Source organism: Brassica napus, chromosome C9, assembly GCF_020379485.1.
Source record: "Brassica napus cultivar Da-Ae chromosome C9, Da-Ae, whole genome shotgun sequence".
In the NCBI taxonomy this organism is placed as follows: Eukaryota; Viridiplantae; Streptophyta; class Magnoliopsida; order Brassicales; family Brassicaceae; genus Brassica; species Brassica napus.
In genome coordinates this window covers 844,210-958,682 of record NC_063452.1, presented here as the reverse complement: position 1 = coordinate 958,682, position 114,473 = coordinate 844,210, and the positions used below count along the sequence as shown (strand labels likewise).

General features: G+C 31.8%; 15 protein-coding genes, 1 long non-coding RNA gene and 2 pseudogenes across 18 annotated transcripts; 10 read left to right on the top strand and 8 right to left on the bottom strand.

The window, feature by feature from the left end:
• Positions 1-17,541: 17,541 nt before the first annotated feature.
• On the bottom strand, positions 17,542-19,584 carry LOC106426608. Its single transcript, XM_013867322.3, has one exon. The coding sequence runs from the start codon at positions 19,582-19,584 to the stop codon at positions 17,542-17,544; it is 2,043 nt and encodes a 680-aa protein (XP_013722776.3).
• Positions 19,585-30,999: 11,415 nt separating this feature from the next.
• On the top strand, positions 31,000-32,516 carry LOC106426627 (transcription repressor MYB6). Its single transcript, XM_013867341.3, has 3 exons — positions 31,000-31,289; positions 31,396-31,525; positions 31,616-32,516. The coding sequence occupies exons 1-3, from the start codon at positions 31,157-31,159 to the stop codon at positions 32,361-32,363; spliced, it is 1,011 nt and encodes a 336-aa protein (XP_013722795.1). The 5' UTR covers positions 31,000-31,156; the 3' UTR covers positions 32,364-32,516.
• Positions 32,517-45,236: 12,720 nt separating this feature from the next.
• LOC111210549 lies at positions 45,237-45,649 on the top strand. Its single transcript, XM_048769867.1, is given in 2 exon segments — positions 45,237-45,257; positions 45,494-45,649. Coding segments are annotated over 2 exon segments (177 nt in total).
• A 444-nt stretch (positions 45,650-46,093) lies between these two features.
• On the top strand, positions 46,094-49,926 carry BNACNNG01400D. The gene is made up of 2 exons (XM_013867324.3): positions 46,094-46,873; positions 49,534-49,926. Exons 1-2 carry the CDS (start codon positions 46,249-46,251, stop codon positions 49,623-49,625), a joined length of 717 nt encoding a protein of 238 aa, XP_013722778.1. The 5' UTR covers positions 46,094-46,248; the 3' UTR covers positions 49,626-49,926.
• On the bottom strand, positions 47,934-49,185 carry LOC111210552. Its single transcript, XR_002661887.2, has 3 exons — positions 48,870-49,185; positions 48,679-48,788; positions 47,934-48,592 (listed from the first exon to the last, which is right to left on the bottom strand). It is a non-coding gene; the product is annotated as an uncharacterized LOC111210552 (long non-coding RNA).
• LOC106426667 (protein ABC transporter 1, mitochondrial) lies at positions 49,834-53,405 on the bottom strand. Its single transcript, XM_013867388.3, has 7 exons — positions 52,743-53,405; positions 51,817-52,042; positions 51,579-51,731; positions 51,344-51,502; positions 51,102-51,261; positions 50,796-51,022; positions 49,834-50,423 (listed from the first exon to the last, which is right to left on the bottom strand). Exons 1-7 carry the CDS (start codon positions 53,201-53,203, stop codon positions 50,022-50,024), a joined length of 1,788 nt encoding a protein of 595 aa, XP_013722842.1. The 5' UTR covers positions 53,204-53,405; the 3' UTR covers positions 49,834-50,021.
• Positions 53,406-55,298: 1,893 nt separating this feature from the next.
• On the bottom strand, positions 55,299-57,603 carry LOC106426589 (L-type lectin-domain containing receptor kinase IV.4-like). Its single transcript, XM_013867306.3, has one exon. It carries the CDS (start codon positions 57,447-57,449, stop codon positions 55,431-55,433), a length of 2,019 nt encoding a protein of 672 aa, XP_013722760.2. The 5' UTR covers positions 57,450-57,603; the 3' UTR covers positions 55,299-55,430.
• A 3,778-nt stretch (positions 57,604-61,381) lies between these two features.
• On the top strand, positions 61,382-63,789 carry BNACNNG01430D. The gene is made up of 3 exons (XM_013867338.3): positions 61,382-62,096; positions 62,782-62,949; positions 63,026-63,789. The coding sequence occupies exons 1-3, from the start codon at positions 61,590-61,592 to the stop codon at positions 63,221-63,223; spliced, it is 873 nt and encodes a 290-aa protein (XP_013722792.1). The 5' UTR covers positions 61,382-61,589; the 3' UTR covers positions 63,224-63,789.
• On the bottom strand, positions 63,603-65,981 carry LOC106426660 (cathepsin B-like protease 3). The gene is made up of 11 exons (XM_013867379.2): positions 65,725-65,981; positions 65,575-65,628; positions 65,376-65,456; positions 65,133-65,289; positions 65,012-65,016; positions 64,866-64,940; positions 64,656-64,781; positions 64,365-64,583; positions 64,172-64,285; positions 64,045-64,080; positions 63,603-63,898 (listed from the first exon to the last, which is right to left on the bottom strand). Exons 1-11 carry the CDS (start codon positions 65,797-65,799, stop codon positions 63,764-63,766), a joined length of 1,077 nt encoding a protein of 358 aa, XP_013722833.1. The 5' UTR covers positions 65,800-65,981; the 3' UTR covers positions 63,603-63,763.
• Positions 65,982-66,512: 531 nt separating this feature from the next.
• LOC106426675 lies at positions 66,513-68,096 on the bottom strand (annotated as a pseudogene).
• Positions 68,097-71,748: 3,652 nt separating this feature from the next.
• LOC106426673 (pentatricopeptide repeat-containing protein At4g01570) lies at positions 71,749-74,728 on the bottom strand. Its single transcript, XM_013867399.3, has one exon. It carries the CDS (start codon positions 74,674-74,676, stop codon positions 72,337-72,339), a length of 2,340 nt encoding a protein of 779 aa, XP_013722853.1. The 5' UTR covers positions 74,677-74,728; the 3' UTR covers positions 71,749-72,336.
• BNACNNG01470D lies at positions 71,903-72,358 on the top strand. Its single transcript, XM_013867400.3, has one exon. It carries the CDS (start codon positions 71,903-71,905, stop codon positions 72,278-72,280), a length of 378 nt encoding a protein of 125 aa, XP_013722854.1. The 3' UTR covers positions 72,281-72,358.
• A 735-nt stretch (positions 74,729-75,463) lies between the features above and the next one.
• LOC106426594 (ribosome production factor 1) lies at positions 75,464-78,125 on the top strand. The gene is made up of 11 exons (XM_013867312.3): positions 75,464-75,785; positions 75,865-75,945; positions 76,023-76,118; positions 76,719-76,802; positions 76,900-76,969; positions 77,055-77,137; positions 77,219-77,298; positions 77,387-77,485; positions 77,565-77,652; positions 77,744-77,833; positions 77,947-78,125. Exons 1-11 carry the CDS (start codon positions 75,546-75,548, stop codon positions 77,983-77,985), a joined length of 1,050 nt encoding a protein of 349 aa, XP_013722766.1. The 5' UTR covers positions 75,464-75,545; the 3' UTR covers positions 77,986-78,125.
• A 3,784-nt stretch (positions 78,126-81,909) lies between these two features.
• On the top strand, positions 81,910-92,557 carry LOC106426670 (NAC domain-containing protein 69). 3 transcript variants are annotated; one of them, XM_013867393.3, is made up of 6 exons: positions 81,910-81,996; positions 90,131-90,405; positions 91,108-91,245; positions 91,332-91,646; positions 91,804-91,974; positions 92,074-92,557. In XM_013867393.3, the coding sequence occupies exons 2-6, from the start codon at positions 90,367-90,369 to the stop codon at positions 92,299-92,301; spliced, it is 891 nt and encodes a 296-aa protein (XP_013722847.1). In that variant the 5' UTR covers positions 81,910-81,996; positions 90,131-90,366; the 3' UTR covers positions 92,302-92,557. The 3 variants fall into 3 exon arrangements, with proteins under 3 accessions (XP_013722847.1, XP_013722848.1, XP_013722846.1); XM_013867394.3 differs by lacking the exon at positions 81,910-81,996 and adding an exon at positions 89,799-90,052 and having other exon boundaries at positions 91,350-91,646; XM_013867392.3 differs by lacking the exon at positions 81,910-81,996 and adding an exon at positions 89,808-90,052.
• Positions 82,013-84,730, top strand: LOC106426611 (NAC domain-containing protein 69-like). Its single transcript, XM_022711040.2, has 3 exons — positions 82,013-82,339; positions 83,375-83,512; positions 83,587-84,730. The coding sequence occupies exons 1-3, from the start codon at positions 82,301-82,303 to the stop codon at positions 84,037-84,039; spliced, it is 630 nt and encodes a 209-aa protein (XP_022566761.2). The 5' UTR covers positions 82,013-82,300; the 3' UTR covers positions 84,040-84,730.
• A 688-nt stretch (positions 92,558-93,245) lies between the features above and the next one.
• Positions 93,246-102,742, top strand: LOC106426588 (NAC domain-containing protein 69-like). Its single transcript, XM_013867305.3, has 6 exons — positions 93,246-94,101; positions 94,176-94,447; positions 100,519-100,659; positions 100,738-101,061; positions 101,228-101,416; positions 101,529-102,742. The coding sequence occupies exons 1-6, from the start codon at positions 93,948-93,950 to the stop codon at positions 101,754-101,756; spliced, it is 1,308 nt and encodes a 435-aa protein (XP_013722759.1). The 5' UTR covers positions 93,246-93,947; the 3' UTR covers positions 101,757-102,742.
• LOC125593602 lies at positions 101,877-101,984 on the bottom strand (annotated as a pseudogene).
• Positions 102,743-108,527: 5,785 nt separating the features above from the next.
• On the top strand, positions 108,528-111,678 carry LOC125593238 (NAC domain-containing protein 69-like). The gene is made up of 2 exons (XM_048769550.1): positions 108,528-109,540; positions 109,621-111,678. The coding sequence occupies exons 1-2, from the start codon at positions 109,387-109,389 to the stop codon at positions 109,980-109,982; spliced, it is 516 nt and encodes a 171-aa protein (XP_048625507.1). The 5' UTR covers positions 108,528-109,386; the 3' UTR covers positions 109,983-111,678.
• The last annotated feature ends 2,795 nt before the right edge of the window (positions 111,679-114,473 follow it).

The following is a 114,473-nucleotide window of genomic DNA, read 5'->3' as shown; positions in this document are numbered from 1 at the left end:
AATTGATGTTCAAGAGGGACACAATCAAGTTGCTACAGAGTCTAGACAACGTTTGAAACGTGGTAGACCAATACGTACCAAAGATAAGACCCTCGGAAAACTAAGAAAGATGTAAAGAATGAAACCGAGGTTGTTGAAACCCTAGACACGACCGCAGCCATTCCTAAATCCCAGGACTTAGTCGCGGCCGATCCAAAAACCCTAATAGCGATCGCGGCCGATCATAAACTCTTAGATGCGGGCGGCCCTGAGGTATCTAATCCTGATTCTTGGGACGCCAAGATTCAAGGTACTGATGGTCCTGATAATAATGAGATTTTAATAAATTATGTCTTGTCTGGGATACAATGGAACAGAAAGAATGTTGACATTGATGATATATTTGCATACAAGGTAGCACTTGAACTTATGGATTTAAACGAGGATCATGAACCCACGTCTATGTATGAGTGCACTCAACGATCAGATTGGATCAAATGGAAAGAAGCTATAAACGTGGAGTTGAATTCATTAAAGAAAATAGGTGTCTTCGGTCCTATAATCCGAACACCCTATGATGTTAAACCAGTTGGATACAAATGGGTCTTTGTGAGGAAAATAAATGAACATGGTGAAGTAGTGAGATATAAAGCATGGCTTGTTGCACAAGGATTCTCACAGAGACCAAGAATCGATTATGAGGAAACATACTCCCATGTGGTGGATGCTACTACTTTTAGATTCCTGATAAGTCTGGCTATAAGAGAAAAATTAGACTTGCGGTTAATGAATGTTGTAACTGCATACTTATATGGGCCATTGGATAATGAGATTTATATGAAAGTACCAGAGGGTATAGAGTTGAAAAATAAATCGAGTACTCGAGAACAACACTGTATAAAGTTGAATAAGTCACTTTATGGATTGAAACAATCAGGCCGAATGTGGTACAATAGGTTAAGTGAGTACCTAGAGAGAGAATGATACAAGAATGATCTGATAAGCCCTTGTATCTTTATAAAGAAATTCGATCAGGGCTTTGTGATTATAGCAGTGTATGTTGATGATTTAAATATCCTAGGAACCTCTGGAGAGATTTCCCAAACAGTTGAATATCTTAAGAAAGAATTTGAGATGAAAGATCTTGAAAAAAAAACAAAGTTTTGTTTGGGATTATAGCTTGAGTACATAAGAGATGGAATCCTTGTGCATCAAATGACATATACAGAAAAAGTACTCAAGAGATTCAATATGGCCGAGTCTCACCCCTTATCTAGCCCCATGGTCGTGAGGTTTCTCGGCCTGGACACTGATCCATTCCGTCTTAAGATGGACGATGAAGATGCCCTTGGTCCCAAAGTGTTATATCTCAGTGCCATAGGAGCTTTGATGTATCTGGCTAGTCACACACGACCAGATATATGTTTTGCTGTGAATCTATTGTCTAGATTTAGCTCTTGTCCAACCCAAAGGCACTGGGACATGATTAAATATATTCTTTGTTACCTGCAAGGAACGAAAGACTTGAGTTTATTTTATACTAACCAAAACAAAGAAGATTTAGTTGATTTTGCTTATGCAAGTTATTTTTCGGATCCACACAATGCTCGATCACAGACAGGCTATGTTTTCACACATGGTGGAACAGCCATATCATGGCGTTCCATGAAGCAGACGATCGCGACCACATCTTCAAACCATTCAGAGATCTTGGTTGTTCATGAGGCCAACCGCGAGTTGTTCAGAACAGGGGAGAGTAATACGTGTTGTACTCTTTTTCCTTCACCCTGGTTTTGTCCCACTGGGTTTTCCTGGTAGGGTTTTAATGAGGCAACATCTAAAGCGTATTACAATCTCTGTATGGTTATGACATCCAAGGGAGAGTGTTATAAATCATATTGGGGATGTCTATAACCGGTCCGGTTCAGAACCGGTCCAATGCTAGAGATAGAGAGAGTCGACCGTGAGGAGAGAGAGAGAGAGAGAGAATCGGTATCTTGCATTTTTCTTATTAGATTATGATTTGTACTCTTTCCATATTTGTATTTTTTTTTAATCTTTCTATTATTCTATGACGGTGTAATTTTTTATATATAAAAGGATCTTTTTATGAATAATACAGAAACATAGATTCTATTCTCTAGTTTGACAACAATTTAAACAATTTTCTAACGCATCTTTGGAATTATTAATTATAATACATAATTTTAGGTTATATAAAGCGTACGGAGTAAACGTTAAAAAATTTCGTGGAGCAGTCGCACAACAGTACTTCAAACAAAGAATCTTATCTTTTTCTCTATCCTTTTTTGTGGTTAAAACAACGAATCATATCTCTATTATTCGTCTATCAATTTAAATTATTAAGAAAACGATAACGAACCTTTAAAATATTTATTATTCTTCAAACCTATAGAAGAAACATGCATCTTGGGAAAGACATGAATCGAACAAACAATATCAAACAAGAAACTTCACTGCCACTTGCCAGCAAATGCCACGCAAGTACGTACCCAACCGTGTGGACAGCGATGCATCGTGATTAAACTAATGCATTCCCTGAAGATAGGTCGTGATTAATAAATACGTTTCAACCCGACTGAGTTGGGCGAGTGGTTAGAATTTCGTGGTTGAGGTGCCCATGGTGCCAATACGCCCGGGTTCGAAGCCTCACGCTGCAAACAATTCTCCCGGGTCACTGGGGCATTATTACATGGAGCTCGTCAGCGCCAGGGGGGATTAGTCCCTTGGGCCTAGAAAGCCTTTGGAAAAACCCTGAATTCCTTAAAATTCAAAAAAATAAATACGTTTCGGATCAAAACAATACGTACAGTGTATGAAGTTGATTGACCATCATACGGAGTCCAAACATTTAATGAACGTTTTTGTAGACAGTTTGCAGCTAATATATATAGAATAGTAAATATATTTTGATATTATATTCGATATTATGTAACTAAACCTCCAATACTATTTCCTTGCTTACAGTTTAGCTAAGTATGAAAGTGTGTAACAAAACGTGACTGAATAAATCATACGTGTCGTAGTTGAAATGACATGACAGGTTTGAAAGAGAAAATAAATTATAAAGAGACCAATAAATATTAAAATAGTATGTATATTTTAAAATGTCACCGTCTGGAGGACTCCATGACATTGTACACGAGAAACTTGGACGTGTGCTTTGACACGTATCTTGTCTTGCCTGGACTCAGCCCTGATCCCTATTTATTTTTTATAAGTATTATACACCTTTTTGACCAAATATATTGCCCAAAATATACATCCACCGACGTACATATAGGCCTATTCTTTTCATTTCTATATTTGTACCTTTATTACAACTTTTGTGTAGAAACAAAAGAGAGCTAATTTGTATTCTACTTATTGTCTCAAAATACATGTATTATTATATATACATATATATTACTGCAAAAAATAATTAAAAAAATCACTTTAAAATTTTGTTGGTAAATTTGAGTTTTCGATAGCTATGATATAACTAACTCAACTTTAAATTCCACACAAATTATACATTCAATTCGTGGTCGACTAATGATTAAGAACATTTCCATTATATCATTCAATTCTCAATTAAATTAAAGAAACTTTAAATCATAGTCGATTTTCACAATTTTTTAACAAAATTGAGTTTTGCTCTTAGAATATATATATATATATATATATATATATATATATATATATATATAGCTCTGTTTTTCATTTCAAAACTCAGTAATTCTAAAATGAAGTTGAGTTATAATCGAACTTTACTCTATGTATTTTAAATGGAGTAGTAAATTCATAAAATTATACAATATAATTTATTAAAATGCTATAGTTTTATTTTTTCACGTCATAATTTCTGAAACTGAATGTGATATTTGTGCTGGTGACACATACAAATTTTCAACTAGTGTTTAAATTATTTGTTGAAAGTCTTATTTGTTTGTTTTAGCAAAAAAAAAATATTATTTGTTATCTAACTAATTTAACCATATATTTTAGACTCAATTGGTTCATAATACAAAAAAAAAACATGGATATTAGCAATCTAAAACTTTGGTGTCTAACGGTCAAGAGAACATCTTCTGGAATTTAGAGTATTTACTTAATTAGGGTGAAAGTTTTGTGTACTATTTGATGAAATACCATCCTAACTTTTTCGTTAGATGTTCTACTTATTAGTAGACTTTGAGTAATTGGAATGAAGCACACCTTAAGCAGTGCACAGTATCTTCGTCAATGGACCAATCAATTGATATGCCATTAAGTTGGTGTGCGCGACTTATGCATATACTACACTTTGATCGAATCTATTCTCTTATTCCCATTTTAACCAGAGATTTGCCGATATAACAGCTAATTTATATAAAAATCATTTGTAATGGACTCCATCAGAATATATATCTCTGATAATATCATTTTTTACCACGCAAAAACTGAGTTTGCCCAAAAAACTAAAGTTGAATCATTAAATTATTCTCAAAGTTTTTTGTTAATAGTGATGTACCAAACTCATATATTGTCATGAGCTGATCCTTTTGATTTATCTCTACACATTTTTAAGTTGACCATCAAAGATCTTTTTTGTTTACCATTCGAGTTTCAGTAGAACCACATCACTACACTAGTACGCTTTATAGTTCTTCTTTTTGGAAATATAATCATATACAGTAACACAGACGTTGACAAACCATTGCTACTAATTTTATAAGAACTTATTTACTGACTTTAGAATGGAACTGACTTCTCTACCCATTTATCTGAATATCCGACCATGTAACGTTTCTTTTACACGAGCAGAGTTCGCTTCCTAATAAGGAGATTCCTAAAATGTTTTGTTTTGTAATTCTTTTGATGAAACGGTATTCGTTATCTAGTGGCCAAAATAATTGATCACTTATTAACATTATTTATCGTACAAATTGTGCGTACCATATAATAAGTAACTTTTTTTGTCAGCACCATGTAAGTAATTAATCCATTTTTAGCAAAACTTAGCTTTCACTATTCTACTTAAATGTTATCTTTTATATTTTAATTAGTTGCATTTAAATTTTAATCCACCACTTAAATGTTATCTTTTATATTTTAATTAAAGTTACTACCTCCATTCCATATTGAATGTTGTTTTAAGAAGTTCAGGCAGATTTTTCAACAAAGTTCTAGTTTAAACCCTATTATGTGTTAATTAAGAAATATAATAACATGCAATGTATAATAAGTTTTTACTATATTTACTTAATATGTGTAATTACTTTTAAATACTTTCTCCATTTATTAAAGATATTTTTAAAATTGCTATAAATATGAATAAAATAAGCAATGTTAAATCAAAAGCGTATTTTTCAAACTGAATAATTTCCTAGGACTTTCAACTGATAGCAATTCAATATATATAACTCTTTTGAATAATTATTTTTGATATCTGAAATTTACTATTATTAACTGATAAAATATGCAACCAAAACTTATAAATTTATTTGTCTTACAACTAAAAAAGCTAAAAAAATTTATATTTCACCAAGGAAGGAAACAATTAAAAAAATAGAAGGATATTTTTTTTACAATGAATATTGTTAGTGTGTATTGATATTTTCATTGTGCGAGGCTAAGAGCACTTTAAGGTTTAAAACTTAAATAAATCAGAACGAGTCAGTTTTAGTGACAAAGAGTTGCAGTTGTAACTTCTGTCACCGGAATTCGATTCGTATTTGGAATAACTATTTACGATGTTTGGATTCCTGGCAAAGAGGTTAAAAATACATTTTTTTACTAAAAAACTCAAATAAAGTTTTAACTTTATTTTGTTAATATTTTAATACGACTTTAAAATAATTTAATTTGTTTTCCTTTAAATGAAAAATCTAATTATATAGTGACAAATGATGTCAAATGTCTTACAAACTTCTTCTGATTTGTCAAATGAAAATTTGTTTCTAACTCTCTTTTCTACTTTTTGCTTTTTTTTTAAAAAAAAATATTTTTATTGCTGGTATCACTTCGAGATAGGAGCACTGGAGATGCTTTAAGTGGTATATTTTATAATCGTAAAGCTCCTAACCCGATTAACTTGTATTTTTCTAAAACCCACGTGGGTATGTATGGTCGCGCGGAAAGTGACGTAGGATCACATAAGATTGAGATTCTTTTTGAGCTTATAGGATTGTTAGTTAACGTTCAGGCTCATTTACAAAATTTAAAAAGAAAAGGAGTGAAGCAAAAATATCGGCGTCACTGGTCTACTTAATTCTACAATTTGAAACCGTTATAACACCATCTTACGGCGCGGGTAATTTTGTTCTTCGGCCTACTTAATTCTACAATTTGCACATATTTACCAACAATTTTTTCTCAAAGTTTTTTTTTTTTTGATAAATTTTTTTTTCTCAAAGTTAATTGAATTTAGTTATTAAATGAAGTACAAAAGTAAACTATTTGACAATAAAATTACTTTACACACCAAACCGAGTCTGGATCACCAAAAAACATATTAAAATATATTAAGAGTTTTGTAAAAATAAATAAATAAATAAATATATATATATATATATATATATATATATATATTAAGAGTTACATGATGTGTTTTCTTAGCACAACAGTAACTTTGTCCCTCTAGCAGCTAACATATTTTATCCAAGTACTTTTTATCTCAACTTATTAACCTAAAAGTGATTTTGATATCATTATAACAAGAGAAAAGTCTACTTGGCCTCTCTTATATTAATCACTCCAGTTTTATATAAATATAATTTGATGATGTTTAGCTTTAGTATATAGTACAATAAACCCTTTATAAATTAATAATATTACAAATTACAAATTTATTAATTTAAAAATATCAAATGATTTTAAATTAATACAAATATTTACAAGAATATACTTCTATTCATAATATTCAAAAAATAAATATAATAATATAATTGAAGTTGCTGATAAAAATGGCATCCACAAACTTAAAAATTGACAATAGAATTAATGTAATCGCTAACTACACTATTTAAGTGAAAATACCACTTTTTAATAACTTCATAATTTAAACGAAATTGATGACGTCAAAAAACAATATTTTTTTTTTAGTATCGTGCATGACGAAGTCAAAACAGTAATAAATAGTCTATGATACATTTTGATGCAGTTATGTGTTAAAAAATAATTATCGTGTTTAGATATTTTATTAAAAAAATTAGATACAGAAAAAGTAATTAATTCCAATTTTTCATGCAAAAAAATAAATCTAGAGATAATTTCAAAAAAAAAATCAACTTTACGTAAAAGTAAAAAAAAAAGGAAATTTTCAGTACACTATTTAGTTTTATATGTATAAATTTATTAATTTAACTCCAAACTTATATACATATAATATATAATTTAACTCTAAATTGATACAATTTAAAGTATTAATTTATGTAAATTTTAATATACATGTGAATATAAACGCCTAGAACCAAACAATGTCTGATAGACAAACATAACCCATGAATTTTCCAGAACCAAATATGTTTTCAAATTGAAGTAAATATATGAAACTATTCATAACCGATTTGTCATTTTGACTTCTCCAATTTTTTATAGGGCAGATGTACAAACAAAACTGAATATGATATGATAGTGTAATAATGTGAAAAGGAAAGGAAAGAAAAGTTACTAGTCAAGGAGTTTTGATCTTTGATGTATGTTAATTTGCCGGTTGTTGTTGAAATTTACAATGGCAGACAAACAGTAATTAATTGCTAAAAAGAGAAAGTAATCATGACTAAAGATTTCTGAAAAAAAAGAAGAAATTATGCCTAACGATAATTAATAAAAGTAATTAGTACCCTTGAGCATGACTAGTTGCAGCAAACTTGGGGTTTGCCGACAATTACCGGTCAAATATGTCATAATAAAAAGCACCTATTAATAATGATAATGTAGAAATAGTTACAGTGACCTAAAAACAATTTTGTCAAATGAATGTAAAAATTATTTAACCAAAAATCGTTTATAACTAGTGTATCGTGTGTCTTAGAGTTATCTAGTGGAGTTACAAAGACTTTTTTTTGGTATGGATGTATAGGAAGTGACTTTCAACAAAAACCAGGTGAATAATTTACTTCTCTTCATTGTTGCGTTGCAAACCAAGCTCGGAGGCTCCCCACATGTCTCTCGTCTCCAAACTGTCGAACGGGTTGGAGTTGATTTTGAACCGTTTGCCGATGGTTCGCATGATGCATGGGGGTCGCTTTAAATACATAACGTAGGAGGAAAACATGTGTTTTCCTGATTGAGATTCAGCAATGAGTTCCAAGATCTTTGACGACAGTGTTGTGTACTTTACTTCACTCCACAAAAATTAAATCAGCAATATACTTTATATCTATAAACACATGATAAATGATATTTTTTTAACAAAAAGATCATTATCTCGTTTGTATCAACATTTATTAATTATCAAATGTTCCAGTATGTTTTAAAGTAATACTACAACATTGTCACTTATTTGTGTCTGCCAATCCTTTTATATATTATTTCTGACACATTTTTTAAATAATCATCATTTATGTGTTATTTACAAGTATGTCTTGTTGATGTGCCATTACCATCGATCTTTTAGATTCATTTTCTATATATGTTTAAATTACTAGAGTGGTTACAATGTATATAACTCACTAATTCAGATAACATTTACCTAACTATATAATTAACAAAAATAACTAAATAACTTTACATCAAAATTATAATTGTTTATCATCATTTAATATTTATTAAATGAGTTCTAAAGGAAAAAAAATTATATATGAACATAAGATTGGTTGCTTAAGACTCATATTTCTTAAATACAATAGAAATTACATCATTTAAAACAATTTTCTACACAACCTTATATATTATATATTTTTCTAAACAATTTGCACTTCAATTTTGGTAAGAAGGGTATTTGTTTTATGTTGTTGTAAGAATAGTATTTCAGATGATAATTTACTAATGTTTAGAGGGTACGTAACGCTAGGAGGCATATGAGGAATTGAACACCGGTATATCAGCTATTTCACCAGCTAGACAAGACCATGAGAAACTGAATCAGCTCATTCAGATACAAAACATATCACAAGTTGGAAGGTATTCTTCACATCTTAGAAGTATTCTTCACATCTTTAAATTGGAAGGTATTCTTCACATCTTAGAAGTTAGAATCATTCTTTATTTTTTTTGAACGACTCCAGGGTACGAGAATCATTCTTTTAAAAATGCTCATTTGTTATCCTTGGATCAATAAATATGAAATTTCATTGAAAAGGTATAAATTAATCTATTACAACAGCATTACATATTCAACTTTTTTTTATTCCTTTATCAAGAATTTTTTTTTATTCTATATATTTTAACATTTTTATAAAATTAGTGAAACTTAACTATTTATAAGAATTTTTTTCATCTCACTCAACTTATTTACCTATTTTATTATGAAAATAAAATTCATCTTATTTTAATATTTCTTATATAACTACACATATGTATTCTATTAATAAAATATAAATTAATTTATCAAAACAAACCAACACATTTTTTCTATTAGTTATTTTATAGATTTGTTGAAATCATTAGAGTTTAACCATTGTAAAATTACTTTGTTTATTTACCCCAAACATAAAAAGATATATGATATCATTCAAGTAATTTGCCTATTTTATTATTTGAAAGCATAGTAAGATTTTAATTTTTGATTTTTTATAAACTCTTTATGTTATATTATATTACATTACATATTATATTTCTGTTGCGTAATAAATACACCAAATTTAGTCAATGCTTATTATATAGTAAATATTATAATTTTTAAAAAATATTATGTGTATATCTATGCAACTTAGGATATAATTTAAAAGTTGCATATTATTGAATAATTAATATATATCTTACTATATGCAGTGCATAAATTACTACCTAGTTGGTATAATAATAAAATGGTTGCTAAAACAGTGATGATCACTTATATTTATTTATTTCGTTATGTTATGAATAACTATATAGTTTTCATGTTCTGAAATACAAAAAAAAATGTTTCAGTTTTACCATTTTGTACAATCATATATGTTACAATATATATATATATATATATATATATATATATATATTAAATGCTGCATAAATAATTTTCTTTTATAAAATATGATTGTCTTCTTTGATTTTTTTTTTTTTTGAGCAACTTCTTCTTTGATTCTTTAAGGAACAACTTTGGCACGTATTAGATAGTGAATGATGATGAATCATGATTTCATGGTTAGTACATCCTTAATCACTATATCCATCAACATCACATGAGGGACACATTAATGTGCTTAACACGATAATTGAATCTTTTAACAAAACTTAAAAAAAAAAAAAACTTTTGACAAAAGATGTTGTGAGAAAACAAACACTAAAAGACCAAATTAGTTTCTTTAGTGATTTTTTTGGATAGTATGTACACCGTTGAGATGATAGATCAATACATTAAGGTGTCTTTTAATTTTATTTAATAATATATTTTATTGTAGAAAAAATCAAATATTATTTTGTGTTATATATTATGTAGTTCTCTCACTTTCACAACGAATGAACCTCTAGGTGCCCAAAGAAAAGAGCTTTGGAGGTTTGTAGACCAAGCACTGCAATTGATGACTAAAAGTGTAACTTATTTATTTTAGATCATTTTCGATTCATTGCTATGTTTAGTTCTATAATGCCATTTAGAGTTAAAAAAATTCAAATTATCTAGATTTTTATATAGAAATTCTCTTTTCCATCTATAATTAAACAAATAAATGCAGTTTCTATTTTTTATTCTATAGTGTATTTTAAGAAATACTATTTTAGAGGTATATATTGGAATAAACTTCACGCTATTATAAAATCAAAAATAGCAAAATACATTAGAAATGATCTTACTCTACTCTGATTTCTAATCTAAAATTATCAGCAATAGAACATTTGAATAAATGTTTAAACAAGACAATGAGGGTGATTCACAAGAGTTGAATCATTTCAACTAGTTAAACAAAAGAGATGGATCTGCACTGTCACATATCCAATTTTGATAGGAGAATATTTTGGACGCATGTATGAAAGCACTGCCACGTCTGGATAAGTTCTTTGTATTAATTTTTCGTTGGTTATTGAGACTTTTATCGTCTCCAAATTATACGAACTTAATCATTTTATAATCATATTTTTTTTAAAGAAATAAAAACTATACTAAAATCTTAATTTTTATGATCTATATAAATAGAGACTATTCTATTTTCCTTAGTTATAGACAAAACATCAATTTTATTTTTATTTTCTATTAGTCTGTAATAAGCTCTTTTAATTTTTTTTTAAAAAAATTGTTAAATGAATTCCAATAATAATCCTCTTAAAGCCTAGTTTTTCTAATTTTTTTAACTACTCAAAGTTTAACTGGTATCTATTCCAAAACCAAATTTCCAACCAATCTCAAAATATACCAAATATGATTTTGAAACAAATTTCTTCATGCCTTTATTTGTTCCAAACTAGCATCAAAATACTATTAATATGTAGTTAAAATTATTAACAAAAAAAAATAATATCAAATAGAAGTGGTGGAATATGAATTATATTAAATAAAACTATTGTAAAAGAAAAATGTGTGGAATTATTCAATACAAATTTCATGGTATGAAGTGTTAAAAAAGGATGAGGGTCTCAGCAAAATAAATTTCAGTACAAAAAAAATTATTCAATATTCATTTATAGAGTGAAATGACTGATTTTAGGCTTTAATCTGCCTAGATAATTGAATAAACTCAATGAATAAACCATTATGACATAATAAATTATATAACTTTTGCATCATACCTTACATTTTGCATACACCAAACTGTTTTATTGGATATCGTTGGTGAACTATACACATCAAAAACATTCTTCAACATTGCTCGTGATTTAGATAATTAGGTCGTTGTCCAAATTTTTTTTTTTTTTTTTGTAATAGGCTTTCATATTAAAATTCATAACTAATACAAGTATGAGATTTTCACTCATAATTTTGAAAGTATGCAACAACAAAAAGGGAAACATATCCCCAACAGACGATTCAAAATTGAATCGTAAAGAGCAAGTTAAAGAACATGATAACATTAGTGATAGTAGTTCCCTCGGCCGCGACGACCTCGTTTACCCCTTACTCTAACAGTTTTCCATTCCATATCTTGAACTTTTTGAGTCGGTTTTATTGGTCTTCCTCCTCTAGTTGTGTTATAACCAGATGTTTCTCCAACCAATAACATACCTTCCTCATTTCTGTTTTGAGAGTGAGGTGAGTCTTGGTTAAAACTCTCCCCAAAATGTTGCTCAGTTTCATAAGTGTGAGAGGCTTCTCTAATGTGTACGGGAGATGGAGTTTCCTCCATAATTTGTAACGCAGATGGCGCAGCGACAGTGACTGCTAACGATGGTAAAGTAGTATCAGACTTAGAACGAGGAATAGAATGTACCTCGTGCACATTGGAGGAAGGTCCATCAGTGGGGTCCTCAGAATTACTAGTAGGCGGAGACCTTTTTGGAGTCTCAGGCGATTGGTGTGTGGAAGTAGAGCTTGGGTTTTGATCGAAGTTGGTAGCCGGGGTAGCAGGGGATTGTTGCAACAGCTTAACTATATCCACCATTGGGATCTCTTCATTAGGTTTCTGAGTATCTTTTGTGACATGAGCTGTTCCAAGAGTCTTAGCAGGTAGTAGACACCTCTTTTCCGTATGCCCAAGAGCTCCACATCTTTCACAAGCACTAGGAATCTAAGAATACTCCACTTCCACCAAGTAGATGTTGCCTTGCTTGTCATCAAGCGCAATTAGCTTTGGGAATGGTTTATCTAACTCAATCTCCACTAAAATTTTAGCTTCCCCCATACTTGTTGGATCTAAACGAGGCCTATGAGTAAGCATTGGCTCTCCCAAACCTGATGCTATATGACTGATACCCAATCTTGAGTAGCAAGAATCTGGGATATTCTTAAGGGTGACCCAGACTGGGAGAGTTGAAATCTCAGGGATTTAAAGCGAGTCTACCGGACTCCAAGGGGCAACAAATAGGAGACAATCATCAACATGCCATACACCCCGCTGGATAACCCATTTCCGAGTATTTTCATGAGGAATATGGAACAAATACGACGACTCTCCCAATTTCCGGCAAGATATCTTACATTCTCTTCCCCACAATCTATTCAAGACAGCATGAATAAGACCTCCAGGCGGGTTAGTGCATCTATTGAACTGTCCTACAATGTATTTTTCCTTATTCTCAGGTCCTAGTCTAAGGACGTTAGAAGGAATTGTCACCTGAGGAGTTCCATCTGGTCGATACGTCGGTTCAGCAGCTCGGAAAAGATTTCTAGATGATTGATTCATTCGGGCTGCCCATGGAAACCGGAGGGAACCATCTTCCTTGAGCACAGGAGGTGGCAATTTTTCCATAGGTAATTGGGAGGTTGTTTGGACCGGATACGCCAATTTTTCTTTCGTATGCTTGTGACCCTTGACAATAGACTCATTTATTGTAGGCCAGAAACAAGCTATTTGGCTTTTTACAACTTCTGTGAAACCAAGTTTAGGAGTAGCAGGTTCTGGAGGTGTTGGAGGTGGGGTGAATTGGAGTGGTTTCGACCACGCTCCCATAGTTGGAACAAATATTGTTTATGTGTCTGGTTCATCTTCTTGGTCGCCCTTTTCAGAAGCTTCAGTAAGACCTGAGGTGACCAACTGGTTTGTTTCTTGATGAACAACTGCTCGTTCATCGGTGAGAGGCGTTGAGGTATATTCATCAGTTGGTTGAATCCGACTAGTTAGAGGAACTGGTGGATGAGGGTCGGTTGATGCAGGTGCACGAGGAGAGGAAACGGTTTCAGAAGTAGGAGGAGTGTCCCATGTTTCTTGTTCCGTTGAAGTGTCAATAATTTCAGGAGGAGGAGCAGCGAAAGAAGTGGGAACCCCAATTTCTTTTTGTTGAACCGACATTATTGGTGGAGTGACAGCTTTTGACCATCGACCAAGATATGGCCATCGAGGATCCGGTGGTTGCGGGTCGGATTGCTCACCCATAACGACGCCGGAAGTCTTAGGACAAGCTTCAGTATTCCCCGGATCGTTTCTGTCAGGGCCCATGGGAGAGAGACGAGAGGCTAGAGCAAGGGAACTCGTTGAAAGAGAGAGAGATCCGTCTTGTAAACTACTTGACGGCACCGGCGACGATTACGAAAGGTAGATCGTCGAGATTCAAAGGTTGAAGTTGTGTATCGCCTTTGTGTTCGCCGATTTGGAGGCGTGAAACTGGTACGCGCACGGTTGAAGTTGTGTCCTCTTGGTTACATATATGGAAAAAAGTTTTCAGTCGCAGAGAGGTGCCACGTTGTCTAAATTTTCAACTTTATCCCCTATATATTATTTGTGAAACATTACAACTTCTTTTTGTAGCCACATGTCATCACTATGATGATTCTTAGAATTACTAGAGAAATAGGTTGGTCCATCTAATTATATAATAAACTTTTTATTAAACTAACCATAAATTCATTATTAATGTCATTTATTATTTCCTTAAATAAAGATTACGGAATTGCCTAATGTGGATAAAGTATATATGACAATTAATGATTTTGAATAATAAAGATCTGATAAAAAAAATGTATCTTCTATCAAATTTGTTTAATTTAAAACTATTAAAATAACTTTTAAAAAACACAATAACCATATTATAAAAATTTAGATTTTTCTGTATATTTTATATTTTGAATTTTTAAAAATGACTATAAATTAGTAAAACTGTTAAAAGTCTCACATTCAAATTTTGCGATCCATGGTTTAAAATTTTTGTTATGACAAAATACAAATAATTACAAAATCATATAAGTAAAAGTCTAATTTAATTAATCATTAAGATTTAAAATATATATGTATATATATCATTCTAAATTAAACTATAAACCATATTGAATAAATAAATATTTTAGTTTCAAAATTTACTTTGAATAATTTTTTTTGATAAAAGTTTTGAACTAACATTGATAAATTTTTTTAAAATTATCAATTACTAAAATTATTAATCCCACAATGAAAATTTTGTTATCAGTAATTTAAAGTTTTTGCTATTAAAGATACAAATGATCAAAAAAATATATGAGTAGAAAGCATCATTTTAAAAAAAAAATATAGACGTTAATATTAAAAATATGCTATATATGTTAATATCATTTAAATTTAATTACATATCCTATCAAATTTTTTAAAAAAATTGTTTGGATTAATAAAATTGATTTATACGTTCGCACCAATTTAATTATATATGTAATAGTTACTGACTTTTAATTATTCAATATATATTTATTATTTCATAATATGTAAGAACATATAATACATAAAATAATTTTTATATATAATTTTTATTCCGCGCAAGGTGCGGTTCTTAATCTAGTATTCATTATTTTCTTAAATCCTGAACTGTAATTATTCTCCGTGTGAACTGTGCTTTATGCGATCTAACAAGTAAATAGTAATTGGAAAGATATAACTATCATTTTTATCCTTTTCTAACTCCACATCTTTATCCTCGTTTGAAAACAACTGAATAATTGATTTCACGTTCAAAATTCATCGAGATCATAAGAATTTTGATTCATAAGAAATTTGTACAGATTATTGAGGAGGTTTGTAACACTCTGGCTGGCTTTTATTTAATATACTTTACGATCTTTTTCCAAAACATGTTTCCAAATTTTCAAAGCCACTCTTTGTTTGTTAATTCTTCTTAACTTGTACATTCTTCAAGACGTTTGGCTTGTTTAGCTCTTCAGTCGCTCAGATAAATATGGTATGCCAATAACAAGATAAAGTGAAATTTGATTCTATAAAAGAAAAAATAATAATTCACCATACAATTATATCAAGTTATAGGCTAAGATATACTCTCAATATTGTATAATAATTGTCATATTATTCTTTTCATCTATGTTTTTTTTTTTGTTTTGCAAACTTTTTCATACACATGTCCACGCATGAACATGTACTTTTCTTCTTTTTTTTTGTTACAAATATGTTTTTTCAACTTCTAATTGTTTTCATTTTTTGTTGAAATAATTATTAAGCTTTTTATTTTACATATTAAAAACATAGATTTTTTTCTACACAACATATTTTGAAACTTTCAAAACAAACATATATTTTTATAGATTTTGTATTATATTCCACTAGGCAAAGAACCCGTGCGATATCGCACATGAACTCATTTATAAAAAAATATGCCACATTTTATATAATTACTTTTGAAAAAATACATGTGTTACAAAATCATCATACATGCATTTTCAGAGATTTTTATAGGCTACTTGTAATAAATTACAAATATGTCAGTACCAATTAGTAAATGCACACGCATTTAAATATCTATGCATTTAAGCTATTATCGTGAACTAATTTTATTAAAAAGCATATGCCATTTCGTAGAACTTACTATTACATAAAGCATCTTATTTTGCTATCAAAGAAGTTCATTTGTCATCAAAGTATACTAAAATGAGGAGAAAATTACATATTTTTAATTTTACATGAACTTTAAAAATGTATAATATAAGTAAAATGAGAAATAACCACATACCATATCAATAAAAAAATTCTAAATGAAAAAAACATGTGATCCACAAATCATAGAAATGTATATTATAAATGTTACTTTATTTTATCCCAGATTTTGATTATGATCTATTTTTCTACAGACTTGTAGATTTTTCATTGTATTGTATGCATTTACAAATGTTATTTATAACATTTCTTTAATCATGATCAATCATCTATTATTAATTTTAGGAATCATATGTAAATAATATGATCACTTTGGTAACTACTATATAAACATTAATGATTAATAGATAAATTTATCCTAATTATATGTTAATATTTCATAACAGATTTAAATTGTGGTAATATTTCATAACACAAAATTTATATATTATTAAAATACAGCAGAAGCATTTTAAATTATACATCTATTATATATTTAAATTAATAAAATAATATGTAAATAATAAGTTTCAAAACTACACGGAACACTCTTAATGATATAATTAATTATTGATTTATCATTTGAATTCTTTCATATAAATCATAATTAGTAATTTAAAAAATTAATTATATGACCAATCTTTTGTTTGCGACCTTTCACTATTTCAAGTTATGACCTTTTATAAATTAATCTAATAATCTTTCAACTATTACCAAAAATAAATATAAATACACACAAGCGCTTATGCATGTTACTTTCAATGGATGCACACATTCACATGAACCGGTGTAACCTTTCGTCACAAAAATAATGGCCACGGCTTTTTAATTTTCTTCTTGATCACTAAACCAACAAACACTAAACGTTTGACCGCATTAAACATCATGCATGCATTCATTCAGGCAGGTATGCCAATCCACTTACGCTTCCACAGATTTATTAAACTATCATATTCTAATCTCAATGTCGTTCTTTTTTTTTGGACGAAAATTACTTAAATTAATGCAGAAGGTTCACTCTGTATCAAACAGAGGATTGTAGATCATACAAAGCTGTTTTCGCAATGGAATCAGCAACACAGTTTGCTAAACGCGGGATAAAACAAAAGGAGATAGATTCAAAAGAGTGTGCCAGACAATTGATATCATGAAGCACACCTTTCAAGCTAACATCACAATCCTGAGAGTTCAAGAGTTTGATGAGAGACTTTGAGTCTGAGTAGACACGAATGCTACAGACCTGAGAAGATGTAGCTGCCGTCAAAGCAGCCTTAACCGCCAGCGCCTCCGCCACAAGAGCCGAGGGAACGAAACGTCGGTGAGAGGAACCCTGTTCTGTGCAACTATCCGTAGAGTCTCGGAGTTGCCAGCCCAAGCCGCAATTACCTGAAGAGGAGTCCCAAGCTGCATCTGAGAATGAAGACCAAGTGTAAGAGTTAGCAGATTGTACAGGTAAAGACGGGACCACAGAATGTGGTAGAGAAGGCTTTTCGACATGAGTCTGAGCAGCCTTCCAAGCTCGAGCATCTTGAATTGCTTTCAAGACCGCACTTTCTTCAGAGAAATAAACATTCTCAAAGCATAGTTTATTCCTATTTGTCCATAGGGTCCAGAGGATCCAAGGATACAGGGGGGTTGATCCTAAGCCCGTTGGAGGAAGAGAGATCAGCTTGCGACAGTGAAACAGGAACTGGTCGATAGAAGCGATATTCATCAGAGGTTTATGGATACACGGAGTCAGTTCCCAGACTTTTATTGCATAGGGACAGTGGAATAAAACGTGGAGTTCAGTCTCTGGCGCTCCACAGCGACGGCAAGTAGCAGCGACACTCAGTCCTCTGCTTTCCAGTACCGATCCTACCGGAAGGGCTTTGCTGTTCGTCTTCCAGAGAAAGTGTTTAAGCTTTGGTGACGTATCCACCATCCACACGTTCTTCTTCCAATCAAAAACTCGGTCCAAAGCATCGCCATTACAAAGCTTAGCTATAGCGTACCCAGATCTCGTCGAGTAGACGCCAGAGGCATTAGGGAGCCAGACCCTTTCATCTTCCAATGGAAAGGCACTCGGAATTAGTCTTCGGATGGCCTCCTCATACTGAGGTAAATGTTCTCTAATGAGCTTAACATCCCAGTCGTGAGATGCAGGGTTAATCAGGTTACTGACTTTCCACGCTTTGTTTCCCTCAGTCGGAGGTCCCATTAGGACACATGGGTCTGAGGTAGATAACCAAGGCTCTGTCCAGATGTCCACATTGTGTCCAGAACCCAGAGCCCAACCCAGTCCCTTCGCTAAGAGATCCCGTCCCACCAAAATACCTCGCCACCCATGTGATATGCCTGTTGCCACCGGTGTTTCGAGGAAGGGAGTATGAAGACAGTACTTGCCAAACAGAATCCTACCAAGCAAGGAGTTAGGATCCTTGAGTAGCCTCCAAGAAATTTTTGCTAGCATCGCATCATTGAACTGAGCTAATTCCCGAAACCCAAGGCCTCCAGCATTCTTGGGCTTAGATAGATTACTCCACGAGACCCAGCACATCTTCTTGATCTTCGGGGATAGATCCCACCAGAATCTCGTAAGCACTGATTGAAGTTGCTTGATAAGGGAGAGATGCAGTTTGAAACAAGACATGGAGTATGTAGGCATCGCCGCTAAAACTGACTTCAAAAGGACCATTTTCCCGGCACCGGAGAGAAATCTAGTAGTCCAACTATGTGCCTTTTGCCTTAACTTATCCACCAGGACAGCAAAAATATCGCGCTTTCTCCTTCCAAAGTGTTCCGGTAATCCGAGATACTTGCCAATACCTCCTTCATTTGTGATTTGGAACTGCTCTCGGATACGCCGCTTAACTTCTCCTGGTGTCTTGGCTCCGAATGTGATGGATGATTTATCAAAATTAATGCTCTGGCCTGATGCATCCTCGTACCGCTTAAGAATCGACATAAGCGACTTGCAGCTCCTTTGGTCTGTTCTACTAAAGAACATGGTATCATCCGCGAATAAGAGGTGGTTGATAGCCGGGCTGTTGCGGGAGACTTTGATACCGATCACCTCTCCTTTCATTTGTGCTCTCTTACAAAGACCCGAAAGTACTTCCGTACAGAGAATAAAGAGATACGGGGATAAGGGGTCGCCTTGCCGTATCCCCCTCGACGGTATAACTCGCCCCTGCGCAGCTCCATTGACTAGGTACGAGTACGAGACCGACGAGACACAGGTCATAATCCACGAGATCCACACATCATGGAAACCAAATTGTGATCAATGTCGTTCAAAAGGATATTGTGTTACCAAAATTTACAGGCTTTTGTGACATGATCACAAATGAAAAAAATTATAAAAAAGAAAAACACACCTTAAAAAAACACCTTTCATCTTGTAGAAAAAAATTTAGACTAATAAATTCATTGTTTCGTTTTAAATTTGTTGCTAGTCAAACATGAATGACTCTTCTTACATTTTTTATTAACAACGTTTCATTTGAATATCTTCTAGATATATTTTTGTCAGCTAATCTTCTAAATATATAGAACTATGTAACTACACAGAACTTTATTCAAAATACAGTAAGAATTTGTGAAAGATTTACAGTAAGAAACTCATGGACATAGATTATTTATAGATTTTCAAAACTACATACAAATAGTCATAATTTTTCAGATTATAGGTAGTTATTTTAAAATGGTATCTCTAAAATATTTTTTAAAGAGACACATCATTACAAAAAAAAATACCCTAAATAAAAAAAATCATATGATCAAAAACAAATTTTAATTAATTGTGAAAAATTACAATAAGAAACTCAATAACATGAAATATTTATCATTTTTCAAAGCTATGTAAGAATAGTCACAACTTTTTCGATTATAAGTAGTTATTAAATGATATCTTTACAATATTTTTTGAATAGTCACATCTTTTCAATTTAAATGATCACATCCTTTCAATTCAAAAGTAGTTATTTTGAAAATATACTTATATGAATAGTCACAACTTTTCAATAGTCACAACCTTTCAACATAATTGGAATTCACAACCTTTGGAATTAATTGGAATTGCTATTATTAGTAGATAAACTCGATTTTAAATCTATATTATCTTACACAGGCAAATCTATAGTATCTTAAATACTAGAAAGATTTTTATATTACATTTATATTTTATGTTCTTAAATAGAATAAAACCCAACAAAACAACCATGTGTACGCAAAACTATAACAGTTTCTAATAAATGGTTACTTTGTTTATTTTTTTCTGCATAATGGTTATTTAATAATTGGAAACAAATAAATATGTTATGCGCGCAGCACAGTATAATCTTTTACATTTTATACGTAGTTGACGTTAAAAATGTATGTTGAGTAAATTAGTAGTAGCCTAAAAATTACATATGAGATGAGATATCAAACTTGAGAAACCAATCTCGTCAAGGATATTCGATGAGAAGAAAAACATTGAAAAAAACAAAAAGGAGATGACAAAACAATTAATTTTTATTGCACACGCATATATTTTTTATATGTCATTATAGTATAAGCCATTTATTTTCTTTTGTGTCACGACATTTAAATATTAAGGGTAGAATTATTGGAGTCTCGGCCCCTCTTTGCGTGCGGTCCTTATAATAAGTCATATATCACCATTAACCATTAGGATAGCTTCCTCAATATTTGACTTTTAAATTGTAATCTTGTATATGAACACAAATGACTGGAGTTTTTGAATGAATCCACGGTTAAATTTCATTTGACTTACTTTTCTTTGCTGATGACTTGACCTTGGTGGATGAACTTATTGAGATTTATGTTTAGTGGTTCTGATCTTCGGAAATTTCAAATCCGACACCAACACATATCTACACAAATAATTCAATACAAATGAAGGAAGACAGATACCCATCACGAGTTCTCCAATTTGCCTTTATTGTAGTACTATTCGACGCTGTCTGTATATGAACGTACGTGTGGATAGTTACTCTACATGTCTTTGAACAATTGTTATCAGTTTATAAAAAAAAAATTCGTTTTGTGAAATTTGTTATATATAGATTATATGCATGTACCTACAGGTGCATTATTCATATGAACGTACCTGCCTCATACTCCTTGTTTTGATCGTTATAAATTTATAATAGACTCCACTTTACTATACTTTCGTCGTTTGTTGCAGCCTTGGAGGCCATTTACTTATTCTTAATGAGCCAGGTGAGGTTAAGGTTCACTAGTTAGCATAAGTCACAAGCGTACGTGTATATAAAAGGACAAATTCATATTCAAAATATTGCAAAGGCGAAAACCAAGTCTGTAATTTTCGTGTTTTAAGTGTAAATATTTTTAACATTTATATACATTTGCATAGGAATAGATAAAATAATCACAAAAGTCTAATATTATTATTATATAATATTGTAAAATTGTAAGGGATAATCGATTATCGATTCGTTAGAGAGACAATAGTTGACTGGAGAGAAAACATATCATGTGCTTGCATTATGATAAGCTAAAGAGTAAATGATGATCTCAAAAGGATTTTATTCCTTAATATATGTATTAATTTGATTAGTTAATTCATTATTTAATTCGTCCACAATCTCATCTCCATTTTCGTACCAGACAATTGCTAAGAGTTTAAGTAGCATAATATTGTTTAGGGAAATCTCTTTGTTCGTTCATTGACTAATGCGACATAAAAGGATGAAAAAACACTTTGAATATTAATCCAAAGACATACATTTAACTGTTTATAAATTAATATACTAATATTTAAATATATTATTTTGAAATGATATACATAAATTTGAGATTATGATTAATAATGTTGTGTATTTTAATTTTAGTACAAGTATCCTTAATATGAATGTTGAAATTAAAATGATGTTATATACAAAAAAAAAATATATCTATAACTTCTATGAGTTGTTTGATGTAAATCAAGGAGACAACACTATTTTTTTTGAAATACAGTAAATAAAATTGGAGAGAACCTCCAAGGAGATTATATAATATATATATATATATATATATATATATATAACATTTTAACATCAATATAAAAATATCATTAGAATCATATTTAGTACATTATGTATATATATATATATATATTATTTTATGATATTATTAAACTATACATTTTCATAAGATTTTAAATTATTTTATCAAAATTTTATAAGTTTTACATTGGCCACATTCTGACTAGCAACATTTGTCATGATATTAATTTGTTAAGAAAATAAAATTTATAAATGAAGAAAACCATAATTTTAATCATATAAACCGGGATCCATATTCTCTCATTCAGTCTAAAAACAAAACAAAAAATTGTTATTCAACATTCAAGCTCTCAAAATTACACAATTATGTGTATTTGAAAATTGTTTTTTCTGTTGTATGAGATTATAGATATTATTTGTGTAGATACTCTTTTGTCATGTGATTTCAACCATCAAAGGCAAAATTCTTGCATAAATAGCAAGCGTGTGATTGTTCGTTGACGAATGTGACAGTATAGGAGCACTTCTGTATAAGAGAAGAAAAGGTAATGTACGAGAGAGATAGCCGTCAATGGCCAGAAAGGAAAAGACTAATAAATCTCTAGAGATAAATCTCTAGAGAGAAGACACGATAAAGTATTATAAACTTAATTTTCATGTGGTGGGGAAAGGTGTTCATTCATTAACCCCATCCAACTGAGGATGCCGGGTTGAGAATTGAATAGTCGGGTGTGGATATTCTGGTTCAGACTTGTTTGATGCATTCAAGGATTTTCTTTAATTAATTTGCAAGATAGTGTACAAGTTAAAATCGTTGTGATGCATATAGTCCATATCAGTTACAACGTTTAGGCATGGGCGTTCGGGTATTCGGGTCGGGTTCGGACCGATTCCTTTCGGGTCGGGTTCGGACCGATTCTTTTTGGGTCCGAGTCTTTTCGGGTCCTAAATATTTAGACCCAATAGATACTTAGAAATTTTCAGTTCGGGTTCGGGTCGGTTTTTCTCGGGTCCGGGTCGGTTCGGGTCTATAATTAAAATATCCATAAAATACCCGTAAATTTTCGGGTCCATATCGGGTCCGGGTCGGATTCAGGTATTTAGGATCTGAAAAGGACATGATATACCCAATTCCATAAACTTTAGTTGAATATTTGTCATATATATCTAAAATTTTACAAAACAACTTAAATGAAACTATTAATAATTAAAATAAAACATTTTAAAACTCTAAATTTTACATTTTAAAGCTTTATATTACTTTTAAAATGTTAAAAAATAATAACAAATGTTGTTAATAAAAGATATTTCAACTAAATCATAAAATAATATATATATATATAATAGAACACAAAAACATCATAGTTTCAGATATGCATGTTTTTTAGTCGGGTACAAATCGGTTCTTATCAGGTCGGGTCTATTCGGATCGGTTCTTTTCGGATCCAGGTCTATTCGGGTCGGTTCCTTTTCGGTTCCGGTTCTTTCGGGTAAAAAAAATTTAGACCCAAAAAGTATTTGTAAATTTTCGGTCCGGTTCCGAATCGGGTATTTTTGGCTCGGTTCCGGTTCGGATCTTCGGATCCAGGTTAAAATGCCCAGGCCTAACAACGTTATTGGCATTGGTGTCGTAGAGCTATCAAAAGTCTCTATGTATTGTTCTCGTTCGAAAACTAAGAAGTTTATATATCAGCTTTCACATATTGAATATAATTTGGTATTTTCTTATTGAATTTGGTTAGAAAGATTGAAAGTATTTGAACATTCGAATATTGACAATATTAAGATTAAGGATTTTCACATCCTTAAGAATAGACACATATGTGTATATATATATATATGTATGGCCAGATCTTTGCATCAGCATTAGAGCTTTTATCGAAGTGACTTTATAACCATGTATTTTCTAGATATTATAGCAACATTATTTATCAATGGAATATTAGAACCAGATGGTATGCATCAAATTATTAGACCGTTGTATGCGTATATCTAAATCCGCTAAAGAGTGTCAAAGGACCAAATTAATAAAACATTGCTATAAATCACTGAAAGTAACTATATGTGGTGGTAGGGATCAAATGGTTTCACCCATCATATTATTTGAAGAATTGTAACGCATATTCAAAAGATCTATGAACTCGACCAAAAACAAATTAAGTTAACGAAGCTAAAAATTCGTCGGAGCTAGTATACGTGGCACTAAGATTTTGTTTAAACTAAAAATGATGTATCCCCAACAATAATTGTGAAAATTATTCCAAAGAAATGTAGTTAATTTATCTTCCATTTACTATTATGATGAAATTTTTTAAAGATTGTTTTACATGATATATATAATTACTACTCAGTTTACAAATATTTTGTACTTTAAATCGTTTGATTAAATTAAGCAGAAAATGTGTTGTAAAGTTATTTTTCTATAAAAGTTCGGATAAAAAATATAATTTATAAAGTAAAAATATTGGTGAACTTAGAGTTAACCAGTAGTTAAGCAAATCAAGAGAGAAAAATAATGCATCGGGTTCGTTCCACACATCTTTAATATGGATGGTTATTCTTTAAATTGAAATATTTAAAATCTGATTCCAAACCGAAGAAGATCATGGATTTAAAATCCGGAACTTTCCACTTTTAATCAAAAAAAACAGTTAAAAAAAAGGTCCTACAAGGATGAAGTCGAGATACGTTATCCACCACAGTCTAGCACATGCGATTGCCTTGGTTTACAATGGGCTCTACAATTTTCATATTCAGTGCTTCACGTCTATTTGAACTACTGCACTCAAATGCTGTTTTCACCGTTCGATCTCTTGTGTAAATTTTGAACCGTTAGATGTGACTATTTATTATCAAAGTGGGTTCGAAACGGACCCATCAAATCATAGATGTCCTGATTCCTAAATAGTTGTAGATAATTCACATCCAAGTAAATACCGCAAAACATATATAACGGTTTTAAGAAATATAAATACCACATGTTAATTTTCATTTGTTTCCAGAATACCACAAAATATAAATGTTGGAGGTTTCAACTCTCAATGAAAGCAAATCTAATCATTTGTGGAAGGTATCTTAGTCTAATCGTTAAGGTTTATACTTTTTTTTACACCCAAATCTGAAATTCAAATATCAGAATATTTAATTTCTTACAGATAGTAGGATGCAAGCTTTCGGGGATTCCAAAGTATTATAGAAAAGTCATTCGTTGTAGTCATCTGATGTGGAAAGAATTTGTCGATCACGAATGTCGTACATGAAATATTTCGGAGAAAGCTACATCGTGGAATCATTATCAGTAGAGCTATTCATCAATATCGCATAATGTTGCAGATAGTTGACCATCACATGTAATAGAATTATAGACTATGTGATCGTATAATGTATGCTACCTAGTGTTAAAAAATGGTGGAGGTCGGGCCTTCGGCCCTCACGTGATTTGGGCAGAAAAAGGGAAAGCCCATAAAAATCATTTAGGCACGGATTGTTCTTTTCAGATATCGTTTTTTTTAACTAGGCCATGCTTGAATATTATAAATTTATGTGTGGATTTTGAGTTGGGTCCTTCTAGGTCTTGATGAGTCCGGTTCTGATGTATAAGAACCTAAAAATATCTAAATAACAAATGTATCTGAAACGTGTTCGGATATTTGTACCAAAAATAACCATATTACCTGATTCGGTTCAGATCTTTTGAATACAATCAGTTATATTAAGATTCATCTAAAATATATAACACTAATTATGAAAGACAAATATCAATGTATAAAAACGTAAAAACCAATATATGCGTGGATACGCGGATCAGTCTCTAGTCTATATTATTAAAATTGAAATATTTTTGGTACTGCTTGGAAACATGTATAGCAGTATAAAAGATAATTGTTTGAAAATATGATAACACTATAAAAAAAAGTATACTGTATTTTTAGTAATTTCATTAATATAATTACATCAGTTATCTTTTTATATTTCACCCAGTTTAACAATTTCATTAATTATATTATCTTAACAATACACAACATCATTATTTACATATATTATGTTATTTTTAACATTCAATTTCTATACTATTTGAGGTGAGTTAGTAAAAAAATTAAAAGGGTTCTGAAAAAGAGAGTTTTTTATATTTTGAGAACATAATTTTTAATTTGATACTTTGATATATTATTAAAATGTACGTCAATTATTGATGCTACATTATATTTATCGAGCCGCCGACGAAATGTTGCCTTGTTTTCCTTCAAGATTCCTTTTATTATTTATTTATTAATTTTTGGAAAGCCATGGATGAGGTAACAAATATAATTTTATTTTATTTCTTATAATAATGGACATACTTTAATAAGATTTGTAAATCTCTATAATATTATTTGAGAAGTAAGTTTTCTATGTGTCGCGCTTACGTTAATTCTTACAATAGTTTATTACATTGTTAACCTTAATGAATTAATATTATTTTGTAATTTTCATTATCAAAATTTCTATTTTAGTTTTGATGAATCTTTTGTTTTCTTAAATAAAAAGGGAAAATATCTATATATTTTCAAAATATCTATAAACTATTTTTATTTTCGTTTTTAATATATATGTATATATATAATCATATCAATATCATAAATAAATTTAGTATCAAAAAGGCAGTATCTTAAAAGTAAAAATACATAGTGATTTGTTATATTTAAAACATGTAATTTGACAATAAGAAATTTCATTTTATATAAATCTCAATTTCATAAAATATTTTACTAATTGCCATTACTAATATTATATATTTATATTTTCGTTTTCGTTAATATTTTTTTATAAAATCATATATCATAAAGGAATTTAGTATCAAAAATAATCTTAAAAACAAAAATATAGTGATTTTAATTTAAAACATGTGATTTAAAAAAATGAATTTCCTTTTACACAAATCTCACTTTCATAAACATTTCTGAATACTTTTTGTTTAAGAACATTTTTTTACGATTGTTAATAACATTAGTTAAATACTTTTCATTTAAAATAGAATTATTATTTTTCAAAAGAAAAGATCAATTTAGTTACTAAATCAATATTTACTTTAATGCACTAAAGAAAGTTCTTTTATCTTAATTATAAATTTTCTAAAATAATATTTATTTTTGGATAGTTATTCAATCTCTTATTTTAAACAATTTCTCTCACAATTTCATACAAATTTTCTTTTCATAATTATAGATTATCAAGCCTAATACTACGTGAATGTTTCAATATCTAAAAAATAAACAAGTAACTATCTCAAATCCAATTCCATAGCAAATTGTTTTCCTATGGATGTGGTATTTAATAAAAGCAATTTGATTACTATTAAGTTCTTAAAATATTTCAATTTGATTCACTTGAACAACTTCTGATCAACACTTCAATTTTTTCTCATAAATTTGAGCCAAAAAAATATATATATCAATTTATAAATACATATTTAGAAATCTGAGAAAATAAAATTAATTATATATAATCTTATTTAGTATAATTAAAATTAAATTGGAAAATATATACAACTCAACATACCAAAAATAACTTAAACCGATCCAAATTATTATATCCAAAATCAAATATTTAATTAAGATAACAAAATAATTTAATTTAAAACAATATTAGATTTGTCTTTCTAATAAATAAACTACAAACTAAATTAAACTTATCAATAAATATAAATAAAAAATTAACCAATTACAATGATTTTATTATTTTGTAAATGTTTGTATCCGTGCATGAGCACGGAAAAATCACCTAGTTATTAATAAGTTGACATAAATTCTCGAGATTAGTTTAATTTCTAACAATGTATGTCTTTTGGTATTCCGAAAACTGAGTCCTTTTTTTCTGAATAATCTATAATATTTTCAAACCATTCCAGTTAAAACATATTTTCATATTTTAATTGGTACATGAAATGATTTAAGAAAAAACATGAATCTTTTTTAAACAATAATTTCGGTTTCTAAATAACTTATGCATTCCATCCAACTATTTAAATTAATAGTTTGAATTAAAATATATTAACTTTTGTTAATTAATTTTAGAACGAAAGTTATTCGTTTGATAAACCAATTATATTTATTCATTTAGATATTCTAGTCTTCTAGACATAGTTACTATTGTAAGTAAGTAATATTATAAGGTAAAGGGAGAAAAGGTACAACTTGTAGTATTTTAGTGCACATGAGTAAATTAAATATGCTCATAACCAATAATGACGGAGAATCATTGAGTGTTTTATGTCTGGCACAAATATTAAACTGGTTCAAACTTAGTTAAACACACTTCAGAAGTGATTAAATATTCTGTTGAATGAATATAAAATTGAGTTGTTATGTTTTCTTACCTTTAGTCATTGAGACGATTTTTAAAAACCTTTGTCTCCTGATTAAAAAAACAATTACATATGCAATATTATAAGTATATATATAATTGTATGAATGAAAATATGTTTGTAAAGTACTTTAGTCGGAATAATCGTGAAGAAACTTTTAATATAAAGTGAAGGTAATTGTGATATTTCTTTTAACAAGATTGGAAATTGTTCTATTTTTGCTAAGTGAATAATAGTACATTTCCTGAACAACGAAAATAGTAATCGCATTAAATTATTCATGAAAGTTTCTTATTTTTCCATATAAAAACCAGCGAATGTTTTACGTGGAAGAGATTCTTTACATGTAGAAGAATTTAGTGATTTGCAAAAAATATTACTGGTATGTAGAAGAATTAGACGCGCCACACATTTATTACAAAATCATAAATGCGAATTATAATACTAGCTGTAAACAACGTTCTAAATAAATTTCGAACCCAATGTTCCCTTAATACACAAATATATCATTTACAGATAAATATATAGACGCCGAGTTTAAACGATTTTTCCCAAACAGAAGGTAGCGTGTGGTTCGTAAATAAACCCTTAAGAAGAAACTAAGCTAATAATTAAGTTCCACACTAAAAATATATATAAGTGCGCACAGTCACATCCTTTTCATAGTCTTAATAGTAGTATTATCTTTACTTATATTCGTTTTCATAAGTTGCTGAAAAGTGTAACTTTTATATCATACCAACATAAAACCTTTATATTCAGTTTTTTTTAGAAAGATATTCAGTTTTTTGTTTATCTAAATATCTCTATTAAATATTCCTTGCGTTTCAAAAAGATAAATATTTTAAAAAAAAATTATTTCACAAAGATAGATATTTTGTGTTTTTTATGCAAAAATTATAAATTTTAAAAAAAAAATTGATTTTATTGAATTACTATTGGTCAAAATATATTGAAAATTGAAAATTCCAAAAAAGATACATTTATTATATTGATTTAATGTGTTTTTTTAATATTTGTGAAAAATGTAGAAAGTCTATATTTGTGAAACGAAAGGAGATAAGAGCGGTAAATTATATTTTTGAAAAATTAAGAGACTTTGGTTAGACCGATACATTCTTTTAGACAAAACACAAACAATATCATTTATAAGATTTTAATCACTAGACTAATTTTTCACTATTTATGACTTATAACTTAAAAAGTTTTAATGTTACAAAAAATTGATAAAAAGGATTATCATTTTTAAAAAACAAAATTATGTGTTTAAAACTCAAAATATTTTTGTCTTAAAACAGAATATATTAAAAAAATTATGTGATATCTTCCGAGCACTTTTACATAATCCTATTGTTATTCCATTGGGAAAATTCAATCATATTCTTTTTTCTTATAATTTCATTTTGTATATTTGTTAATTTCAACTTTCATTGATTAGCTATTGTATGTACATTGGATCATTTTTCTTGATTTTTTAGATCATTTATTTATTGTTAGCAACAAAAAAAACTACGAATTCACCAATTAGACCATAGAAATAAATAAAACCTAAAAATAACACTTCCTTGGACAATTACAAAACTTAAATGAACATATATACGATACTCCCTCCGTTTCTGAATAAGTGTCATTTGACACTTTTCACACAGATTAAAAAAAATAGCAGAAATATATGTAAGTTGTTATTAATTACATATTTCTGATCAATAATATTTGATATAAATAAAATTATTTATAAAACCAATGCAGTTTACAATTAATTTTCAGGTGAAAATAAGTATAATTTGCATTGGAATTGTAAAGTGACATTTTTTGTTTAACAAAAAATAAGCTAGAATGACACTTATTATGAAACTGGGGTGATATAAGAACCAAAATAAAAATTGAAAAAATGTAGCTAATTACCCGAAATCGTTAATTCTACTGGCAAACTTATCCCTAAATATATAAGTGCCGAAAAAATATTTAGCAACTGGTTCTAGATTATTTATAATCCAAAAAATATTATAGACTTCGGAACTTTTTTTTTTTTAGCAACACTTCGGAACTTCTTACAATAAAAAAAAATGTAGCTAATTTGACTCGTGTAAACTTCAACGTACCAAAACAAAAACCCTTTTGTTTATATTCCCCAAATCCTCCTCTCCTTTTCTCATCTTCTCACTTCAAACTCTCTCTATCTCTCTCTCACCTCATCTTAAGATTTCTCTGAAAGCTGACTTCAAAGCCTTTTCTAAAGCAAACAAGCCGATCCTTCTCTAATTGATATTTTATTTATATATATATAAAAAATTTAAAAGATGGGAAGACATTCATGCTGTTACAAACAGAAGCTGAGGAAAGGACTTTGGTCTCCTGAAGAAGACGAGAAGCTTCTTAGGTACATCACTAAGTACGGCCATGGCTGCTGGAGCTCTGTCCCTAAACAAGCTGGTAATTTAATTTCTCTTTGCTTTCATCCAATTATTATTTTGTTGTGCTTGATTAATACTCCTTCCTAATTCTTGAATTATCATTTTTTTTATTAATTCTTTTTTAGGTTTGCAGAGATGTGGAAAGAGCTGTAGATTAAGATGGATAAACTATCTAAGACCAGATTTGAAGCGAGGAGCATTTTCACAGGATGAAGAAAACCTTATTATTGAACTTCATGCCGTTCTTGGCAACAGGTAAAGAACCCCGTGCTGTTTCTGCTGATCCTTATGAGGCATGTAAGTGTATTTATATATGTAACCCATGTTGCTTTGGTCTTGGTTTAGGTGGTCTCAGATTGCTGCACAGCTTCCTGGTAGAACCGACAATGAAATCAAAAATCTATGGAACTCTTCCTTAAAGAAGAAACTGAGGTTGAGAGGAATTGATCCGGTTACACACAAGCTCTTAGCCGAAATTGAAACCGGTACAGATGACAATACCACACCGGTTGAGAAGTGTCAAACGACCTACCTCATTGAGACAGAAGGCTCCTCTAGTACCACCACTGGCAGCACTAACCACAACAACAGCAACACCGATCATCTTTATACCGGAAATTTTGGTTTCCAACGGTTAAGTCTTGAGACTGGTTCAAGAATACAAACCGGAATCTGGATTCCCCAAACCGGGAGAAATCATCATGTTGATACCGTACCTAGTGCAGTGGTGCTACCCGGTTCAATGTTCTCATCTGGCTTAACCGATTCAACAACCGGTTACAGATCATCCAATCTCGGTTTAACTGAATTGGATAACTCTTTCTCGACCGGGCCAATGATTACAGAGCAGCACCTTCAAGAGAGTAACTACAACAATTCGACATTCTTTGGAACTGGGAATCTTAGTTGGGGATTAACCATGGAAGAAAATCAATTTACAATATCGAATAATTCGTTACAGAATCACTCAAACTCGTCGTTGTATAGTGAAATCAAATCCGAGACCAATTTTTTCGGTACGGAGGCTGCAAATGTTGGTATGTGGCCATGTAACCAGCTTCAGCCTCAGCAACATGCATATGGCCATATTTAAAAACTTGTATATTATAAGGTGTGTGGATCTTCTTTTTCTTCTTCAAGTTATTTTTCTTTATTCCAATTATCGAGTTTTATTTATAATGGTTTGTGACTTTGTGTATATAAAGTTTGTGTTATATTCATTTAATTTAAGGGTGTTGTTCTTACATTTTCTTTTATTTGATGTACTTTGTGAAGCATAGTTTTCTGGATTTTGAGATTTTGTTTGTGTATTCTTGCTGGATCAATGACATTTATTTCTTAATTTCTTGTTCATTTTATATACCCATTACATCAAATTTATTACACACACACACACACACACATATATATATATGGTCAATAATCAACAAAACGTTACTTCGAATTATTTGGTAATCCTTTTTCAGTAACTGAAGTTTTGGAGTTACCAGATTATCTATTACTCTCTCCGTTTAGGTATATGCATTGACAATTTTCACACAAGTACTAGTTAGATGGTCAATTACACTACACTAGTAAACTGACACCTGAAATTATGTTCCATTTTATTCACTCTGTTCCATAATATAAGATATTTTGTTCGAGTGCACAAGAATTAAAAAACTTATTTTTTAGAAGAAAATATTATTAATAATATAAAGTAGAAATAATTTAACCAATCATAAATAATGCAGTATAATGTTATTGATTACTCAATTTTCAATAAAATTAAAACATCTTATATTTTGAAACAACTAAACTTCTCCAAAACATCTTATAATGTGGAAGAGAGGGAGTATATTTTAGTTACTTTTACCAGGAAAATACCATAAATTTTCTCTCAGATCCAAAACAACCTTTTTCAAGAAAAAAATATTCTAAGCATATCATTTTGTAACAAGAAGAAATATGACTTAGTTTTAGAGGAAGTGGGGAATTTTTGAAAGGAGAAAAACAAAGAGTAAAAGTTATATTTAGAGTAAAAGAGTACTACTTATAAAAGTTTTCCCACTAGTAACTTTTAGTGCGATAGTTCTACATTTAGAGGAAGTGGGAGTAAGTGTTTGTACTTCATTTTATTTTGATTGGATAGTCTCCAACAAATCTTAGACCATTTAAATGAACAAACTCTATTAAACTCTTAACAGATTCAAATGACACATGTATTTTGTGTAAAGATTTAATTTATTAAAATACAATATAATTAAATATTTAAAATATTATTGTTAAGAAACTGATCAGTTGTCCATAATAATAAATATTTTAATCCACCTTTTCTACCAGATAGAGCTACCAGTCAATTTATAATCAACATAACATTTAGACACTGTAGAGTATAATTATGTATTACAGATTTATTGAAAGATTTCAAAAGAGTATAATCACAGATTTGATAGTTTTGAAAGATTTCAAAAGTATAACTGTGTAGTTTAGAATTCATTCAGTTATGTAGAAAAATAATATAATATTACTTGATGAAACAAATGGAATAAGAAACAATAACAACGATAATGATCTCTTAGAGCATCTCTAATCCACATCGATATGTAATCCACATTGATATTTGTTTCTATTATAATATTTACAGTCAAAATCACTCTATCTCATTTATATTTCTTCTTTTAAAATAATTTTTTTTTTATTTATAGAAGAAGAAATCGAATTCCTTTATATTTTACTCTATATTTGGAGATTAATATTTTACAGAAATACATTGAAAAAAATCTCATCTTAAGTTTCTCTATTTTATAGGAAAAGATAACAAAAATATATTAGAGATATTCTTAGAATATTGATGAAACTGTGGGATTAATATTGGCAATTGGGATTGAATGATATTATGCTATTATGTACTTTTCTAAGACCTTTTTATATGTAGATAGACAAAGCATCTATTCTATTGACTATTGTAACATTTTTTTAGGTGAAGCTTCTTAAAAAAAGACTAGTGTATCTTTATATAGGGACAGCTTTATTACTTTCATCTTTTTCTTACTTTAAATTTAGTTTCATTTTCAATGAAATTAAGGAACAGTTCCTACTTTTAGTTGTCTTTTTCAATTCTAAATATATTAACTGATAATATATTACCGGTCTCTTAAATAGACAACTTTTAATTTCTACTTACTAGTTTTTCTTGCTTTTGGTCTAAGTTGTTTGTTTTTAGTTCACTTTAAGAGAACATTAAACTAAAGTTGCATTCGTAAAAACGGATGTGTAATAAACTTATGCCTAGATATTTGTTTATCTGGTTTATTAGTTGTTGAAACTATATATTTTAATGTGTGTTTGAATTCGGATAGTACACACAGTAAGGAGAAACGATCTAAAAAAATTCCGTCTAAAAATTTCCACTGTTCATCTTTTTTTTTCTGTAACTTAGGCTGTTCCATCTTTATTCTTTGGGATTATGATCATCTCCGTCTTGCTGCTGTCTACATGAGCGATTCAAACCAGAGCCAGGCGGTATGGTGGTGACCGAAACAAATTCGAAGGAAGAGTTGGAGGCAATAATCTTGTGAGCAGGAAAAAATATCAATAATTGTATGAAAAATGAAGAAATATATCACGTAGGTTCTGACTCGTTTTAGTTTTAGAGGGAGTGGGACTATTTGAAAGGAGAAACTATAAAAGTCATAAAGTAAAACAGTACTATAAAAGGTTTTTCCACTAATAATCTTAAGTGGGAAGTTCTTCTACGTTTAGACGATATCAAATCACTTTATGTTTTTCCTAATAAAATAGAAACGGTTTAGAGAACTAAGAGTCTATCTATATAAGAACATTTTCATCAATAGATTTCCATTTGTCTCATTATTACTACTAGTTTAGCTTTTATTTTTTATTATTTATTTAATTTGGAACAAAGTATCATCAACTAATAAACGGAGGATATAAGCCTTATATAGAGTGTCTACGTAGGCGAAAATAATCGGCCAATGAGAAACTATATTTTTGCCATATCACCTCCTCTATTTGTTTTTACAAAATGATCTTTCAACTTTTTACTTAAACAATTATAACTGAAAATATTTTTTTAGTTAAATATATTATTTCTATAAATATAATTATATTTTTTTATTTACATAATAGTGGAGGATGTAAGCCTTAGATAGAGTGTCCATACGTAGGCGAAAATCAAGTAATAAAAGAAGGATATAAGCCTTATATAGAGTGTCCACGTAGGCGAAAATAATCGGCCATTGAGAAATTATATTTTTGCCATGTCACCTCCTCTATTTGTTTTTACAAAATGATCCTTTAACTTTTTATTTAAACAATTATAACTGAAAATATATTTTTAGTTAAATATATTATTTATATAAATATAATTATATTTTTTATTCACATAATAGTGGAGGATATATAAGTCTTAGATAGAGTGTCCATATGTAGGTGAAAATAATCGGCCAATGAAAAATTATATTTTTGCCATATCACCTCCTCTATTTGTTTTTACAAAATGATCCTCTAACTTTTTATTTAAACAATTATAACTGAAAATATTTTTTTAGTGAAATATATTATTTATATAAATATAATTATATTTTTATTTACATAATAGTTTGTAAAGAAATATTTATTGTAAATAATATCATAATTTTATAAAATACTAAAATAAATTGGGTTAGTCTTCAACTTTCACAAATAAAAATATTATTTGTAAACTTATAAAAAATATATCAAGAATATTCTTTTAGAAAATAGAAAAATACATCGGAGACAAATTCATCTCTATTATGAAATTCTTCTATTTTAGAGAAAAAAATAGAGGAATACATTGGAGATAGTCCAAGGCATGACCGACGTAAATGATCGACGTTGAGATTTCAGCTTTTCTGATTCTTACTATTCTAATGTTTCAATATAATTTTAATATTCCTTTTGCTTTATAATATAATGGTTTAAAAGTATTTTTTGTTTCACTATATAAATTGTTTTTATATTTTAATGTAACTTTATACTTATTGGATATTGTGTGGCCAATTAAATTATGTAAATTACTTTGTAAATGATTAAATTTATATATTAAATTACAGTTTTCTAAAGTAATAACTTTTAAATATTACAGATTTTAATTAAAACTGGAGGATATAAGCCTCAAATAGAGTATCCACGAGGCGAAAATAATCGGCCAATGAGAAACTATATTTTTGTCGTGTCACCTCATCTATTTGTTTTTACAAAATGATCCTTTAACTTTTTACTTAAACAATTATAACCGAAAATATTATTTTAGTGAAATATATTATTTATATAAATATAATTAGATTTTTTTATTTACATAATAGTTTGTAAAGAATATTTAGTGTAAATAATATCATAATTTTATAAAATACTAAAATAAATTGTGCTGATTTTTCAACTTTCACAAATAAAAAATATTATTTGTAAACCTAGAAAATAATATATCAAGAATATTCTTTTGAGAAAATAGAAAAATACATCGAGACAAATTAATCTATATTATGAAATTCCTCTATTTTAGAGAAAAAATAGAGAAATACATTGGAGATGGTCTAAGGCATAGCCGACGTAAATGATCGACGATGAGATTTCGGCTTTTCTGATTCTTACTATTCTAATGTTTCAATATAATTTGAATATTCCATTTGTTTTATATTATAATGGTTTAAAAGTATATTTTGTTTCACTATATAAATTATTTTTTATATTTCAATGTAACTTTATATTTATTGGATATTGTGTGGCCAATTAAATTATGTAAATTACTGTGTAATTGTTTAAATTTATATATTAAATGACAGTATCCTAAAGTAATAACTTTTTAATATTACATATTTTAATTAAAACTGATTACATTTTGAAACAGATAGAGTAATCTATAAACTAAATCTATATAGATATGATGACAAAATTGTAAAGTAGTCTCACCTTGAATTTCTCTCATTCTGTGCATTCCTAATTGGAAGGAGATAATCAACATCTAATATTATGTTACTCTCAGTATATTAGAAATGGTCGAACCGTAAACCAATTAAATATGATGTAAGGAAAACAAAAAGATGTATTTCCAGTTATCACAAATATAGAATCAATTGACAACAACTTAATTATATCCACCATAGGACAACAGAGAAGAGTTTTCATACCTTCTAATATTATAATATCTCACTATATTAGTGGCTAAATCAGTTTTCTCTAGCACAAATATTCACTATATTCTTGGAGTTTAAGCTTTTCTATCTGATGATATTAGTAGTTTGATCCCAAAAAAAAAGAAACGGTTGAACTGTACATTGGAGAAAGAAAACAAACAAAAATCAACCGAAGACTTTTAATGTATATGAATTTTTTTTTTGGAAATAGCAATTCCCTGCAATTAAATAATAAGGCAATAAAATTGTAAAAATACAAAATAAAACAAAAAATATACACAGAAAGAAAGATTTAGTAAAATAAAATCATAATATAATTTCCATAATTGATAGTGCTCAATTACACTTAAAAGTCTAAATTTACAACATACACAGTTTTATTTACATCTTTAAACCTATTATCTAATTAAAATGATTCTAAAAAAAGTGCCAGCATGAAGAGTTAAAAAATATACGATAAAATATAATACATAACATTTAAATAGATTATCACTGATCAATAAAAAAATCATGTTAGTAGTAATAAAAATGAAATGACAACACATTTATTAAAACCATAAAACCGCACGCAACAAGGTGTTATTAAATATACAAACTACAAATTAAATATGCTCAACGCAAACACACATAAAAATGAGACATCATATTTCGATATATTTAAATAAATAATTTTAAATATATTATACTCTTGATAATTTTAAAATTACTTAAAAAGAAACTAAATTATTAAAAAATTAATATACAAATAAGACTAAAGCAATATTTTGTAACATCAAAATAATAAATGGATAAAAATATATTATGTTAATAAAATAGACTTTACATTTTAAAGACTTCTAATTCATGTAATATTACAAAATTCAAAATTTGTTTATTACAATTAATATTTTACCATTAGATATATTAAAATAATATTCTAGATCGATATTCAATTGTCAGTTTTCAACTATTACAAAAAAAAATATTATTAAGTACGCTTTTTTTTTGAAAATGAGGTTATATATTTTAAGTAGGTTATTGAAGTACTTTTTCTTTTCGTGAATTTATTCGAGATGAGATTCAGATCTTTTAAACTAAGATAATTTCTATTATATGCATAATTATATATTTTTTACATAACTCTAAAATCTCGGACTTGATTCTTCATATTTTATTAGTTAATTGTGTTACATATAATAGAAATACTTACTTCAGACTAAAATTATATTTTTAAAATCAAATTTAAAAATTAGTTATATATAATTTAATATACAAAAATTCACATACAAATAAAAATAATAATGTAACAAATTTAAATATATTATCCGCGCGTAGCGCGGAAAAAGGATCTAGTTATTATAATTATAAGATACAACCTAATAATGATGTTCTAAGAGTAATTGTTTTTATTCTATTTTATTTTTGATTAGATAGTTTTCATTAAATCGGTGAAAACTTTAAAATACTTGTTTCTTTCAACAACTATCTTGGTTGGGTGAAAACATACATCTTCAAACCCAAAAAAAAAAACACAAACAATCAAAGTTTAAATTATTATTTTCAGATTAATTTTAAAATTTTCTGGTGCTTTGTAATAGATTTAGGTGGATTTTAATTCAGTTGGGTTTGAATTGATTTATACATAATTTAACTAGGATAAGACTTGCGCCTTGCGCGGAATTAAGTTATTATTTTTATTATATTTTGGAGAATGAAACAATAGTTTGGCTTTATTTGGATTAGGGGTGTTCAATCCAGATATCGGGTTGGTTTCGATTCGGTTCGGTTTTTTTGGTATTTTGGTTAGTAAAATATAACTACTATTCTAAATACATATTTACTTTGACTTTAGTCTTTCACATACTTTTGAAAAATTTCAACTGGACAACTAAATTGATCAGCCAATCTTGTTGCTTTAAATCATTAGTATATATATATATATATATTATTTAGTTTGAATATTTATTAAATAAAAATTCATATGCGTTATATTTTATGATCATTTGTAACTTATTATAACAAAAAAATAATCTATTGATCACAAAATTTTCAGAGTGAGAATCTTCAAATTTCTAATAATATATAGACATTTTGAAAAATTCCAAATATAACATATAAGAAAAAATATAAATGTTTTTATTATATATTTAATGTGATTTTTTAAATATCTTTTAATAATATAAAATTAAAAAAAGAACTAAGATACCAAAATTGTTATCAAATATTTATTATTCATAATAATTAATTTTCATATATACGTTAATCATATTAGGTAATTTCGTAGCTTCTAATTAAGGAAAGTACAAAAACAATATTTGGTAGATTATTTATCAATTCGAATATTCGATAGTTAGTTTAATAAAAAATATAATGTAAGTTAAGATGGACCAACCTATTTTTTTTTAAAATAGTATATTTTATATAGTCATTTATTAAATGAGAATTTATAATCATACACTTCTATGATCATTCATATCGTTTTATAACTGAATATTTAAATCATCGATAACAAAATTTTCAATGTGAAATCTTTAATAAGTTTATAATTTATAAATGTTTTTGAAAATTCATTGAAAGTTTTAATATTAAAATATTTATGTAATCTTATGGTATATAGTTTAATCTATATATATATATATGTTTTATTATTAAATGATATTTTTTACTCATATGGTTTTAAAATCATGTGTATCTTCTTATAATATTAAATAAAAGTTCATATTAATACAATTTTATGATCATTTGTAACTTATTATGACAAAAAAAAAAATCTATTGATCACAAAATTTTAAGAGTGGTGATCTTCAAATTTCTAATAATTGATAGACGTTTTGAAAAATTCAAAATATAACATATAAAAAAATATAAATGTTTTTTACTATATATTTAATGTGATTTTTAATATCTTTTAATAATATAAATTTTTTAAAAAGAACTAAGATACAAAAATTGTTATCAAATATTTATTATTCATAATAATTAATTTTCACATATATTTTAATCATATTAGGTAATTTCGTAGCTTTTATTTAAGGAAAGTGCAAAACATTTTTTGGTACGTTATTTATCAATTCGATAGTTAGTTTAATAAAAAGTGTAATATAAGTTAAGATGGACCAACCTATTTTTCTAAGAATAGTATATTTTATATAGTTATTTATTAAATAAGAATTTATAATCATACGGTTCTATGATCATTCATATCATTTTATAACAAAATATTTAAATCATCGATAACAAAATTTTCAATCTGAAATCTTTAATAAGTTTATAATTTATAAATGTTCTTGAAAATTCATTGAAACTTTTAATATTAAAATATTTATGTAATCCTATGGTATATAGTGTTTAATCTATATATATATATTTATTTTATTATTAAATGATATTTTTCACTCATATGGTTTTAAAATCATGTGTATCTTCTTATAATAAAAATGTTAAACCATTGATCATTAATTTTTAACATAGTAATTTAAATAGTTTTAGTCATTTATTGTCGTTTTTAAAAATTCAAAATATAACATATACGAAATAATCTAAATTTTACTTTTATAGCTAATTTGATTGTTTAATTTATTTTAATAATATAAAATTAAACAAAAAATGATGGAGGAGATATAAATTGTTATCAAATCTTTATTATTAAAATCATTAATTGTCATATATATATTAGTCATTTATGGTAATTTCGTAGGTTTGATTTAAAGAAAGAAAATAACATATCATATCATTATATCATATAGTTTGACCAACTTATGTATCTAACAACATATAAAAATCGAATGTGGACCTACTTATTTTTCAATTGAATGTAATTGGCTACCTAATTGAGTGCCACCTATGCATTGGGGCCTATTTTAATTAATACAAAATTGAGGTTACATCTTTTCAATTTCAAATGTTCCTCGATTAATAGGGGATTGATATTAGGTTCACTATATTGGGCTTGGCCAGAGGCGTGCCTATAGTTTTAGAAAAAATGCATTAGCCTTAGGCACCCACACAATTTACAAAAATTAGGACCCAAATCTCTAAAAAAATCCTTGAAAATTGTTTAAACTTATGTTTTTTACTTGAACTTAAAACCAAAAAAATACAAAAAATAGTTTTTTTGTTAAAATTATATAAAAGAAAATAACCTTTTATTTGTTCAAGTTCAAGTTTTTTAGTTAATTTTGTTTTCTCAAATTTGTTTCTACCAAAAAATTGTATTTCTATTTAAAATAATTTATTTGTTAAATTTAGTGGTGTGAATGTTGATGGTTAGCATACTTATCCTATTTTAACATATATAAATTAGAATGCCTTTTGTTTTTTTCCTTATAATTTTTAAGATATTGAACATATTTTAAAAAAGAAAAAGAAAATGCTTTATAAAAAAACGAAAAGTGAAATCATTTAAATACTATAATCATTTTTAATGTTATTTTATTTTATTTTTATTTAGTATTTTATATTATATTACAATATAATTAATATTTTGATTATAAATAATTTTATAGTGGAAATCTTATGCTAAGTCATCGTATTTGGCTCGGACCCCTGTGAGGGTTGCCAGGCACTGGGTTTGGCCCAATAAATTCAATCTCAGTGGCTTGTTTATTTGGCGTTCAACTCTGGCAAGGGATATGCCACATCAATATGGTTGACAATCATTTAACGGCAATGAAGTTTTACGCAAGATTTACAGTCTTCGTCGTGGTCGCAAGTTAAGTTTTCGATATCTTGATGTGATTTTCAGATATAAGCTTTAACCTAGTGTACAAGTACCTTTTTTTGGGTCAAAAGTGTACAAGTACCTATATTTCTTTTCCAACACAACAATGAATCTTTACAAACCAATAAATTAAATAACGTGTTATGGCTATTTATTCGAGCTTATAATCTTTTCCGATTTCTCGATTAAGATTTTAAGATGTAGTATATGACTTATGATCTTCTTTCTATTGGCTTGTTTTGGGTTATGAAATTAACTATAGCTATCGTTTTCTCCCACGAGATTAGTTTAACAGATTTTGCGGCAAGTTAAAGCATCTTCATCCACACTCCATAATTTACGGTAAAATAGAGTGAAAAATTGAGTAATGAAAAAATAAAAAAGTGATTACTCCATAAATAAATAATTTTTTTATTTTTTGTTCATACTTCATTTCTCACTCCATTTTTAGAGTAAATTATGGAGTGGGAATGGAGATGCCCTTAAATGTTATTTTCAACTGTAAAATATTTTTCCCTCTGTTCTCGAAAATAAGATTTTCTATATTTTTTTCTTGTTTCACAAAGATAGATTTTCTATATATTTTAAGATATTTTTGTATACTTTTGTATACTTTTGAGAAACATTAATTACAAATATTTGAATTGATTGGATTTAATTGGTGGAGAGTAATTGAAAAGTGTATAGAAAAATAAATAATAAATTAAACTGTAAACATTTGTTATATTCTTAATAAGCGTGAAATATCTAGAAATTCTTACATTCGGGAACGGACGTAGTATATTATACTCTCTATGTATGTATAACAGTATATGTAAGTTCATAATAATATTATCAATAGCGGTCAAATTGTCTTTGTCATCTAAAAGTAATTCTTAATACCCTCGTGGGAAGCATTGATTGGTTTGCCTTCAATATAAATTTCATTTGGGTCTGTCTCACCTACCATTAATTACTTTACTTTTAATATTTTAGTGATAACGTTCTTTGCATATTTGCAACATATATTGCTTCTCACTAATTTATGTTTCCGTTCTATGTATCGAGTCGGGAGAGGAAAATAGTTTGTTGATACTTTGGCTTTTTCCTATGCTTTTAAAACCCATATATTTGGCATGATCACTACCACAAACTTTTAAATTATGACTAAGGCAGTTTCCTTTAAATGTAGCCTGAAATTGTAATAGGGGTTATAATGGATAAAGAAGTGAAAAGATTTGATATAACAAACAGAATAACAACATAAAAAAAATGCAATCATTAAGTAAACAATTCAAAATGTTTTTTTGACAAAATTTGCAATTCCTAAATGTTACATTTCGGAATTGCAAAATTTCATATTTATTTGTTATTTAGCTAACGGAACGGTATTTCACATAATGTTGATTTAATTCCGATTATATATGATTGTGTAATCAATTAAAACATGCAACACTGAAGAACCGATTTAAAAAGAGACTACTGCCATATCAGAACCTGTAAATCTAGTTTTTAAGTACTTGCAAAATCTTTTAGTGTACATATGTCTGAACAGCATCACGTGGATTTGCCAGTAGAATCAATCATTGGTTGATTAATGACACGTGTGAAGGTAATAAGACCGTCCACTCACCCTCGCAAAGAAAGCCGGCTTTAGAATAAATTGAGGTCTTCAAAGCATTTCATTTCAGAAGTTTTATTTCATTTTTTTGTTTTTTTTTGGATTTTTACAAGAGAAAATTAGAACTATAACCATAAAATATTAATTTTTACATGACCAATTCTAAAGACTGCAATATTTTCTATATTTGTATACAATTTCTTTATGAGAAAAAAAATATCCAGAAAAGAAATTTAAATTTTGTTGTTGAATATCAACAAACCTTCTTTTTTTTAAAAACAAGTACATACTAATTTAGCTAAATTCTCCCTTGTATTGCATGCAAACTACTTCCCTTAGTGAAAAATTCAAACTAGAAATACAACAGTAAAAATGGCAACTTGAAAGTAAAACCATCACCAATGTATTTTGATATATTTTATTCTAGAATATAAAATCTCTATAATATAGATGAGTTTTCTCTAATATATTCTTATATAATAGTAACTAGGTGTTTGTCCACGACTTCGCGGATGATAATATTATACAAAAATACATGTTATGTTTATAATATTATAATTGTTGAATAAAATTAAAAATATTAAAATTAAAGCATTTAATAGTTTGATAGTCAAAAATTTCATTATCTATTTTTAGAAGATATTAAACAGTATTTAAATTTAAAATTCACAGATAATTGATTGTAAAACTGATTTTTATTTTAGCACTAAAAAAATACATAAAAATCTAAATATTAACTATTGAAATTGTAAGATTTCACCTATGAGCGTATATGTAACAAAAATCACTTAAATAAATTATATTTTAATATATAAATAAATATTGTGTTATAATTTTATATGATTTAAATGACTTATTTTTAAACATAATAAGCATAAGTCACTTAAATTACTTCTATTTTAATAGACAAGATAATAAGTGTGAAATAATTCTATATGATTTATAAATCATTATAAATATACATTTATACAATTATAATTGGATCTAGAAGCATTTATCATTTTGCATCTAAACAAGATGTGCTCAAGATTTATATAAATGGATTTGATAAAAGTCTCATAAATGATTTAGAAACTCCAATAAAATGATTTTGTAGGCCAGAATTAAAAAGTGTTTTTAAATAATTTCAAAATCTTTATAAATGATTTCTAAATCTCGTGTGGGTTTTAAAAAACATAAAATTTCTAATAATGCCTTATATACAAATCTAAATCTTTATATAAGAATATACAACCACTATATTTATTTCTATAAAAATATTTTTATAAATATTTTTAAATATTTATAAGTAAATAATTTATAAAAAAAAAATTGATGAAACATTATATATTCTTTCTATAATTATGCAATTAGTTACCATAAATTATTATTTGTAATATTACTTGTGTTTTTTGGTAACTTGTATTAATTGGTTATAGAGTTTCCTTTTGTTTTTAGATTTGATTAAAATAAATATTTAATAAAAGTCATCAACCAATTAAATTATAACAATTTCTTAAAACTTCAACTATGAGCGACATGTCAGCAGAAGTCTCAATTAATAGTCTCAATTAATATATAAGGGCGATTTCCATAATATAGAACAAAAAAAATCTATTTTTTCTCTTAAATAGGAAAAAAAAAATTATATTATAAAAAAAGAGAGAGCAATCAGTTGGAGTGAAATTGATTCTAAATACATTCTAAAGGCAAAAATAGCAATGAGTTGAAAATGTTATAAATGACTATAGATCTAGTAAACATCTTAAAGAAAATAACAACTAAAGATTTTGGTATATGATAACATGCTTTGGACGGCCTAGTCGTGCAGACTGGTTTTAGTTCTATCTCTTGTCCAGATGTTACGTGTAAGAAGACGGTTGGTTTGCATAGTAGCTGGTCAACCTCACTTAGGTCAGCAGGGACGATTTCTAATTCTTTAAGTTACTGTTTAATACTCCTAATCTAATCTGGTTTTAATCAATGAATTTATTGCTAATCTGGAAGCTCCCACCAATGTATTCCTCTATAGACATATACCACTAATTTCCTAGCTTTAAAAACAACTTAAACCAGATAGATATATTGTATAAGAACTTATGAATATAGCTCAAATCAAAGTAGTGCATAGAGTTTTATCATAAACAAGCATTAATTTAAAAAGAGAAAAAAGCATTTATTTATATTTTCTTAGTCAGCAAGAACTTATAAAAAAATGCCATCATAGTTACATATAGATAATGCCATCGTTATCCTACACACATCTCCATATTTTCAGAACAAATGGCACATTCTTGAGTCTATATATTTGTATATTATAAACTATTATTATTACGTTATTCAAAAGGCTCATTAAATATTATTGATCGGATGTATATAAGGTTTCTCCATGTTGTTATCTTGTATAATCAAAACACTTAACCAACAGAAAAATCAAAATCTGAAGCTAAAAACAGATACACGATCATATTACTGAAAATATACGTATAAATACATTTATTATTCATATATACACAAAACACATTTAATCCGTAACGTTATTATGGCGTTTGATGAAGATATGAAAATGTCGTCTTTCCTTAGAGAAGAAGAGCACCACTCGCTATCGAGGCTCTCCGTTTGTTATAACCACGACGGTGATGAAGCCGACGTAGAGCCGTCCGACTCCGACGAAAAACTTGTCGGCGGAGGAGAGAAAGCCATGGAGCAGCAGCTAGAGTTTTCAGATTCCGACAAAGGGTCAACGGGTTGTCAGTCACTTCCGGCGACGCCACCAAGATGGAGAAGGCGGCGAGGTTCGACGCTGAGCTCGCCGGTGTCCGGAGATAAAGCTTACGCGAGCGAGAACGAAGCGGGAAAGAAAAAACAAGAGAGTAACAACAATCCTAGGAGGAGGAGGAAGTTGCGACCGGAGTATCCGCCGTGGGTGGACAGTATGCGGAGGAGCTATGCTGAAGAACAGAGCGGTTACGGTGGAGGAGTGGTGGTGGTGACGAAGCCTAAAGGAGGAGGAAGGCCATTGTGTATGGATTTAGGGGAAGTCGAAGCTTGTAAGGATTTAGGATTTGAGCTCGAACCGGGTCGGGTCTCTTATTCCGGGTCAACGATGGGTACTAGTAGTGGCGGCAATTCTCCCGTCTCCCCCAACCACCGTATCTCTAGTCCCGGTTAGTCCAACAATCCACTTTCAAATAAAAATACTTATCTTCAAATCTTTTACTCCCTCTTTATTTTACTACTAGCATTACTGCCTGTGCTGCGCACAGGTTAATTTACTTTTTAAAAAATTATTTGATCATCGTCATAATTTACGATCAGAATAACTTATTATCCCCCGTATATCATTTGAGAAACATTACAACTTCTTTTTGTAGCCACGTGTTATCACTAGAATGATTCTTAGAATCATTAGAGAAATATGTTGGTCCATCTAATTATATAATAAGCTTTTTATTAAACTAACAATAAATTCATCATTAATGTACTTTATTATTTCCTTAAATAAAATTTACGGAATTTCCTAATGTGGCTAAAGTATATATGGCAATTAATGATTTTGAATAATAAAGATTTGATAAAAAATAGTGTATCTTCTATCATATTTGTTTAATTTTAAGTTATTAAATAAATTAAATAACCACAATAACCATATAATAAAAATATAGATTTTTATGTATATGTTATATTTTGAATTTTTACAAACGGGTATAAATTACTAAAACTGTTAAAAGTCTTACATTCAAATTTTATGATCCATGGTTTAAAATTTTTGTTATGACAAAATACAAACGATTACAAAAATTATATAAGTAAAAAGTCTAATTTAATTAATTAATAAGATTAATATATATATCGTTTTAAATTAAACTATAAACCTTATAAAATACAATATTTTAGTTTCAAAATTTGCTTTGAACAATTTTTTTGAACGATCATTGACAACTTATTTTTTTTAATTATAAATTACTAAAACTATTAATCCCACAATGAAAATTTTGTTATCACTAATTTAAATTTTTTACTATAAAAGATACAAATGATCAAAAAACTATATGAGTATAAATCAGTATTTAATAGACATTAATATTAAAAATATACTAAAATATATTATCTATGTTAGTATCATTTAAATTTAATAACATATCCTATCAAATAAAAAAAAATTTGGATTAATACAATTGATTTATATGTTTGCACCAATTTAATTATATTTTTAACAGTTACTGACTTTTAATTATTTAATATATATTTATTATTTTATAATATGTAAAAATATTTAATACATAAAATAATTTTTATATATAATGTCGGTCTTAACCTAGTTTGAACTATTATATAAACAGTAGCACATAATAATAGAGGTTCCTACATTGAAACAAAGCAGTTGAAGGGGTAAAACAGATATCACTATAAAATGGATATATGTTTGTAAAACTTTTTAAAATAACAAAATATAAAATATAATTAAAATGATTTATTTGATCCCTTTATTTTGTTTGATGATTTTATAATAACATATACTTAATATAATTTACTGTAAATTTAAATAAAATGAATCTAATAGATTTGCTAATTTATTTTTTTACAGTTTAAAATAACTGTTACATTTATATTTTATGTTAATTAATTTACCTAACATCTTTTTGTAAGAGCACTCATTTCAAAGTAACCCACATTACTTATTTTCATAGTTTGTTAAATTTATAAGATTTTTGTTTAAAAATTATTAAATTTTTTACACCGTTAGTTTGATTTTTATTAAATTATAATGAATTGTCTAGCAATAATTAATTAAGTAAAGTAAACTTACCTTTGGATTTGAAAATGCAAGCTCTGTGATATATCCAAAAATAGTTTTAGGGTTGAATCAACTGCTGTAGTGAATGCTGAAAAATAATTAATTCAACAAATTAAATATTAATCAACAAATTAAAGAAAAGTACTAAATATAATAGTGAAAAACATGCAAAACCTTCTTTGCGAGGCCAAACAATGATGATTATCCCTTTAGTCCCATTCTAGGAGAATATTTTTGATTTTGCTTCTTCCCATCTCTTCAAACCCAGTGCATTGTGCATGTGCCTGCAAATCAATTGATATAGGAAGTTTCTAACTTATATACATGCAGTGATCTAAAACTTAATCTCTCCAAAAATACCATACCATTGCCAATCTCTTATCTTCTCGTAATTTTATATCTTGTCGATTGAGTCAGCGATGATAAATAAAGTTTTAAATTGGTATAGAGGGAAAGAACAAAGACGTTTGAATTGGTACATGGAAAAAAAAAAAGACAGAAGAAACATGTCGATGTTTTGATCTGAGAGAGATAAAAATATGTTTCTTTTGACAGAGAAGATTGAAAGAGGAAAAAAACAAAGAATAAATTAGTAAATCAAAATTGTATAGGAAAAAAAACCATTTGATCACCATTGTCAAACTGTTTTGAACGTGTATGCAATATACTGAGAAAATTTAGGATTATGTCCTGAAAAATTAGGAATAGAGGATAAACTATTTTTAGTCAGTTTCTTTGTTTTGTTTTTATAATATTTTGTATTTTCCATATGTCAAATTTTAATTTGTGTGACTTGTGCTTTACTATATAAGGGATTTAACATTTTAAAATTAAACACACAAACTTTAAAATATTTTTTTCTAAAAAAAAACATAACTAATTTATCTATGTAAATATATTTCAGTTAATAATAAAATAACATGTAAAAATGCAAATGATCATAAAACACTAAATAATAATAAATATGGCGAAAATTAATTTTTGAAAATTTCACATTTCAGAAATTGATTAGTTTGGTTTTTTGTCCAGGGGATGATCCAAACAAAGTGAAAGCTAGGCTGAAGGCATGGGCGCACGCTGTGGCTTTTGTGTCTACCACTCATCGTCAACGTCCTTCCTAATTCTTTTTGATCGTTAACACAATCTTATATCGATTTTTTCACATAAAAAAAAAGAAACACAAAGTTGCATGCATTTTCGAGTTGCGTTTTGAAACTTTTTGTTTGCGTTTTTGTTTTTTTCTGTCACTTTACGGATTGATTTTTCTCTTTGTGCCGACGATGGAATTTGTTGATTGATATGGCCATAAGCCAAAAGTATAGAAAAAGATACAAGTACAACTACTAAACTTTGTTGATTGATTTTTCCAGCATATTGTAATATTACAACATTAGTGAAAATATTACCAATTTATTCTAAAAATTAAACTCAATTGTGTACTAAAACAAGAATCACTTCTACTCCCAAACTGGAGGGAGAAAAATAATGGCTAATATAGTTTGTGTACACCGAGTGTTTTACGAAGAAACTGAACTTGAAGCCACCACTGAATCTTGTGGCTCATCATCGAACTGATACTTCTCATAAACTTGTAGCAAGAGATCACGGCAACGAACGGTGGCTCCAAGCTTGATACAAGCCAAGAAAGCCCCTGATAGTTTACGGTGAAGACTATAAGCTTCATCAGGCGGTGGTGTGAGTCTATGTTTCAACATGGTTGCTCCTAAATTCGATACGCTCGAAGTAATGTTGTTGGTTCTGAAAGCATAGCCACCAGGTTCTGCAAAAGGTAGACCAACAATGAAACCAGCTTGGACGTGGGCGTCTAACATCACGTCTGGTTCATCTCCGGTTAAGAACCCGAGTCTCCTCGACATCTCAATCACTCCTTTACTGTCTTTATTAGCACAAGCCATCACCTGCAAAAACAAGGGTCGACATATAATAAATCCCTAGACAGTAAGCCTGTGTGTTAACAAATTATTGATTTTTTTATATATTTTATATACATTAAATATTTTAGATTTTGTATTTAATTATAAAATTATTTTGTTGAAATATAAAAATTATGTATACAAAAAAAAAACTAGACAAAGTTGTGGTTTTATGCTAATATTATTATTACTTAATTTAACAGATTTAGACCAATTTAGCAAATTTAAAACGGTTTTAACCGATTAGAATTGGTTTAATAGGATTAAAAAAAAAATTGCTTTCACCAGAGACGGATTTCTAAAACGTTGATATAAACGGTTCTCAAAAGATTCAATGGTAAAGATCAAGTTTGTTACCATTCGTAGATAGTCATCGACGAACTTCTTGGGGTAATCACGAGCCGCTCCAAAATCTATAAGATTGATTGTTTTCGTGGGTTGGTCGTATAAGAAGTTGCCCCAGTTTGGATCTGTCTGCATGAAGCGGAAGACAAAGAGCTCCTTCAATGTTAGTTCAAGCATCTTCCTCCCGACATGGTCTCGTGTTTCTTGATCTAACGAGGCTACTTTATCAATGGGGACTCCTGCAAGAGAATAAAGCATGGATAATTAGTTCACCGACACAGATATGTAAAATCAGAGTAAGGTGAGTTTGAAGTTTACCAGAGATAAGTTCTGTGGTTAGGATTTTTTTGCTTGAAAGCTCATCGACTACACGAGGAACGTAGAACCCTGGAGTATCTGAAAGAAATTTACGAAAGTGCTTTTGACTAACTGCTTCAATCTCGTAGTCACATTCTCGTGCCAACTCTTCTTTGGCAACCTGCATAAGAGAGCTTGGTCATGAATCTGAAAAAAAACAACTTAAAGATTGTTCTGTTCTGTTCTTATACAACCGTTCTCACCTTTACAGCTCTGTCGAGAAAGAGTCCCTTTGGGATTAGATTTGTGTAGTTTAATAAGCGTCTGACGTTTTCGATATCACTTTCAATGCTGTTGGCAACGCCAGGGTACTGAATCTTCATTGCTACTTCTAATCCTTCTTTAGTAACAGCTCGGTGCACCTAAACCCCATCATTACATAAATAGAAGAACAAAACCATTCTACACATTCACAAGGAAAAAGCATCATACACGCACCTGACCAATACTCGCTGCTGCTAGCGGTTCGTAATCAAAGCTACCCAACTTGGATTGCCAGTTAGGACCTAACTCAGCGTCCAGAACTGGATTAAGTTGGCTCCTTGGCATCACATCTGCACCTTGACGCACAAGTTCCAGAGCATTCAAGATCTGAGAAAAGAGACCTACTTCACGTCAAACAAGATCTAAAGCTGATCAAAAGTTTAGTGGGAAGAGGAAGTTTTCTGCTGTTTACCGGAGCAGGAACAAGTGACTCGTCCTGTATACTCAACATTTGGCCTACTTTAAGTGCAGCTCCACGCATTTCACACAACCCAAGAGCCAATCTTTCTGCATTTTCCTCAGAGAGAATAGACGAGAGCGCAGGCTTATTCCCTTGTGTGGGTGGTGTTCCATTCACAAGCCTGTAGGTCGATTCCTTAACAGCTCCCCAAGCAAGACCAGCTCCAAGATTGAAAAACCTTCAAAAGTTCACATATGTGTTAATGACATCATCTGTTAAGTCCAGAGTTAAAGACCAACTGATCTAATCCTTTATATATCAGTTCATTAATTTTTCAACTAGCAATGCGATGTTGGACGACTTTCATTCATTAACACTCCCTCACACGCTCAAGCTTGGTAATTGTAGGCATAATAACCACAGAATGGCTTTGATACCATGTTAAATTCGAGGTTACGAGATTGGTCATAAACTTTTATATATTAGTAGTTCACTAATTCTCCAGTGTAATGACTTTTGTTCATTGATATCATCACCATCGTAGGACTTTTATGCAAATCTAAGCAAGTAAATGATTTGCTATAGCTTCATCTATTAAGCTTGGGGTTATTATGGACTCCGAACTTAAAACTAATTGACAGTAAGTAGACTGATCCCTAACCTTTTAATATTAGTTCACTACTTTTCCAACTATCAATGTGAGACGACTTTCATTCATTAACACGCTTGGGGTGAACCAACAACAACTGGCTTTGATATCATGTGTTCATCCTATGTCATGAGCTTCCAACTTAAAACTAATCGCGAGTAATTGAATTAGTCTTAGCCTTTTATATATTGGTTCATTAATCCTCTAACTACCACTATCATTCATTAACATCATCATCATCATCATCAAGACTATAATGTAAATCTAAGCAAAGTAAAAGTGTTTTTACCCATAAGCTCTAGCCATAGGAGTTGATGGAACCTTCCGTTCTCTAGGCCTCCTTCTCTTCACCGTAGCTACCTCAGCTCTAACTCCAACATTCTCTCCCTCTCTATCTACAACCCTAGCTTCATCGACAGATTCACTTCTCACGATCTTCGAATCAACAATAGTAGGTTTTGCAACAACCTCAGGCTCCACAGGGACGGTTACATCGCCTTTCCTCGATCCGTCGTCGTCCTTGTCGTCGAAGAATACTACAGACGGTTCCTTCGATCGACGGCTCGAGAGGCCGCGAAGCTTCCCGGAGGTGAGTCCGACCAAGTCGGTGGCGGCGACCAGAGCCTTCTTCCCCAAGGCTTCGAGATCTCCGTTCCTCGCCCTCTGCAGCTCAGGAGACTGGTGGTAGATCTCCTTCGCCACGAGCGATACGCCGTCGACGAGCCTGCTCAATTGCTTCCACGAACTCATCGCGATTCAGTGGCGGCGCGTGGGAAGTTGTGTGGTTTCGTTGACTTTGACTTTTCTCAGCATTTGGTTTGAATCATTTGGAATGGAGATTTGATTTTTTTGTAGAGAAAGTTTGTGTTCGTGCGTTGGAACACGAAGGTCGGAGAGACGGAGAAGCGAGAAGGTTTACGTGGGGAGACGACAACCAAGAACGAAACTCTCGTCTATGAAGTTTCGGCCCAGTAAACTTTTTATTTATCTTTTACTATATAAGGCCCATTGGGTTATAGTTATACTAGAGTTCTACGATAGACCTTTTTCGGCTAAATACGATAGACTCCTTTACCTATTTTGTAGATTATTTTTTAAAAGAAATATTTTTTTTTGGTTTTAGTTCTTGTATTTTGACCCCAGAAAATAATTACAGTACTAATTGACTCACCCACACTCTTGTGTGGGCATGAATATTTACGAGCAAAAACTAAAGTATAATAATCTGGACAATATTTTTATTAGTTTTAGTTTTTACCTTTTGTGTATTTTTATGTTATTTTAATTACATTTTTAATTTCTGAGTTATTTAGTTGGAGTGTTTTAGTTTAGCCAGGATAAATATTTCTAAAATTTTGATATGTTTAAATTTGGCACAGTTAATTAATTTTAGTTATTGTTGTTAGTTATGGTCATAATATCATATTTTTATTATTATAGTTTAATATATTAATTTCAATAAACTTGTTAAAATCTTATTTGACAATTCATAAAGTAGCAAAATATAATAACTGAGAAAAAGTTTCTGTTTAAGTCCATTATGGATGAAAGTTGCATAACATAAAATGACAATAAAAACAAAATTACTGAGTGAAAATTATCATCTTCTTCTTTTTTTTAATCTAAGTTGTTAGTCTAAACACTCAAATGTTTCTTTAGTTAAAAAAATCAAAAATCAATTTAACCTTCTTAATATTTTGGAAAACATTTATATAAACAACATTTTTTATTGTCTTTTGTGGCTTGTTTTCTTCATCAGTAACAAAGATTTTCAGACCAACCTTTGATTTCATTTTGTAAATTGCTATAGATAGTTATCCGTGGGAAAAAATAAGTTTTGGTAGAAACAAAATATTTACCTAATGATTGATTTTGACTCTTGTGATCTTGTCATATTGAAAAACAATAGAAGTGAAAATTGCATACATCGCATCCTAAATGAAAATCCTCGTAAAGTGTTAAAATGCATTCAAAAATTGGAAATAAGAAAAAAGTTAATTTTAACAAATCTTCTATTTAATGTATCTTTTATTAAGAAAATACCTAAAATAAGAAAATTGTTTAACTGTTCTCATAAAACATATGTAAATTAAAAAGGTAAGCACATGTTTTATTAAAGTACATTAATAATTATGTAAATAAGCAACTGATCTTGGGTTTCAAATATATAAGTTTATTGGGTTTCAAATTTACTTTATGATAACAATTTGGTTATAAGAAATTACTTTTCTGATAATAATGTGATTACAAAAAAGTTGTTAATGAAAAAGAAAAAATACTAATAATAGCAATTGTAAAATTTAACTCAGTTCATTAAAGGTATCAGTGTAATAAACCACCGTAAAAATTAACGTGAGCATGACACACAGGAAACTGACTTCTCAAATAATATTATAGAGATCCGGTTCAAAGGTTGAGATTTAATATGTTTCGGTTTAGTCGAACCGTTTTTTTTTAATTGTTTCAAAAAAGGTTTCCGCGTTTCTGTTAGACATAAAAGTTTTAAGGAAAATATATTTTCTATGTGTCTGTGCTCTAAAGAAAAGGCGAGCAATGATGTTGTGCACAAGGTTGATGATACGAGGAACAAGAATCTGAGGTTCAGAGACCTTTGGAGGCGGAGAAGACAATGTTTTTGGCTGAAATCGAAGAAGCTGCTCCAACATGGTTCCATGTTTTGTGTGGATAACACTATCTTCGTTTCATTTTAAATATCTTTGTAAACTTTAAAATATGTTTCATTATAATTGTGTTTTATATTTTCGATGTAAATGTTTAATAGTTTTTAAAAAAATTTATCCTTATCTTTCAGTTTATTAATTAACAAAACAAATAAAACAGTGTATTAGGTAGGAGTATAATAGAAATTTTAATGATTTTATGTGTGAGAATCTTAAACTACATGTAAAACGAAACAGGGGGAATATTTTTCTGCAATATGTAATGTTAGGCGCACAAAACGTTCGAATATTCAAAGTCACCTCCCACAGGAGAGTACAGAATCAACCATCGAAGATCCACCAGTAAACATGCTTATCTCGCAAAGTCCGTGGTGTCCCAACATCATCTCACTCCCACGCAAGTCCAAAGGCGACAAATCTGGTAACATTGCATCTCCACTTAGGTAATGTAACACTTGTCTCATAGTTGGTCTAGCCTCAGGGTTGAAGTGAGAGCACCAAAACCCCAGCTTCAAAACCATTTCGACCTCTCTTTGATCAAACTCTGTCCCTAGATTCGGATCCTTAGCACCCAAAATGTTTCCCTCACTCCAAAACCCAAAAACCCAATCCAGGAGCAAGGCCCTCTCACCACTCTCGTAATCAATCTCGATAGGACGTCGACCGCACGCAACTTCTAGTAGGAGCACTCCAAACGCAAAAACATCGGTAGCGGTCGTGGCCTTTCCTGTCATCATGAGGTCGGGGGCTAGGTATCCCCATGTTCCAGCGACGCAAGTGGTTTGAAGATCTGTACCATGACCGCACAACCGAGCTAAACCGAAATCTCCGAGTCTCCCATTGTACTCTGCATCTAATATGACGTTGCTGGCTTTGATGTCGCGGTGAATCACCACTTGTTCCCAGTCGTCGTGGAGGAAGAATAAGGCAGAGGCCACGCCTTTAATGATTGTAATTCTCTGTTTCCAGTTGAGGGTAACCTCTGGATTATTATTATACAAATATTTATCTAAGCTTCCATTGGGCATGTAGTCGTACACCAGAAGAAGCTCTTTTCTTGTGCGACAATAACCCAAAAGAGGGACTAAGTTCCGATGGCTCATCCGACCAATAGTCACGATCTCAGACACAAACTCTTTCAACCCTTGTTGGGATTGGTCCGACACTCTTTTCACGGCGATCTCTTTCTTTGTCTTGGGCATAACACCTTTGTAAACGCTCCCAAACCCGCCAGATCCGAGAAGGTTCTTCTCCTTGAATCCTTTGGTGGCATAGTACAAGTCTTTGAACTTCAACCGGGTTTTCTTGAACTCTGTTTCCCAATCTTCTAGCTTCTCTGCGAACTTTTTCCTCCTCATTAAGATGAACCGCACAAGGAAGATGAAAGAAAAGATAATGACGAGTGTAATTATCAACACTACAATAAACAACACAACAAACACTGTGGTTCTACTTGTACCGTCGTACTGCCACTCTGGAAATTTCGGAAGTCTTTGTAAGTCTAGCGGGTGAGCTTCCCCCTTCATCTGAAAACTCCACCCAAGGACAACATGTTCCGACCAAAGGGAACCAGTTGAAGACGAGAAACCTACGAACATATCTTGCAAAAGAACCGGGGATAGATCCCTGACAGACGAGACAAGTGGTTTTATAGGTTTATCGTGGTTGAAAGGAGCCATTGTTACATCTATTTGATGGGTAAAACCATCGTAGTCAACCCAAACCTGCATCCGCTCTTCACTGTTCAAAGTAAGGTTTTCAAACTGACCTGTCTCGTTCCAGTACCCCGCCGGTGAACTTTTCACTGGATACAACCCGTTGATATTGATTCCGATAGTGTTATCGTTAATATCAGTGTGCTCTGTATTGTGAATCGTGTTTAATTCAACAGCGAATATATCATTTGTTTCATTACGTGTGATATTGGGATTGAAGAGCCCGAGGTGTTCGGAGCTGGAATTGGCGACCGGAAGGACGAAGTTAGGAGCCAGGACAAAGGCGATGCCGTGGCCGCTAAGTGTTTCTAACTGAGCCTCTATGGCGAAAACAAACGTTGTGGAGAAGGACGAGACGGTGCCGTTTGGAGAGTCTTTGAACCGAATTGGTTGGTTATAGAAGGCGTGACCGGTTTCTTGCCTTGTTGAATCGGTTAGCTTTAGTAGACCGGTGGGTGTGACGCTGGCGATCCCTTGGAGGGTTATGTTAGCAGTCAATGGAGGATAGAAGCCATTGTAAGTGAAGTTATCGAGAGATTGGGAAGAGGATTTTTGGAGTTGAGAGAGTAGACAGACGATGGTGAGGAGCTTCACGAACATGGCTCTCTATTTTTTCTCTATGAACTTTTTTTTGGTATGTGTTTGAGTTTCCGAGAAATTAAGTCAATTTATGGTGTGGAGACAATGCAGAAAAGTGGTATTTTTTTTCCAAGGAAACTTCGTAGCTTAACCTAAGGAAAGACTTCGGTGGTTGACCTTGCTCGGTGGTTTTCTTTTACAAAACAGCATCTAATAATTCATGAGAAGTGAGAACACTTGAAATAGCATGCGAAATTAAAACCCACTTTAGAACATGATTAACAATGGTTCTTACTCGGTTTCTTACGGATGATAGGTAAAAAAAAAGTTGGAGAGAGAAAAAGTAAAAATATCTGATCTACACGTTATTAGAAATCCATCGGAACCTTATCATCTATATGTCACTTTTGTGGTGGTTAAATTTTTTTTTTTTTAAATTTTGATTTAGTTAAGTAATTAAGCTTGATTTAAAAAATTGGTATTTTGTTGTTTCAAGAACTCATGTGGGGTTTTGCCGATAATGCTACTCTTTACCTGTTGTAAAACGTGCACAAAGAAAAATTCAAAAATAACAGCACCGAATCATCGACAAAATCATTTATGCGGAGTCCACTATTACTATTCATACACGATCTTTTTTTTTTTTTTGGTTTCTATATAAACAATCGATTTCTCGATTTCATCATTTGTAGTATACATCTCCTTTCCTTTTTTATATAAACTCCTTCGCAGTTATCTATATACTAATGAGGATGAACATATTTACAAAATATTGTATTGAAAAATAATCTTTATACAAGTTGATCTCTTGCACTATGTGCAAATTAATATATCTATATGCCTAACAATTTTTATTATAAAAAATAATAATTAAATTAGATACAAATTTCAATTATTATAAATTATAAAAGTTAAATATTGATATTGATAATCAATGTATGAAATTATGTTTTTCTGTTTCATAGTTTTATTTATGTGATATAGATTTTGGATCAAAATCTTTTTTATATTAATAATTAAATTAGAGAATTTGTATTTGAAATTAAACACATATTATATTTGGAATGAAAAGAAATCATGTGTCACTGAAAGGATTATAAAAAATCACAAATATATAAAAAAATTAACAAAATAACGATAGTCTAGGAGTGTTAAATCTGTTTAAACCGAACCATTTAAACTTGAACCAAACCGAAATAGAAAAAAATAGTCTGGATTTGGTACTATATGAATATAGTTCAGTATATTAAGCGATTAAACAGAATAAACCAAAGAACCCGATTAATTCAAATATATTAGTATACTTATATATAGATTTTATAATAATCTATATTTGATAAATATTTCCAATAAAAATCAGAAAAACTGGCTATAATATTAATTACTAAAATTTTAAACTAAATATAAGATAGATTAATGATGATATTACCGGTAGATATTGTTAACAATAATTAAATGCCCCAAAATATCATGATAATTGTATATTAAAATATAATAGTATATATATTAGTAGAATAAGTTAATATTTATTGATTATTTTAAATATCATGATGAACATATGGATATCAAAATAAAAAATTAAATAATAATATTGATTAAACTAATGATTTATCCTAAAATCATGTAAAAATACCAAGTAAACAAATTAACTAAAATTATGGAGAAAATGACAAGTAAACAAATTATTTTCTAGGGTCAAAATACAAGAACTATTACATCTATATATTTTGAAAGATCAAAGAAAAATGTGTTTTACCATACTATAGTATGCACTCTGTTTTTAACAGAGCTATTGATGTGTTTTCTTTTGTTTTAACATAAATTAGTTTTCATTTTAACAAATAAAATATATTTTTTTGTGTCAGATTTTTTTTTTGAAATAGACCGTATAATTGACTAGTAGACTAAATCCCTAACGGTAGAAACTCAACAGTTATTTAATGTGCTAGCTAAAGTTTTGTTGAACTAATTAGCCGACTGCAATGCATCTCCACTTAGGCCTGAGACTTTTATCCGAGATCCGGATCGAATTTGGATCCGATCCGAAAATCCAGATATCCGAATAGATCGAATGCGGATCCGGATAGTAAAATGTTGGATACGTCAAAGCCGGATCCGGATCCGGATATCTTAATTTTTAAGTCCGGATATCCGGATCCGTAAGTTTTATTAATAAATATTTCAAAATAGTAATATCGATATATAAAAATTAATTTTATTTAATATATTTTCATTTTATTTAATATATTTTCATTTTTATAATAGTATATATAAATTTTATGTAAATTTTGTAATATTATACATAGAAATAATTAAGGACATTATATATATTCTTATTTTGAAATTATTGTCAATATTATATATATATATATTAATATTATTTTTATTTATTTTAAGGATCCAAATCCGGATCCGGATATCCACCGGATATTACAATTTTTAGAAGGATATCCGACACCCGGATATCCGAGAACCCCGGATCCGGATAAAAATAGTAAAATTATGGATCTGATAGATAAGGATCCGGATCCAGATACCTTAAAATTGTCCGGATATCCGACATTATATATATTCTTATTTTGAAATTATTGTCAATATTTTTATATATATATATTAATATTATTTTTATTTATTTTAAGGATCCAAATCCGGATCCGGATATCCACCGGATATTACAAATTTTAGAAGGATATCCGACACCCGGATATCCGAGAACCCCGAATCCGGATAAAAATAGTAAAATTATGGATCCGATAGATAAGGATCCGGATCCAGATACCTTAAAATTGTCCGGATATCCGATCCGTCTCAGACCTGACTCCACTCATGAAGTAACATGACAAAGTAACTATATTACACTTTACCCCCCATCAAGATCCTGAGATCCATATTAAAAAAAATTGTTATACATTTGTTAAAAAATTTAAGCACTTAACTTGTGATGCTATACTTAATGATAAGATTCAATATCTCATGTATATTAAAAGAGAATCATTACGACATATTTTTGTAGCTACATATCATCACCACAATCATTCTTAGAATCCTTAGAAAAATATGTTGGTCCATATAAATATATAATAAGCTTTTTATTAAACTAACCATAAATTAATCATAAATATTTTTCATTGTTTCCTTAAATAAAAATCACGGAATTACCTAATGTGGCTAAAGTATATGTGACAATTAATAATTTTTAATAATAAAGATTTGATAAAAATTAGTCTATTCTCTATCATTTTTTAAAATTTTAACTTATTAAAATAAATTAAAAAACCACATTAACTATATAATAAAAATTTAGTAAAAATGTTTGTCTGGATTAATAAAATTTATTTAAGTATTTGTACCAATTTAATTATATACGTAATTAGTTACTAAATTTTTAATTATTCAATATATATTTATTATTTCATAATATGTAAAAAATATATAATACTTAAAAATAATTTATATATGATAATTTATATCTTAACCTAGTATCACACTTAAAATTCAAAACAAAGATACATAATATTGGTATATAAATATATCATGTTGATATACTTAATATTGTTAATAATATGTTTTAAAAAACTTATAAATGAGAAATTTTTACAGATGAAAGTGTATAAATATGTACAGCATAACATGATCATCAATATATAACATGAAATAATATAAAACGATCATATATTTATAATTAAATAAATACGATAATCTGATTATACTTTTTATCTTATAGTTTAATATTTTAATAATATATTCTCTGATAAATATATAAATTACATATAAAATATAGTAAAAGATATAAATATAAAAATATGTATGATCGTCAACGCTTTCATATAATATATTTTTATAGACTTATAGTTGATCAAATACTAGGTTATACTCCACCTTATGTAGATAAAATTTTATGTTCTATATATATATAATTAATATATTTAAACTAACTATATAGGTACTTAATGTAGAATTGTAAAAATTAAAATGTTTAACTCTAAATTTGCTGTTGACAAAAAAAAAAACTCTAAATTTGCTCTATTAAAAAGGTGTGTTTTGTATATAAACTTAATATAGGCTCAATTTGAACATAAGAAAAATAAGAGGCCCAGATAGAAAAAAGTCTAAAGTTCATTAGCCAGCTCCGCTTCCAGACTTCCAGTCTCCATAGAAACAATGCAGATCGTCTCAGACTTCTCCTCCGCCTTTCCCCACCCAGGCGCCGCCGCATTAGCCACCACCACCACCTCCACCTCCAGTATCTCAATTTCACATTCTCCGGCGGTAAAATTTCACTCTACGAACGTATCTCCCTCCTCTAAACTACTATTAGCTTCCTCTTCTTCTTCTCGTAGATGTTTCACCTGTCGATTTGACAACAATTCTCCGCGGTTTGATTCGAACGACGACGATTATTATAACGAGGATGAGAATGAAACCAATGAAGATGATTGTTTAATCGAATGCTTGGCAGATGGGAAGACGGAGGATGGGGTTGTTCTCATCTCGGTGGAGAAGCTCGAGAAGAGTTCGCGGCGAATCCGCTCGAAGGTTGGGATGGAAGCGAGCCTCGATGCCGTGTGGAGCGTGTTGACTGATTACGAGAAGCTGTCGGAGTTCATACCGGGCCTTGTCGTCAGCGAGTTGGTTGAGAAGGAAGGCAACCGTGTTCGTCTTTTCCAGGTTTCTTGCTCTTTATTACGTAACAGTACTTCACATTTCTGTTGATTTTATCCAACTTGGGTGATAGATAGAGAGCTTCAGTTCACAACCGTGTCCTTGTATAAGCAGCCGGGTTCGGTTTGATTCGGTTTTGGTTAGTTTGGTTTGAATTGCGGATTTGAACCGAAGGAATATTCAGTTCGTTATTAGGGTAGTTCGGTTATGAAATTGTGCGGGAATTAATTAAAGTTTTCGGTTTCAGTTAGATTTCTATAAGAATTTAGTTAAAATTTTGGATAGTTTTGGTTAAATTCGGTTAATTTAGTTATTTATATTAAAAAATTGGATAATTTTGGTTAAATTCGGCTAATTTAGTTATTTCTATTCAAAAAAATTGGACAATTTTGGTTAAATTCGGTTAGTTTAGTGATTGCTATTAAAAAAATGTGGTTAGTTCGGTTCACAAATTTAGTTAGGATATGGTATCATATGGTTAGGATTTTCTTTTGATTGGAAAACCGAACTAACCGACTGAACTGGTTTATCTGCCAACTTGAACCGAACTCATAACCCAACTTGAACCGAGTTTTTTTGTGCTTAGCCATAGTGGTAGCCTGATCGAGTTTTGTTTTAAGTTTCTTTTATGAGCATCAAGTGGTATTTGTATAAACCAGTCTCATTCTCAGGTTTGTGTTTCTTTGAACAGATGGGACAGCAAAGCATAGCATTGGGTCTTAAGTTTAATGCCAAAGCTGTTCTAGATTGTTTCGAGAAGGAGCTTGAGATTCTACCACATGGGAGGAGACGTGAAATCGACTTTAAGATGGTCGAAGGAGATTTTCAGTTGTTTGAAGGCAAATGGTCCATCGAACAAGTAATAATCCCATGTTCAAACACATTCATATACCTTTCCACAAAGCTGGTTTTGATGTTTTGTTTTTGTTACACAGTTAGACAAAGGGGAGGCTTCGGATTTACAGTTTAAAGATTTTCCGACAACGCTTGCATACACAGTGGATGTAAAACCAAAGATGTGGTTACCTGTACGGCTAGTTGAAGGAAGATTGTGTAATGAGATTAAAACAAACCTTTTGAGTGTTAGAGATGCAGCTCAGAAAGTCATTGAAGGTGTAATACATGATCTTTGAGTTTTTTTTTTCTTAAGAAGATCATGTTGAAGTAGTGTTTACACTCCCCTGCCGGTTAGATAGATACAGTAAGCTTTTTTACATACACATTACACACGGTACAATACCTGAAATAAGAATCAAACCGGACCAAACCGAGTTACATAGTAGAATAGAGAGCATCACTTTAGTTCCTTTGTAATTACATCTGCACGCCTATCATATGATCAATATCTTCAACCTAACCACTCTAAGACATGACCAAGAACAAACTTTAACTCAACTACTTAAGTCAAATTCATTTGAATCTTTTCTTGTAGACGTCAACCTTACTATATAACTATAAGAATTCAAGATAATCATCAACAGCTAAGTGCAAGTGTAAACAAAGTTAAAGAAAGAAGCAAAGAAACCATATTATATTTTTTGCTTGTGTTGAATTATTTAATGTCAATAACATTTTCACGGCCAACAAGATCTGGTTACCGGAAACAACAACAACAAACAAACAACACAGTAACACAGTATATCTTACAGACACAAACTTTTCCATCTCTGATCTTAAACCGACGCAACAGAAATCTCATCTGAACCGGTAATAACCTTGAACACATTCTTGCTTGAAGGCAAACCACCCACTGGTTCATCCTCAATTCCACATTCATTTGTCCCTCTCCTAATCATGAAATAACCATCCTGCAAATATAATTTCATACATGTTAACAACCTCCACATTATAAATTAACTTTTATGACGTCAAAAAAAAAAATTAACTTTTATTTTGTTCAAACCCACATTATAAATCAACTTAAAATTTAATTACAAAATAGAGTAACACTTACATCACCCCAGCTTCTGTTCCACTGATTTGCCAACAACTACAAAAAATTCAAAAATAATAATAAGCAAAACGTTATAAAAATCTTGATTTAACTTCAATTTTTTTTAACAAAATGTTATAAAATTTACCCAATAATCTTCTCCATCATCAGTAGTTCCCCAACCAATAAGTTTAACAGCATGACCACCAATGTTATAACCTGTTATGTGCTTGTACACTCCAGATTTGTAATGAGCAAAGTCCTAATAAAAAAAAAAAACCCATTAATGATCCAAATCTTTCTTACAGCTTCATCCACAATCGTTGATGTTTCTTTATTACCTCATAAACTGTGAAAGAGACTTCAACAGGTCCATTCTTGTAAATCTCAGCCATGATGTCTTGTGGATTAGACTTGACAATGTATGTACTAACACTGTAATGCTTTGACTCGCCCCATAACTGGTTTCCGCTAACGCATTTCCTCATGCATTTCGGTGTATCATATGCAGGTTCACAACCAGGGTGAGAGCATCCGGTTTGATCAAAGTACGGATCACACTAATCACCAAAAAAAATTTGAATCAGAACCAATTGAAGATTAAAGATTTTTAGTGAGAGACTAGTTTTTACCTCTTCAGTGACAACACCACTGTAAGAAAAGTATCGCCAAGCAGCAACAGGGTAGCCACCGTCACAACCGTCACCACAACGGAATCCACAACATGCTAAGAGATCATTTACTGATAAAGTAATGTTCTGAAAATTGAAGAAACATGATTAGTTATTCATTGAATTTTAAGTTGTTTTTTTTTTTCTAATTTGTTGATTAGTGTTTTTTACCATTCCGAATTGGATACAGAATCTATCAGATAGTGATTCAACAGCACCAAAGGCCCAGCAAGAACCACAATGTCCCTATAACCACAAAATGTTATTAATAACGGTTCTTAGAACGTTACAAGAACCATGAAAGACTGAAGCTTTACCTGATCTGTTAAGAGAAGAGTTAACAAAAACACACACACACAGACAAAATCAATAGTTAGTAACCAAAATGAAGAGTCTGAGACACAAACTGTTGAAAAAGAAATCTAAAAAAGACCGAACCTAAGATGTTGCCAATGCTGGTGCATTGAGGCCAAGCGGTTCTAGCATCGAATGATTTAGGTAGCTTTAGAGACTGATCATGGCTTACAACAGGAACACCTAAGAGTAACTTCTTAGGTGTTGGTTTAACACCAAGGAGACGCTTAAACTCTGCAACCTGCAATAATAATTACAAATGGTTAATCATATCATTACAAGAAGAAACCTTTGTTGCTTATAAAGATTGATTTAAAGATTTCTTACAGTTGCGTTAGAGAAACGATCATTTAAAGCAGCTTTCCATCCAGCGTTTGGATGTTCGTTGACTTTCTTCACTATCTCTTCCTGTTGATAAGTCAAAATCAAGATTAGGGATCAATCAGATTAAAAATTAAAAAGTTTCATTAATCAGAAGAAAAATTAGTAATTATTAATAAAAATTAAAAGAGAATTCAGACAAAACCTGAAGTATCTTCGAGTTCAGTTTCTGTTTGGTGAGATTGTCTGCTGCAACTCCCTGATTCAGACAATAAAAATCCACAAAGTTTGGATCTTTCTTGATTGCACACAACACAAGGAGCAATAAATTAAACAAGATTCATCTAAAGCTAACCTGCAAGGAGGAGACAAGAGCTAAGAGCAAGACAACAGAGACCAAACAGAGTTTGGTTGTAGGATCAGCAGCCATGGTTTTGGAATCTCTTCTCCTTTTAATTTTCAAGTTGATGAATCTCAGAGAACTCTAAGAGATCTTGTAATGGACGCAACCTCACTAATGGGAGAATCTTTCTTCTTTATAATTGAGATAGAGAGAGAGAGAGAGTGGTGGCTTATCTACTGAAGAAATGACGAGATTTTTATTGGGAAAGTGAACTAAGATCTTAGCCGTTGATTGGTTCTCATCAACCGGAAAACTAGGCGTTTTCAAGGTATACATGATGGACACGTTGCGTCATTAAGAGTTCTCGTCGTATTGGATGTTGGACTCTTCGTCACGGAATCGCCATAACCAGTTAACCACTAGTGGTAGATTAATATTGGTTCCATTTTTGTTGATTTTTATTGCGGAAAATTCTGGTTATTTTGTAATTTTACGGAGCAAGTAAATATAAATATAATACAACTAGTATTGAAAATAATAATTTGTATTCATCATTTTTGACAAAGATAAAAAGTTCATCATTTTAAAGTGATGCAAATTTTAGACAACAAAAATAAAAATTTCTATGCATATTTTTCGTAATTTGTATTCATCATTTTAATACAATATAAAATATTATCAAAATTAAATTTCACATATATAAAAACATATTATATTGCAAACTACTTTTATAAATTTGAGTGAATAGTTAAAGCTTTAACGGATGGATATATAGCTGTAAAAATGGATACAGGTGATGATGATCTAGAAGAAATGTATATTACACACATTCAAAGTATCTAAGACAAGTTACTACTTTGTATAAATCAATCTTTGATGACTAGACACACACCATACGGACCCAAATTCCTACAAGTTATATATGCCGTGTAGACAACTTATTAGTGATAAACTGATAATTAACAAAAGGTCTCAGAACTTGGTTTACACAACAGAATTACGATGCATGGTAGTTAAACCGAGAGCTTTGTTGAGACAATTGAAAGCATCCATGTAGGAGACGAAGCCCATGAACCAAAACTCAAACCCATCTTGTGTCACCACATGCACATACCTCTCGCTTGGCTTCAACACGTTCGATGATGAGTTAATGCTCCTTATCTTTTCCAATTCCATCGCCACCTATCAATACATTAGAACATCACCATTTTTTATTAGTACTGAACTACTGATTGGTTATTATGGGCTAAAAACGGAACATTAAAGAGTCGTATAGTCTGACCTTATAATAAGCCGGAACACCGGTGGAAGGACTGCGGATAGCATAGTCGCTGCAAAAAGCGATCCTTCTATTTGAAATGTATAACACTCCGGTCACTGGTCCTGAAGTGGTCGATATGTAGCAAACGAACGAGTCCAAGAGTTTCTCTGCGGATAATAGACCAAACTCTCTTTGATACACTCTGTATGGTCCTCCTTCAACCAATATTTTAGTGCCTTGAGCAAGCCTAGCCCTTGCTGCATCACTTAGGCTAGGACTAAACTTCACTGTTCATGTCCAGTCTCGTAAAAAAAAAAAAACAGGGATGATTTAGCTTTTGTGCAACTTCAAAGATAAAACTAACACAACCCAAACCAAATCCGGCAGAGTAAACCAAAGTTAAACTTAGTTCAATAAATCAAATCAAATCATCCGAAATTCTATAAAATTCACATTTTCCCACTAATAAAACTAGATGTAGAATTGATTAATATAATATTAATTAGGGAAATTATTTATAAAAACCAAATGATCAATATTTTTGTAATATATACACGTACTTTTAAAATAAACTGACAACTTAATTTAAGAAACCTTTTATGGCATTGACTAATAAAGAAGGCAATATATATATATATGAAGAGGTCACGTACGGTGGTCTTTCAAACCGTCGGCGAATGATTCTGCCTTACGAGTCACCTGCTCCACTTTCTTCCCGCACCGATTAAACACCTCAAGAATCTTATCTTTCGACCCTATATCGATCCATCATATATATCATCATAATATCAGTATCAACCTTTATATGATCGAACATCACTGATTAATGGGTGATTAACTATGACACATACTCATATAAGCAAAGTAATTACATTTTACATTTTTTTTGCTTACTCTTATCAGAAGCCGAGGTGGGTGTAGTAGTCTGGACGTAAGGATTGTAGTTATTACGACCGCCCTGACCGATGTTCTTATGCTTAACCGTCGAGTCTTTCTCGTTCACGGTCTTGTATTGTGGATTCATGATGTTACCTTATGATGGTACGTAAAAGGGTACGATATAGGTGAGGTTAATATAGATCGGAGGCTCGTGGGTTGTACGCTATTCAACTTTTATTAGCTGTTTAAAAAAAAAGATTCTGATAAGTGATAACATTGATTAATTCTCAATGGACGGTGCCGTGGTAATCTAATTATTCGTTTGGTGATCAGATTCTTATTCTATATTAGCTGGGAATAAATGAATATGACGGTTTCACAAACCTGTTTTGAATTTCACATTCTTATTTGAGAAACATTATCACAATCACACCAAAGATTTCATGTAGCCAAGAGGGGTGACTGATAAGCTACATAGATTGACATGCGTTCTATGTAGATTATTGAGAGCTAAACATAACATAGTTTTGTAAAGTCTACCAAGTTTGTTTGAGAAAGTACACGTGGAATATTCCTTTTTGTCCCATCATATTAATACATCTCAACAATTACAATGTAAAAAATGATACAATGTGAGGTTATGTAGTCAACTGTCTGATATATTTCAACAATTAGCATTATGTAGTCAATAAACATAATGCTAATGTGATACATTTCAACAATTACAATTATCTAAAGGGAAAGTAGTCAATTAAATAAGATAATGAGGTTATGTTTCCATTAATCAAATAAACATAATGCTAATGAATTACAATTATTGAAATCATACTATATGAGAAAATGTAAAAAATGTTTGACAAAAACTAAAACAAACAAAATCAATATATACCCAATTGTTAAAGATAAAAACAAAATGAAAAATAACAAAATATATAATTTAGCAAAATTTGGGCAAACTACTAGTAATATTATTCCTAATTAGCATTGAAAATGAAACAGAAATTATCTAGAGATTCTCACACAATCTACTTTCTTCCTTACATGGAATGTTCTTTGATGTTGATTAATTGTTTGAGTTATCAATTTAACAAAGGATAAAACTCAAAATTGTAAGTCAATTATAACACATAATAACTCAAACATTAAAACAAAAAATTGATTCTAATAAATAATGCAAAAACGTGTATCGAGTAAACCATTCTTTAATAAATAATTTTGGAAGTTTGTTTATGCATCATTATCATGTTTAACAAAAATGATATGGTTTAATGTGACAACATAGTTTAAAATTAAAGACATTCTCATCTTCTACAGAAAAGGCCCATCAAGGGTTAGTTGTAAAGTCGACAATTATTTATATATATAATGAAATTACGTCCCTCTTTACTCTCTCACTCAGCTTTCTCTCTCTAGCTGTCCACTAGTCGATTCCAAACTCTTCTCGTCGCCGCGTTGCTCTGAGGTTTGAACTCTCTCTTCGCTATAACGATTTTGTTCTAAGGTATTGTTCGGTCATTTTCTAAGGTTTTGTTCACTCGATTTTGTTCTAGGGATTTTGTTATAAGGATTTTGGTCAGGATTTTTTTGTTCACTGTAACGATTTTGTAATAAGGTTTTGATAGCGTTTCTCTATAACGATTTTGTTCAAATGTTTTGTTCACTCGATTGTGTTCGGTCATTTCCTCTAAAGTTTTGTTCGGTCTATCTCCATTAATTTTATTGTGTGGTTGTGTGTGTTAGATTTGCTCAAAGGATGAATGCATTAGCATCTGCAGTTGCTGGACACAGCGTTGAAGTCCTTCAAGGGGCTATAGGTGAGCAATTGTTTCTTATCTACTGTTTCTTATGTATTTGCTCAAAAATATTTATTGTTTGTTATGTTTTCAACAGCGATAATACCGCCGAGCTTTAGACCGCTAAAGTTAGGTGGAGTATTGCACCTCACCATCTCACCGTGTACTAACCTAGAGAAACATATGACATGTTTCTAGGTGCTTAGAGTTTAATTTTACGATTTGTCTATAATAAATCTCATGGTATTAAACTGTTCTCCTTTTTTTCCAGCTTCTCGTTGCAAATGAAGCCGATGTTAATGTCTTAGATGCAAAGGGTTTTACACCTTTGCATGTTGCATGCCCTGTGGGGTTCCTTTCTGAGTTTGTTGAGTCTCTCGTGGAACATGTAGTCAATGAACATAATGCTAATGTGATACATTTCAACAATAACAATTACAATTATCTGAAGGAAAGTAGTCAATTAAATAAGATAATGAGGTTATGTTTCCATTAATCAAATAAACATAATGGTAATGAATTACAATTATTTAAATGATATTATTTGAGAAAATGTAAAAAATGTTTGACAAAAAACTAAAACAAACAAAATCAAATATATACCCAATTGTTAAAAGATAAAAACAAAATGAAAAATATAAAAATATAAAATTTAGCAAAATTTGGGCAAACTACTAATAATATTATTCCTAATTAGCATTGAAAATGAAACAGAAAACATCTAAAGATTCTCACATAATTTACTTTCTTCCTAACATGGAATTTTCTTTGATGTTGATTAATTGTTTGAGTTATCAATTTAACAAAGGATAAAACTCAAAATTGTAAGTCAATTTTTACACATAATAACTCAAACATTAAAACAAAAAGTTGATTCTAATTCATGAATGGTAACATTTTTGAGGTATAATCATAACTCAAATTAAATCAAGTCTAGTACATGTCACCAATCAAAGTCATTACTAGTTTTAGACCTTCCAAATTTGATATATAGTACCAACATCTACTACTCAACAAAATACACTAAACGAAACATCAAACATGATAGCTTTCTGTAAAGTCGAGTCCGCAAGTTGGAGCCACTGAGCCAGCTTGTAAAGCATAAACATGCGAGCTGTTTATTTTTTGTTGGTAATCGTTAAACAGACGGTTCCTCTATCTTTCTAACATAACTTTTTTTTATGAATTGAGGGTAACTTCCATTTAAAAAACAGTTATTCGCGATGGTGAATCCGATTATTTCATCTATTTTTTTTCTCTGCAATTTTCATCCAAAGTGTTGACTTTATTTTCTAAAGACAAGTTTGGTTCCATAATGGCATCTCCGGTTTCTCTTTTGGAACTTTTTCTTTGTGTTTCTATTTTCTCTCTAATAGAGAGAAGTTGTAGAACCACTCACAACTTTTGGATGTTGACCACTTGTTCTCTTAATTCGTTGTTGTCATCTCTGACATGGAATTCGTGGCCATGATCGACGACGAGACAATCAATATGTTTATGTTGAATTCAGATTCAAGTGGTAATGAACTTATTCTAACTGCTTTGTTTTGGAAACAATTTCCATGAAAACCGCCATGTATAGAGTGTGCAATAAAGAAGAATGGAGGAATGATTTTTTTATTGTATGGTGATGTTTTTTCGAATCGATGAAAATTGACATGTCCAATATTTATTCCTTTCGAAGGAATCATTATATTAGATTCTTAATTGAAGGATATCTATAGATCTAAATAGGAGTTTTGCCAATGTTATACAACAAAGAAAGTTGCAAATGAAAGCTTGGAATTTCATCGAATGTATAATTTCTAAAGGGCTGTGACAAAAAAAGAAGTATAATTGCTAAAGGTAATCTCATCGTTATATTATCGAAGAAGGTGGTTTAGAATAAAACTTTAAAATTTATTTTATGCGTTATGTTGTATTTTATTTCTTTTAAATTTGCAGTTGGTTGCATCTTTATTATCTTATTTGTAATGTTACAACTTATATAAATAAAATAGTTGTTACAATTTTCCTTTTAAAAAAAATTCCTCTCTGTCAAATATTTTATTTCCTTTTTGTTTTGAAATATTCCTATGTTGTTTCCCTTCATAAAAAGAGAGATAGAGGAAACAACGTTCCTTCTTCCAGAGTTTCTCAGATTCTTTCCCTTATTTAGAAAAAATCCAAAATAAAAAAAAAGTAAAAAAAAAACACACATTCTGATTATAGGGGTTTAAAGAAGTTTCTGACAGATTCTCAGGCGAAATTCTCGGCAATGTCGACGTTTTCGCCGTCTCTGGTCCTCTCTCTCATCCTTCTCAACCTACTTCTGGTTTCATCCACGGAGATGATCAAGGAGGGAGAGATTCGACTACCTTCGGAGAAGATCAACGGCCAATTCTGCAACGCAACTGCTAAACCGGTTTCTTGTCCGGTTAAATGTTTCAGGGCTGATCCGGTTTGCGGCGAAGACAGCGTTACTTACTGGTGCGGTTGTGCAGACGCTTTATGCCACGGCGTTCGTGTTTCAAAACCAGGTGCATGCGATGTTGGTAATGGCGTTGGTTTGTCTGTTCCAGGACAAGCTCTGCTTTTGATCCACATTGTCTGGCTCGTGGCTCTTGCCTTCTCTATTCTCTTAGGCCTCTTCTAATAGAATCTTTTGTTGATATATATTTTCTGTATTGAAAACTACAAAAAAAAATAAAACTAAGATGATGAAGGATCGTTATTTGGTTTGGTCCTTGCAAAAGAAGCTTTCTTGAATCTAGCTTTCTCCATCTCTTTCCCAAGATAATCCAAGATCGTGTCCGTAACGTGATTAGGCAAACAGTTTGCGTCTAGCATCACTTTCAAGTACTTGTACGCTTCTTTCAACCTCCCCGCTTTACTATTCACTTCGATCATGGTGTTGTAGCTCACGACGTCGGGGTTTATCCCATTGCTCTTCATGTGATCAAACAGCCTCGTCGCTTCGTCTAGCCTGTTCGCTTTCCCTAGCGCGTTGATCAATGTGTTGTACATCACGATGTCTAGATACCCTCCTTGCTCTGTTAGCTTTTCGAGCACCGCGCTTGCCAAGTCCGCTCTCCCCATTTTCCCTAGCCCTTGGATTATCACGTTGTATGTTGCGATGTCCGCCGCGCAGAAGTTCTCGCCCATTTGGTCGAGGACTCCGCGGGCGGTTTTGTAGTAGCCCTTTTTGACGAAGGAGCTCATCATCGAGTTGTAGGTGTAGCTGGTGAGATCGGTCACGCCCATATCGTTGAATATCTCGAACAACTTGCACGCTAGACTTAGATCACCTTTGGAGAGGTAAATAGATAAGAAAGTGTTCATCATGTCGACGTCGAAAGAGTCCGCCTTCGCTTCAACTCTCTGCCCTCTGGCTAAACCAAACAAGGGCTTAGGTTGGTTAGCCTGGTGAGCTAATCGGTCCATGTACGGAGATGATGACCAAGGATCATCTTCTTCTTCCACAGGTGTTACTTCTTTTGAACTCACCATGGTCATTATATCTATGAAGCTTCCTTTACTTGGGAACATTGGTGTGTAATCTTTATCTCTACTCTGAGTCCGTTTCAACGAAGCTTCCACTCCAGCGTTCCATCTCAGCACATTAGGCACCAAGCTCCCTTCCCTCACGTGCTTCATCAGCTTCTCTTTCCAATCCCACCTCCCTTGTCTATGAAACCCGACCAAAAGCGAACTAATCGTAACCAAATCAACAGAGAAGCCTCTCGTTTCCATCTCCTCCACCAGCTTCACCGCTCCATCAACCTTCCCTTCTCTACAAAGCTGCAACACAACGATACTGAAAGTAACACCATCCACAAACTGACCCTTCTTGTTCTTCAAATCACAAAACAAAGTGAACCCAGCCTCTGCTCTCCCGTTCCTAAACAACCCATCGATAAGAATATTGTAAGTCCAGCAAGAAGCTCTCACCCCTTCTTGAACCATCTTCTCAAACAACTCACACGCTTCACTAACTCTCCTCGCCTTAAACGTCCCGTCTAGAAGAGAATTATACAAAACAGTGTCCGGAACAAACCCGTTGTACTCCATCTCACCAAACACCCTCATCGCATCGTCCATACGATAGGACTTGCAACACCCTTGGATCAGCACACGGTACGTGGAGTTATCAGGCTCGTGGCCAGAGACTTTCAGCTCCTCCCACACAGCCAACGCGTCTCTCACTCTCCCAGCCAAACACAAGACATGAATCAAACTGTTGTACGTGCATATATCAGCAGCATCGTTCATCTCTTTAAACAAACTCAACGCGGATTCCAAATCGCCCCATGTGCCAAACGCGTGGATGCATATGTTGTAACCACAAGTATCGAAACGGAATCGTTTTATCCCCTTTAGCTTTTCGAAAACCGTTTTGAACTCTTCTCTCATATCAGCTCTCCTTAAACCAACCAAGAGGTTGTTAGCAGCGACGTTGCCAGGGAGATAACTTAAAGAACCTTCTAGAAGATTAAAGAAGATCGATAGCGCAAGAGGCAGCTCCTTCTTCTTCAACAGAGCGATGAGAACAGAGTCGTATACGTTCAAGCAGCCTCCTGACTCCTCCTCCATGTAATCCAAAACTCCTAACGCTGAGTCATACTTACCAGAACGGATCAACGAATCTAACAGTAACTTTGACGTCGTTTGATCTAGGCTAACGGCGTCTTCTTTCATCGAATTCAGCAGATCGGGGACTTCTCCGAGGAGACCTGAGCGGCAGACGGTGCGGAGGATCTGGGAGTAAGCTGAGGAGGAGTGTTTGTACTCTGGACGGAGGGAGAGGCACCATTTGAAGAAGGTGAGCTTCTTTGAGGGGTCTAAGGAGTTTCGACGGAGGATTTGGAGGACGATTGGTTCTGAGATTGGGACTGAGTTCGCGTCGAGGTTTCGTGTGCCGGATTGGGATAAGGTTTTGGTGAGAGAGGCGATGATGAGGATGTTGCAGAGCTGTGGGAATGGGGAGTTTTTGGATGGAGGTAGGCCGGAGAGGGCGGATGATACGGCGCCGCTTGCTCTTCCGTGAAGCATCGGATCGTATAGCGACAACAGATGGGAAAGAATCAAAGAACTGAACTGATGTCGGAACCGATGAAAGCAAACAGAAAACGGCACCGTTGTGTGAATGGGTAAAACTGAACCGAAATAAACCGAATAAAAAACTGAATCGAACCAATCAAAATATAAATATGTAGTTCGTATATTTCTGTATACACGCCAAAATTATGTAGTACTTTTTATACGAATTACTGGATATTTCAGATAAAGCTCACATTTTATATGAGTTATTTAAAATAGTCTGTAAACCAAAATGAATCTAAAATTACTTTCGATATTAGTTTGTTTCTAATTTTGTTATACCAACCGAACAAAACCAAACTGAATATTACTCGAACCAAATTTTGCATTGGTTATGAAAAGAATACTCTATACCCGAAACAACCAATTTGAACCGAATCTAAATCCAAATGACAAAAAATATTTTTTTTTAAAACCAGGTCCATTTAACTATAGTAATGGATATTTAAGATAAAGCTCACATTTTATGTGAGTTATTTAAAATAGTCCGTAAACCAAAATGAATCTAAAATTATTTTGGATATGAGTTAGTTTTCTAATTTTGTTATGCCAACCGAACTAAACCAAACTGAATATTGCTCGAACCAAATTTCACCCGAAACAACCAATTTGAACCGAATCAATACCCAAATGACAAATAATTATTTTAAAAAACCAGGCCCGTTTAACTATAGTAATGGGCTCAAGTTTAGGCCCATTGATTCTCAGTTTTCAATCGATAAACCCTAAAGTCTTATCGCCGTCGTCTTCATTCTTTCTTTCGCTCGCCGTTTCCACCAAATCAACGAGAGAGAAGAACCTTCAATCGACTGTGAAAAAAAATGGGTTTCAAGAGGAAGAAGGGGGACGGCGAGGGCGAGGAAATGGAATCGGAAGTTCGCGGAAGACCGAGCTTCAACACGGCGGAGAGGAGGAACGTGATACTACCGTCGATGATAAAGAACAAAGACAAGAGAGCGAAAGTCTACGCGAAGCAGAAACACGAGAAGAAAGTCGAGAAGCAGAAGAAGATCAAGGCTCGCGACGCCGCCGAGAAGCAAGCTCTCGAGCTTGGCGAAGAGGTAAACGAGCTCTCGATCTTGAGATTGTTATTTGATTTTGGGAATCTAAAACGTCGTCGTTTCGTGTTTTCGTTTGCAGCCTCCGCAGAAGATGGTGCCGAAGACGATTGAGAATACGAGGGAAGCTGATGAGACTGTTTGCAGACCTGATGATGAAGAAGTAAAGTTTTCTCCTTTTTTTTTTTTTTTTTTTTTTGTTTCAATGTTCAAAGTTTTGATCTTTTTCAATGGTTGCAGTTGTTTGCGGATATCGATGCTGATGAGTTTAATCCAGTCCTGAGACGTGAGGTTACTCCTAAGGTTTTGATCACTACGTGTCGTTTCAACTCCACTGTAAGTCGTTTTCTCTAGACCTAACCCCACCACATTGTCTCATAAGCTGTTGTATAGTCTATTTAGTTAGTTTTGATTCGTTTATGTGTTATATGTGCATTGCAGAGACAGAACGTATACTTATAACCTACTATTGCCTCATAACACATTGTTTAGTTTGTTTTTTGTGATTTTTTTTTGGTTCATGTAATGTTGTGTTAGAGCTGTTTTGATTCGTCTATGTTTTATATGTGCATTACAGAGACAAAACTATACTAGTCTCATCACGCATTTAGTTTTGTTGTGATTTTTTTTTGTTTCGTGTAATGTTGTTTGGAGCTGTTTTGATTAGTTTATGTGTTATATGCGAATCGCAGAGGCAGAACTATACTATAACCTACCATTGTCTCATAAGTCACAAGTCTTATTGTATGTTTTGTTGTGATATTTGCTTCGTGTAATGTTGTGCTGGGGCTGGTTTGATTTATTTATGTGTTATATGTTTATTGCTGAGACAAAACTTATAATGTAACCATCCACTGTCTCATATAGTTTTGTTGTGATTTTTGCTTCATGTAATTTTTGTGTTCGAGCTGTTTTGATTCGTTTGTGTTATTGCAGAGAGGACCTGCGTTTATATCGGAGTTGCAGTCAGTGATACCGAACTCTGATTATCGCAAGAGAGGAACTTATGATTTGAAGAAGGTAAAATACTATTAGTAGTAGAGACTTCTTGTAGAAAGTTCATCTCTTTGCAACTATGTGTATCAGTGTATAACCTTTTAGATATATGGCTATGCAGATTGTAGAGTACGCAAAGAAGAAAGATTACACATCTCTTATTGTAGTCCATACTAATCGCAGAGAGCCTGGTTAGCTTTTCACTCTTCTAAGTTTTATGTTCTGTTATCACTCTTTACATGGTTTGTTTCAAGATTTTTTATAAAAATGATGTAGATGCGCTCCTTATCATTGGGTTGCCGAACGGTCCTACTGCTCATTTCAAGTTGTCAAATCTTGTTCTAAGGAAGGATATTAAGGTATGTTACCAAACACACATTTTGTCTTCTCTTCTCTACAAGTAAGAGTGTGGATTAGTGAGTAGTTGATTTTAATTGCAGAACCATGGAAACCCTACAAGCCATGAACCGGAGCTGGTTTTAAATAACTTCACAACTCGTTTAGGAAACCGTGTTGGGAGGTAAACTATAGTGTCTGAAAGTGGTGTTGAGTTCATTATTGTCTTTGATCTCTTGTTGCTAATGTTATGTTTCTGTTTTCTCTCTCAGGTTTTTTCAGTCACTGTTTCCTCAAGAACCTAACTTCCGTGGTAGGAGAGTTGTAACGTTCCACAACCAGCGTGACTTTATATTTTTCAGACACCATCGGTAAACATTGCTTCAACCTACTCTTCTAGATTCTCCTAAAACATGTATTGAACAAGATTGCAATTCTGTTTTGGCGTAGTTACATATTCGACGTAAAGGAAGACAAACAAAGTGGTGCCAAAGGGAAAGACGGTGTTGCTAAAGAGAGAGTGAAGCCTCGTCTTCAGGTTAGCATATCTAAAGATTCACCTCTCTTTTGTGTTTAGGATCTATCAGTTTATATATATATATCCCATGAATGTTGGAATCTATGTGCAGGAATGTGGTCCTAGATTCACGCTTAAGCTAGTTACGTTACAGCATGGAACCTTCGACACCAAAGGCGGAGAGTTTGAATGGGTTCATAAGGTAAAAAAAAATCACCATAAGATTATATTATTATTATTATGTGCTTTGATGTTGTTGTTACTTTTGGTAAGTATTTAATTTTTTATCTTTCATGTTTTGTGTTTTCATTACAGCCTGAAATGGACACAAGCAGGAGGAGGTTCTTCTTATGATGAAAGCTGCTGTGTCTTCACCCAAGTTTTGTGTTTATTTTTGTTTGAAGTTTTTACCCCAAACCAAATCTGTAGGTTACATGCATTGTTTGCAGAACTTCACACTTTCTTCTCAATATAAGTCATCAAGATTTCAACAATTTTGGTCGTGTTTGATTCGAGTCACGGTGGTTAGTATAGAGAAAGTAATGGTAATTGTTACGACGACGGTACCGAAAAATATAGAGAAAGTAATGATAATAGCCGACGAAAGAAAAGGAAATAAAAGTAATGACGTTTCTTGGCCTACGTCATTATCGTTACGACGACTGTACGGAAAAATAATATTTTTCAGAAGATGCTTGCAAATTAAAAATGAGCGTTCAATAACTTTTTTTTTGGCTAAACCGTTCAATAACTTTTTCTTAGCAAAAGCGCTCAATAATTTAACACTCCATTAACAGCAAAAACAATACTAATCTATTATCGAGATAAAATTAAAATGTATTTAGAGTGTGACTGGAAACTTTTGGAATAAGTGAAAAGAACAAATAAAGTGGAAATGAGAGAAACTAAAAAAGCGAAAATTCGGAAAAATGAAACAGAGTTATTCTCTCATAAAATGTAGCTCAAGGATGAGTGTAAGTTTTTTTTTTGATTGAATAGTAATTAAAGTAAATATAAGAAAATATAATTTTACCTGATTGCTAGGAGTAACACATTTTCCACTAATAATAGTTGGTAAGCCTGGGCGTTCAGGTACCTGTTGGCATTCGGGTCAGGTTTTTTGGATTTTCGGATTTTCGGGTTTACGCTTTTAGGTCTCATACTAAAATTTTATTAGTACGGGTTGGGTTCGGATAATAACACTTCGGGTTCAGTTCAAAATTGTATTGCATCATAAAACCCATAAAGTAATCATATATCGTACGGATTCGGGTTATATCGGTTTGGTTCAGATATAACCAAAGTAAAAAACAAATTTTTTGAAGTAAAACATAAAGAAAAATATCTAAATTAAATAAAAATTAATCTATCACATATAAAATTGATAAAATAACAATAAAATGTTAAATCAAGCATGAAAACAAACATCATTTGTAAACAATATGTATTGCCTTATAGAGAGTAGACTTTTTATTTCAATGAGCAAATTATAAAATACTTATTTATAACTAATTGTGTACTTAAAGCATTTATTAGAATTTTAATATTTATTATTATATATAATATTATTACAAATATTGAATTTAATAATTGGAATACTTATATATATTTCAAAACATTTATATTGACTATTAATTTCGGATTTTTCGGGTTACCCGTTTGGGTTCGGTTAATAACACTTCCAGTTCGGATATTTTTTGTACCTTCTTCCTACGAAACCCGTTCAGATATTTTTACGTTTCGGGTCGGATAACGGGTCAGATTTTTCGGTTCGAATTTCGGGTTCCAGATTTTATGCCCAGGTCTAATAGTTGGGCTAGATATACCGTCCAGTTAAACACTTAACCGTATCATTTTTTTATTGGAGATCGTAATATATTCAAAGCAATAGTTCAATTACCCTCTTAAAAAAAGTTATAAGTGCAACAGATATAAATAGTTTTTTTGCTTCTATTCTTAAGAATATATAAACACAACGGAATATACAATAAAGTCTAAAAATCTTTGGTTAAAACAAAATCTGCGAGTACAACTACTTGAATTCGAAGTTCCCAAAAGTTTTCATACTGAACCATCAGAAAATCTATTTTGTCGCTGTCGTTGGAGAAAACTTTTGTTTTCTTTATTCTTTTATGTTCTCAGTTTCATTTGTTAGTGTTTGGGCATATAATAAAAATAAAGTTTTCAAAGTAACTAAAGTTCGTTTAACCTTATTACTGTAGAGCTTAATAGATTAGTAAAACAGATCAATATTAAACTTTTGACACTATTTCCCTAATACATCTGATAATTTTTTAAAAAGAAATTGGAGTTTATCAGCTTGAGGTGTGCATAATAGTAAGCAAAATATCTACTAAGATTAGACCAAAAAAAAATATATTTACTAAGAATAAATATATCACAAAAATAAGAATAAAATGGAAAGAGATCGACGCACAGGGTTCAACCGCGATTGAGAAGCTATGGCATCTTCAATCTCCGCTCTATTTTCTCTTCTAAGATAGAGTTTAGACTGAAAATGCTCCAATGGTACTCTATTTTCTACTTTATAATAGTGTAAAAACCTATTTTTTACTCTATATATAGGGTAATATTTTTATTTTTTGTTCATCACTCTATTTTTCACTGTAAAATAGAGTACCATTGGAGCAACATCTAACTCTGTTATAGAGTTACTCTATTTTAGAAGAAAAAATAGAGTAAACCATCCGATGGTCTTATGTTTCTTAATTTCTGTATCTAAGGCGGATAAAAATGATGGCTCCCGCACGTGCTTCAGAGTCTAGCTATATCCAATGCTAACTTAGCACTCGTCATTTCACTCATATACCATTTCAGATTATTAGAAAAATTTCTAACAGGAGGGCATACAACGTTTTTAAAAACTTTCAATGTTGGCTGAGGAAGGCACGTATGTGATATTTTCTTTAAAAGGTAAAAACTAAATCAATTAATTATTACAAGCCTGGTTATTGCAGATATATTAAGTGGGGGCATAAATATTAAGTGGACTTAAATATAATGTTTTCTAAAATTTTAAGTGGATTTAAACAAAGATATGGGGGTAATTTTTTTTTTTTTTTGAATGGGACGCACACAGATTATAATTTAATAACTTACACTAATTTTCAAAATATTGTTGGGTTTAGTAGTCTTCATCTTAATGCATGTGGCTCCGCCAATGGCTATGTTGACGTTTCCATCAATGGTGGAGTTATTACAGGAAAAAGGAATGGTTTGAAGCTTTTTAAAATAAACAATTTAGGATTTGCTGATAACATACATGACTGCAAAATAATTACAGTGTAATGAAACATATAAATACATATGTACTATATGTAAAATTTTTGTTGCTATTAATAACGGTGTAACCATTCGAAACCTAAACCTAGGTTTGGAGTTCCCAAAAACTTCATTGTGAAACATCAGTAATCTGCCACATTCAGTGCAGTCAAAAAGAATATAATTTGTCATTGTCGTTAGAGAAATCTTTTGTTTTCGGTTTTCAATTTCTTTTGTCAGCGTTTGAGGAAGTGTGACTAATAACTTTTAGAGTAAATCAGAGAAATAAATAAAATGGTAATGAGAGAAAATGAAGAAAGATAATCACTCCCATAAAACCTAGCGCAATGATAAGAGTAAGAATATGATTGCTAATCCTTATAAATAGATGAAAATAACATAGTGTAAACAACTCTTTTACACACACAAAAAAACATAGTGTAAACAAGAGAAAAAAAAGAAAATCTATAACAAACTTTTGACATTTGCCAAAAACAAAACTATTCACATTATTTCTCTAATAAATTTGATACTTTTCCAAAAAAATAACTTTTAAATAAATGTGAGAATTAAAAAATTTTATTAAGACAAAAACAAAACACAAATAAACTAAAAATAATTAAAATAAAAAGACACACTAACAAGGTTAGCTGCGCTTAAGAATCTACATGTCGGCAAGGTGATTGAAGTCGCCCACGTCCTTCTGAGAAATTACCGAACTTAATTTGTTTATTTTTGTTTTATTAATGTGAAAGACGCGAAACGGAGGTTGTGTATAAATAAAGGTCGACCCCCCAAAGAAAGACCACTTGTATTTCAAGAAACGAAAATATAGAGGAACAAAAAAAAACCGGATAGAAAGAAACCCTTCTCTCTCAAACCCTAGTTTTTTATTGTTTTGATTACAGATCTGTATTTTGCGTGTAAAAATGAAGAAGAAACCGGTGGGGTTTAGGTTTAGTCCTACGGGACAGGAACTGATCAACCATTACCTCAAGAACAAGGTTCTTGATAAACCATGGCTTGTCGACGAAGCAATTAACGAGATCAACATCTGTGCTCACGATCCAAAGTTCTTGCCTGGTAACTTCATCCTCTCTTTCTCAACTTCAAAGATCAATCACGAATCATTTCTAGTTTTGACTTTTTTTTGGTTGCAGCGTTATCGAAGCTGGACTAAAAGGATCTTGTATGGTACTTCTTCTGTCGAAGGGAGTACCACGTATCTGAGAAGAAGAAGGGAACGAAGAGGACAACACCTTCTGGGTTCTGGAAAGCTACTGGTGTTGATCGGAAGATCAGGGACAAGGGTGTTGAGATCGGGATCAAGAAGACGCTTGTCTACTATGAAGGTAAATCAACTAATGGTGCTTGGACTCCTTGGGTCATGCACGAGTATCACATCACTTCCTTGCCTCCTAGTCAGGTATAACTATCTGAACGATTCAGTTTGAGATTCTGTGTTAGTTGAATTGGTCTTTATGTTTCATTTTTTTGTCTTCTTGATGTGAATATGGTGGGGTTTGAGATTTTGATTCAATTTGGTAGCTTAAGTTGAGATTATGTGTTAGTTGAATTGCTCTTATATATGTTTCATGTTTTCTTGCTTCTTATGTAGTCTTGATTTTCTAGATCTGAATATGGGTGATGTGTATTCAACAAGTAATCTTCTTTAAATGAATTTGGGTGTTGGATACTATCTTTAGCTCATGTTGAGGTTTTATTCTTATATGAGTCGTGGTCTATTTTATCCATTTGCTAGATGAGATCGATTTGGTGGGTTTTGATAAGCTTTTATTTCCCCTGTGTGATGCTGCTACCTATTGATTAATTTGAGATTTTGTGTTTCATTTTTTTTTCTTGATCTTCTTGATGTGAATATGTGGTTTGGTTCATCTGTATCCGATCTAGTTGACATAACCCATGTGTTGGTTGATACCTGTTGCTCAATTTGAGATTATGTGTTTAGTTGAATTGGTCTTATGTTTCATATTTTCTTGATCTTCTTGATGTGGATATGGGGTTTGATTCATCTGTCTCAGATCTAGTTGACTTCCCCTACCTTTATCTCAATTTGAGGGTCTAAGTGTTATACAAGTTGTGGCATAGTTTTATATTGCTTCTGTCAAAGGTTGTGAATGGTAGAGTTGTCTTAGTGATGTGTAATGAACAAGTAATATTCTTAAAATGTATTTGGCCTTTTAATTTATTTCTGATCTAGTTGTTGGATGCTTGCTATATATTTAGCTCAATTTGAGGTTTTTAGTGTTATATGTGAGCTGTGGTCTAGTTAATTCTTTTGTTTCTATCAAAGCTCATCAAACACTTGTTTGGAGGCCTAGTTTAATGTTGCTGCTGTCAAAGCTTATGGTAGAGTTGTTTGTGTACTAAGTAATTTAACTTTGTTTTGCTAGAACAGAACTCATGTGTGTGTGTGTACCTTTCTGGAATTTTGTTACAGAGGAACTATGTTATCTGCCAAGTAATGTACAAGGGTGCTGACGGAGATAGTTTGTACGGTAATAACTCCAATGAGTTAAGCCACTCCACCATGGTCTCTGACTTGAATACTGTCAGAGAGATTAACACTGCCCCTGAGGTGAGTCCAGTTTATGACAATGTGTTTCAGCTTTCCATTAGTATTTATCAAACCCATTTATTTTACATATTCAGGTTGAGCAACCAACGGAAGAAGATTTCTACATGTCTTGGGATGATTTGGCCAACCCACTGAACGAGCAGGATGATCCCTCTCTATTCAATCCAGACACGTTTTTCAACGACGACTACTGCCCTTACCAGCAGCAGCCACAAGCTCCCTGCGATGATGATTATATTAATAAACTGCTGAGTTTTAACGGAGGGAATTATGCTGATGTACTTGGAGATCTAGACATCACAATGCAAGAGCACCGCAACGATCACAGGCCAACGAAAGCTTTGACAGGGATCATTGTTGATTGTAGCAGTGATAACGATGCTAAATCCATATCTGCAACGGTAAGCATGTTAGAACCAATTATTATAAATTTGACATGCTTGTCCACGCAAATTTTGATTTTACTTTTTATAAATAAATATTTCTTTATATACATAATATATATTTTAAAAATTTATCACCGCTAAATAATTGTTTAATATGATATTTTTAAACATAATAATATTATAGTTTATATTTTCAACGGTAAGCATGTTGGAACCAACTATTATAAATTTGACATGCTTGTCCGTGCAAATTTTGATTTTGCTTTTTATAAATAAATATTTATTTTATATACATAATATATATTTTAAAAATTTATCACTGCTAAAATAATTATTTAATATGATATTTTTAAACACAATAATATTATGGTTTATATCTGCAACGGTAAGCATGTTGAAACCAATTATTATAAATTTGACATGTTTATCCGCGCAGATTTGATTTTACTTTTTATAAATAAATATTTATTTTATATACATAATGTATATTTTAAAATTTTATCACTGCTAAATAATTATTTAATATGATATTTTTAAACACAATAATATTATAGTTTATATCTACAACAGTAAGCATGTTGGAACCAATTATTATAAATTTGACATGTCTGTCCGCGCAAATTTTGATTTTACTTTTTATAAATAAATATTTATTTTATGTAAATAATATATATTTTAAAAACTTATCACTGCTAAATAATTGTTTAATATGATATTTTAAACACAATAATATTATAGTTAATATTGAGTAATTTTATTTTATTTTTTGAATCATTAAGTGCATCATTCTATGTGAATAGAGTACGATCGGCGTATTCGTACATGTATACTTTTATTCTTTAATAGATCGAAAAATTAATGTATGATTAAATTGTTATATATATATTATTTAAATTTGTACAAAAAAAAAATTGTTGTTATGTATTTTATCCGGACCCGAAAACCCAAACCGAAAAATGATCCACAAAAAGGATTTCGGTCGGGTACGAATAATTGTTTAATAGAATATTTTTAAACACAATAATTTTATAGTTTACATTGAGTAATTTTATTTTGTTTTTCATTCATTAGATGCATCATCCACATTTCTACGATATGATATGGTCATCTGAACATATGTATTTTTATTCTTTAATGGATCAAAAATTTAATGAATGATTTGATTGTTATATATTATTTAAAATTCGGTGCTATTTATTTTATACCCTTTGACATTTTATTGGATTCGTCCGATTAACAATATTATAAGGCGCAAATGGTTATGCTGAATAACATTAGAAAATAGAGAGTTACCATTAACAATTATGTTGAATTAAATTTAAATATCAAGAGTTACAATAATAATATCAAAACAGAAATCGGATAATTAGAACCTATGTTGTTATTTAATGTGTTACCTAAGAGTGGATGATAAAGAAATGATGATGGTAACTATTTAAAGAAGCTCATGATGTTAATTTAGACTATGTTTTGAAACTCCATACTGAACGTCGTTGTCAATCTTTTAGATCCAAGAGCTTATCATCTTTAAGCCCTCTCTGAAAACTTTCAGTTGCGCATACATATTTATTAACTGTGAAGATTGTTTTCAGTCTCTTTGAGGATAATGAATAACTGAAATTGGGACTATAATCTTACAAATCCATTTAGTACGTGATCAAGTAAAACATAAATGCAGAAACGCCACAATTTTAGTTAGTATAGAAGATAAGTGAAAAAAACGCGTTGCTATGCAAATGGAGAAAGACCTTTATTCATAAAGTGGCAAAGTTTTGGTATAAGTAGCCGAAAAATAATCCATTTCGATTCACCATTTCATATTTAGGAAAGGGGATTAAGAAACGCATTGGGACATCCTTTAGTCAACTTAAAAACCTTTTGGTAGGAAAAAAGAAATTTGGAAGAACTTTCTACCTACATTTGAATTAAAAAATATACATGAACTATGAGAAAACATAAGAGACTATCAAGGCTTTCTTGAAAGTGAAAAAAACTAGAAAGCCAATCAAAACATTTCATTGTTTAAACATCATTCTAAAATAAAAATATTTCATTGTTTACACATCATTCCAAATTCTACACGACAATTCCTTATCTATTCCCATAATTTCTCTTTTCGTTTCATCATCTTCAAAAAACCGTTCCATCTTTATTCACGTAACGCCGGCGGTGGCTCAAGACAAGTGGTAATGATAAGCGATCGATTAAAAGTGGGGAGGAAAACACTTAGGGTGCAAGCAAGAGCAGATGGTGATCTCATTTGCTCGGATCTAGACGTCGGTGGCTTGGTACAGCTCGGATGGTAACGGTTTGGATCTCATTTGCTCGGATGGTAATGGTGGATTGTGAAGATTCCAGCGATTAGTGATGGTGAAGAACGGCAGCTCCAACGCCCTGCTCTCCTCCACGTCTTGGTTCTGCTACAAAATACCAACAAGTGAAAAGATGACTCTATGGACAACAGATACGATGAATCCGGTGGTGATTGGTTCGCAAGCAGTTGTGGTGATGATTGGAGATGAACGCAACGTCTTGTCTAACATGTAGAATTTTAGTTAAATTACGGTTGGATGGATCAAATTTTAATTGATCAAACATGATGATACATTATTATTATTATTATTATTATTAATATAGCCTAGAACTTTTGACACAAAAAGCGGAGAGTTTGAATGGGTTCATAAAATAAAAAATTCACCACAAGATACATTATTATTATTATTATTATTATTATTATTATTATTAGTTTTGATGTTGTTGTTCCTTAAAGAGTTCTCCTAAGTGTTTAATTTGTACTTTTCATGTTTTGTGTTTTCATTACAGCCTGAAATGGACACGAGCAGGAGGAGGTTCTTATGATGAATGCTGCTGTCTTCACCCAAGCTTTGTGTTTATTTTTGTCTGAAGTTCTTACCCCAAACCAAATCTGTAGGTTACTTGCATTGTTTGCAGAACTTCACATTTCTTCTCAATATAAGTATTTCAACAATATAGGTCGTGTTTGATTGGAGTCTACCATTTTTAAGTATGTCAGTATGTGACTGTTTGTGATTGCCTAGCCTAAGAGCATGCGTAACGGTGAGATTCATTGGAGTCCTTAGCGACAAAGGCATTTCGGATTAATCCTGGATATTTTGGATTTTTATCAAAAAATAAAAAAAATGACCATTCACGGGCCGCCACTTAGTCGTGGAGACCCGCAAATAGTGTAAGGATTCACTAAGAAAGAATAATTATTTAGGAATTTTAAGGGTTGAATTCTTAGTTTTTGGTGGAGTCCACTGATTATTTAATTATTTTTTCTCTAAAGACTTCCGCTTGAAGATTCCCGTTACGCATGCTCTAAGCCCGTTGGACTTGTAAATTGTCTTCCTGAAGATTTACTCTTGTCGTCGGCGTCATTGGTGACGACTGTATCGAGAAAGTAATGACGTGTTTTGGCCAACATCATTGTTATGACGACTGTATGATGTATCAATAAGGATTTTACTTCGCAAAAAGATGCTTCAAATTAAAAATAAGCAATCAATAATTTAACATCTCTCCACTAACAGTCGTATGATGTATCGAAAAGGATTACTTCGTAAAAAGATGCTTCAAATTAAAAATGAGCACTCAATAATTTAACATCTCTCCACTAACAGCAAAAGATGTTATATTTTGTACATTTTGGGAAGACATTCATACAACTAATCTATTATTGAGATAAAATTAACATTCACTTAACCTTATTATTTTTTTATTGGAGATCATAATATATAGATTCAAAGCAATAGTTTAACTACTATATTTCCTTTTTTTTTAAGTTATAACAGCCACAGATATGCATATCTTTTTTTGCTTCTATTCACCGTCAATATTTCTTAAGAAAATATATACACACAACGAAAATACAATAAAAACACGAATAAAAAACTCTTTAATCATACTCTAGAATTAAAGTTTGATTAAAATCTAAAAAAATCGTTGGAATAAAACAAAATCTGCAACTTAGGTTAGGTTTGAAGTCTTAAAAACAACTACTTAGATTCGAAGTTCCCAAAAGTTTTCATAATGAACCATCAGTAAAATCGACCATGTTTAATGTACAATCAACAAATTTATTTTTGTCGCTGTCTTTGGAGAAAAATTTTGTTTTCTTTATTCGTTTCTACAGTTTAATTTATTGTTCAGTGTTTGGGGATAACATAAAACAAAGTTTTCGGAGTAACTAAAGTTCGTTTAACCTTATCATTAGAGAGCATAAAACAGATCAATATTAAATTTTTCACACTATTTCCGTAATAGATCTGATACCTTTTTAGAAAATTGGAGTTCTATCAGCTTGAGATGTCCATAACTCGTAAGTATAAACTTACTAAACAAAAGATTCACAAAGAAAAAAACAAAAGAAAAAGAAATAAACAAAATTAATTATAACAAATTGGGAAGACACACACACACGGTTTAGCCGCGATTTAGAAGTTTTTTTTTTTTTTTTTTGTAACTTACGATTTAGAAGTTTCATGTGGGCTTCTTCTATATATCTAGGTTAAAAGTGGTAGCTCACATGCTTCAGAGTGTATAGCTACTAAGAAATTTCACTCATTAACCAAATCAGTGACTCTGTTGTCTCTCCATTTCTGACTACTGAGAAATTCTCTAACAGGAGGGCATACACCATTTGTTTTCTTTTACGAAAAAAAGTATTTCCATGTTGACGAGGCAGGGCCGGTCCTGGTCAAAACCTAATGAAACATTGGCCTGCCCAAAAATTTTAGAAAAGATTACATAGAAAAAAACTCCCAAAAATTTTTTTAGGTCTCAAATTTACCAAAACCAATTTTTAGCTGGAATTTTTTAAAAACCGTCTACAGCCTCCTAAATCTCAGGGCAGGTCCTGTGAGGAGGTATGCGTTGTAGAGGCACGTCTGTGTTTTTATCTTTCTAAAAACAAAAATCGCAAATAGTGAATTATTACAAGCCTATAATATAAGATTAGGTCGAGACATAACCAAGATTATTATATCGCAGAAAGTAATCAATTATTCATGTTGTTATTGCCGTCAATGGTGGCGGCTATAACCCAGAAAAGAGAATTTTTCTGAAAATCCTTGGAAATAAAACAAAATTTACAATTTAGGTAAAGGTCGAAGCCTTTAAAATACATAACTTATGTTCGAAGCTCCCAAAAATCTTCATAACGAACCATCAGTAATCTGCCACGTTCATTGCACAATAGAAAGATATTTTGTCTTTGTCGTTAGAGAAAACTTTTGTTTTCTTATTCTTTCTTTTTCAATTTCTTTTTCTCGTTTAGGGAAAACATCAAAAAACGTTTGGAGTAATCAACAAATTTAACCTTATTACTGGAAAGCACATTCGATTAGTAACAATAAGCAATACATAATACTTCCACTTTTAGGAATGTACTTTTATATGTTTCGAATTTATTAAAATTTAATTAAAATACACAAAACTATTTTATATAATTTCTATTACTAATTAATCGAAAGCATAGAAAACCTCAAACATAGATATTTTCGAAGCAAACTTTTCTTAAAACATTCACTTTGAAAACGGAAGGAGTGTACCAAATTAAAAAAAATTAACACTATTCCTAGTAAATCTAATGATACATCTTCTAATCTGGTATAAAGTTTTTGAAATATTAGAAAGTTATGTTTGGTCACACAAAAGATAAGATTACTAAACACAATAATTTTCACTTAAGACAAAATTAAGAAAAACAAATTGTAATAAGAAACGCACGGTTTATCCGCGATTAAGAAAGAAGAAGCATGTCGGCTTATTACATCTAAATGGAACACATGCTACAGAGTTCAGACACCACTGATAACTAACCACGTGTCACTTTCACTACCAATTTTTTTTTTCATCAATACGAAAGTGTATAAATTAGTAGATCCCGTTTCTTGCTTCTCTTCTTCCTCTCACGGTCTACTAGTGTTTGTCTTTCAGAAAAAAAAACAGAGAGCAAACCCTAGATCGTGTGTAAAAATGGAGAGGAATCTCGTGGGATATAGGTTTAGTCCTACGGGAGAGGAAGTGATCAACTATTACCTCAAGAGCAAGATTCTTGATAGACCATGGCTCGTCAACGAAGCCATTAACGAGATCAACATCTGTGCTTACGATCCAGAGTTCTTGCCTTGTAAGTTTCCATCTCTCTCTCAACTTCAAAGATCAATCATCATCGATCATTTCTAATTTCTTTTTGTTCTGGTTGCAGCGTTATCGAAGCTGGAATCGAAGGATCTTGTATGGTACTTCTTCACTCCCAGGGAGTACCACGCATCTGAGAAGAAGAAGGGAACGAAGAGGACAACACCTTCTGGGTTCTGGAAAGCTACCGGCAAGGATCGGATAATCAGGGACAAGAGAGGACACGGTGTTGGGATCGGAATCAAGAAGACGCTTGTGTACCATCATGGTAAAGCTGCTAATGGAGTTGGGACTCCTTGGGTCATGCACGAGTACCACACAACTTCCTTGCCTCTTAACCAGGTAACAATCTGAAATTAAAGATTCAGTTTTAGATTCTCTGTTGGTTGAATTGGTCTTTATGTTTCACTATTTTCTTGATGTGAATATGTGTTTTGATTCATCTGTCTCTGATCCAGTTGAGTTCCCCTGTGTTAGTTGAATTTGTCTTATGTTTCATTTTTGCTTCCTTGTGATGCAGTCTTGATCTTCTTGATACAAACATGGGTTTGAAATTTCCTCTGTGTTGGTTTCTACCTTTAGCTCAGTTTGAGGGTTTAACTGTTTTACAAGTTGTGGCCTAGTTTTATGTTGCTTCTGTCAGAGCTCTTGATAAAGTTGTTTGAGTGATGTGTACTTCACCAAGTGGGCTTTTTAAATTGAATTTGGAGTCTTGATGTATTTGTCTCTGATTTTGTTGTTGGATGCTATATTTAGCTTAGTTTGAGGTTCTAGTGTTACATAACTCATGAGTTGTGGTCTAGTTTATTCTTTTGCTTCTATCAAAGATCATCATAGACTTGTTTGAGTGATTTGTATTTTTCATTTTTGTTTTGCTGGCTAAGAATTCATTTTTGGAAAATTGCTATAGAAGTTGTGGCCTAGTTTTATGTTGCTTCTGTCTGAGCTTGTGGTAAGAGTTGTTTGAGTGATTAGTTATTCATCTTTGTTTGTGTGGAAAACAACTCATGTGTATGTGTGTACTTTTCTGGAATTTTGTTACAGAGGAACTATGTTATCTGCCAAGTAATGTACAAGGGTGCTGGCGGAGACAGTTTGTACGGTAATAACTCCAATGCGTTAAGCCACTCCACCTTGGTCTCTGACTTGAACACTGACAGAGAGATTAACACAGCTCCTCAGGTAAGTCCAGTTTCTTACCATGTGTTTGATGAGCTTTTCATTAGTACTATCATCAAGCCCATTTAATTTCTTTTTTGCATATTAAGGTTGAGCAACCATGGCAGGATCTCTTTTTTTCTGTGGATGATTTGGCAAACCCACTGAACGAGCAGGATGATACCTCTCTATTCAATCCAGACACGCTTTTCAACGACAACTACTGCCCTTACCAGCAGCCGCAAGCTCCCTCGGATGATGATTATATAGATGAACTGCTGAGTTTTAACGGAGGGAACTATGATGATGTGCTACGCGATCCAAACATCACAATGCACCGCAACGATCACAGGCCAAAGAAAGCTTTGACAGGGATCATTGTTGATTGTAGCAGTGATAGCGATGTTGAATCCATATCTGCAACGGTAAGCACGTTGGAACCAATTATTATAAGTTGAATGGGCTAAGTAACAATTTTAATTGCTAAAATAAATCTTTACATCTCTTGTTTTTTTCTTAATTAATATTTTCATGGAGTTAATCTGTATACTAACACTCTTATTTTCACGCTAATATGACCAGAGTTACCAAGAAACATCAAGTCCAGATAGCTTTCATAGTTTAAGTGCACAATTCCACACTAGTGGAGACGAGATTCCATCTTTGAGGAAAGACTCCTGCACAGATATAAAACCTCCTGCAGAAACTTCTATTAATAGAAAGACCAGGAAAGCTCATCTCACACGGCGCACGGTACCATCAAAACAACTTTGAGCTGCTCCTATGTTTGATTTTTTTTTTGGGTGCTTTTATCTTAGTGTCTTTACTTACATTATGTAGTTTCCTTTTCAGGTGAAAGAAGGCGAGTCTAAAGGCGTTAATGCATCCGTGGACAAGAAGTCATCATCATCTATGGTGAAGACAGAGAAGAAGGGATGGTTTATTACAGAGGAAGCAATGGACAGAAGAAATCGCAAGAATCCACCGTATATCTATCTGATGAACATGATCATAGGGTTCATCCTCTTGGTTGCTGTCATTGACAACATTATGTCGATTTTACTAAGCGTCAAAATTTGAACCTGCTGATGAAATTTGATTGCTGAGGAGAGGCAAAGTAGATGGATGGAAGCACTTGTTTTTATTTGGCTTTTTCTGCTTCTGTTTTTGTTTTGAATGTGTAATAATATATATATGTGTGTATCTGTATGTATGAGCAATAGATTGAAACTCTATTGTTCTTTCGAACTTATATATCTTACAGGTGTTTCTTGTGCCTTAAGGTAAAAGTGAAATTTAGTATTATAACCTAGTGTAAGGTGCTTCTATGCTTCAATGCACTTTGTATATTGACGCTTATAAGATGTAAATAATGCAGTAAAATATTATTGATAAACTAATTTTCAATGAAGTTAAAGTATCTTAAAATATTTAAAATATCTTATATTTTAGAATATTAATTTTTTCAAAACATTTTACATTATGGAACAAATAGAATATATGTTTATGGAAAAATATGATTTGATAATAAACTCTAGGTCAAGGACTCAAGGTTTTAACGTTTTCTTTTCACTAAGGTTTTAACGGTTTTATGTAACATTGTCTTCAGAATAATAAGAGAATAATCTCTTTCTATTTTCTCCTTCAGAACTTTTCCCACAAGTTACCTAAGCTGCTCGGTGAATTATTTCACAAGCCTATAATACCTACAAAATACAACCATATCAGGTTGAGACATAGTTATCTTGCAGAAAGTAATAAAGTATTTATGTTCACGTGGCCGTCAATGGTGGCGGCCATTACCGGAAAGGAGAATCTTTCAGGAAAATCCAAGGAAATAAAATAAAAGCTGCAACTTAAGTTCGAAGCTTCCAAAAATAAAAGCTGCAACTTAATTTTCAAAAAAAAAAAAAAAAAAAAATCTTTATAGTGAACCATCAGTAATCTGCCACGTTCAGTGCACAATCAAAATATATTTTGTCGCTATCGTTGGCCCCGTTAAATAACGTTTTCGAGTGTAATTTAAATTCACTCAACCTTATACAGGCCATACTAATTTTTCAATGGATAATAATAATAGTATGTATTACATATGTATTAGTAACAACATATCCATTGGTAGAATTCTAATAGATATCTCATTAATAAAATAATTAAATAAAAAATAGGAAAGAGATAAAAATGATTTATCATTTTTAGATTAGAATTTTGTTGAATAAGTGTATTATGTTAAAATATTAGTATTATTATTATTATTGTTAGAGAGACACTCTTAAGTAAATTTAGCTGCTCTAATAAACTTTTGACGTTTCCCAAAATAAAACTATTCACATTATTTATCTAATAAATCTGATATTTAGAAAAAAAACTAAAATTTAAATAAATGTGAGAATTAAAAAACTAATCAAAAAATTTTAGTAATAAAAGACAAAACAAAATTAAATACAGAAAAATAAGAGTAAAATCGAAAAGACACATACGGTTTAGCTGGCTTAAGAAGCTACATGTCGGCAAGGTAATTTGACAATTTTCTGAGAAATTACTGAAACTAATTTTTTTTTTAATTAGTATTATTGTCAAAAACGCGAGAGCGAGGTGTGCATAAATACTCAAGCAACACCAGTCCACTTGTATTTCAAAAAAACAAAAAAAAACAGAGAGAAGAAACCCTTCTCTCTTAAACCCTAGTTTTTGTTTTGATTAAGATCTGTATTTTGTGTGTAAAAATGGAGAAGAATCTCGTTGGATATAGGTTTAGTCCTACGGGAGAGGAACTGATCAACTATTACCTCAAAAACAAGAATCTTGATAAACCATGGCTAGTCGACGATGCCATCAACGAGATCAACATCTGTGCTCACGATCCAGAGTCCTTGCCTTGTAAATTCATTCTCTCTCTCTCTCTCTCTCTCAATTTCATATATGTGCTTATTCGTATGTGTGTGTGGTTGCAGCGTTATCGAAGCTGAAATCGAACGATCTCGAATGGTACTTCTTCTCTCTCAGGGAGTACTACGAACCTGAGAAGAAGGGAACGAAGAGGACAACACCCTCTGGGTTCTGGAAAGTTACTGGTTCGGATATAGAAATCAAGGACAAGAGAGGACACGGTGTAGTGATCGGGATCAAGAAGACGCTTGTCTACCATCAAGGTAAATCAACTAATGGAGTTAGGACTCATTGGGTTACGCACGTGTATCATATCACTTCCTTGTCTCTTAACCAGGTAACAATCTTTCAGATTGAGTTTGGCAGCTCAGTTTAGTTGAACTGGTCTTATGTTTCATTTTTCTTGATCTTCTTTATAAAGGTTTGACTCAACTGTCTCTGATCTAGTTGATATTGTTAGAAATTGAAGAACATAGTGAAGAACAAGAGAGAGAGATGTTTAATCTAGAAAGTAGAGAGAGATAGAGTAAATAAGGAGAATCTTATTTGCTTGATTGATTTGCTTATGGGAACATCCCATATATATAAGGGTTACAAGTATGGCAAATGGTAGATGAGATATGATAAACTAATAATCCATTGTCTTGAGACTTTAATCCACCATACATGCTTGTCCCTTGTAGTGACATCTCCATTGTCTTGAGACCTTAACCCACCATGCATGCTTGTCCCTTGTAGTGGCATCTCCATTGTCTTGAGACCTTAACCAACCATGCATGCTTGTCCCTTGTAGTGGTATCTCCATTGTCTTGAGACCTTAACCAACCATCTTGTTTCTTATTGCTTCATCTTCACACTCCCCCTCAAGCTTGACCATAGGGACTGGTCAAACTTGGAAACCATGAAGCATTCCCTCATTAAAACCTTTAGCTTGGAAAAACCTCATGGGATAAAAACCAAGCCAAGGAAAAAGAGTAGAACACTTCATGGCTAAGAGGATTAGTGTGATGAAAAATCTACGAGTCCTAACTTGGAATGTATGAACTCGCAAACCTTGGTGCTTGCAGCCTTGGTAAAGATGTCAGCTAGTTGATCCTCACTTCTTGTGTAGCAGGGTAAGATGATCCTTTGTTCCACTGCTTGCCTAACTTTATGACAATCCACCTCAATGTGTTTAGTCCTCTCATGGAACACACTGTTGGAAGCTATGTGTATTGCTGCTTGATTATCACAATGCATGGTGATTGGAGTTGATGTCTCTATACCCAAGTCTCGAAGTAGGTTTCTGATCCAAATCAACTCACTAGTGAGCTTCCTCATTGCCCTATATTCAGCTTCAGCACTTGAGCATGACACTATCTTCTGTTTCTTGCTCTTCCAAGTGACAAGATTGCCTCCAATAAATGTACAATAGCCGGTAGTGGATCTCCTATCCACTCTGTCTCCTGCCCAATCAGCATCACAATACCCAACTATCTCTGTATTTTTGTTGCATCCCATCCACACTCCTTGCCCTGGCGCCTCTCTTAGGTATCTTAGGATCCTTTCAACCATGTTCCAATGGTGTATCTTGGGAGCTTGCATATTCTGGCTTACTTGGTTAACTGCAAAGCATACATCAGGCCTGGTGATGGTGAGGTATATCAGCTTTCCTACAATTCTTCTATAGTGTTTAACGTCAGTATAGGGCTTGTCTTCAATCTCCCCCTCACGCAGCACCTTATACCCATCTTCTAGTGGAGTCTTGGCTACTTTCGCTCCAAGATTTCCTGCCTCATTCAAAAGATCAAGTGTGTACTTCCTTTGAGATAAGAAAAGCCCCTCTTTAGAGCGGCATATTTCTATCCCTAGAAAGTACTTTAGCTCACCCAAATCTTTAATATCAAAAGTAGACTTAAGAAAGACTTTGGTTGAGATAATACCTTCCTTGTCACTTCCTGTGATGATAATATCATCTACATAAATAAGAATCACCACAATTCCTTGCTTGCTTGTGAGTGTGAAGAGTGTATGATCAGCTTCTGACTTTACAAACCCTCTTCCATTGAGAGTTGTACTCAGTTTGTGGTACCAAGCCCTTGGTGACTGTTTTAACCCATATATTGCTTTCTTCAACCTTAGGACATTCCCTGGCTTGACCATGTCTTCCATACCCGGAGGTGGCCTCATGTAAACCTCATCCTCCAGCTCTCCTTGAAGAAAAGCATTTTTGACATCCATCTGCCATAAATCCCATTCCAAGTTCACTGCCAATGAGAGTAGAATTCTTATGGTGTGGAGTTTAGCTACTGGTGCAAATGTATCCAGATAGTCTTCTCCATAGACTTGGGTGTATCCTCTTGCAACTAGCCTTGTTTTCTTTCTTTCTGGTTTCCCATTGGCAAGGTACTTGATGGTGAAGAGTAGACGGCTTGTAACAGCTTTCTTTCCTTTGGGGAGCTCAGTTTCATACCAAGTATCATTCTTGATCATGGCACCAACTTCATCCCCAACTGACGCTCTCCACTCTTCATGCTTCATGGCTTCTTCATAAGTCTTTGGTACATACTCTTGATCTAGGTTGCTGATGAAGACTACATGCTCTTCAGATAGTCTCGCAAAAGAACATGTTGCTTGGATAGGATGAGCTACTGCATTGTTGTTGAAGTATACTTTGGTGTCCATCCACTGAGATGGTTTCTTCACCCTTGTACTCCTCCTTAATGGTTGAACTTCTTGTTGCATTCCATCTTGATCATTAACAACTTCTTCTTGGATAGCTTCTTCTTGGATAGCTTCCTCGTGGATAGCTTCGTCATGGATATCTTCTTCAGGGATAGCTTCCTCATGGATAACTTGCAAATTAGGTTGGTTTCCCCCCTCATGATCAGGATGGACTGCTTCTTCAATTGATGTAGCTTCATCCACAACTGGAGGTATATGTGAAGTGCTCGGTACGCCACTTGTTTGAGGCTGGCTGATGCCTAGGTTTTCCAGAATGATTCTCAAGTTGTTTGCCCTATCTGAAGATCCTTGTGAGAGATCCTGAAGGCTTTCCCAACTCTTCTCATCATAGTATCCCTTTGATTCCACAAACTTAACATCCCTTGAGACCATAACTCTTCTTGATTCAGGTATGTAGCACTTGTACCCCTTCTGCGCATGAGTATATCCTATGAACATGCCTTTGACACTCTTGGCTTCAAGCTTGTTTCTCTGTTCCCCTGGTATCAAGACATAGCACACACACCCAAAAACACGCAAGTGATCAATTGGAGGTTTTATTTTGTTTAATACCTGAAAGGGAGAGTTATCTTGGAGGACTTTGGTGGGGATCCTGTTGATCAAATAACATGCTGAGACCACAGCATCTCCCCAGAACCTCTTTGGAACATTGGTATGGAACATCATGCTCCTTGCAACCTCCATAAGATGGCGATTCTTCCTTTCAGCAACTCCATTTTGTTGTGGTGTGTATGGGCAACTTGTTTGATGGATTATGCCATGATTTGCTAAGTGATGTTTGAAAGCAGTGCTTGTATATTCTCCGCCATTATCAGACCTAAAAATTTTGATCTTGGAATTGAAATGGTTAGATACATAGTTTTGGAAGTTAATAAAAGCTTCTAAAACTCTATCTTTAGTTTGAATCAAGGTGAGCCATGTATATTTTGATTTTTCATCTATGAATGTAACAAAATATTTATGGTTCTCCCTAGACATACAAGGTGCTGTCCAAACATCAGAGTGCACAAGATCAAAGCAATTTTCATAAATAGTCTTAGAATTAGGGAAAACAGATCTCTGATGTTTACCAAGAATACAAGCCTCACAACTTCCACTCTTTAAAGATAGATTAGGTAACATCAGTCCTAAGGCACGATAATGAGGATGACCTAATCTAGCATGCCATAAAACATCACTAGCTAACACAGAAGCAGAATTGAAAGCACAAGATAAATTTGAAAGCTTGGTGTTTTCAAGCAAGTAAAGCTCTCCCTTGCTCACACCCTTTCCCAGCATCTTCCTGGTCTTAATATCCTGAAAGCACACATCATTAGGACTGAAAATAACATTGCAATTTAGATCATTGGTTGCTCTCTTAACAGATAATAAGTTGGATGTGAAAGTAGGCATATAAAAAGCTTGAGACTCCTTATCAAACAGTTTCAAGTTTCCTACTCCTTCAATTGGAATTCTATCACCATTAGCAATCACTACACTCCCTAGAGCAGGTTTAACATCACTAATCAGTCTAGCATCCCTAATCATATGATGAGAAGCTCCCGAATCGATGATCAAAGGTCTAGTAGTATGTGAAGCACTGTGAATAGAATTTAAAGCATTGACACTGATGTTACCAGAGTTTGCATTGATAGCTTTGATAAGGGCTTCAATGTCTGACTTGCGGATGAAGGCATCATCAGGGGATGGCTGGGACATGGCATGGGATGTGGATCCACCAGTGTGGGTGGTTGAGATCATAGCTCTTCCATCTTCTCCTATGCGCATGGAGCCTGGTACTGTGGTTTCATGAGCTCTTGCTTCATGTGCTTTGGCCTGGTTGTATCTGTTGGTTGAAGCAGGTCTGAGGTGAGGATGGAGGATCCAACAATTGGTTTTGGAGTGGCCTAGATTCTTGCAGTGCTCACAAGTCACAGACTTGTCTCCTCCTCTTCTTGGTTTGAAGTGTGCTTTGTTGACTGAAGCACTCTCCATCTTCTCAGCTTTGTTTGCCATAGACAGTTCCCCTTTTCCACCAAAGAGACCATCTGAGCCTAGCTCCTTCCGAAGTTGAGCACACACATCATCATAGCTTGGAAGCTCTTTAGCTCTCAATATGTGTTTAAGTACATCATTGAAGCTTGGGTTGAGTGTGAGAAGTAATCCAAAGACCTTGTCTTGCTCACGCCTCTCTTCTAGTGTACTAGGATCAGTGGTACTTGGTCTCAGCATCTCAAGTTCAGACCACAGCTGGCTGTACTTCCCAAGGTGCTTGGTGAAGTCCATCTCCTCTTGCTGTAAGTTGTTGATTGCCCTCTTAACCTCAAAAATTCTGGTGAGGTTTGAAGTGTTGCCATATACCTTGTGTAAGGTATCCCATAGCTTCTTTGCAGTCTCACAATGTGAGTAAGACTCCATGATAGGAGTATCAAGTGAGCCTTGCAAGATAGACAGCACCATGAGATCCTCCTGACCCCATTTGCCTTCATCTACCACTACAACCTCCTTGCCATCTTCTCCTTGGGTGATTTGTCTTGGGGCCTCACTTGTGGTGATGTGCTCCCATAGACCTCTTCCTCCAAGAGCTGTCCTGGTCAATCTCGACCAGGTAATGTAGTTAGGACCTTTCAGGATGACTGGAATCCTAACTAGCTTGTGCTGCTCCATCTTTGCTTGCTATTGTCTAGCGGGTAAAAAATAAAAAATTTGCCAAGGAGAAATTTGAATTTCTGAGGCTAGGCAAGAGAGAAAACAAGGGAAGCCAAGATATGTTCTCTAGAAATGAAGAAAGTAAACCAAACAAGTGAAAGAGTAAGGTGAATAGAGTAAATTTGCGGAAGCAGTTTGGTGTTCAAGAGCTTGGATGCTCTGATACCATGTTAGAAATTGAAGAACATAGTGAAGAACAAGAGAGAGAGAGATGTTTAATCTAGAAAGTAGAGAGAGATAGAGTAAATAAGGAGAATCTTATTTGCTTGATTGATTTGCTTATGGGAACATCCCATATATATAAGGGTTACAAGTATGGCAAATGGTAGATGAGATATGATAAACTAATAATCCATTGTCTTGAGACTTTAATCCACCATACATGCTTGTCCCTTGTAGTGACATCTCCATTGTCTTGAGACCTTAACCCACCATGCATGCTTGTCCCTTGTAGTGGCATCTCCATTGTCTTGAGACCTTAACTAACCATGCATGCTTGTCCCTTGTAGTGGTATCTCCATTGTCTTGAGACCTTAACCAACCATCTTGTTTCTTATTGCTTCATCTTCACAGATATCTCCCATGTGTTGGTTGCTACGTACCTTTGCTCAATTTGAGAGTCTAAGTGTTGTTATACAGTTGTGGGTTAGTTTTATATTACTTCTGTCAAAGCTTGCGGTATAGTTGTTTGAGTGATGATAATATGAGCCTGTAACTTTGCTTTACATATAACTGAGAATAAAGAAAAAGATAATTTAACCCTTTTTCAGCCCTAAGTGAAGGTAAATCTTGGTTTATTGTTAATCTTAAAGTATCCTTTTGTAGGTCAAGATACATATTGATTTCCTATAAGTAGTTCAGGAAAATGTACTAAATTTTAAAAGATAATCATAAAAAAATTAGTTCATGATCTTACTTAAAAAGGAAAATCAAACTCTTATTGTGTATACTGAATCTATTTTCTGGTGTGTGTACCTTTCTGGAATTTTGTTACAGAGCAACTATGTTATCTGCAAAGTAACCTACAAAGGTGTTGACGGAGACAGTTTGTTCGGTAATAACTCCAAGTCCAATGAGTTACGCCACTCCATGGTCTGTGTTTCCAATACTGCCAGAGGGATTAACACAACCCCTGAGGTGAGTTCAGTGTCTGACATGTGTTTTAGTTTTTCATTAGTATCATTTCTTTAATGGCCTCTCTTTTTACACATTCAGGTTGAGCAACCAGGGGACAAAGGTCTCTATATATCTATGGATGATTTGCCAACCCCAATGAACGAGCAAGATGATCCCTCTCTATTCAATTCAGACACGTTTCTCAACGACATCTACCCTCACCAGCAGCCACAAATTCACTGGGATGATGAGTATTTTAGTAAATGTCTTACTTTTAATGGAGGGAACCATGCTGATGTGCTGGGCGATCTAGACATCATAATGGACGAGCACCGCAACGATCACAGGCCAAAGAAAGCTTTGACAGGGTTCCTTCCTGATTATAGCAGTGAGAGCGATGATGCTGAATCCATATCTGCAACGGTAAAGCCAGTTGGAACCAATTACTATAAGCTTAATGGTCTCAATAAGATTTTCAGTCAGGATTTTCGCGGTCGTACAAAACCCACATTACATCACTTGTTTTTCTTTATTATTACTTTCATGGAGCTAATCTGTATACTCACTCAGCTTTTCACTAATGTTACAGAGTTACCAAGGAGTATCAAGTCCAGATAGCGCTCACAATGTGAGTAGACACTTCCACACTAGTGTAGACGAGATTCCATCTTTGAGGAAAGACTCTGGCAAAGATACACAACCTCATGCAGAAACTTCTATTAATAGAAAGACTCGGAAATCTCATTTCACACGGCGCATTATACCCTCAAAACAAGAGGTCTTGAGCTGCTCCTATATTAATTCTTTGGATGCTTGTATCTTATAGTCTCTCTTTGCATACATTAGTGCTTGATTTTCAAAAGATAATGAAGATGTGGTTTCCTTTTCAGGTGAAAGAAGTCAAGTCTACAGCCACTGATGCATCCAATGACAAGAAGTCATCATCACCTATGGTGAAGAGAGAGAAGAAGGGCTGGTTGATCACAGAGGACGCAATGGAGAGAAAAAACCGCAAGAATCCACAGTATATCTTTGTCATGAACATGATCATAAGCTTCATCATCTTGGTGGCTGTCATTGGCAACATCATATGCGTTTTACAAAGAGTCAAAACTTGAACTTGCTGATGAAGTTTGATTGCGAGGGGAGGCAAAGCAGATAGATTGAAGCACTTGTTTTTATTTGGCTTTTTCTGATTCTGTTTTTTTTTTTTTTGAACACGTTTTTTTTAAAGGGGTGCAACAGGAGGATTTCCCGGGAGGTCACCCATTCTAGTACTACTCTCGTCCAATCACGCTTAACTGCGGAGTTCTGATGGGATCCGGTGTATTAGTGCCGGTTTCTTGTTTTTTTTTTTTGAATTGTGTGTATCTGTGTGTAAAATAGATGGACTCAATTATTCTGGTGGGCCTGTTACGGGTATATCTCGAGCCTTAAATAAAAAGTGAAATTTAATATTCTCAACCTAGCGTAAGGTATTTCTTGTGTCTCAAGTCCCTTTACATATTATATGTTTGTGTAGATATTATTTGATTATAGGTGGATTAGGTCAAGATTTTACAGTTTTTTTTGTGTAACATCTGCTTTCAACTTTCATCATCTTCTTCTCCAGGAATAGAATAATAAGATAATAATCTCTTCTTTTCAATTTTTTCCTCCAGAACGTTTCCCACAAGTTACCTAAGCTGCTCCAGAATGGGATCTTAATTCAGCGATGGAGATTGACAATTTACGAGCTTAAGAGGACTCCTCGTATGAGGTTTGGGGGATAAAATCATCTTTTGCTTTGTCCCAAGATCAAGCTTTGCTTCTTTGTCACAATATAAAAGTATAGATCCGATCGAACAATCAAAGATTTTACTAATAACTAATGCTGCCATAGACACCAATCTGCGGATGAGAAGATAATCACTGTGAAATGGAAGAAGAAGAGATGGAGATGTATTTATAGAGAGAAACTGAGGTGATGGATTGGCCAATGAGTTGGTGGATGGTTTGGTTGGGAGAAGATAAGAGCCTTTGAATTTTCTTTTCTTCAATGATTAAAAAATATTCTAAAAAGTATAAAATTCAATAAATATCAATTTGGTAGATACCACTTTCACTTTCCTAGTGCACATTCCACTTTTCTCAAAGCTACCTTCACATGAATTTGAGGCGTATCCTGGATCTTCAAAGTTTGCCATCTTTTGGCCTTTTTTTCTGAGGATTTAGAAAATAAATATCGTCTGTACGAATGCATGAACTATTACAGAGGTTTAGCGAAGTACCTTAATGAATTCTCTGTTATTAGAGTATAATATAAAGGGTATCTAGATATCAAATTAGAGTTTAATGGCATTATTTCTGCGACATTGCTTATCCGCTATTTTGGCTGGTCTCTAACTACTAAGTCAATGACTTGTCATGACTAGGAACTTTTATTGACAAAATATAGTCTTGGCTACTCTCTTGGTCTAGCAAAAGTCTTTCAGTTGCATGTCGTTTTCAACTTATCAAATTGGTTATTGGCAATATCTGTAACTTATTTTGTTCAATGTTCAAGTTACCTTAGCATTGTGAAATAAATTTGTAATGGAAATCGAAATATTGTGTTGTTCTGGTAGGATTATTGGCTTCCTATAGGTAGGCATGGGCATTCGGGACCCCAATCGGGTTTCGGTTTTGTCCAATCGAGTTTCAGTTTTTCGGGTTTATCAAAATCAGTCTCATTTGGGTTATATGAAAATTTGGTTCAGGACCGGTTCGGATTCTATCGGGTTCGGGTCAGGGTTAGTAAATCTTCAAAGAACCGGTACAACCCGATGTACTTTCGGGTTCGGGTCTCAATCAGTTCTTCGGTTTAAAAGTACTTGATTTATACCTACTTTGTAACCAAAACATAAGTAAAATGGGGAAGGACGACGTACCCATGATATTTTCTGTTTTGTCGAGCCCTGCTCTTCATAAAACGTTTGTGTCAAAGAGACGAAGGTTCCCGCGGTTCAGATTGGTATGAACTGTATGAATAGCATCGATCCAACGATTGAGGGTTCTTCGGTTTTAAAGTACTATTTGTACCTATTTTGTAACCAAAACATAAGTGAAATCGATTCAAAAATAATAAAAAATATCAAACGTGACCATTCATAATTAAACAAAAGATAAACATAGTTATTGATATAAAGAAAACCAAATAAATGAAAGCATAAAGCGAAAAACCAAGTTCTCATAAAATGAAAAACATTAAAAATAAATCTTAGTGTATTTTGGATACATATTAGGAATTGAGATCATGTTTGGTATAAGTTCTTTTTTTTGGATTTTGAATGGGTTCTATCGGATATCCATTTAAGTTCAGATTCGGTTCGGATAATTAATACCCATAACCCGAAATACCATAAAACAAGATCCATTCGGTATTTATGTCGGGTTCGGATCGGTTCGGTTTCATTTTTATCGGATCAGATTCGGTTCAGATTTTCGGATTCGGTTTATTTGCCCAGCCCTACCTATAGGCAGTATTCACAGTGTTACATGCGGCGCAAGGCCACATAATCTTGGAATAGGGAATTTCGCACATTTTTAGAGGTTGTGCATTAGAGTGAATGGAGCATCCGTAGGTGAAGGCATCCACAACTCAGAGAAGTGAATGAGCTCATAATTCGCACAAGTCAGCATTTTTTTTTGGTCAAACACACAAGTCAGTTTCTAATTCAGATATTGGTGATCTTCCTTTTTGGCATCACTCTTCAGATGATTTCAAGCCTACTTTCTCAGACCGCCATACTTAGGAACTAATTCAAACTCGAAATAATAACACGGTAACTTGGTCGAATGTGGTATGGTTTGCACAAGCATACACTATGCATGTTTTCTTTGTGGAACAGCAACCACATACATTAAGAAATTAAATGGCCTCTACTATCTGAGACTCAACAACTTGGTCAAGGCATCAGGCACACCATTCTTAAATCCTAGTTAGTCAATGTTTTTGGGGTTAATATTTAATTAGTCATGAATTACTGTAATCCAAATCAGTTTATATATATAATGAAAATGAATGTGGACACATTGCTTTTTCATATTAATAACTTTTCTTAGGACATTTTGCTTAACTTTTTCTTTCGTGTTTGGTTTGTTACAGTGAATATAACTTTCATTATAATTTATGTACTCATCATATTTAAGAATTGTAAATTGTTTTACAGCAAGCAAGTCCAAGTAAATTGCCGTATGAGTGGAACAAAAACAAAATAATTTGACTAATACATCGTCATTTTTGTCTTGTATAGATCATTTAATCATAATTGTGTTTAAAATAGTGTATTAAATAAACTAATATATTTTGATTTACGTGTGCCATAAGTTCAACTACGTTGGTAGTGGAAAGAAACAATATAGTAATTGTTAGAAACTAGAAAAGTAGAAAGTGCTTTTGAGATTTTGTTTTTTTTTTCGAATTGAGAAATGTATACTTTTTTTTTCTTTTTGGAAATTTGTTCAAATACCGAGAGTTTTTTTTTGTCTCTTGCATGAAAAAAATACTTTTATGGTTTTTTTTCTTGACAGAAATTATTTTTTTGAATAAAATTGTATTAGCTGATCAAGTTTATTAACTTTTTTTTTCCAAATAACAAGTTAGTTAACTTCTAAGACACAATAATCCGAAAGATGAAAAAATGAGACAAAATTGTTATATAAAAGCTATCGTTCCACGAAATAACATGCAAATTTTTCAATTGTACGTAGCCTTTCCCAAAATTAAAAGTTTGTTCTGCAAAATCTGTTACATAGTCTTCTTCACGGTGTTTTCTTCAAATCCTCCAATTAATAATCTTTCTTCACAATGTTTTTATTTGTTATGCCCAGCTTATTCATCTTCAATTTTTTTTCTTACATGTTTCAGCTTAGCCATTCACAGAAGGAATTTTCTATCATTGTTGGTACTATATATATTCTTTTACAATGCTAAATATGACAATTTGTGACAAAAAAAAATGTTTTACTTCCTCTATTTGACTACTTCTCCACTTTATATCTCTCTCATCACACCTATATATATCATCTGGTGTAGAAAAACTATAAACTATTGGTCCATTGATGCTAGCTTGCTTTGCTCCTGAATAGGACATTTCAAAAGCAGTTACTTTCTTTTGAAAAAATCATGCATCCTTATCCCTCCGGCTGTCTCCACCTATCCCTTTCTCTAAAAAGTGGAATCGTCATCTATGATCTGTTTCGATATGTTCCTGATTAAAATCAAGATATTCAGAGCTTTCTGGTCTAGATAGTAAAACCTCATCTTATCTTTATATAAGAAAGTAGCTAGTACTTTTTTTTGAGCAAAAGTAGGTAGTACTATTATCTAAGTTTGATTCTATGCATGTCATTTACAGAAATGGAACCCATAAATGGTCCACGCCATAGATTAACTTATCTACCCAACTTAAGCTTAAGTTGATGGACTACATGCACTAAAATATACTTATCTTTATATTTCTGGCTACAAAATACATTATAATTTTCCATAATTCCTAATTTACCAATACAGAATTATTAGCTTAACTTTGCTACAATATAAATTAAACGTGTCCAAAAAACTCCTATACGAGTTGAAGTCAATTTTTACAACCAAACTTTTCTTAAAAAATATATACTTTTATATTAATATTTGTTAAAAAGTAATAATTTTTAAGTACAAACAATCATAATGACTAATTTGCTATGGTCACAAGAACAAAAAAAATTACGAACTTAAGTCCAATAAAGTAATGATCACTAAAAAGGAAGTCAAAATTCTTGTAAGAGTATAAGGGCATGCGCATTGGTTAACAATTTTTGAGTCTCAAAAAAATAAAAATAAAGAAAAATGTAAAAAGTAAAAAGTAATTGAAAAGTAGGAAATATGCAATAATCAGCTCTTCCCATAGAGACGTTCCTCTCTCCATAAGAACTTTTAAAGATATTTGTCACCTTCTCTTTGGTAACTATTTTTTAATATTAAAAGAAATTTCTAAGACTCAGCATGTGTTCTCACCGATGCTGATAACCTAATAATAAAAAAGAGAAAAAAATATATATGAGAAGACTATATAGAACTTCCTTTTCATGAAAAAATGAGAAAAATTTTGGACATTTTTACATTTAACCAAACCAATCGAATCCAAATCCTTCCAAACTGACTGAACAGTGAACCATATAGCCTAAGCATATATCGTGCTCCGACTCGTAATGATTTTCACTACTTTAGAATTTTAACCGTAAAAATTTTGATTTTAAAATCTGTACATGTTATTTGTATATTTTTAAGAGTTTGACTGGCATCATAAACTTTAAAAGCTACGATTATTATAAGAAAATATATTTATAATTATGTATCATGTCCAAAGCTGATAAAATATTTACGAATACAAAATTAGAAAATAAAATATGAGACGGATATTAGAATGAAAAAATTCTGTATATTTATTATTTTTATTGGTTAATAACCAAAAACTACATCAAGAAGTGTTTTATTTAACAAAATGTGTTTTTTATTTATAAAATTATCAATAAATGTGTTTTTATTTATAAAAATTATCACTAAAATGTGTGTGTTTATTTATTAATTATTAAAATTATAATTAAAATTATAACCAACAATTTATTTGTCATTAAAATTTAAATGAGAATACAGTTTATTAAATAAAACCAGAAAATATTATTAAAAAACTAACGGTTTCAAGCACTATGATTATAAAAGGTTAATAATTCATTTTCAGAATGTCAAAGCACGTTGTGGTCTATTGGTGTTTGAGGTTGAAAGTGCTGGATGAGGTACATAGATCGATCCACCGATTAGGTGAATTAAATTTTGTTTACCAAAAAAAAAATTCATTTTCAGAAAAAATCTAATAAAATTATCTTGATTTTTATTGGATTTTATATTGATTGTGTTAAATGTTTTATTATGTCCAAGTGTTTTATTTTTTATTATCTTCTAGGATATATTTTTGCATGCATATGCTACGTACCATATAAATAATATAGTACACTACTATACTACGCTACATACGTGTGTTTTCTCCGAGTGTCACTATATACAATATGGTTTCCTCTTTTTGTAATCTAATATGTTATGACTATTTTTACTAATCCTTAACTCTCTCTGTGACCCAGGACCTCGTAGTCCAGTGGTACTGCTTCTTAGGGGGTTGAGAGGTAGGTTGTTCGACTTGCGGAGAGGGGGAAGCGTGTCCAGGGCCGCAAGGCCCAGACGAAGGCTGGCACCGGGCCTAGGTGGTGGGCCGCAAGATCAACACCTAACACCTGGTTAAACAAAATAAAAAAAACTCTCTGTGTTCCCACGTGAACATCCACAATAAGAAAGGGGAAAAATATGCAATATAGCCTTTTGCTGCTAGCCTTGTGGCTGAGAAAACATTGTAAATAACTTATTCGAGAAATTAATTCATTTGCTGACCTCAAATTAAAAACTTTATGTGAGTGCGTGGGCCTCTGTTATGTTATATCTATTCTACTAGAGCTCTTTTTTGGCATCACCTAAATCATTGTTTTTGTCATCTTGATGTATTATAGTCAATGATAGCTTTCATTACAACAAGCCGTCTCATGTGAAAATTGTAAACCCAAAAAACAGAACATGACTAAACATAAAAAAACAGAACCTAACATTTAACAACGACGGCTTAAGCAAAGGATAATTTCATTTAGAAATATTTTTTTGCCAACGAGATGATCAATGCCACATATGATTGTGAACAGTTAGAATCCATCACACTTTGAACTACAAGAGAAGCTATTCTATTAGCACAACAATGCTCCAATTCTGACCCTTGAAACCAAAATAATGGCCATCCCATTTCTCGAGAACACACATACTTAATATTATTATTTCCTAGTAAAAGTATCATAATAATAAATAGTTTAGCTAGGCATTTAAAATTTGAGAGATATACGCTGAAAACACACATAAATTTAACTTGCTATAAACAAAATATTCAGTGAGAAATAAAATAGAGCAATTCGTGGCTGGAAAATCTTGGGATTGGAGAGCACAGTTCGAGTGATATCAATTATGTTTGGCTGCCATAAACATTTTAACTTTAAATGGCAACAAACTGTACGAATACTTGTTTTAAATTACAAAATAGTGAAAGTTTTTCCCCAAAGATATAATAAAACTAACCCGACGTTGGTGGTCCAGTGGCGTGAGGCGGCTCGTAATGATCCTAAGAGCCGCGAGTTCGAACCTCCCCCTCAGATTAACCCCTACGTCGGGCCATCCGGGCCCACCCTGCTACTTCTGGGGTGGAAATGACATGGCTGCTGCGGGTCTCGAGGGATGTCTGGACCCCGGCCTGAGACCCTCGGTTAACAAAAAAAAAAAAAAAAAGATATAATAAAACTAAAACATGAATGAGCTGTGAAAAAAAAAGACACGCGATGGATAGTGATGGATGCAGGCTAGGAGAAGAAAATCATTTGAACTTCTATATAAAATAGAATGGCTCACGCGCACCACACTCACCACATCACTGCATCCAATTTCTACAACCGATTATATTTTAATAGAAAATTCCTCAAGTGTGACGGATACCCTAACCGAAGGCGTATAAATATCCCATACGGCATTTCCTTGGCCTCTCTTCATAAAACAGAGACAAAATCTAAATCACGTAGAAAAAGGCCTTTTGACTAATGATGGACTCTTAGAAAAATTTAGTCACGATTCTGGATTGTTTTGTTTTTCAAACTTCTTTTTTAATGGAGACAAGTAACGTGGGGTTTAGGTTTTGTCCAACGGACGAGGAGCTGATAAACTATTTTCTCAAGAACAAGATTCTAGGTAAACCATGGTTAGTCGACGATAAGATTAGAGAGGTTAGCATATGTAGTTACGAACCTGCGTCTTTGCCTGGTGAGTTTTCTTTATCTTGTTTATATCGTGATCTTTTGGTGGGTTTTGTTTTTGGTTTTAAATGAGAAGTATGATTGCAGCTTTATCAATGATCAAATCGAAGGATCCTGTATGGTACTTCTTATCTCCAAAGGAGTACAAGTCTCCAAAGAAGAGCCTGACGAAGAGGACTACACCTTCTGGGTTTTGGAAATCTACCGGTAAGGATCGAAAAGTCAAGGAGGAAAAAAGAAGAGACGGTATTGTGATCGGTATTAAAAAGACCCTTGTGTACCATGAAGGTAAATCTTCTAATGCAGTTCCAACTCCTTGGATTATGCACGAGTATCACATCACTTGCTTGCCTCTAGCTGATCAGGTAACATTTTGTCTTCAGGGGTTTTCTTTGTTTTATCTTTTTCTTTGTATGTATCATTGTTTCTATCTTTTTGATGTAACATAAAACCTTCTTGGGACAGAGTATTTATAGTTTCTTGATTTCAGGAATACCAAAAACTTAGAGCAAATCATAGGACTATTCGTATACTCTTCTAATTCCAAATAAATTCCATATAAACTTAAAATTTAAATATTTTCAATGGATAGTTCTAAAAAAAATTCCTATCGAAAACAAGGGAGAACAAAATAAATAAAACATCTTATTAATTAAAACCAAAAGCTGAATAATAAACTCATATAAATGACATGGGTGTGGACTTGTAGTTTATTAGTTAATAAAAACATTTAAATACTTTTTTAGCGTTCAAAACAAAACTTTTTTTAAAAAAGTTTAACCAATCGAGGCCTTGGCCTTTTTCCGAAGATACATGCTTGCCTCATAATGGATTCGATAGGATTTGGACTCAATCTAAGTCCACTAAAATTTTGTTCAAGGGCTTGGGTGCCTTTGGATCTGATAGAACATTGGTTCAGTTTTACAGTTTTACATTACTATGTTAATGGATTTATTAAGGTGTCAAATATTCACATGAATCACATGTGTAACAACTTATTTTGTGTTTTTTTTTTCAAATTTCAAATATGTTTTTTTTTGTTACGCGAATCAGAAAGAAACATGCACACTGCAACATTAGATTAAACGAATGTACAAAGATTCTAGTTTATATGAAATCATCCACTCATCAATCATCAATCTTTTTTTTTCCACCCACCCATCTATCATGTTACCCTTTAATTCACTTTTGTATGCTGGGGGGTCAGAAACGGTCTTGTCATTACTTAGATGCTATTCAGATAGTTGCCATTTTCTAACATATACTCTTAAACGAAACCTTCTTACCTGTGTGTGTACCTTTGGAGTTTGTTCAGAGTACCTATGTTCTCTGCAAGCTATTTTATAAGGGCAACGTTAGAGACATCCCATCCGGTAGCAACTCGACTAAACCAGGTCACTATTTGGTCATGAGTGATTCAAACACAGTCGAAGCGACTAACACACCGCCTCAAGTGAGTCCAGTTTCTGAGATATTTCATTCTCAAACGCAAATTAAATATTAGTTTCTCCACTTGTTACTTTACTCACACCTCCTTTACTTTTACAGGTTGAGCAGGCAGGTCAAGAAAGTTTATCTGGCTTCTCTGTGAACGATGTGATAATGCTGATGAACGAGCAAGAGGATCTATCTCCTTGGGATACACTGTGTCCAATTCCAAATACGTTGTTCATTGACAACAACGACAACACTAAAGTGCAGCTACAAACTACTTGCTTAGCACAAAACGATGATGAGGATCTTGGTGCATTCACGCAGATAGAATCTTTGCTTGCTGATCATCAAGAATTCATAACGCAAGAGAACTGTGAGGAGTACATGCTAAAATGGTCTTGCTTATTGTAGCAGAGAGATAGTACTCTGCGGTCTGTAAAGCACATCAACTCTTTTTTCATTACTTTCATGAACTTATATAAATAAAGTTTACTACAATAAGACAGAAATGCATAAAACTTATGCAGAAGACCATAAGTAAAAATGGAGCTATTGTTTATTACCATTAAGTACATACTACATACTAATGTTGCAAAGATGCACATATAAGCAACCCCCATGGAAGAGTTTTCAAGTATCTCAACTATATTTCTTTCTTGCTAATCTAAGATACTGACTCTAGTATTGTGCGCAAGGTTAATTGCTAACAATTTACTAGTACTATATATTTTTCTTTTTTGTTACATAACTTATTTTGTTAAAGGTATTTGTAAGATATACATAAAGTTGTAGTTTCGTAAATCATTCTGTCTTGGACATAAGAAACAGAGGAAAATAGAGAGAGAGAGAGAGAGAGAGAGAGAGAGAGAGAGAGAGAGAGAGAGAGAGAGAGAGAGAGAGTTAAGGGAATATTATTCTTCTTCTTCTTCATAGGGAAAAACGTTTTTGGAGTTTTGTTCAAATACTGAGAGTTTGTCTCTTGCATGAAAAATACTGAGAGTTTGTCTCTTTCACGGTAGTCGAGTTCTCGTTCTATTTTTTTTTATCAATTAATTAGTAAAATTTTATAATATTATTATAATCGCTATTCTCTTGAGAAGCAAAGACAAAAAAATTTCAAGCTTCTTTAAAAATTATCTTATATTAGTGCATGATGCAACTATATTTTAAAAAATATTGTCATATTTATTAAAATTTTCTCCAAATCTATGTATAAATTGCTACGAAGATATTGAGTTTTACGTTAAACGCACTATATACTGAAGCCTATGTTTTTTAGTGTTGTTTTAAAAAATTTAACCACATTCTACATTTATATTAATGTATGTTAAACTCTCTTTCAGATGCATTAAAATCGTTTTATTTTTTTTATCAATTAATTTGGTAAAACTTCATAATACTCCCTAAATCGGTGGACTAGCTACTATAAAATCGCTATTTTTCAAGAGAAACAGAGACAACAAATGTTCCAAACCTCTTTGAATATCATAATATGTTAGTGCATGATGCAACTGTGTATTAAAACAATATTTTTGAATTTTTGAATTTGCTCAAAATCGATGTGTTGAATTTTTTGGTAAATATTGAGTTTTATGTTAAACGCTCTATATAATGAATCCTATACATTTAATGTTGTTTTAAAATTTCTAACCATATTCTACGTTTTTATTAATGTATGTTTAACTCTCTTTCATGGTATATGAAAATTGTCATATTTTTTGAAATTTTCTCAAAATCTATGTGTTAACACCCCTACGAAAATATTGAGTTTTTGGTAAATAATTTATATACTGAAGCCAATAATATTTAGTGTTGTTTAAATTTTTTTAACCATATTATACATTTGTATTAATGTATTTTAAGCTATTTTTCATGATATATGAGAATCGTTATAATTTTTTATCAATTAATTTAGTAAAACTTCATAATACTCCCTAAATCAATATAATAACTACTATAAAATCACTATTTTTCTTGAAAACGGAGACAAAAAGGCTCCAAACCTCTTTGAACATCATCATATGTTAGTGCAGGATGCAACTATGCATGAAAACAATTTTGTCGTATTTTTTGAAATTTTCTCAAAATCTATGTGTTAACCCCTACGAAAATATTGAGTTTTTGGTAAATGTTTTATATACTGAAGCCTATAATCTTTAGTATTGTTTTAAAATTTCTAACCATATTCTGCATTTGCATTAATGTATTTTAAGCTCTTTTTCATGGAATATGAGAATCATTATAATTTTTTTATCAATTATTTTAGTAAAATTCATAATACTTCCTAAATCGAAGGAATAACCACTATAAAATCACTATTTTCTTGAAAAAAGGAGACAACAAAGGCTCCAAACCTTATTGAACATCATTATATATTTGTATAGGAGACAACTACGTATTAAAGCAATATTTTTATATTTTTTGAAATTTTTCTCAAAATCTATGTGTTAACCATTCCGAAAATATTGAGTTTTTGGTAAATGTTTTATATACTGAAGCCTATAATCTCTAGTGTTGTTTTAAAATTTCTAATCATATTCTACATTTGTATTAATGTATTTTAAGCTCTTTTTCATGGTATATAACAATCGTTATAATTTTTTATCAATTAATTTAGTAAAACTTCATAATATTCCATAAATCGATGGAATAACCAATATAAAATCACTATTTTTCTTGAAAAACGGAGACAACAAAGGCTCCAAACCTCTTTGAACATTATCATATGTTAGTGCAGGATGCAACTATGCATGAAAACAACTTTGTCGTATTTTTTGAAATTTTCTCAAAATCTATGTGTTAACCCTACGAAAATATTGAGTTTTTGGTAAATGTTTTATATATTGAAGCCTATAATCTTTAGTGTTGTTTTAGAGTTTCTAACCATATTCTACATTTGTATTAATGTATTTTAAGCTCTTTTTCATGATATATGAGAATTGTTATAATGTTTTTATCAATTAATTTAGTTAAACTTCATAATACTTCCTAAATCGATGGAATATCCACTATAAAATCACTATTTTCTTGAAGAACAGATACAACAAAGGCTCCAAACCTCTTTGACCATCATCATATATTAGTGCAGGATGCAACTATGCATTGAAACAATATTGTTATATTTTTTTTTTAATTTTTCTCAAAATCTATGTGTTAACTAACCCCTACGAAAATATTGAGTTTTTGGTAAATATTTTATGTACTGAAGCCTATAATCTTTAGTGTTGTTTTAAAATTTTTAACCATATTCTACATTTGTATTAATGTATTTTAAGCTCTTTTTCATGGTATATGAGAATCCTTATAATTTTTTATCAATTAATTTAGTAAAACTTCATAATACTCCCTAAATCGATGGAATAACCACTATAAAATCACTATTTTTCTTGAAAAACGGAGACAACAAAGGCTCCAAACCTCTTTGAACATCATCATATGTTAGTGCAGGATGCAACTATGCATTAAAACAATTTTGTCGTATTTTTTTAAATTTTCTCAAAATCTAT

Excerpts from the sequence above, each read along its gene's own strand:
- LOC106426627 (XM_013867341.3), top strand. The coding sequence starts at position 31,157 with ATGGGAAGACATTCATGCTGTTACAAACAGAAGCTGAGGAAAGGACTT. Across the intron at positions 31,290-31,395 it reads CTCTGTCCCTAAACAAGCTG|GTTTGCAGAGATGTGGAAAG; the intron begins GTAATTTAATTT and ends ATTCTTTTTTAG. Across the intron at positions 31,526-31,615 it reads CATGCCGTTCTTGGCAACAG|GTGGTCTCAGATTGCTGCAC; the intron begins GTAAAGAACCCC and ends GTCTTGGTTTAG.
- BNACNNG01400D (XM_013867324.3), top strand. The coding sequence starts at position 46,249 with ATGGCGTTTGATGAAGATATGAAAATGTCGTCTTTCCTTAGAGAAGAA. Across the intron at positions 46,874-49,533 it reads CCACCGTATCTCTAGTCCCG|GGGATGATCCAAACAAAGTG; the intron begins GTTAGTCCAACA and ends TTTTTTGTCCAG.
- LOC125593238 (XM_048769550.1), top strand. The coding sequence starts at position 109,387 with ATGGAGACAAGTAACGTGGGGTTTAGGTTTTGTCCAACGGACGAGGAG. Across the intron at positions 109,541-109,620 it reads CGAACCTGCGTCTTTGCCTG|CTTTATCAATGATCAAATCG; the intron begins GTGAGTTTTCTT and ends GTATGATTGCAG.
- LOC106426588 (XM_013867305.3), top strand. The coding sequence starts at position 93,948 with ATGGAGAAGAATCTCGTTGGATATAGGTTTAGTCCTACGGGAGAGGAA. Across the intron at positions 94,102-94,175 it reads CGATCCAGAGTCCTTGCCTT|CGTTATCGAAGCTGAAATCG; the intron begins GTAAATTCATTC and ends GTGTGGTTGCAG. Across the intron at positions 101,062-101,227 it reads CTGAATCCATATCTGCAACG|AGTTACCAAGGAGTATCAAG; the intron begins GTAAAGCCAGTT and ends CTAATGTTACAG.
- BNACNNG01430D (XM_013867338.3), top strand. The coding sequence starts at position 61,590 with ATGCAGATCGTCTCAGACTTCTCCTCCGCCTTTCCCCACCCAGGCGCC. Across the intron at positions 62,097-62,781 it reads ACCGTGTTCGTCTTTTCCAG|ATGGGACAGCAAAGCATAGC; the intron begins GTTTCTTGCTCT and ends TTCTTTGAACAG. Across the intron at positions 62,950-63,025 it reads GCAAATGGTCCATCGAACAA|TTAGACAAAGGGGAGGCTTC; the intron begins GTAATAATCCCA and ends TTTGTTACACAG.
- LOC106426611 (XM_022711040.2), top strand. The coding sequence starts at position 82,301 with ATGCACGAGTATCACATCACTTCCTTGCCTCCTAGTCAG. Across the intron at positions 82,340-83,374 it reads CTTCCTTGCCTCCTAGTCAG|AGGAACTATGTTATCTGCCA; the intron begins GTATAACTATCT and ends ATTTTGTTACAG. Across the intron at positions 83,513-83,586 it reads AGATTAACACTGCCCCTGAG|GTTGAGCAACCAACGGAAGA; the intron begins GTGAGTCCAGTT and ends TTACATATTCAG.
- LOC106426589 (XM_013867306.3), bottom strand. The coding sequence starts at position 57,449 with ATGTTCGTGAAGCTCCTCACCATCGTCTGTCTACTCTCTCAACTCCAA.
- LOC106426667 (XM_013867388.3), bottom strand. The coding sequence starts at position 53,203 with ATGAGTTCGTGGAAGCAATTGAGCAGGCTCGTCGACGGCGTATCGCTC. Across the intron at positions 52,043-52,742 it reads CCTATGGCTAGAGCTTATGG|GTTTTTCAATCTTGGAGCTG; the intron begins GTAAAAACACTT and ends GAACTTTTGAAG. Across the intron at positions 51,262-51,343 it reads TTCTCGACAGAGCTGTAAAG|GTTGCCAAAGAAGAGTTGGC; the intron begins GTGAGAACGGTT and ends TCTCTTATGCAG.
- LOC106426670 (XM_013867392.3), top strand. The coding sequence starts at position 89,899 with ATGGAGAGGAATCTCGTGGGATATAGGTTTAGTCCTACGGGAGAGGAA. Across the intron at positions 90,053-90,130 it reads CGATCCAGAGTTCTTGCCTT|CGTTATCGAAGCTGGAATCG; the intron begins GTAAGTTTCCAT and ends TTCTGGTTGCAG. Across the intron at positions 91,975-92,073 it reads CTCATCTCACACGGCGCACG|GTGAAAGAAGGCGAGTCTAA; the intron begins GTACCATCAAAA and ends TTTCCTTTTCAG.
- LOC106426660 (XM_013867379.2), bottom strand. The coding sequence starts at position 65,799 with ATGGCTGCTGATCCTACAACCAAACTCTGTTTGGTCTCTGTTGTCTTG. Across the intron at positions 65,629-65,724 it reads CTCTTGTCTCCTCCTTGCAG|GGAGTTGCAGCAGACAATCT; the intron begins GTTAGCTTTAGA and ends TGTCTGAATCAG. Across the intron at positions 65,457-65,574 it reads TGAACTCGAAGATACTTCAG|GAAGAGATAGTGAAGAAAGT; the intron begins GTTTTGTCTGAA and ends ACTTATCAACAG.
- BNACNNG01470D (XM_013867400.3), top strand. The coding sequence starts at position 71,903 with ATGTCGACGTTTTCGCCGTCTCTGGTCCTCTCTCTCATCCTTCTCAAC.
- LOC106426608 (XM_013867322.3), bottom strand. The coding sequence starts at position 19,584 with ATGAAAGGAGAGGTGATCGGTATCAAAGTCTCCCGCAACAGCCCGGCT.
- LOC106426673 (XM_013867399.3), bottom strand. The coding sequence starts at position 74,676 with ATGCTTCACGGAAGAGCAAGCGGCGCCGTATCATCCGCCCTCTCCGGC.
- LOC106426594 (XM_013867312.3), top strand. The coding sequence starts at position 75,546 with ATGGGTTTCAAGAGGAAGAAGGGGGACGGCGAGGGCGAGGAAATGGAA. Across the intron at positions 76,970-77,054 it reads TACTAATCGCAGAGAGCCTG|ATGCGCTCCTTATCATTGGG; the intron begins GTTAGCTTTTCA and ends AAAATGATGTAG. Across the intron at positions 77,653-77,743 it reads GAGTGAAGCCTCGTCTTCAG|GAATGTGGTCCTAGATTCAC; the intron begins GTTAGCATATCT and ends ATCTATGTGCAG.